General features: G+C 48.7%; 11 protein-coding genes, 1 long non-coding RNA gene and 3 pseudogenes across 20 annotated transcripts in view; 7 read left to right on the forward strand and 8 right to left on the reverse strand.

Moving 5' to 3' along the window:
• Positions 1-1,764, reverse strand: part of LOC120658273 (helicase-like transcription factor CHR28) — an 11,282-nt gene extending 9,518 nt beyond the window's left edge. Inside the window, exons 1-2 of one of the 2 annotated variants that reach the window (XM_039936513.1) lie at positions 1,349-1,764; positions 1-123 (exon numbers count right to left, since the gene is read on the reverse strand). The exon at positions 1-123 is cut by the window's left edge and continues 670 nt beyond it. The gene's annotated coding sequence lies outside the window, so the exon portion shown is untranslated. The remainder of the gene's footprint in view (positions 124-1,348) is intronic. The other variant, XM_039936514.1, reaches the window with a different exon arrangement.
• A 4,723-nt stretch (positions 1,765-6,487) lies between these two features.
• LOC120658311 lies at positions 6,488-22,985 on the forward strand (annotated as a pseudogene).
• A 21,181-nt stretch (positions 22,986-44,166) lies between these two features.
• Positions 44,167-46,810, forward strand: LOC120658364 (chitin elicitor-binding protein-like). Its single transcript, XM_039936631.1, has 4 exons — positions 44,167-44,917; positions 45,868-45,985; positions 46,073-46,260; positions 46,374-46,810. Exons 1-4 carry the CDS (start codon positions 44,236-44,238, stop codon positions 46,505-46,507), a joined length of 1,122 nt encoding a protein of 373 aa, XP_039792565.1. The 5' UTR covers positions 44,167-44,235; the 3' UTR covers positions 46,508-46,810.
• Positions 46,811-47,556: 746 nt separating this feature from the next.
• Positions 47,557-47,995, forward strand: LOC120658454 (annotated as a pseudogene).
• Positions 47,996-49,287: 1,292 nt separating this feature from the next.
• LOC120658426 (protein DETOXIFICATION 45, chloroplastic-like) lies at positions 49,288-51,754 on the forward strand. The gene is made up of 6 exons (XM_039936704.1): positions 49,288-49,976; positions 50,102-50,229; positions 50,385-50,528; positions 50,616-50,761; positions 51,151-51,207; positions 51,363-51,754. The coding sequence occupies exons 1-6, from the start codon at positions 49,888-49,890 to the stop codon at positions 51,381-51,383; spliced, it is 585 nt and encodes a 194-aa protein (XP_039792638.1). The 5' UTR covers positions 49,288-49,887; the 3' UTR covers positions 51,384-51,754.
• Positions 51,453-54,488, reverse strand: LOC120658328 (probable flavin-containing monooxygenase 1). The gene is made up of 5 exons (XM_039936589.1): positions 53,950-54,488; positions 53,490-53,718; positions 53,243-53,418; positions 52,798-53,156; positions 51,453-52,264 (listed from the first exon to the last, which is right to left on the reverse strand). Exons 1-5 carry the CDS (start codon positions 54,394-54,396, stop codon positions 51,913-51,915), a joined length of 1,563 nt encoding a protein of 520 aa, XP_039792523.1. The 5' UTR covers positions 54,397-54,488; the 3' UTR covers positions 51,453-51,912.
• Positions 54,489-55,859: 1,371 nt separating this feature from the next.
• On the reverse strand, positions 55,860-57,117 carry LOC120662791 (annotated as a pseudogene).
• Positions 57,118-59,657: 2,540 nt separating this feature from the next.
• On the forward strand, positions 59,658-63,025 carry LOC120658323. Of its 3 annotated transcripts, none has more exons than XM_039936582.1 (4): positions 59,658-59,878; positions 60,914-62,041; positions 62,183-62,266; positions 62,406-63,025. In XM_039936582.1, exons 2-4 carry the CDS (start codon positions 60,937-60,939, stop codon positions 62,525-62,527), a joined length of 1,311 nt encoding a protein of 436 aa, XP_039792516.1. In that variant the 5' UTR covers positions 59,658-59,878; positions 60,914-60,936; the 3' UTR covers positions 62,528-63,025. The 3 variants fall into 3 exon arrangements, with proteins under 3 accessions (XP_039792516.1, XP_039792515.1, XP_039792514.1); XM_039936581.1 differs by having other exon boundaries at positions 60,008-62,041; positions 62,406-62,836; XM_039936580.1 differs by having other exon boundaries at positions 59,660-59,878; positions 60,930-62,041.
• A 770-nt stretch (positions 63,026-63,795) lies between these two features.
• On the reverse strand, positions 63,796-67,562 carry LOC120658471. 2 transcript variants are annotated; one of them, XR_005668682.1, is made up of 5 exons: positions 66,871-67,562; positions 65,909-66,041; positions 65,660-65,705; positions 65,302-65,403; positions 63,796-64,707 (listed from the first exon to the last, which is right to left on the reverse strand). It is a non-coding gene; the product is annotated as an uncharacterized LOC120658471 (long non-coding RNA). The 2 variants fall into 2 exon arrangements; XR_005668681.1 differs by having other exon boundaries at positions 65,660-66,041.
• Positions 67,563-67,744: 182 nt separating this feature from the next.
• Positions 67,745-72,898, forward strand: LOC120658284 (protein NLP1-like). 3 transcript variants are annotated; one of them, XM_039936529.1, is made up of 6 exons: positions 67,775-67,919; positions 68,074-68,129; positions 68,238-69,003; positions 69,209-69,256; positions 69,513-70,398; positions 71,308-72,185. In XM_039936529.1, the coding sequence occupies exons 3-6, from the start codon at positions 68,257-68,259 to the stop codon at positions 72,183-72,185; spliced, it is 2,559 nt and encodes an 852-aa protein (XP_039792463.1). In that variant the 5' UTR covers positions 67,775-67,919; positions 68,074-68,129; positions 68,238-68,256. The 3 variants fall into 3 exon arrangements, with proteins under 3 accessions (XP_039792462.1, XP_039792463.1, XP_039792461.1); XM_039936528.1 differs by lacking the exon at positions 68,074-68,129 and having other exon boundaries at positions 67,745-67,919; XM_039936527.1 differs by having other exon boundaries at positions 67,916-68,129; positions 71,308-72,898.
• On the reverse strand, positions 71,395-75,466 carry LOC120658398 (U11/U12 small nuclear ribonucleoprotein 31 kDa protein-like). The gene is made up of 3 exons (XM_039936672.1): positions 74,621-75,466; positions 72,470-73,545; positions 71,395-71,741 (listed from the first exon to the last, which is right to left on the reverse strand). The coding sequence occupies exon 1, from the start codon at positions 75,426-75,428 to the stop codon at positions 74,622-74,624; it is 807 nt and encodes a 268-aa protein (XP_039792606.1). The 5' UTR covers positions 75,429-75,466; the 3' UTR covers positions 71,395-71,741; positions 72,470-73,545; position 74,621.
• Positions 75,467-75,830: 364 nt separating this feature from the next.
• LOC120658453 lies at positions 75,831-78,395 on the reverse strand. 3 transcript variants are annotated; one of them, XR_005668663.1, is made up of 3 exons: positions 77,659-78,395; positions 76,621-76,667; positions 75,831-76,543 (listed from the first exon to the last, which is right to left on the reverse strand). XR_005668663.1 is itself a non-coding variant. In XM_039936735.1 (2 exons), the coding sequence occupies exon 1, from the start codon at positions 78,049-78,051 to the stop codon at positions 77,683-77,685; it is 369 nt and encodes a 122-aa protein (XP_039792669.1). In that variant the 5' UTR covers positions 78,052-78,395; the 3' UTR covers positions 75,831-76,543; positions 77,659-77,682. The 3 variants fall into 3 exon arrangements, 2 of the variants coding, with proteins under 2 accessions (XP_039792669.1, XP_039792668.1); XM_039936735.1 differs by lacking the exon at positions 76,621-76,667; XM_039936734.1 differs by having other exon boundaries at positions 75,831-76,667.
• Positions 76,134-77,457, forward strand: LOC120658415 (heavy metal-associated isoprenylated plant protein 5-like). The gene is made up of 3 exons (XM_039936693.1): positions 76,134-76,370; positions 76,461-76,612; positions 76,875-77,457. Exons 1-3 carry the CDS (start codon positions 76,169-76,171, stop codon positions 77,211-77,213), a joined length of 693 nt encoding a protein of 230 aa, XP_039792627.1. The 5' UTR covers positions 76,134-76,168; the 3' UTR covers positions 77,214-77,457.
• Positions 78,396-86,091: 7,696 nt separating the features above from the next.
• LOC120658315 (bromodomain-containing protein DDB_G0270170-like) lies at positions 86,092-93,066 on the reverse strand. Its single transcript, XM_039936568.1, has 10 exons — positions 92,676-93,066; positions 92,037-92,073; positions 91,773-91,848; positions 91,629-91,674; positions 91,428-91,526; positions 88,126-88,194; positions 87,671-88,040; positions 87,363-87,517; positions 86,726-87,236; positions 86,092-86,620 (listed from the first exon to the last, which is right to left on the reverse strand). The coding sequence occupies exons 1-10, from the start codon at positions 92,964-92,966 to the stop codon at positions 86,553-86,555; spliced, it is 1,722 nt and encodes a 573-aa protein (XP_039792502.1). The 5' UTR covers positions 92,967-93,066; the 3' UTR covers positions 86,092-86,552.
• Positions 93,067-102,591: 9,525 nt separating this feature from the next.
• Positions 102,592-104,118, reverse strand: LOC120658444. The gene is made up of 4 exons (XM_039936726.1): positions 103,712-104,118; positions 103,073-103,109; positions 102,809-102,884; positions 102,592-102,710 (listed from the first exon to the last, which is right to left on the reverse strand). The coding sequence occupies exons 1-4, from the start codon at positions 104,000-104,002 to the stop codon at positions 102,641-102,643; spliced, it is 474 nt and encodes a 157-aa protein (XP_039792660.1). The 5' UTR covers positions 104,003-104,118; the 3' UTR covers positions 102,592-102,640.
• Positions 104,119-109,654: the final 5,536 nt, after the last annotated feature.

Here is a 109,654-nt window from a genome sequence, read left to right on the forward strand (position 1 = left end):
ACATGTTAACACGCCTGAACCGATGGTTTGATTCCTATATTAACATATTCAACACCACTTCCTAAGTTTTATGGATGATTGACATGCTAAAGAGGCTCTTCAGTCTTCAATGTGATAGTTAACCTGTAAGCAGATCAATATTTTTTGGACCTGAGTAAATTACAAGTTTTCACAAAATAAAACAGCAATAATTGCATGCAAGCGTTACCCATGATAACAAGGAAAAAAGTTTTTCTTTCTGAAAATTAGAAAAAGTCAATCACCAAAATTAACCTATAGCATTAAAGATGTGTTCACCTCAACACTCTAACAGTCATTCTAGAAGGCTATGATAATACGGACTGAGTTTTGCAAAATGTGCTTGCCCAATCAATCCCACTCTATTGGGCAGGAATAGCATGAATGGCAGCTCAGAACCACGAGTAACCGCTTCCTTTGGGGATCGTCCTTTTCAGTTTCTAGATGTGATTCAAGAATCAGATTATGTTTTACATACCCAAAAAGGTTTTCATTATGAACTTTGCTTTCATGAAACTTTTGAGATAGTTTGGTTCCTAAGATAAAACTTATGCATGATGCCGTTGGTTCTTATCTGATATGATTTTTTGCATTGACTAAAGTTTTTTTCACAACTGAATTTAATATTACAGGAGAGATAAACTACACTTGTTGAATTAGAAACAATTATAAAAGGGGCATTAGATAAATCATATGCCCACACATCATCCGGTAAACCAATAAAAGGGGCAAGTTTCCTGGCACAGCCTGCCTTTTTGCAGACACCTGGCATTGGGGCATCCATCATTTCTGGCTAATGCGTCATGCAATGCACTCACCACTGGATGCACGCCTGAACCCGCAAAAATTTCCCGCCCCGCCGCAGCAAGGGGGCTCAGTTGATTTGAACCCCAGTTTTTTTTTTTGGATAACATATTGCATCCATGACTTAAACATCTACCAGCAAGACCTCTAGTGGAAATCAAAGTGAGACACTAAATTAACTTCGCTAGTTTATCAATTAAAGATGAAATCAAAGGAAATCATATGACAAGAAGAAAGTTTGGGGCTATGCGGATTGTGGAAGTAAAACAAACACGTGCATGTGCAAGGGAGAACAGAAGGCGATTAATCAGTGGGAAGGGGAGAGGGAGAATGGCAAGCGGCTGCAGAAGCTATCTGCGTTCTAGTGCCTATGAGACAGGAGATGGGGGTTGGATGGGAGGAGGTTGTGGGCGGAAGTGCGCGGCGGAGGCTGCCTATGACGACCACCACACAATCCGTCAGATCCATACAGCAAGGAAGAGGAGGGTTCGAGGTAGGGCTCGGGGCGTTCGGGGTGCGAATTTACCTCGGTGTACAAACAGCCGCGGATAGAGGAAACGACGGCCGGAGGTTGGCAGCGTCGGGGACTCGGGGTTCGGCGGTTTTGGGGCTCGTCGGCGGCCGACGGCGTGGGCTCGATGAAACCCTGGCCGCGCCGCCGTGGGGGATCGTCGGCGGCCGGTGGGGCTTGTCGCGTGGAGGCGGATGCGCGACGCTCGCTTGCTGGATCGGGGTTCGGCGGCTTCGGCCCTCGTCAGCAGCCGAAGGCGTGGGCTCGATGAAGCCCTGGCCGCGCCGCCGTGGGGGCTCGTCGGCGGCCGGCGCGGCTTATCGCGTGGAGGCGGATGCGCGACGCTCGCTTGCTGGATCGGGAGTTTGGTCAGAGGGTGGCGGCGATGGGGGGAGAAAAGAGAGGGAGGGGAGGGGGAGGGGATTTTTTTTTAATCTTTTTTGTCATCGTTTAGAACCTGCTTCCTATGAGGGATCCCGCTGAGGAAACTCAGAAAATCCTAACAAGTAGTAGCTTGCTAATTAACGAAAATAAGACCGGTTTTATAGAGAGTTTATGTTATATAATTCTATATCATATCATCATTTTTTCTTCTATTGAGAAGAAGAGAAGAAAGAAGTTTTCGATGATGAGAAAGGAGTTTCATCCCATAAAACTTAGCCGTTACGGTTACTTAGTTTTCAATCTTAGTAACTGTGCTATGAATTTGTCCATCTCCAACCATCCTAGAATAATATTTTCAATAATCAGCTAATTAGGACATTTAATATTTTTAAATTAGTGGCAGAGTTGATTTTGCCGGTCCTAATAATCTTATCATAATTTAACTACTATATATAGTAAAATAAAAGAGATCCAAACCCTTCTATATACAAGGAGTGTAGGTAGGGATAGAAGTTATATTATACATATTTGAGAGAGTTATTTTCTTGGCCTTGAAAATGTTCAGCTTAGTTTCTTGTAATCATTTTTATTGAACTTGCTTACAAGACCTAAAAACAAGATTCGTTTAGGTTATTGACCCTTCCGATCATTCCGTCAATCTCTTCCCTGCCGTGTCCATTGCATCCTTTCCGTCAATCCTCACACTCAGCGCAACGCTTCAGCCAGGCGGTCGAGCCCGATGAGCGCGGGTGCGCGATTGCCGCGGCACGCCGCGCTATGGGGGCAGAGTGCAACGGCACGGCACGATCGTAGTGGTGTAGTGCGCCGGTGTAGTAACCCTTCTTGTACTGGTCATTCCCCGAGCCAGTGATGCTTGAAGACTGTCAGTGGCGCCCGGCGGCGCGGGACAGTTGGCCGGAGACCTCGATGATGCGGTACTGCGCCTCTGCCGCCGCACATGATGATGCGGTGCGTAGTGGCTGCTGCCTGATCCGAGGATGACAACGCGGGCACGCGGCGGCTGCGGCGCGATCACCACCCCTTAATGCGGCCAGACAGGCAGATTCGCCCTGTTCATGGTCCGGGTTTAGTGGATTTTTTTTTGAACCAACCCGTCCAGCCCGCGATGGAGCCAGGTTCGACAGTTTGAGACCCGCGGATTCGACGGGTTTCGACGGATTTATTGTACATGGTTCCCGCAATCTCGTAGCGCATGGCAATCCCGCTCCCGGTGAGGAGATGTCCATCGCGAGCTGCTTGTGCTCGAGCATTAGCCGCTTGAGGATGAGCATCAACCCCATATCGCGAAGCTAGTGCATGCCGAGCGGTAGTGTAATGGCGGCATCTCGAGGTCGTATCCTTCTTCCAGAACTGCAAGACCGTAAGAGCCAAGTACACCGCGTGAAGGTGACTAATATAATGAACAAAAACAAGCGGAGTGGCATGGGAAATCATTTTTGGTGGATGGCAACAGCAGGTACTGCTGCCCGCAATGGATCTAAAGAGCTACGCTCCATTGGCGAAAGGGCGGAGAGAGAAATTAGGAGATGCAGTCCGAGGAGGAAGAAAGAGTATAACATTTCGTTTTTGCTTGTTGCAGCCGGCCGGCAGCGAGTTAAGCGGCAGAACCCGGACCGAATCTAACCCGTAGGGGCATGCTCAAATGGTTTGAGATGGGCTGGTTCGATGGGTTTGATGGGTTGGAACCGGACCATGTACATGTCAGCGGGGAGCGCATTGGTGACCCGCGAGCTTGCCGTGCTCCCACCGGAGGCCCTCCTCTACTGGTGCTCCCCACGCTGTTGCTGCCGTCGGAGAAAATTAGCAGGCCAAATCCAGACCGGCGGTGGCACGACAGCTTGCCCAAGTGGTCCCCTCGGCTCCAGTGGCCGTCGCCAGCAACTTGCCGAGCTAGCGGACGAGGGTGGCCACCAAGAAAGAGGACAGGGTGAGAGAAGCAGCCGGCACGAGCAGCGGTATCAAAACTATTCCTACCCCCATCATCGAGGTTCACTCTTCTATATGTAAGGGCCCATTTAGTTGCGTGTTGTAAAATTTTTGAAAAAATATTTTTTTATGTTTGAAGTACTAAATATAAATTAATCACAAAATAAATTACAGAACTCGTCTGTAAATCGCGAGACGAATGTAATTAGTCTAATCAATTCGTCATTAGATGTTGTTTACTATAGCATTACTGTAGCGATTTAGCGTCTGATTGCGGTCTAATTAGGTTCATTAGATTCGTCTCGCGATTTACAGACAGCAGTCGCAATGCGTTTTTTATTTCGTCTAGATTTAAGTCTCCATACATGTGCCAGAATTTTTTTTTGAAATTTTGATTTTTGCAACTAAACGAGCCTAATTCTCTCACACATATCCATCTCTATCTCTACTACTAAGAAAAGTAGCCAGTACGGCCGAGGCAGGCCCCTCACCATGTCTGCGCTTTACCATGCTCCTGGTAACCGTCTCGATTTGTCGGAGGGGAGGCATCCGCTACTTTAGCGGACACCTTTACAGTACCTGTTGGGGCTCTTTTTCCGCAAAACCAGTACTGGAGGAGACTTTACCCGGTGCAGATAGCCTTATACAAGAAAAGTATGGAGCAAAGCTTAAAACAGTTGGATAGTAAGAGCGTCAAAGAGACGGAGGCAAGGTAAGTGTGTGTGCCGGCTCACAGAAGGGATTGATGGAAGAGAACGAAATGGATTGAAGGGTCAAGACCAAAACGAATTTTGTTTTTGGCGAAGTAAACAAGTTCAATTAAAAAGGAGTCAAGAAACTAAGCTAAAATTTTTTAGACCAAAGAAATAATTCTCTCTATGTATTTTTGGGTTATTTGGTTGATCTAAAAAAATTGATAAAATGAACTAACGTGCCATTGTAATTAATAAATTAATCTTGAAAATAAATCATACTATTGGGTACCTACTTGCATATATGTGTCGTGTCTCGCCAAGTTCTAACATTCACAAATTATGATATTGGTCTTGTTTGGTTTAGGTCCTAGCACATGTAGCATAATTTTTTACCAATAATTAGAGGTACTAAATAAAAACAATTTATAACTACACAACCCTTCGCTATTTCGCGAGACAATTTTAATGAGACCTTTGACCGTACAATTAGAGGATGATTACTGTAGTATTACTGCAGTCAATTATCAATTAATTACTGTTATTAAATTCGTCGCGAAAAGTTACATCCATCCATGAAATTTTTTTGCAAATAAATTTCGTTTATTACTTCATGCATACAAAAGAAATTCGTGCTAGGAATTATCACAAAGAAACCAAACGGGACCATTGTGATCCTCGGGAGTTACCACTAGGCCCATCCGCTAACTTTAGTTATATTAGATAAATTATTTCTATCATTTATTTGAGAACGTATCTAGTGCAAACCATATTTTTTGTGAAAACTCATGCAAACCACAACAAAAAGATCATCTAAATTCACCAAAAAAATCATACATGTAGATGATATGATGATACACAACCTTATAAAATATCTTGTCAAAACTCGACTTCGTTTGTAAGATATAAAAATAACAAATTTCTAACCAGAAATTTGTTATTTTATATCTCACAAACGAAGTCGAGTTTTGACAAGATATTTTACAAGATTGTGTATCATCATATCATCTACATGTGTGATTTTTTGATGAATTTAAACGATTTTTTACTATAGTTTGCATGAATTTTTATGAAATTATAGTTTGCACCAGATATATTCCCATTTCTTTAGCACTAACATCGCCTCGTCAAATCCTCGTCCTAGTCCAAGCCGAGCGCTCAGGACGGTCAACGCCATTTTTTTGTGAGGGCAGCAACTCGGCAAATCGAAACATGCCATTTTGATAGGGTCTGTTTAGTTTGTGAAAATTTTTAGATTTGAATACTGTAGCACTTTCGTTATTATTTGACAATTAATATCTAATCATGAACTAATTAGATTTAAAAGATTTGTTTCATCATTTACAGTTGAACTGTATAATTAGTTATTTTTTCAACTGTATTTAATGTTTAATTCATGTGTCCAAAGATTCGATGTGATGGGTACTGGAGGAAAATTTTTACGAACTAAACAGGGCTAGTTTCTAAAAAATTTCCTACAATATATATCATATCGAATCTTCGACACATGCATAAAGTATTAAATATAATTAAAAAAAATAACTAATTACACAGTTAAATTATAAACTACGAGACAAATGTTTTAAACCTAAATAGTCAATATTAAATATTACTTGTCAAATACCAATCAAAATATTGCATTGCCAAAATTTAAAAAAATTCGCAAACTATACAACATCTTAATAAAAAAGGGAACAGTGTTCGTGAAAACCCATGCAAACTAGTGCAAAAAAATTGTCTAAATTCACCAAAAAAATCACACATATAGATGATATAATGATACACAACCTTGTAAAATATCTTGTCCATCTTGTCCAAACTCGACTTGTGACAAACGAAGTCGAGTTTGGACAAGATATTTTACAAGATTGTATATCATTATATCATCTACATGTGTGATTCTTTTGATAAATTTAGACAACTTTTTTATTGTAATTTACACAAATTTTCATGAAATTATGATTTGCATACGATATGTTACCAATAAAAAAACCAACATGCCGCGGAAGCGCGGAGGGCAAGCCGCCCGCCAGTCGCCAGCGGCCAGCCCACCACCGTCCCAGACACTTTTGGGTTGGGCCCGTCACTTGCACCCGTTAAAATACTCCACGCCACTGGGCCCCGGGCCCACCCATTGGCGTCGCCACCCTCTCCTGCCACTCCCCGGCCCCGCCGGCCGCCGCAGATGGGCCAGCCGCGGCGGCGCGGCTACCCGCACGGCCACCACCACCGCTGCCCGCGCCGCATTGCACTGCCGGCGGCCGCGCTGGCCCTGCTCTTCCTCGCCGTCTCGCTCCTCTCCGTCTCACTCCTCTCCGCGCCGCTCGCCGACCCGCGCACCGGCCTCGCAACCTCCTCCTCCCGCCGGTTCCTCCGCCGCGACCCGGTATGGATGGACACTAGGTACTCGCCTTGGCAGGCATGTCCGTGCTGCTCGATCTGATTGTAACTTTCTCTCTTCCTCTGTTTTGAGTCCACAGACGAACGGCTCCGGCGGCGAACTGGAGGGCGGCGAGGCGTTAAGTGTTCCGGTAAGCTCACAATGCTTGTGTATTTTTTCGTGGTTTATTTTCTGGATTGCCCATAAATAATTCAAATTTGGGCAGATGTTTTGTTCGGATTTGATCCTTGGGGGCTTAGGTTCTGAATGCACTACCCCCTCATCACTTGTGTTGGGGGAATAATGAGGAGATGAGTCACATTGAACCGCATTCATAGGAAACGTTAGATTTGACCTCTCATGTAAGAACAGCTGATCATCCTGTTATGTTTCGATCAAATGCAGACAGATGGATGGACTGGGCAGGATGATCTTTGGCATTCAAAGGTTGCTAGCAACTTCTATGGATGCTGCAACTCTAGCAGTAAATATCTCGGTGAGCAGTCACTCAGTTGTGATTTGCTGCTTATAATTTAGACCATGTTGTCATAACTTTTGGATGTTGCGTGGAACTTTGTAAGTGGGAGTCAATGATGAATGCCTATTTGTATCTTTTTACACTATGATAACTGATGATTTAATAACTATATCTGCCTAAAGATCTTTTCTTTTCTTTCTTTTTGCAGATTCCAGTATTACCACACAGCCAGAGCGATACTTGATTGTTGCTACAAGTGGAGGTCTCAATCAGCAGAGAACAGGGGTGAGATGTATCTCTGGTTGTTATCTAGTACAACTAGAGTCGCATGCATGTCAATGGATATGATTTAAATTTTAAAACACCTGGAGTTAATATAGAATTCCTTTTTCAACAATTTTGTTATTTTTCATCTTTTTTGCTCAAAACTATGCAGCACATTGTTTGTAATACATGTTGTTAGGACCTGCCCAAACTACCTGAGGTATATAAATTGGTAAAGGTCACCAGCTATGTAGTCCATGTGCAGGTGTGACATGTTTAATAAAATGCCAATTCCTTTGGTGAAATGGAGCGGAGAATCTTACTTCCATGTCCAAATTACTTATTTGCTGGTTTTCCTCATCCTGTAAAGCAGAACTATGCAGTGGACATATCATGGCACCTGCTTCTTTGTAGATAGTTGACGCTGTAGTTGCTGCACGTATTCTGAACGCTACACTTGTTGTTCCCAAACTGGATCAAACATCTTTCTGGAAAGATTCAAGGTATGCAATAGTGAGCAATGAGCACTTCCCAAATTTTAGCCCATGATATCCTATGATTATGGGTGTTCAAATTTAATTTACTCCACATCTTTTGTATTCAATGCTGCAGCAATTTTTCAGAAATCTTTGATATCGACCGGTTCATCTCATTCCTTGCAAAGGATGTCAAAATTATCAAAGAGCCTCCAGTAAAAGGAGGTAAAGCCATGAAGCCTTATAAAATGCGTGTCCCCCGAAAATGTACTCCACAGTGTTACTTGAACCGCGTCTTACCGGCAATTCTGAAGAAACATGTAAGTTGTAGCACCTATGGCTTAGCTGGCCCACAGTATTCCCTTTCCACCATCTTCGTGATAACACATTTGATTATCCTTTTTGATATATCTGTCATGGTGGGTATTAGATATGTATAGCCTAGCGTGTATAGTTTCCATACATACATGTATTGCTTGTATTCCAAGCCACTCCGGCTATATATATATATATATATATGAGGTCACCCCCCTTGATAGGGTGTGTGGTGTTTACCCAAATCCATCTCTCTACATGGTATCAGAGCCTAGGATCAATCTGATCCTGGCCTTCCTTCCGCTGCCCTCCCGCACCGCGACTCCCTCGCGGCGCGTCCACCCTGCGACAGCCTAGGCCTCCTCCTCTGCGTTTCCCAGCCGTCGCCCCCCCTCTCCTTCCCCATGTCGACAGTGTCTTCCTCCGACTCCATGCCGTCCATGCCGGCTCTCGGCCAGGGCACCCTGCCCGCCGCCGGAGGAGGCACCATGGCCGCTTCCAATGACGGCCACGCCCCTGCACCACCTCCGATCGTCGTCCACCCCTACGCGACGGTCTCTGTGAAGTCGCACGTCCCCATCACGTTGGAGTTGAAGAACTCCAACTACTCCAAATGGGCGTCCTTCAAATCCATGTGCGGCAAGTTCGGTCTCAAGCCACACATTGACGGCACGCTCCCTGCCTGCCGCACCGATCCCCAATGGGATCAAGCCGACTGCTGCATCCGTACCTGGATCTTCGGCTCCGTCGACGAATCCGTCCTCAACCTCATCATGGACGGTGACGACCAGACCGCCCGCGAACTGTGGGTCGCCATCGAGGGCCTCTTCCGCGCCAACAAGGAGTCGCGCGCCCTCCTACTCAGCCACGCGTTCCACTCCATGCAGCAAGGCGATACTCCGATCTCTGAGTTCTGCCAGGAGATGAAGAAGATGGCCGACTCCCTGCGCGACATCGGGCACGGCGTCTCGGACTCTCAACTCGTCCTCAACCTCCTGCGCGGCCTCAACGATCGCTTCACCAACACCGCCGACGACATCGCCAACTCCACCGTCCTCCCCACCTTCGCTCAGGCCCGCGACATCCTCGTCCTTAAGGAGCTGCGCCTGAAGAACTCCGATTCGGTGGCCGCCAGCACCGCCCTCCTCGCCTCCACCAACGCCTCCTCGTCCACCTGCACGAGCCCAGGCTGCCGCTCCTCTTCCGCTGGATCTGCTCCAGCTCGCGGCGACCAGAGGCGCGGCGGCGGCGGAAACGGCGTTGGTGGCGGCGGCGGCAAACGTGGCAAGGGCAGGGGGCCCCAGCAGGCCGGCCAGGCCACTCAGGCCGGCGGCACCCCTCAGCCCATGGGACAGCGACCTATTGGGCCTTGGTTCTGCTTCAACCCGGGCTGGGCTGCATTCCAGCAGCAGGCTGCGGGTGGCTGGCGCGGCTCGGCTCCTGGGCTGCTCGGCCCATCACCCCAGGCGCATACGGCCTTTGCTCCCCTGCAGGTGTCACCCCCGGCCCAATCTTGGGATCAGGCCGGCCTGATTGCTGCGTTGAATCAGATGGCGCTTCAACAGCCTGGCTGGGTCATGGACTCTGGCGCCTCCCGTCACATGTCGGCGACGGATGGTATACTCCTCTCCCGCCTACCCCCCTCTCACTCCATAACCATAGGCAATGGTTCCTCCATCCCAGTTACGTGTCGTGGCAATTCCATCCTACCCACCAGTGCGTCCAAATTTACCCTCAATAATGTTCTAGTTGTTCCATCACTCATCCGTAACCTGCTCTCTGTTAGACAGTTTACCCGTGATAACAACTGTTCCATAGAATTTGACGCTCGGTTTCTCTGTTAAGGATATCCAGACCAGACGCGAGATGCTTCGCTGCAATAGTGACGGCGACCTCTACACTCCCAACAGCCGCCACCTCCACTGCTCCACACGCCAGCCTCGCCGTCACGCCCACCACTTGGCATCATCGTCTCGGTCATCCAAGCTCCGTGACTCTAGACATTCTTCGGAATAATTCATCTATAAGTTGTAATAAACCAGCTCATACGCTTTGCCATTCATGTCAGTTGGGTAAACATGTGCGTCTCCCTTTTTCCAACTCTAGTTCACGGAGTAGTGTTGCTTTTGAGCTTGTTCATTGTGACGTTTGGACCTCCCCTGTTGCAAGCATATCTGGTTATCGTTACTATCTAGTTATCGTTACTATCTGGTTATCTTAGATGATTACACTAATTACTGCTGGACGTTTCCCCTTGCTCGCAAGTCGGACGTTCTCTCTCACGTTACCAGTTTTTGCGCCTTTATCCAAACTTAGTTCGGTCTTCCCATCAAGAGTTTCTAGGCTGATAATGGTACAGAGTTTGTCAACAACAGTCTGACTTCTCTGTTCTCCTCACTAGGTATTCACCTACGGTTATCTTGCCCCTATACCTCTCCCCAAAACGGGAAAGCCGAACGCATGCTGCGCACCCTGAACAACATACTGGGCGGAGGCTCTTGCCACTGCTACCTACCTCCTTAATAGGAGGCCATGCACCTCGACACAAAATTGTACCCCCTATGAGCTGTTGTACCATAAGGCCCCTGACTATGCGCATCTTCGCATTTTCGGTTGCCTATGCTACCCCAACCTCTCTGCCACGGCACCTAACAAGCTGGCTCCCCGCTCCACAGCTTGCGTCTTTCTCGGTTACCCGTCTTCACACAAAGGCTATCGTTGCCTTGATCTCTCGACTCGGCGAATTATCATCTCTCGTCATGTAGTCTTCGATGAGACATGTTTCCCCTTCGCCTTGCACACCCCGTTCTCCCCCTCCAGCATCGACTTTCTGCTTGCTGGACGTGCCGCGCCGGTGCCTTGCACTGTTGCAGCGGCTCACCTCCCTGCGGAAGCTCCGTCGCTTGTCGACGTTGAGCGACCGCGCTCGTCGCCCCGGCTTCCTGATGAGGAGCCGCCTGAGGATCCCGCCATCCTCTTCCGCGGCCCAGTGCTGTTCAACCCCTCGGCCTCGCCGAACAGCACACCGGCCGTTGCGTCTTCACCTCCGGGCGGGTCAGATGGACCGCCCAGCGGCCCGACTGCTACTGTTGGGCCGCCACTCGCTGCTGCCGACGTCGCACTGCCGCCGATACACAGCAACATACAGCTTGTGTACAGTCGTCGTCCGCGGCTTGCTGGTACTACTGCTGCTACAGGTTTTGCAGGTCCTGTGGCGCCGCCAGCACCAGCGCCCCCTGCACCAGCACAGGTGCCGACGCCGGCGCCCGCCCCTTCCCGGCCTGTGACTCGATCACAGACCGGATCGCTTCGTCAGGTTGATCGGCTGAACCTGTCTGCGATGACCTCCGTCATCTCCCCACTGCCGGCGAACTATCGCAGTGGGTTGGCTGATCCCAACTGGCGTGCTGCCATGGCGGAGGAGTACCAGGCGCTCATCGACAACGGCACTTGGCGACTTGTACCTCGTGCTCCTGGTGCTAACGTGGTGACGGGCAAGTGGATCTTCAAGCACAAGTACCACTCCGACGGCACCCTTGCCCGTCACAAAGCCCGTTGGGTGGTCCGCGGCTTCTCCCAGCGACACGGCATCGACTACGACGAGACGTTCAGCCCCGTCGTCAAGCCGGCCACCATCCGCACCGTCCTCTACATAGCAGTCTCCCGTGCCTGGGCGATTCGTCAGTTGGACGTGAAGAACGCTTTTCTTCACGGCCACCTCGAGGAGACTGTCTATTGCCAGCAGCCGCCTGGCTTTGTCGACCTTGCTGCTCCTGACCATGTCTGTTTGTTACAGAAATCTCTCTATGGTCTGAATCAGGCTCCCCGGGCGTGGTACCAGCGGTTTGCCACATACCTTCACCAGCTTGGATTCATCGCCTCTACGTCTGACACCTCCCTCTTTGTCTTCAAAGAGGGCACGAGTGTCGCCTACCTGCTACTCTACGTCGACGACATCATCCTCACGGCGTCGTCTTCAGCTCTGCTTCAGCGCATCACTAAGCGTCTTCACTCTGAGTTCGCCATGACGGATCTCGGGGACCTGCACCACTTCCTCGGCATCTCCGTCACGCGCTCCTCAGACGGGTTGTTCCTGTCTCAGCGCCAGTACGCTGTGGATCTCCTTCGCCGTGCCGGCATGGCCGAGTGTCACCCTACAGCGACACCTGTTGACACTCGGGCCAAGCTCTCCGCGACGGATGGCGCCCCTGTTGCTGATCAGTCTGAGTACCGGAGTCTCGCTGGCGCTCTTCAGTACCTCACACTGACTCGACCCGACCTGGCGTATGCAGTTCAGCAGGTGTGCCTCTTCATGCACGATCCTTGCGAGCCCCACTTCGCGTTGATCAAGCGGATTCTTCGCTACTGTGAAGGGCACCCTTTCCTCTGGACTACACATCGGCACTGGCTCGGCACGGACGCTCACCGCTTACTCAGACGCGGATTGGGCAGGCTGCCCTGACAGTCGGCGTTCCACCTCCGACTACTGTGTCTTCCTCGGCGACAATCTGATTTCTTGGTCCTCCAAGCGTCAGACCACAGTCTCCCGTTCCAGCGCAGAAGCAGAGTATCGTGCCGTTGCTCATGTGGTTGCCGAGTGTTGTTGGCCGCGACAACTTCTCCAGGAACTTCATGTCCCGATTCCTTCAACGACAGTTGTCTATTGTGACAATGTCAGTGTTGTCTACATGACAACGAACCCTGTTCATCATCGTCGCACGAAGCATATCAAGATTGACATCCACTTCGTTCGGGAGAAGGTAGCTTTGGGCCAAGTTCGGGTACTTCATGTGCCATCGTCACATCAGTATTAGATATGTATAGCCTAGCTTGTATAGTTTCCATACATACATGTATTGCTTGTAATCCAAGCCACTCTTGCTATATATAGCCGTACTGGAAGGTGCGGCTGGATCACCTCCTTTTCAGGGAGAGCTAATGCTTATGCTTATTGGGTATTTTGGGGTGACCTCATATATATATATATATATATATATATATATATATATATATATATATATATATATATATATATATATATATATGAGGTCACCCCCCTTGATAGGGTGTGTGGTGTTTACCCAAATCCATCTCTCTCTACAGTGGGACTCAAGTACAAGCGCCGCAAGGCCCGCAACAAGATTAGTCAAGAGTCATAGTTTGTTTTTAATTCCTATTTGTGTGGCTTATCTAGTTTATTTCTACCAGGCTCGGTGGGCTTATAAACCGTGACCTGCAGTTAGTTGAGCAGATCAGATTGTATTCTCAGATCGGTTCTTGGTTCCTGCATTCCTGGCGTGCAGAGAGCTTCAGCCATAGTTCCGGCGCGCCGGCGAGGCCCAGGGCCAAGGCCGGCCAATACCTTTGGATATAATTTTCGTCAAGTTCCTTCCATCAATTCCAATCCCTCTTTAGCCCGTGACATCTTGGTATCAGATAGCTCTGGTTCCGTGTACATGGCAACCGACGGCGAGCAGTCTTCCCTCGAGACGACCGTCGACGAGATGCTCACAACTCTCACCGACCTCGCCGCCAAGGTCTCTGACCTCGCCACGCAAACCGCCGTCCTCAAACCCTTGTTGCCGCTCCCCAAGAAACTCGATGGCTTGCCGGACAAGGTGACCACCCTTAAAGCCGCGGCGTTCGAAGGCTCCAACCAGATCGCCGCCTTGAATCTCGCCGTCTCACGCCTGGAAAAGGCGCAGCGCGGCGACAAGGAGCCCTCCGAGGTGGACGCCGGGGGGGGGGGCTGCCTCCGTGCCGTTCCGCGAGACGCCACATCTCCCTCACCAGGACGCGGATGAAGACGACGCCGGGGATCCTCGTTTCCACCTTCGCGCCCGCATCGAATTCCCGACGTTCGATGGCAAGGAGGATCCCCTTCCCTGGTTGAATCGTTGTGAAACGTTCTTCCGGTGCCAAAACACGCTAGAACGTCGCCGCGTTCCATACGCGTCGCTGCACCTGACCGGATCGGCCCAACTCTGGTTCTGCCGCCTGGAGTTGACAACGGGAACACCTTCGTGGCGCCGCTTCGCACAACTTGTGTAGCAGCGTTTCGGGCTGCCCATGACAGACGGTCCCGTCGGCGAGATTATGCTGCTCCGGCGGGACGGCACCGTGGACGACTACACCGACAAGTTCCTCGCCCTCGCGTGTCGCGATGCCGAACAGACGGAGTCACAGCTGGTCCAGATGTACACGGCCGACCTCGTCAACCCGCTCAAGACGGACATCGCGCTTCGCCGGCCGACATCCCTCGACGACGCCATCATGTTCGCCAGAGCCTACGAGCAACGCATGCTCCTGTTGGCGTCCGACCTCGTCCACGCGAGGAGCACCCGCTCCGCGCCCCGCGCGACGCCCACCCCGGCAGCAGCATCGCACACGTCCTCCACGTCGGCCCACGACTCTGCATCCTCGGCTGCGGCAGGCTCCGGCAGGACAATGTCACTCGCGTCTACCCTCCCACGCCGACGCCTTTCCCCGGCCGAGATGTCCCAGCGCCGCGCCGAAGGTCTGTGCTACAATTGTGACGAGAAATTCGTCACGGGTCATCGCTGCAAGAAACTCTTCGTCATCGAGATCGTGGGGTTCGACGACGCGGACACGAACCCAACGGCGGCCACCATCTCCGCCACCGACGACACGCCAGGCATCTCTCTCCACGCGATCACCGGCGTCCGGGCTCGCGGCTGCCAGACCATGAAGGTGCTCGTGTCTATCGCCAACACGACGGGGATCGCCCTGCTCGACTCAGGCTCGTCCCACGACTTCATCGATGTCGACATGGCGCGGCGCGCAGGCGTTCCACTCCAACCGTGCCCGCACCTCGCGGTCACTGTCGCGAACGGCGATCGCGTGGCGTCCCCAGGCAAAGCTCTGGCCCAGCATGTTGGCATCAGCGGGGAGGCGTTCGACATCGATCTCTACGCCCTCCCCTTGGGCGACTACGACATGGTGCTCGGCGTCCAATGGTTGGGCACCCTTGGGCCGGTCCTTTGGGACTTCGCGCGACACAAGATGTGCTTCACTCGATCCGGGAAGCGCATCACGTGGACCGGCATCGACACCACCCCGGGTCTGGCGTCTGTCCCTGATGAGCCGCGACGGCGACCTCCTCGACGCCTTGCTGGAGGAGTTCGACTCCCTCTTCGCCGAGCCCCAAGGCCTACCCCCCGGAGCGACACCTCTGCCACCGCATTCGCCTCAAGCCCAGCGCGGGAGCCGTCGCCGTTCGCCCCTATTGCTACGCCCACGCCTAGAAGGACGAGCTCGAGCGCCAGTGTGATGAGATGCTGCGCTTGGGCATCATCCGGCGTAGCACCTCGGCGTTCTCATCCCCGGCACTGCTGATCCGTAAGCGCGACGGCACCTGGTGCTTTTGTGTCGATTACCGGGCGCTCAACGATGCCACAATCAAGGACAAGTTCCCGATCCCAGTGGTGGAGGAGATCTTGGACGAACTACGCGGGGCGCGATTCTTCACCAAGTTGGATATGCGTTCGGGTTACCATCAAGTCCTCATGCACCCCGACGACGTCGACAAAACCGCGTTTCACACGCACCAGGGCTTGTTCGAGTTCCTGGTGATGCCGTTCGGCCTCACCAATGCGCCGGCGACATTCCAAGCCATGATGAACGACATCCTCCTGCCGTATCTGCACCGGTTCGTCCTTGTATTCTTCGATGATATACTTATTTACAACTCATCGTGGTCGAATCATCTCCGCCACGTTCGCACGGTGTTTCGCACACTGCAGGACCATCAACTCTTCCTCAAGAGGTCCAAGTGCGCGTTCGGCCTCTCGTCCGTGGCGTACCTTGGCCACGTGATTTCGGAGCGCGGTGTGTCCGTCGACGAGCAGAAGGTGGAGGCCGTCCTGTCCTTAGCTCGCGCCGTTCGGGGCTTCCTCGGCTTGGCGGGCTACTATTGGCGCTTCATCCGCGACTACGGTGCCATTGCTGCTCCGCTCACGGTTCTACTCAAGGAGGGGTTCCGCTGGAACCATGATGCGGAACGCGCGTTCCAGACCTTGCAACGCGCCCTGACGGAGGCGCCCGTCCTGTAGCTGCCGGCCTTCGACCGCGACTTCATCGTCGAATGCGACGCGTCGGGCTCGGGCTTCGGTGCGGTGCTGCATCAAGGCGGTGGCCTAGTGGCTTTCTTCAGCAAGCCAATCGCCCCGCGCCACACCAAGCTTGCGGCGTACGAACGCGAGCTGATCGGCCTCGTCCAAGCAGTTCGCCACTGGAGGCCGTATCTATGGGGCCGGCGCTTCATCGTGCGCACGGACCATCGGAGCTTGCGGTTTCTCCTAGATCAACGCTTGACAACAATCCCTCGGCACCAATGGGCAAGCAAACTACTGGGCTTCGACTTCGTGGTGGAGTACAAACCGGGCTCCTTGAATGTGGTAGCCGATGCTCTATCTCGGCGGGGTGAACACGTGGGCGAGCTGGCAGCTCTATCCGGGCCGACGTTCGCCGTGTTAGACCAAGTCCACCAGGAGATCAATGGGGATTCCGCACTTTCATCGCTGCGCGACGCCATCAGAGGGGGTGCCAAGCCGGTTCAGTGGTCGGTTGTTGACGCCCTGATCTTATTGAAGGGTCGGATCTACATCTCAGCATCATCTAGTTTGCTGTCCTCCATTCTGGACGCTGTGCATGGTGTTGGACATGAGGGCGTACACAAGACTCTTCACCGCCTCAGAGCTGACTTCCATGTTCCCAATGATCACATGGTGGTGCAAGATTTTGTTCGTGCCTGTACCACCTGCCAATGTAACAAAAGTGAACACCTGCAGCCTGGGGGTCTATTGCAGCCGTTGGAAGTGCCCTCCTCAGTATGGTCCGATGTGGCCATGGATTTCATCGAAGCTTTGCCCAAAGTGAATGGGAAGTCGGTTATCTTGACAGTCATTGATCGCTTCTCCAAGGCCGCTCATTTTATTGCTCTCGCTCATCCATATACCGCAATCTCCGTGGCTCGGGTTTTCTTTTCAGAGGTGGTTCGTCTTCATGGCATTTCAACATCGATAGTGAGCGATCGCGACCCGGTGTTTACAAGCTCCTTTTGGCGCGAGCTATTCCGACTGTCTGGGATCAAGTTGCAGCTCACGTCGGCCTTTCATCCACAATCAGATGGGCAGTCCGAGGCGGCAAACAAGATCATCTCCATGTACCTTAGGTGTCTTACCGGATATCGCCCGCGCAACTGGCTGGAGTGGCTTCCGTGGGCAGAATTTTGCTATAATTCATCATATCAACAATCTCTGAACTTTACATGTGGTCTATGGTCGCCACCCCCCAACAATTCGTTCGTATGAGCATGGCGACGCTCGCTTGCCGGCAGTGGATCGGGCGATGAACGACAGGGATGAATTTCTAGCTAAGGTTCGGGATCGTTTGGAGCAGGCTCAGCAACATTACAAGGCAGTTTATGATCGACATCATCGTCCGGTGGAGTTTTCTCCAAGTCAGTGGGTTTGGCTTCGCCTTTTGCATCGCCCGACTGCCTCACTCAGTATTCGTGGCCGTGGTAAATTGGGTCCTCGTTTCTTCGGGCCCTATCAAGTGCTGGAGCGTGTGGGTGATGTCGCATACAAGCTGGCTCTTCCAGTCGGCTCTCGGATTCATGATGTCTTTCATGTTGGTTTGCTCAAGCCGTTTCATGGAGAGCCTCCAGTGGTGATACCGGACTTGCCACCATTGCAGCATGGTCGGGCAGTGCCGCAGCCGGCAGCAGTGCTTAAGAGTCGGCTTGCTAGAGGACAGCATGAACTCTTGGTTCAGTGGAAAGGAGCTCCTTCAGAGGAAGCATCGTGGGTCGCTCTTGAGGAATTTCAGCGCTTATTTCCGAAGTTTCAGCTCGAGGACGAGCTGCTTCTCCAGGGGGGAGAGATGTCATGGTGGGACTCAAGTACAAGCGCCGCAACAAGATTAGTCAAGAGTCCTAGTTTGTTTTTAATTCCTTTTTGTGTGGCTTATCTAGTTTATTTCGGTTGGTTTGTTACCAGGCTCGGTGGGCTTATAAACCGTGACCTGCAGTTAGTTGAGCAGATCAGATTGTATTCTCAGATCGGTTCTTGGTTCCTGCCTTCCTAGCTCCGGCGCGCCGGCGAGGTCTAGGGCCAAGGCCGGCCACTACCTTTGGATATAATCTTTGTCAAGTTCCTTCCACCAATTCCAATCCCTCTTTAGCCCGTGACAATCAGGATGGTAACGGGGCGGGACGGGGCGGGGGGCGGCCTCCCGTCCCCGCCCCGATCCCCGATCTCGAATCCCCGGCCCGGCCCCGAAACTCCAATCGGGGAAAATCTTGCCCCGGCCCCGGCCCCGTGGGATCCCCGAACCCCGACGGGTCCCCGTGAGGATCAACAGATTGAAGCAAAGAACGAGCACGAACTAATAGATCGAAGCAGGAATGAATAGATCGAAGCAAAGAACGTGCACAAGCTAGCATATCCAAGCACAAATCAAATACAGGGGCACATATAGCCAAAGCACGAGGCAAGTACATCATCAAAAGAACAAGCACAAGCTAACATATCAATCGGACTTGCTTCTACTACTCGGAGACAAAGGGAGCAACGATGGATCACGGACGGATAGCCAGTGACGGCGGCGGCTTGCGCTTCTTCGCAGGCTGATGCGGCAGTACCTCCGGCTCGACGTACTCCTGCCCAACGGTGTCAGCCCCTCTGCTCTCACCTCAAGGTGCGCTCGCTGCCTTGCACTTGATAGCAATGAGGACTGAGGACGGGCGCAGGAGTCGAGCTCGGCAGGGGGCGACACGCCGATGCCGGAGTCGAGCTTGGGAGGGAGCAGAGCAGATCGGGAGGCGCGACCCTCGAACGAGATGGCAGACAGGCGGATCTGGCGACCGGTGACAGGCGGCGCGCTGCGAACAACCAGGGGCGGGCAGGCGGTGGCCACCAGGTGAGCGCCTGAGCCACGAGGCGGCTGGCGGCGGCGGCTGATGGGGAGAGGAGAGGGAGAGAACTGATGGGTTAGGGTTTCACGGGTGTGTGCACAGCTTATATGGGTTGGGCTTTCTTCATTTCGGGTCTCCACAGATTCCCCGCGGGGTGAAAATTAAACCCGCCCCCGCCCCGCAGCAATTCGGGGCCTCGGCCCGGCCTCCCCATGGGGCCAATTTGGCCCCCGTCCCTGCTCCAGACGGGGCGGGTCCCCTCGGAGCCCCGCTACCGCGCTGCCACCCTGACATGACAATATCAGTAATTGAATTTTACTGACCTTCTGCGGAGTTTATCTTTGAGGGAAATTTGTCAGTAATGCTTGGCTTCCTGAATTTTTTATGTAGCTTATTCGTGCACTTCATTATTTTATGCTTCTATGTGTAGTTTGATTTTAAAAATTTAAATTAAAATAACAAAGTTTTTTATTTTTGTAATGTTCAATGCGTACTTTGATTAAGGAACTGAGCCTAACTGGGTAGCTCAGTTGGTCCGAGGTGTGGGTGCACACCAGTGACACCTATATTTTGTGTCCCTCCTCGACTTTAATTTGGGTGCCTATTTCTTCTTTTATTTACAAAGCCACCTATTCCCCCTAGGTTGGTCAAATTTTTGGTGTAGTTTGATTTCTGCTTCCACTTGTAGTTTAAGTTCATAAGAATCCAGTCACATATCTAAATATCTTATTTTACTTCCTGGTGGTGCAGGTTATTCGAATGACTAAATATGATTATAGGCTCTCAAATAAGTTGGACACTGACCTGCAAAAACTGCGTTGCAGAGTCAATTATCATGCTTTGAGATTTACTGACCCGATACAAGAATTAGGTGAAAAGCTAATACAACGAATGCGGGAAAAGAGCAGATATTTTATTGCTCTTCATCTGAGGTATTCTTTGTTCTGCAACATTAATGAACCTGTCATCAGTGATCAGTCTGCATTTTTCATTCGTTCAAAGTTTACCTGTTTCAGCTCACTCGGTTGCAAAGATATGAATACTATCACTACTTTGGACTTCTTATCTCAAAATGATGAGTGCTGCATATGGTTGTTTGCAGGAAACTTTTTACTATCCGTAACAAAAGCTGTAGTTTCTATGATTGTATGTAGTGGCTTCTCTCTTCTTAATGAAATTACATGCAGCTCTCCTGCGATGTTCGAGAAAAAAGACAATGATTCTTCTTCAGCTGTTTAAACTCGTCTCAAACTTTTCTACTGGAGCATCCTTATTTCACCATCTCCAGAATTTCTTCTCATGTTCTGTTTGTGTAAAACAAAAGGCGACTTTAGTTGTTGAAATAAAACTGCTAAGATGACTAGTTGGATTCCCTTCATCTCCAGCCACTTCCCTTTGGACTTAAATAAAATGATAATTAAGCAGGAAAAATATGAAAGATGGTTAAAAATAAATATAAAATATTGCATATTCTTCTCCGCTGCTGTTCTGGGTATCATTAGTTCATTATGTTTCTATTTCTTGACCAAGACATGCTTTTTGTTGTGATAGCAGATTTGAACCTGATATGCTCGCCTTTTCTGGGTGCTATTATGGTGGTGGAGAAAAGGAGAGGAGAGAATTAGCTGCAATTCGCAGACGATGGAGAACCTTGCATGTACGAGATGTATGATGTGCACTTGTTACTTGCTTACTGAGTAGAGTTACCTATTGCTAATCCTGTTGTGTTTTGACATTCCAGATACGTGACCCAGAGAAAGGAAGAAGGCAAGGTAGATGTCCACTAACTCCTGAGGAGGTAGGTCTGATGTTGAGGGCATTAGGCTACAGAAGTGATGTCCCCCATTTATGTTGCTTCTGGTGAGATATATGGAGGGGAAGATACTTTAGCACCCCTCAAAGCGCTCTTTCCAAATTTCCATACAAAAGAAACACTGTCAGGCGAAGAGGAGCTTGCTCCATTCTTGAAGTTCTCATCTCGCATGGCTGCAATTGATTTCATTGTCTGTGATGAAAGTGACGCTTTCGTGGCTAATAACATTGGTAATATGGCCAAAATCCTGGCTGGGCGAAGGTGACACATCATCTTGTATTTATCTGTTGTTAACCCTTTTTCCTTTTTCTTTATTGAAGTTCATTTTATTTATTGCTGCTCAATGCAGGAGATATTTTGGTCACAAGAGAACAATCCAACCAAATGCGAAACAGCTCTATCCCTTATTTATGAAGAGGGGAAATATGTCATGGGATGCATTCTCCGCCCAGATGCGAATAATCCAGAAAGGATATATGGGTGATCCCATGGAAATCACACCAGGAAGAGTCGAATTTCATGCGAACCCAGCCGCCTGTATATGTGAAAAGACCAGTGGAAACTCAGTAGCAAAGTCCATTCCTAGAAGCAACAAGGAATCTGTAAATGACACTGGAATAAGGAAAGCCGTTGTTGGACCACCGTATCCTGTTTATACTGATGAAGAAGCAGATGGATCTGATACAGAAGATGACCAGGATACCACCGCAAGAGGAGAGATGATTGATGCTGACCCCGACGATGACTCTGTGCTCAGACAAGATGATCCTGAGCCAATGTTCTTAAGGCGTTGAGGCGAGGTGTGGCGCCCTACCTCCTCTGGACGCCTAGGCGACGCCTAGGCGAGGCGAGGCGACGCCATACACCAACGTAAAAGCAGCATATTAGCAGTATAATTAGCAGTATAAAGGGGAAAAGAAATGAGAAAAGAAGAAAGAAAAGAGAAAAGGCCCGAGAAGAATGCAAGGCCCAGCCCACCAAGTCACTACCAGCCCATAAACTACTCTTCACCCTCCCGTGAGCCCACCCTCTCCACCCTATCGTCGTGCGCGTCGCGCACCAGCGCCGCCCGTCCTCCTCGCCAGCGCCGCCCGTCCTCCTCACCAGCGCCGCCGGTCTTCCTCCTTGCCGCAGCCACCCCCAGATGGAGCACCAGCGCCGCCGCTCCGGGAAGGGGCGCCGGCAGGTAGGCAGAGACGGAGCAGAGCACCCCCGCCGAGGATTCCAGGTGTTGGCGGCCTGCACCCTCTCTCTTGGGGGCCAGATCTCGCCGGCGCCGGTGCCGTCGAGGATGAGGAAGGCGGAGGTCGTCGCCTGCTAGTTCTGGTAACCTTCTTGCTCCTCCTTTCATCTCCCGGTCGCTCCTTCCCCTTGCTCTTCCTCTCTTCTTGCTGGGCGTCGGCGACGCCTTGGCCTCCCTGAGCGCCTTGACGCCTTGGCGTCGCCTAGGCGATGCCTAGGCGACGCCTTAAGAACTATGTCCTGAGCTAGAGGAGATCCTGTCAGATTAGTTCAGTTGTGCGGCTATTTGTTCCAGTTCGGCTATGCAAAACTGACTTTGCATACTGCTACATGTGTTGTATGCGGCAGCAACTTGATGGTCTGGACATCTCCTAACTTGTTTAATCTGCAGCTACTGGTGTACAGCTGTACATCCTCTTCCCCTTAGCAGCCTAGCTGAATGATGGCTTGACAATGTTTGTCATCTGCGGCATTGTGGCGTTCAGATTTTTCCTCTCTTTTTTTAGACATCGGCGCCTGTGCTCATCGCTCATGGAAATGTGTATATTCCAGCTTCATTTTCATAACATCTTTGCTAGGCCAAAATTTCTTGGCATCTGTGTTTTGCAGTTGCTGCTTTCTTTGTGCTGTAACCTTATCGACACATCAGAATGTGACATGCATTCTTTGTTGGAAGAAAGTAGCGTGATGCTTACAGCCACGGCATAGTCGATTCTGTGTTACTGTGATCAAGTTTCTAATGATCGCATTTTGCTTGAGTAGAACAGACCAACTTGCAAGTGTCTCCGTAATGTTGCGAGGTTGGCTATTGTATGCCTGTGTATGTTGCCACCCAATCCACGGAAGAACTGTCCCGTTCAGGACTTCAGGTCAGGCACAGTGACATGATTTTCGCCTCGCTACCACTGAAAATCTCTATTGTTGAAATAGTCGCACGGTACCCCTTCTGTTCCGAATTATAATTTATTTGATTTTTTATGTTAAATTTGACCACTCATTTTATAAAAAAAAATTCAGCAAAATATCTTTTTTTTAATAAAGCAAGTCAGACGAGTGGTCAATTTGAAAATTAAAAAGTCAAATAGATTATAATTTCGAATGGATTAGCAGGACCGACGCGGCGCCACATCGGCTCATCCAGTCGTCAGATTCTCCCCAGGGGCGGATCTAGCGTGGGGGCTGGGGGTGCGCCAGCCCCCCCTACATGCTTGCACATCAAGGAAAAATAGGGGAGGAATGAGGGGAAGAAGAAGAGAAGAAAGAAGGAGAGGGGGGCTGGAGGAGGAAGAAGGATGTCAGCCCCCCCTGTCCATGAATCCTGGATCCGCCACTGATTCTCCCCGCTACTCCATGTCATTGCACGTGAGCTTCACCACCAAAACTGGGCTAGTCGTACGCAGGGTTTTGGCCCGGCGTCTTTGGATCAGCTGCCACTCCCTGTGTACCGGCGTCCGGCGGTGTTCAGTTCAGAGGTAAGAGGTCACAGGCTCATAAAAAGCTTGCTCCGGATTCCAGCTCTCTGGCTCTTGAAGCTCCCATACCAAATGGAGGTAGTACAGAATCAAGATAAAAAAAAATGTATACAAGTGCAGGCCAGATTAAAGGGGTGTTTGGTTGAGAGCCACTGACTACCACGGGCAGAATATTTTCGCCACACTACAGTGTTTTCTGTGGCGGTGAAAACGACCGCCATATATCTGTGGCGAGCCACGGCGTGGCGTGTCGTGGCCACCAATCAAACAACCCCCGAGTGCATGCAGGCCCGTGCCCAGGGGACGTGTGTGCGGCTGCACAGGGCTCCTATTTTTTTGGCCCCAGAATTTGTAGCAGCCCATTAACTCCCTGCATCATTTCTATTTGGCCGGCTCTAATGCAAAGGGTGAAACGGACGCATGTCACGCCCATGCCCTGCACAAAACAAAAAGGCCCGTAACACTGAGGAGTCCTGACGCCCGCCGCCCGCCAGTTTAGTTGTCGTGCCGTCTTCCTCTAATCCTGTGCCGATTCATCTTCAGTTTTTGTTTTTCACGAGTCACGACAACAAGGGCCGAGCTGTCGAGGCAGATGCCAGACGGCAGGGCAGGCAACACCGTGTCACCGCCGAGGCCATGATCGCGAGTTCGCGACGGCGACGCGGTGCAGCAGCCGGCCGGCAGCCCCAGGGCAGGCGGAGAATTCAGCAACGACAGGTCGGCAATTTCAACTCTTCACGCAATTGACTGGCTTAAGGAGAAGGTAAATAGATATTTCTTTTAATTCCCCCCAACTGTATTGATATACGTATATACTTGTATTCTTTGAGTCTTTAATGGATTAATTATAATTTTGTTCTTTCATCTTTTATGTTAGAAAACGATCGATTGAAGCCATATCTTTTGCAAATCGATCTAGAAAATATGATTCTGGCAGCCAAAAACATAAAGATGGTTAGTCTAGTAGGCATCACTTCAGAATTTCGCACAGGCCCCAATTTATGCCGGCACGGCCCTGAGTGCATGTCAAGTTTTAGGTCAATGTTTGGTTGCCGGCCTTCAATTACCACGCCACAGTGTGGCCTGCGGCAACCATGGCAACCAAATTCTCCACCACACACGCCACAACCTCGCCACACTCGGCATACACTAGAAGACAGGCAGCAGCAAGAAAACGATAGGAAGACAAGGTTGTGATGACCGAAGCTTGATACGAACCAAAGAATAGTCGTGGCGGGATGTGGCTCCAAACCAAACATGCTCTTAGTTGCAATTCACAGATGCTTACGGATGGACCTCTGATCCAGTGGTAACTCCCGAGGATGGGAGCTTACCGGCGGGATTCCACCTGGATACTGAGGTGCGTGTGTGCTGGTTTGTCATGCTACTTGTACTACATACATTCAAGATTTCTTCGTAGCGCAAGTTGTGCTACGTGAAACAAACAGGGCCGGAGTCCGATCAAAAGTGGGTGCCAAAGTCTTGCATGACAAACCAATGCTAATGTGGCTACCTTAAAAAAGAAGGATCACAGATGGCGCACGCGCTGAGTGAACGAATGGTGTGGTACGTAAGAGAACACTGCCATACCCATACCTGACCTGAAGCATGCGTGTAGACTGTAGACACTTCAAGTCTTCAACCACATCCAGGACTGGCCTTGTTTAGTTGCGCTGTGTAAAATTTTTGAAAAGACATCTTTCTACATTTGAAGTACTAAATATAGACTAATCACAAAATAAATTACAGAACTCGTCTGTAAATCGCGAGACGAATCTAATGAGACTAATTAATCCATCATTAGAGGTTGTTTACTGTAGCAGTACTGTAGCAATTTAGCGTCGGCCTAGTTAGGTCCATTAGATTCGTCTCGCGATTTACAAACAAACTGTGCAATGCGTTTTTTATTTCGTCTAGATTTAATTCTCCATGTAGGTGCCGGAAATTTTTTTGGAATTTTGAACTTTGCAACTAAGCAAGAGGCAGGCCTGGCCGCCCGGGCTTGATCCAAAAGGGGCATCTAGGTTGGATTCCGATGCCTCGTCGCCGACCGTCACGTGCACATTTTTTGATTCGACGACCGTTGCCACCAATTTAGGTACGGAGGCACCATTAAATGTGGAGCAATTTTTTTTTTTGGTAATCATAGCACTTTCAATCATTCTCAGAGCGATTACAATCCACGGCTGCTAACTCCACAAGCCAGTCCGGAATTACATCAAGCCAAAAAAACGACCGCTCCAATGCAGAGATCGTAGAAGCACATACATGTGCCACCGAGTTTGCATCTCTCCGCACCCAACGAAAAACTCTGAAAAACTCTTCCCTAGCTCTATGATATCAAGACAAAGACTTCCTATAGAAGAATAAACAGCTTCCGGATCGTGGAGCAGGTGTACCAGACCTTGGCAATCGACCTCCAACACCACCTTGTCGAGACCCAATTCCAGCGCCAATTCCAGCCCCTCGCGCACAGCCAAAGCCTCCGCCGAGAGAGCAGAGTCGACATCATCAAACCATCTCGCCGCTGCCCCAATCACCGCACCCCCATCATCGCGAATGACCACACCTGTGCGCCCAGTGGACGATGTCTGATCATAACCGGCATCAGTATTCACCTTCATCCACCCCCCTTCCGGCTTCTCCCACATCACCCGAGCAGGCGGCTGTCTCGGCTGGTTCTGCGGTCGCAAGGCCAACATGAAGCGTCTCCTCATAAGAGAAGACTTAAATGTGATACAAAACATCAGTCCCAGGAGGCTGATGCCACATTTATTACATCAGATGGTTCAAAACCTTACAAACCTTGGCGGACACTCGATACAGATGATAATAATAATTAACCAGGCTACGACATAACACCAGACCGCGAACCACATAGGATCTACTACGGGCTCAGAGTACTGCGACAGCGGAGGCATCTTAACAGGGCCGGTTCCACAGGCAAGGTTGGGTGTAGAACGATAACCCTACTCGGCGTCGTCTGGTACGAAGTCCGGGTCTTCTTCTGTAAAAAGTAAGAGTGGGGTGAGTACAAACGTACTCAGCAAGTCCAACCACACCCACGGAGGGGGTTATAACAGAATAATATGCATAGGTAAATCAAGGATAAAGTTACGGTTTAATTTGCAGAAAAACGACATTTTATGCGGGGGTTTATTTTACGAAAAACCTTTTAGAAATCAGTTTTTGCAGTAACACAGAGTTCAGGTTTTAAAACTGCTACCGGACTCCCCGTCCGTCGTAGCACACGGCACAACTGCCGGAACCAATTCCAAAACAACTCACACCAGCCCATCCCAAAGAAACACTAGTTATGTGACCACACCATAACTCGCCCAATACCGTGGGCACGGACTATTCGAATAGATTCTTAACTCTGCAGAGGTGTGCAACTTTACCCACAAGTAGGATACCACAACTCGAACACTGTCGTGTCGGTGTAGATCCCAACATAGCCATTACCCACCGTAGCTAAGCCTGACTAGCCATCACGGGATGCACCAAGGGGTCATTGACCGTTCACTTAGGTATAACCGGGCATAAGTCACTCGGGACTTATCCCTTTTCCTTAGTTACCCGTTGCTCTCAGCTCTCCTGATGGCTACCACACCAACTAGTGGGATTTATGCTACGCCGTTGCCCATTCAACGGTCGAGTGGCTTGCACGATAGTGGAGTTAGGTGAGATGACACACCAACTCGGTCCTTAGACGCGACAAGATGGATATCTCCCTTCTTTGCCCTGCCACACAGGCATAGGCACACCAATCGGCAATTCACACAGAAATGCCGTCCATCCCGTCCATACTCATCTTTCGAAAATCCACATTTTATCCCTTCCCACACGCACACATTTTCTTTATCAAATAAATTATGTTATGAGTAAAGTCCTAAGCGTTCTAATATCGATTAACGTCCAAGCAAAATCAGACATTAATCTAGGTGGTCAAGGAATGGTCATCACAAATCAAGGGGTGGCTATCCAACCGTGCTTTCATGCAAGTAAAACATATGCAACTTTATAAAACAGGCCATTGGGTTGTGTTCATAAAAACTAGGACAGAAACATGCATCAAAGGATGGGATTGAACTTGCCGTCTTCAAAGCCTTCGGGGAAGTCCTGTCCTTCGGGCTCGGGGTCGCGGAACGGGTCCTCGTCCACCTGCTCACAGCACTGCTCGTCAACGGGTTCTCCTTCGTTCACTCCGTGGTCTACAGCACACACAAACAAACATTCAATCAAAACAAAGATTTGTCGTCGAGCTCGAAACGGGAACACATGAAATATAGAGCATAGATTGTTATTTTTGAATGGTTTCTGAATGGTATGGCCAAAACTGAGTTAGGAGAGGCGGGGTAAAATTTTAGGTTAAGCCGGGGTTGTTAGGCACATAAAATGATAAGTCAAAGGAGTGTTCGGGGCCTAAACAGGGGTCTAGGGACCTAATTGTAATTAAGATTAAGTAGGCAGGGGCTTGGTTTATATTTTAGAAACTTCATGGGTCAATCTAAAAGAGTCAGGGGCTTACTTATAACTAAGTTTATATGGTGAGGGTTTGTTTTGAGAATATAGCAGAAGAGGGGGTTCTAATTGCAAAAATATCAAGAGGTGGAAGGGTTCTTAAGGAAATAGGGGAAAGGGAGGGGGTTTTGGGCGAAATCGCCCTTCTTCTTCCCCCTTCTCGCGTCCTAAACAGGGGAGGGTGGAGGCGGCGCTTGGCGCCGGCGATTCGGCGGCTCTGAGCCTCGCCGGTGGCCCGGGGTAGAGGGGAAAGGAGGTGGGGGCCCTGCGGGGTCGATCCCCGGCCTCACCTTGTGCCGGGGTGGGGCGTGGCGGCCTGGCCACTGTGGCCAGCGGCGGCGGAGCTACAAGGTAGGCGGCGGCGGCGCTAGGGGAGCAAGGAGTGGCTAGGGCGGCGGCTGCGGCTCTTGGTAGTGGATGTGGCACTCGGGGACGCTCCGCGGCCCTTTTTATAGGCGGCCAAGGCGGTGGAGAGGGGTGAGAACGGGGTGGCCGGCGGGGCTCGCGACGCGACTCCTCGACGGCGTTAATGGTGTGGGGCGGGCGCTGCCGGAGCGGTCTTGTCGCCGTGGCGATGCTGCGTCGAGCGCGTGGTGGCCCGGCGTCAACCCGAACAGCGGCGGCCTGTTGCTGAGGCAACGGCGGCGTTGAAAAGGCAGCAGCGGGGCAGGTTCGGCCGGCGGAAGGGCTGCGGCGAGGCGGGAGTTTGGCGAGGGCGGCACGGCGGCGTGCTGGGCGTTTGCGTGTGGCAGGCGGCGGCGGTGTGCGGCCGTCAACGGCGGTGTGCGCGGGCGGCAGGGCGAGCGGGACCGGTGATGTGGCGTGCGCGGGCGCGTAGGTCACGGCGTGACCGCGTGCGCGTGCAGAGGCGGTCTAGGCGGGCGAGCTCACGCCGGTGGTGCGGGGCCGAGGTGGGGCTTGGCGCGCGGTCGAGCGGGCGAAGGCCGAGTGCGCGCGCGGGAAGGCGGCCGGGCGACGTCGCGGCGCGGCGCGACGGGCGCCGGGTGCGCGAGCGCGCGGCCGGTTGGGGGCGGTGCACGTGCACACGGTCGAGCGGGCCGAGCAGAAGGCGCGGAGCGGGGCGGCCGAGCAGGGAGGGCGACGCGGTGGGGTCGCGCGGCAGAGGGGAGCGGGCGAGCGGGCGGCGCTCGGGAGCGGGCAGAGTAGAGAGGGAGGGAGCCGAGCGCGCGGGTAGGAGAGAGAGGGAGAGGGAAGGAGAGGAAAAAGAAAAAAGAAAATGGGAAAAAGAAAATGGGGAAAAAGAAAAGAAATAAAAAGGAGGGGAGAGAAATAAAGAGAGAGAGGGGGCGAGCGCGTCGGCGCTGATCGCGGCCGCGGTCGGCCACGCGCGGTGTCGGCCGCGTGCGACGCGCAGGCCGAGGGCCAAACAGGGATGGGACAGCGGAAGATTTGGGTGTCGGCTCGGTTCCTCGGGGTATCGGGAAGTCAGGCGGAAGATGAAACAAGATGGGATCGAGCTCAACGACAAAACAAGGATTAGCGCGTGATTTATTTTTGCTAGATTTTTGGGATGTTACAAACCTACCCCACTTAAAATGAATCTCGTCCTCGAGATTCGACTGATCCTTAAATAGGTGGGGAAATTCCTTCTTCAGAGCATCTTTGCGTTCCCACGTAGCTTCTTTTACTCCGTGTCTGCTCCACTGAACTCTGCAAATTCATACTTCGGAGTTTCTGGTCCTCCTGGTGACGGTGTCTAGGATCTTCACCGGTATTTCCTGATATCGCAGGTCTGGCTGCAGATCTATCGTTTCAACCGGCACATGCTCTACTTCGGGTATCCTCAAACACCTTCTCAACTGCGAGACATGGAATACTGGGTGGATATCCGTCATTTCTTCTGGTAACTCCAAACGGTATGCTACCGCTCCAACTTTCTTCAAAACTCGGTATGGTCCAATATACCGAGGGGCCAATTTTCCTTGTACTTGGAATCTTCGGGTTCCTCGAATAGGCGATACCTTGAGATACACAAAATCTCCTGGGTTGAAACTTATTTCCCATCTTTTCTTGTCCGCATAGCTCTTTTGTCGGGACTGGGCTGCTTTTAGCTTTTCTCGAATCTCGGCGACTCTTTCTTCGGCTTCTTTTATGAGTGCGGGGCCGACTAGGGCACGTTCTCCAACTTCTGACCACATCAGGGGGGTTCTGCATTTTCTTCCATAGAGAGCTTCAAACGGTGACATGCCCAAGCTTGCTTAGTACCCGTTGTTGTATGAGAACTCAGCGTAGGGTAGACTCTGCTCCCAATCCTTGCCATAAGTTAGGACACATGCTCTCAGCATATCCTCCATGATCTGATTCACCCTTTCTGTCTGACCATCTGTCTGTGGGTGATAAGCGGAGCTAAAGTCTAGCTTGGTGCCCATAGCTTTATGCAAACTTTTCCAAAATCTAGAGGTGAACTGGGTCCCTCTATCTGAGACGATTCGGCTGGGCACACCATGCAATTTCACTATGTTCTCTATATAGAGCTTAGCTAGCTTCTCCCCGTCATAGTTGGTCCGTACGGGTATGAAGTGAGCTGATTTAGTAAGGCGATCCACTATTACCCATATGGAGTCATGTCCTTTCTGGGTTCTGGGCAAGCCCACCACAAAGTCCATTCCTACTTCATCCCATTTCCACACCGGGATGGGTAGGGGTTGCAGTAATCCTGCCGGCTTCTGGTGTTCAGCTTTGATTCTCTGGCAAGTATCACAACGGGCGACAAATCGTGCAATATCTGCCTTCATCCCATTCCACCAATACTTCTGTTTTATGTCCATGTACATTTTGGTGGATCCTGGGTGAATTGAGTAGGCCGAGTTATGGGCTTCATCCATGATCATCTGCCTGAAATCTCCTTTCTGGGGCACACAAATTCTGTCTTTATACCACAACGTTCCCTTATTATCAACTCGAAAGTCTGGGGCCTTATTTTCTCTGGTTTGCCTCCGGATTTCCATCAGTCCTTTGTCCGATCTTTGGGCTTTCCTGATTCTTTCCTCCAGAGTGGATTGAACGTTCAGCACTTGGCTGGAGCCTCGAGGGACAATGTGCACATTTAATCGTGCCATTTCTTCTTGTAAATGGTCATTCTTAGGCCCGTAAGACTTCCGACTTAGAGCATCAGCTACTACATTTGCTTTCCCTGGGTGATAATGAATTTCCAAATTATAATCTTTGACTAATTATAGCCATCTTCTTTGCCTCAAGTTCAAGTCCGGCTGGGTGAAGATATACTTCAGACTTTTATGGTCGGTGAAGATTTCACACTTATTTCCAATCAAATAATGCCTCCAGATCTTAAGTGCGTGCACTACGGCTGCAAGTTCTAGGTCATGGGTCGGGTAATTTTGCTCATGAGTCCTGAGCTGACGGGAAGCATATGCAACGACTTTCCCATCTTGCATCAGTACACAACCCAATCCTTGTCGGGACGCATCACAATAGATGACGAAATCCCGATGAATATCCGGCAGGGTTAGCACTGGGGCTGTCGTCAATCTTCGCTTCAACTCCTGGAAGCTCCTTTCGCACGACTCCGTCCAGGTGAACTTCTTTTCTTTCTTGAGCAGCTCTGTCATGGGCCGGGCTATTTTAGAAAACCCTTCAATGAATCTCCGATAATACCCAGCTAATCCAAGAAAACTCCTGATCTCACTCACATTGGTCGGCGGCTGCCAGTTGGATACTGCTTCGACCTTCTCGGGGTCTACTGCCACTCCTTCTGCGGTCAAAATATGGCCAAGGAAGGCTACTTTCTCCAGCCAAAATTCGCACTTGCCGAATTTGGCGTATAGCCTATGCACTCTCAGTTTTTCCAAAACTACCCTCAGGTGCTGCTCGTGCTCCTGAATGCTCTTTGAGTAAATAAGTATGTCGTCAATGAAGACTACGACAAACTTATCTAGCTCGTCCATAAAAACTTTATTCATGAGGTTCATGAAATAGGCCGGTGCATTTGTCAGTCCGAAAGACATCACTGTGAACTCAAACTGTCCGTATCGGGTGACAAAGGCTGTCTTCGGGATGTCGCTTTCCCTAATCTTGAGCTGAAAATATCCGGACCTTAGGTCAATCTTGGAAAAGTACTTGGCTCCTTTTAACTGATCAAAGAGATCATCGATCCTGGGAAGGGGATACTTATTTTTGATAGTGACTTCGTTTAGTGCCCGGTAGTCTACACACAACCTCATACTTCCGTCCTTCTTCTTGACAAATAGAACCGGGGCTCTCCAAGGAGACGAACTTGGCCTGATGAAGCCAATCTGTTGTAACTCCTCTAGTTGTTTCTTTAACTCTGCCAACTCAGAGGCTGCCATCCTATAGGGTCTTTTGGCTATGGGGGCGGTTCCAGGAACAAGATCAATGACAAATTCTACGTCCCTATCTGGTGGCATACCGGGAAGCTCTTCGGGAAAGACATCGGGGTACTCATTCACTACCGGGACTTCCTCCAAGGACTTGGCTTCCATGCTAAACACCATCGGGTTTGCTCCACTTTCCCGGGTATGGCAGGTCACTCGGACTCCTTCTGGGTTTGTTAGGTGTACTACCTTGTCCGTACAACCTATGAGGCCATTATGTTTGCTTAGCCAGTCCATTCCAAGGATCACATCTATCCCTTCTGACTTAAGCACTACTAGGTCTGCTAAAAACTCTACCCCACTTAAATTGATCCTTACCCGTAGACAACCCAGTTGACACCTGATGTCTCCTCCGGGCGTCCAGGTTAATAGGGGTGTTTTTAGTAGTACCGTAGGTATTTTATGTTTCTCCACAAAGCTCGAGGATATGAATGAGTGTGATGCTCCAGAATCAAACAGTACTGTTGCAAGAGTTGAGCTGACTAGGTACTCACCGAGTACTACGCCCTGGGCTCCTTGAGCTTCCTATGCGTCGATGTGGTTGACACGGGCTCATCCAAAAGACTGCTGGGATTGCCTCTGCTGGTTGTTGTTGTTGTTGTTGCTGTTGCCACGGAGGGGCACTCGGTTGGCACCGGTCAGAACTGGCTTGGGTCCGTTCACTGTGTTGGAGAAAGCCGAAGTAGCAGGCTTGTTCTTGGCATAGGGGCAGTCGGCGATGAAGTGACCCGTCTCACGGCAGTTGAAGCAGGCTCTCACGTTGCTGTTGTTGTTGGTGACCTGGCTCGCATTATTCTGTGAGGCCCTCATGGTGTTCTGGCTTCTGGGCTGTGTGTTAGGGGCCCGTGGTCCTGTCACTTGAGACTGAGTTTTGTACTGCATTGGGGCTTGGGACCTTGGTGCGTTGTAGCTGAGACTTCTGGTCTTCTGAAAACGATCCTGCTGGCGAGACTTACTCTCCAGAAACTTGCGCTTGTTCTCTTTCCTTTCATCAATCTTAGCCTTCTCGGTGAGGATTGCCTTGTTCATCAAGGTGTTGAAATCAGGATAGATCTGAGGGGTGAGCAGGGTCCTGAGTTCTGGGTTTAGTCCCTTCTTGAACATGTCCTGCTTCTTCTCGTCGTCGTTCACTTCATCTGGCGCATATCGAGACAGCTCCATAAACTGGTGAGTATATTCTTCCACCGACATACTCCCCTGCTGAAGTGCGCGGAACTCATCTGCCTTGCGCTTCATGGTGGCCGAGGGGATGTGATAACGGCGGAACTCCCTCACGAATTCATTCCAGGTGATGGTGGAGGCATCTCTGGCAGCAGCGCAGTAATTCTCCCACCAGGCTAAGGCAGTCCCGGTGAGTTGATGTGCAACCAGAAGAACTTTATCTCGATCCTGGCACCCAAATGGCTCGAGCTTCCTCTGGATCACGCGGAGCCAGTCATCTGCATCCAAGGGGTTGCTGGATCCGGCAAAAGTGGGTGGCTTGGCCCTCAGAAAAGCTGTCAGCTTGTCATTAAAGGTCTGCTCTCGTGGCTGCCTGTTCACTAGAGCATTGGCCAGTGTCTCCAGTATGAGAGTCTGGTTATGGATTACTTGTGCCAGGTCCACGAAAGGTGGTGGTGGTGGTGGCAGCTGTGCACCATGATTTTCTCCTCTGCCCTGACTCACTTCTTGTTCTTCCTGAGGATGGTTTTGCCCGTCAGGGTGTACTCCTGCATCAGCGGCTGCAGGGTCCCTGACTCGGGAGGCCCTTGTGATGCTCCGGGAAACCATCTGCAGAACGAGCGGATTGGGACTAAGATTAGGTGATGTTTAAGTTGGTTAAGTCGTAATTTTGAAAAGGCAGTATCTATTTACTGCCGGCAAGCACACAATCAACAAGCAATCATCACAAACAACAAGCACAAGCAACTTTATTACAGCAAGGGTGGTACAACAAGGGGCAAGGCCAAACGCGTACTACACGACCGGGTACACAACTACAAAAGAAAAGGGGCACAGATCTTCGTCGGACCACACGGCTTCATCCCTTGACGGTCGCTAACACTTTAGGCTGACTCATCGGCTTGAGTGGGTTCCTCCCTCGGAAAGGAACACACGACCTCCGGGGAAAAGAGTGGTCCCGGTTCGCCATCCTCTAGACCTCCGTTTTCCCGGGGTTGCGTTGCGGCTTCTCTTGCGGCGGCCGTAGACCTTCCAGGATTCTCGGGTGGGGCTAGTGGGTTTCCAACGAGTGGTCCCCATCCAAAGACGGGCGTCCCGAGCAGAACATGGTCTTCTCCTATTGCCGGGACTGGGGTTCCACTACTAGCCCATTCTTACATACGCCGGTCTCGGGCTTGCCTGAGGCTTTCCTGAGCAACTGCTTCACTGCTGACCGCGGCTGCGGCTCTTGCCTCGGCTTGGACTGCTCGGATCTGCTGCAGTCTTAGCGCGAGCTCTGCTTGCTCGGCTCGATGGGTCTGTTCCCTCAGCAAGTTGGCTTGCTCGTCAAAGAGCTGATCCAAGGAGGCTAGGTAGGTAGCTACTTGGTACAGGAGGACTTCTTCATGGCGGCGTCGTTCCAGGCTCCTCATTCGAGCTTCCCAAACTGGAGTCCTGATGGCTGGTGGGAAGAACCTCATTGGTGTGGGGGTGAGGTGTCCTTCAAAAATCCGGCACAGGTAACGAAGTGCTTTCCTGACGGCTAGGGGGTAGGTGTCCTGGTGCCTAAACCCTGTAGCAGTCACTCGCCATGACAGGATGTCGGGGTGGCGGTCACTTCTTGCGATGACTAGGATCACCCTGCAGCGGAGAGTGCCATGATGCTCGTACTCTCTGCTGTAGTACCTTGGGCGTTCCGTGACTCCAAGGCTTTCCAGCGCGTTGATCAAGAGACTGGGGAAGCCAGGTGCAGCTTGGCAGTTGCCCTGGGTCCATCCTTCCTCAGCCATCTGAAAAACAAAGGTAGGGTAAAGAACTTGCACAATCATTTGAGGTACACAAAAGGGGGTAGATGACATTTATTTATGGCAACATGGTGGAGTACAACTTCATGGGTACATGATTATTATTAGAACAAAGGTTCTAGTTTGGAGACAACTCTTATCAAGGGGATTCTTCCTCAATCCTAAGGGTGCGCTTCTTCAGTGGAAGACACTGATCCATCATGTTATCCTCGGTCTGAGTTCCTTTGTCCCAATGGGTTTCTTCAGGTTCTTCTTCTTCAGTTTGAGTTCCAACATCCCAATGGGTTTCCATGGGCTCTTCCTCTTCGGCCTGAATGCCTACATCCCATTGAGCCTCTTCGGGTTCTTCTTCTGCGTCTTCTTCTATCCATCCGCCTATTCCCCAGCGAGCCTCGTACCTCCGCATACGAGCTTGGAGAGCGGCTAGCGAGTCCTCGGCGCGTGTGGCTTTTGCCCGCTGTTCTTCCAGTTCTTCCTCTTTTTCATCCATTTGGACTTGGAGGGCGGCTAGGGAATACTCGGCATGGAAAGTCCTCGACCGTTGTTCCTCCATCTCCTGGGTTGCTTTTTCTGCTCTGTGGACCTGCTGTTTCAGTTGTGCTGCTTGCTCGCGATAGAGCTCATCCAGGCCGGTGAGATAGATGGATAGGTGAGAGACCGTGTCTTCTAGGTCTTCTTCTTCTCTTCCAAGTCCTCTCATCCTGGCAATCCATGTGCGTCCTCTTCCTTCAGTCGGCGGGAAAAATCCCATAGGAGTCCGCTGGAGGTGATGCCTGTAGATCACACGCAGACGTCGTAGGGCTTTGCGGGCGGCTTTCCGATAGGTATCCGGGAAACGGAATCCAGTGGTGGAGATGAACCAAGGGTCCACATCAGGGTAAGCGGGTGCTTCTTGCTATGAAGATCATCAGGTCACACCGAAGAGTGCCCTTAGAGTCGTACTCCCGGTAAAGAAATTCTGGCGGATCCACAACTCCAATGCGTTCCAGGCTGAGTATCAACAACTTTGGAAGGCCGGGCTCTGCGAAACAGATTCCGCCGATCCATCCATTGTCAGCCATCTGGAACAGGGCAAGAACCAAAGGTGAGTGTTTGTGTGAGGAAAGGATTAAGGATAGAAAAGTCCTAAGGTGAAAGGTCCTGAAAACGGGTTTCGCTCCTAAGGTCACGTCCTACGGCCAACCTGCGGCTCTGATACCACCTGAAGCGTCCCCTCATAAGAGAAGACTTAAATGTGATACAAAACATCAGTCCCAGGAGGCTGATGCCACATTTATTACATCAGATGGTTCAAAACCTTACAAACCTTGGCGGACACTCGATACAGATGATAATAATAATTAACCAGGCTACGACATAACACCAGACCGCGAACCACATAGGATCTACTACGGGCTCAGAGTACTGCGACAGCGGAGGCATCTTAACAGGGCCGGTTCCACAGGCAAGGTTGGGTGTAGAACGATAACCCTACTCGGCGTCGTCTGGTACGAAGTCCGGGTCTTCTTCTGTAAAAAGTAAGAGTGGGGTGAGTACAAACGTACTCAGCAAGTCCAACCACACCCACGGAGGGGGTTATAACAGAATAATATGCATAGGTAAATCAAGGATAAAGTTACGGTTTAATTTGCAGAAAAATGACATTTTATGCGGGGGTTTATTTTACGAAAAACCTTTTAGAAATCAGTTTTTGCAGTAACACAGAGTTCAGGTTTTAAAACTGCTACCGGACTCCCCGTCCGTCGTAGCACACGGCACAACTGCCGGAACCAATTCCAAAACAACTCACACCAGCCCATCCCAAAGAAACACTAGTTATGTGACCACACCATAACTCGCCCAATACCGTGGGCACGGACTATTCGAATAGATTCTTAACTCTGCAGAGGTGTGCAACTTTACCCACAAGTAGGATACCACAACTCGAACACCGTCGTGTCGGTGTAGATCCCAACATAGCCATTACCCACCGTAGCTAAGCCTGACTAGCCATCACGGGATGCACCAAGGGGTCATTGACCATTCACTTAGGTATAACCGGGCATAAGTCACTCGGGACTTATCCCTTTTCCTTAGTTACCCGTTGCTCTCAGCTCTCCTGATGGCTACCACACCAACTAGTGGGATTTATGCTATGCCGTTGCCCATTCAACGGTCGAGTGGCTTGCACGATAGTGGAGTTAGGTGAGATGACACACCAACTCGGTCCTTAGACGCGACAAGATGGATATCTCCCTTCTTTGCCCTGCCACACAGGCATAGGCACACCAATCGGCAATTCACACAGAAATGCCGTCCATCCCGTCCATACTCATCTTTCGAAAATCCACATTTTATCCCTTCCCACACGCACACATTTTCTTTATCAAATAAATTATGTTATGAGTAAAGTCCTAAGCGTTCTAATATCGATTAACGTCCAAGCAAAATCAGACATTAATCTAGGTGGTCAAGGAATGGTCATCACAAATCAAGGGGTGGCTATCCAACCGTGTTTTCATGCAAGTAAAACATATGCAACTTTATAAAACAGGCCATTGGGTTGTGTTCATAAAAACTAGGACAGAAACATGCATCAAAGGATGGGATTGAACTTGCCGTCTTCAAAGCCTTCGGGGAAGTCCTGTCCTTCGGGCTCGGGGTTGCGGAACGGGTCCTCGTCCACCTGCTCACAGCACTGCTCGTCAACGGGTTCTCCTTCGTTCACTCTGTGGTCTACAGCGCACACAAACAAACATTCAATCAAAACAAAGATTTGTCGTCGAGCTCGAAACGGGAACACATGAAATATAGAGCATAGATTGTTATTTTTGAATGGTTTCTGAATGGTATGGCCAAAACTGAGTTAGGAGAGGCGGGGTAAAATTTTAGGTTAAGCCGGGGTCGTTAGGCACATAAAATGATAAGTCAAAGGAGTGTTCGGGGCCTAAACAGGGGTCTAGGGACCTAATTGTAATTAAGATTAAGTAGGCAGGGGCTTGGTTTATATTTTAGAAACTTCATGGGTCAATCTAAAAGAGTCAGGGGCTTACTTATAACTAAGTTTATATGGTGAGGGTTTGTTTTGAGAATATAGCAGAAGAGGGGGTTCTAATTGCAAAAATATCAAGAGGTGGAAGGGTTCTTAAGGAAATAGGGGAAAGGGAGGGGGTTCTGGGCGAAATCGCCCTTCTTCTTCCCCCTTCTCGCGTCCTGAACAGGGGAGGGTGGAGGCGGCGCTTGGCGCCGGCGATTCGGCGGCTCTGAGCCTCGCCGGTGGCCCGGGGTAGAGGGGAAAGGAGGTGGGGGCCCTGCGGGGTCGATCCCCGGCCTCACCTTGTGCCGGGGTGGGGCGTGGCGGCCTGGCCACTGCGGCCAGCGGCGGTGGAGCTACAAGGTAGGCGGCGGCGGCGCTAGGGGAGCAAGGAGTGGCTAGGGCGGCGGCTGCGGCTCTTGGTAGTGGATTTGGCACTCGGGGACGCTCCGCGGCCCTTTTTATAGGCGGCCAAGGCGGTGGAGAGGGGTGAGAACGGGGTGGCCGGCGGGGCTCGCGACGCGACTCCTCGACGGCATTAATGGTGTGGGGCGGGCGCTGCCGGAGCGGTCTTGTCGCCGTGGCGGTGCTGCGTCGAGCGCGTGGTGGCCCGGCGTCAACCCGAACAGCGGCGGCCTGTTGCTGAGGCGACGGCGGCGTTGAAAAGGCAGCAGCGGGGCAGGTTCGGCCGGCGGAAGGGCTACGGCGAGGCAGGAGTTTGGCGAGGGCGGCACGGCGGCGTGCTGGGCGTTTGCGTGTGGCAGGCGGCGGCGGTGTGCGGCCGTCAACGGCGGTGTGCGCGGGCGGCAGGGCGAGCGGGACCGGTGATGTGGCGTGCGCGGGCGCGTAGGTCACGGCGTGACCGCGTGGGCGTGCAGAGGCGGTCTGGGCGGGCGAGCTCACGCCGGTGGTGCGGGGCCGAGGTGGGGCTTGGCGCGCGGTCGAGCGAGCGAAGGCCGAGTGCGCGCGCGGGAAGGCGGCCGGGCGACGTCGCGGCGCGGCGCGACGGGCGCCGGGTGCACGAGCGCGCGGCCGGTCGGGGGCGGCGCGCGTGCACACGGTCGAGCGGGCCGAGCAGAAGGCGCGGAGCGGGGCGGCCGAGCAGGGAGGGCGACGCGGTGGGGTCGCGCGGCAGAGGGGAGCGGGCGAGCGGGCGGCGCTCGGGAGCGGGCAGAGTAGAGAGGGAGGGAGCCGAGCGCGCGGGTAGGAGAGAGAGGGAGAGGGAAGGAGAGGAAAAAGAAAAAAGAAAATGGGAAAAAGAAAATGGGGAAAAAGAAAAGAAATAAAAAGGAGGGGAGAGAAATAAAGAGAGAGAGGGGGCGAGCGCGTCGGCGCTGATCGCGGCCGCGGTCGGCCACGCGCGGTGTCGGCCGCGTGCGACGCGCAGGCCGAGGGCCAAACAGGGATGGGACAGCGGAAGATTTGGGTGTCGGCTCGGTTCCTCGGGGTATCGGGAAGTCAGGCGGAAGATGAAACAAGATGGGATCGAGCTCAACGACAAAACAAGGATTAGCGCGTGATTTATTTTTGCTAGATTTTTGGGATGTTACACAACAGCTCCTCCAACAAATTGGAGACGTATCTCGCCGCTGCTCCCAGCTCCCACACCGTTCTCCCATGCCGCCTTCCATTGCGTCCCGTCCACAGCGCCCAAGCACCACATACAATCAGAGCTGCCACAGCCACAGAAGCGTTGCAGATCTCCGGCTTCATAATATCAGTAGCAAAAGAGCAGGGGTGCAGCCTAGGGATTGTCAGCCCCTTGAGGTCTTTAACTGCCTTCCAAAAGTGCTTCGCGGTCAGACATTCGAAGAAGACATGGTGTAGAGATTCCGACGGATCACCACAAACATGACAGTGGCTTTCCGGTTCCACATGCCTCCTCTTCAATTCGGCCCGTGACGGAAGCGAATTGTGAAGCACCCTCCACCAAAAGACTCTGCATTTTGGAGGAATATCCAGCTTCCAAAGAGAGGACCACTGTGCCGACCCACCAGAGGCCGATGACTCCCCAGTCTTTGCCATGGCTGCCTCTGTCTATTCTTGTTTGAGAAAATTATATGCCGAACGGACAGAGTAGAATCCCTTCTTCTCAAAAGCCCAAGCGAGAACATCCTCAGTTGCCCGGACACTAGGTCTGATCTTAAGCACTTCATTGGCATCGAGCATCATAAAAGATTCCCTAACCACTGACTCATCCCAATTTCTTGTGCTCGGGATGAACAGATCATGCACCTTCACCGCTGTCGCTTGCGGCATGCGCACCACTGGTTCGAGTGATCTAACGCCTGGTATCCAATTATCCTCCCACACATCAATGTCACTCGGCCCAACCCTTTTAATCAGGCCACGGGACAGGACATCCCGCCCATGGAGGATTGCCCTCCAAGTGGCAGAACTTCGCCTTTTTTTGGTAGCTAAAAGAAAATCCGAGTTAGGGTAGTATTTTCCCTTCAGTACCTGAGCGCAAAGCGAATTCGGCTGCTTAATCAAACGCCATCCTTGTTTTCCCAGCATCGCCTTGTTGAACAAAGCGAAATCTATGAAGCCCATACCACCCTCACTTTTTGATCTCGTAATCTTCTCCCATTCCAACCAGTGGATCTTATGATTGTCAAGACTACTGCCCCACCAATAATTCGATACTGCAGGGGTCAGCTTCTTACAGACTGCCGCCGACAGTCTGAAACATGACATGGGATATGTTGGCACCGACTGAACATTTGCTTTCAAGAGTACCTCTCGGGCTGCACAGCTCATGTTCTTCTCCTCCCATCCTCCCACCATACCTCGCACCCGGCTAGAGACATAGTTGAAAGCACCCGAACTTTCCCGCTCGGCAGACGTAGGTAATCCCAGGTACTTCTCACCCAACGCTTCAGTTCGAATCTGTAGGTTGGTATGCACTGCCTCCTTGCTCTCACTGTCACAATTGGGGCTAAAAAAGATAGCCGACTTCCCCTTATTCACAAGCTGGCCCGATCCCCTGTTGTAGTCCACAAGGATTGCCGCTACCCGGTCTGCCCCTCTCTTCGAAGCTTGGGTGAAAATCAGACAGTCGTCAGCAAAAAGAAGATGTGACACCCAAGGAGCATGTCTACTCACCCTCACTCCTCTTGAGACGTATAAAGGGCCAATACTTCTTAACATCGAAGATAAACCTTCAGCGCAAAGAAGGAACAAATAAGGTGAAATAGGATCACCTTGCCGTATTCCCCTTGATGGTTGGAAACAATCCGAGAATACACCATTGACGCGGACAGAGAAGGTAACTGAAGTGACACACCTCATCACCAGCCTGCACCATTGATCAGGAAACCCCAATGCCCGCATGACAGCATCCAAATAACGCCATTCAACGCGATCATAAGCCTTTGCCATATCCAGTTTAATTGCGCAGGCCCCATCCTTGCCTCTCTTTGTTCTCAGGTAATGTATGCACTCATAGGCAATCAACACATTGTCCGTGATTAACCGGCCAGGCACAAAGGCACTCTGCTCTACCGAAACCACCTCCTCCAAAATCAATCGGAGACGGTTGGCCATAGTCTTCAAGCAAATTTTGTACAGAACATTGCAAAGCGAAATTGGTCTGTACTGAGAAAGTTCCTGTGGATTACTAACCTTTGGAATAAGAACCAACAACATTTTATTCAGTTCCACAGGTAAATCTCCCTCGTTCAGAAAGGACAGCACCGCCGGCACTACAGAAGCTTTCACTAGCTGCCAATGAGTTTGGAAAAAACCGGCGTTGAAACCATCCACTCCTGGGGATTTGCTTGGGGCCATCTGAAACAGAGCAGCTTCTACTTCTCCCTCAGTAAAGGGCCTGACAAGCATGGCGCCCATCTCATCCGTAACCTTCCTCGGCATGTGGCTGCACACCAGTTCCGGTTGCAGCACCTCCTGTGCCGAGAAAAGCGACTGGTAGAACTCGCATGCCAGCCGTTGGAGCAAAAATTAAGAAAGAAAAGGTGCATGGATGAACCGTGCAAACTACAAATAATTGGTGGCACAACTCCTTCATTCTTCTTGTAGTCCCTCCCCTCCTATGGTATAATTTTATTAGAATATAGGTGGGGAATTGCAAAGGAAATATCACAAAAACCGTCTCGCAACAATTCACAGATTCTGGTTTGCATCTTCTAGAAAAAAAAAGAGAGTTAAGAACCAGAGAGTTAAAAAAAATAAGAGAGTTACATCTCCGATGAATTGATGATGTTCACCTGTCTTCGAGGCAGGAAAACCGAAGGTAGTAGTATAGAAAAAGAAGAAGAGAGTTAACTTCTCCGATGCTGTTCAACAGTGTTCACCAGTCTTCAACGGGGCAAAAAACAGAAAAGAAATAAAAAAACAAAGAAATATAATGCTCCTGACCTTGAGCTTCGGACGGCCCATCCATCCTTCCATATGATGCATGCATGGCCCGGAATCTTTGCACGACAGGCAGCTTCAATCCACAGTTCCTGGGAGGGTGTGTTGGCCTTGTCGAGCCTAGGAATTCGCTTATGTTAACGTTGCGCATTGTCCGTTGCTTGGCCCGTTGCAAATTCTGAGAGCTGACGCGGAGCTTGTTTCAGTTTTAACCCCCCCCCCCCCCCACCCCCACCACCACCACCACCCCCACACCCACCCACAACGGTTCCAGGATTCAGACATCCGATTATGGATTAATTAGATTCAAAAAATTCGTCTCGCAAATTACAGACAAATTATATAATTAATTATTTTATTTAGCTACATTTAATATTTTATGCATGTGTTCAAAGATTTAATATAATGGGAAATCTTGTAAAGTTTTAGAATTTTGAAGAAAACACTCACCAGGCCGCGGAGCCAGGCACGGGCGTTCTCCGGTGTCCGGTGTCTCATGTCTGACAGGAGCAGGCCAAGTTTGAAGTTTCGCCACAGCGGATGGACTCCTCAGAGCTTCGTGCACACCCAGGAACAGCAGGATGAACTGGTCGTGAACGCAAAAACCAACGACGCCGGCCACCGGCGTGTCCAGGCTCCGGGCTCCAGCGTGTTCCGGCTTCATTTCACCTGTCCTCTCGTCGGCCTCCTCCTCACCTCCTGTCCGCCTCCTCTGTTCCGCGGGACGGGGGCAGGCGCACGGGCGCACGGGACAAAGGGCGCCGCGCCCCGGCGCACGGGCCGCTTGCCGCCTAGGGGCCGACTGCCGCTTGCTTGATTCCTGAACAATGGCACGAAACAATGCCGCCGGGCGCAGACAATCCCCACGAGCTGCTGCCGCTGCTGCAGGCGGGCGAGCCAGCGCCCACGCTTGTTTCTGTCTTCCCCTCCATCCACTCGCCCACTGCGCACACCCCACTAGGCTCTGCTGTCATCTCCGGTGCCCACCCCGGAGCCCGCCGCAGCACGATCAGCGCCGTGCCGCGAGCATTGCACGGCTGCGATCCCTCGTCAAGCCGGCTTTGACCGCGCGGCAATGGAGAGAGAGAGAGAGAGAGCATGCGGCCACCGCCCAGCTCGCTGCTGCACACTGCCCCACTCCTCTACCGCCGCGCCAGTGCGCCTCCCCAAAATTTAAACGGCCAAACCCTCCCTGCCAGTCCAAACCCCGCAACAGTAAACACGCGCACTCATCACACTCTCCGATAAGCTAAGCCAGGCTCCCCCTCACCATGGCAGCAATGCCGCCGCTCCCCGCCTCCTCCCCCCTCCCGCTGTGCCTCCTCCTCCTCCTCGCCGCGCTGTGCCCCGCGGCGCGGGCGGCGCGGTTCGCGTGCAACGCCACGGCGCCGCGGGCCTCCACGTGCCAGGCGCTCATCTCCTACGCGCCGCCCAACGGCACGGCCACGGCCACGCTCGCCGCCGTGCGCGCGCTCTTCCAGCTCCGCTCCCACCGCGCGCTGCTGGCGGCCAACGGCCTCCCGCTCTCCACGCCGCCCACGGCGCCCGCGCCCGTGCCGCTGCGGGTGCGCCTGCCCTGCCTCTGCTCGGGCGGCGCCGGGGCCACCTTCCAGCGGCCCACCTACCGGGTCCGCGCCGGGGACACGCTCGACGCCATCGCGCGGGGCGCCTTCGCGGGCCTCGTCACCTACCAGGACATCGCCGCCGCCAACAACGTCTCCGACCCAAACAAGGTCGCCGTCGGCCAGCAGCTCTGGATCCCCGTGCCCTGCAGCTGCGACCCCGTCGGCGGCGACCCCGTCGTGCACCTCACGTACGTCGCGCCGGCCGGGAGCTCCGTCGCTGGCATCGCGCAGGAGTTCGGCTCCACGGAGGAGACCATTCTCGCCGTGAACAAGATGCCCGACGCCAAGGGCCTTCTCGCTGGCCAGGTTCTTGATGTGCCGCTCCGAAGTAAGCAATCTACAGAAAAAGGACGCCCCTTTAATCTTGTTCCTAGCAGATCGTGTGTTCTTGATTTATTCGACATGTTTAGTACTAGATTCTTTCATCTCAAAAGGAAGTAGATTCACTTGCACTGACTTTTGAGTTACTATACTGTTGTTGCTTACAATACATGTCATATATGGCTTGTGAAAAGTTCCGAACCTCTTTGCATTTGCATCTTTTCTGATTAAAGTAGCGATTGACAGATACGCTTTGCCGTTGGGCAAATGCAAGTTCCATCTCTTTCTTCCTCCCCCTTTGCACTTCTATCCTATTACGCCTAAAAAAGTTCAGAAGTTCCTTTTCAGATTGTTTGCATGAAAAGTTTGTGCTTTTGAATATGCAAAGAGGAGGATTAGAAAATTTGATACTATTAGTTGTTTCAGGATTGCTGGTTGTCTCCTCCTGTCCTTACTTTTGCTGGTTTGCAGGTAGCGGCACAAAGGATGGTTCCAACCTTAGCATGGAAACCAACTAAGAGTTTGCATTCTTGATGAAAGACGTGTAATATGGGAAAATGAATTGCTCCAACGGACGTTTGCTTGCATCAACAAATGTGGCTGTTGCTTTCGTAGTTCAGGATAAGCTAATGTGTACCTGTCTAGCTTTTTGAACGTTGCATTTGGATTTGATATTCTGAGAATTGACATTTGTCATCTCTCTTTGGAATGAAATCTGCTTGAACTAGATCACGCTAGCAGAAAAGTATTTGGATAGTATTATATGTTATTGCTTCACATCATCGAAGTTTGACCATTCCACTCACCTTGTTTATTTGCCATTTTCATAGTCTTGCTATTGTGAATGTTAGTATTGTGCTGTTAAAATGCACTTCAGCATTACGTTCTGCTCATCTTTCTGAATGAACTGAACTATTGGTATCAAGCTACACTCTAATGATTTGCATATCTATGCAGCTTGTGGTTCTGCGATTAGCAACACAGCCATTGACCGCAACCTTCTTGTCCCAAATGGAAGCTACATCCTCACTGCTAACAACTGTGTCAAGTGTGGCTGCAGCTCCAGCACATGGCAGTGAGTGCCACTCTACTGAAACTCGTACAAGCTGGATCAATCTTTGGAACCAAATTCCGAAATTCACAATACCCCATGGTCTTTCAGGTTGGATTGCCAGCCAGCGCAGGGATTAAGCTCCTCGTTCTGCCCTCCCGCCAAGTGCGGGGACATGTTCCTCGGCAACACGTCCTCCACTTCATCCTGTGAGAGCAGGACGTGCTCCTACGCTGGGTACACCAACAGCACATCTTTCGCCATCCTCACCAACATCACCACCAGCAACACGTGCAACGGTGAGTGTGGCCCCGGTTCTTTTCGTAACAGCCAATAGCTTTCTTGTTGCTCAGCCTCTGGCAGCGCTTGTCTAAGTTGCCATTGACGGCTCTGTTGTTTTTATCACTGGCAGCTGGGATGGCTCCAATGGCGCAGCCGGCTCACTCCTTGGCATTCCGGTTGGAGCCGGCGTGGTTGAGATGGACCGAGCTTGTTGTCTCTCTTCACGTCGTCTTCCTCTGTCTAGGCTATCTGCGCCAAGACTGAATGTTGCTGTCATCTGTATTTTGTTAGACTCTGCCCCCTGATTCGTAGTTTGATGTTGTGAGTAATGTGGTGCAGTGCTTGCGAGACTTTGGCCTGTACCTGGTGCTGGTTGGATCTGCAAGTGCAAACGCAAGGGGAACACTTTGTTTTATGTTAGAAGGTAGATCAGGAAACAATTGTACTTTGTCAAACTTTTGCAAAGATACTTTCTGTGGTTATGATTTTAGCCTTTCAGTGTTCTAGAATCTGAATGTGAACTCGTAAGGCATTGGATTCATTCGTATCATTGATTTCAACCCAGCATCTAACAGCAATGTTGTGGTTAACTTGGTTTGTTGGTCTGCTGAAACTGCAATGTTAGTACAGTTAAACATGTTTAATGGAGTCTGAGCAGGAGAAAACAAGAAAAGCTCAAGCCATTCCAACATCTGTACTAGTTAGTAACTCGTAAGAAATAGCCTATATTAGTCGCCGGATCAGCTCACCCTGCGATTTTCACCATTGTTAAAAAAAAGGCGTACCCAGTGCCGTAAGCTTCCCGCACTGTGCGGGGTCTGGGGAAGAATTGTCTTTAAGCCCCAAACCTTACCCACACAAATGTGCAGAGGTTGGGGCTCGAACCCGGGACCTTCTGGTTGCAGACATAAAAAAAATTAGTAGTGGTGTGTTTGGAAGAGTTGTGAAATTATAATGACATGATTCTAATGTGACGAATTGTAATGACAGATCAGTAAACTCAAATAATTGTAATGGAATGAATTCAATAAACCCCGAACAAAACACGGTCTGGAGTAACGAATCGCGATTGGAGACGGAGGCAGTCACCGTGTTCGGCTGGTCACCAAGCCAACAGCTCTACAGGATTTCTTTCTCACATTCTTCTAGCTCCAGCCTCCAACCTGCCAAACAGTGTTTTTCTCTCACACCACTCCAGCTCCAGCCTCCAGCTCCAGCCTGCCGAACACGGTGAGTGTTCTGTATAAAGGGAGGGCGGAGGATAACGATTGATTCGAAGTTCGTTCTGGATCCGGGTCTAATATAATTTTACAACTATTCTGGTTTCCAGATCCGATTGGGGAGAAAGGCCCGGCCTTTTTCTCTGTTGCGCCGGCGGAAACTCGCCGGCGCGATGGCAGACTCCGGGCGGCGCAAGCGCCGGGCGCATCCCTCGGACATCACCATCGTCATCGCCGAGCGGCTGCTGGCGGAGGACGTGGTTGACTACATGATCTTCCGCTCCGTGTGCGCGCCCTGGCGCGCCTCGACGGCTATAGCCCGCGCGACCCCACGCTGCGGGACGTTCGCTTCCGCCCGCGCGGCTGGGTCGCTCTCTGCGACGGCGACGGCGTCCGCCCGGCCGACGCCTGCCAGGCCACCTTCTTCCACACGTCCACCAGCAGGCGCCTCCGCGTCCGCCTGCCGGAGCTCCGCGGCCACAGGATCGTCGGGTTCACGGACGGCCTCCTCATCCTGCTCAACAAAAGCACCACATCTTTCATCTCCTGGTGAAGGACACGTGGTCAAGGGCATGGATGGAAGCTGCAGTTTGTATGTCTTGCACATCCATCACGGTTGTCGCCTGGTTCCCCAATGTTCCGGTGGTGGTCTGCGCGGAGCCGACTCGTCCACGCTGGCTTGTTATCTACCGAAACCTTCATCTCTGGAACGTGCTGCCATTCCAAGGCAGGCTATTCGGCATTAGAAAAGGTACCGGGCAGATCATTCAGCTGTACCCTCGGCACCTGCAGTATCCGGTGGTTGCTTGCATCCCAAACAATTTTGGCCGTCCCCATGTCTGTTATTACTATCTTGTGGACTTTGGGGGACGCATGCTGCTCACTGTTCAGCATCGCAGAATCGACCAGTGCTTGGAAGGGTGGCAGCCCTTCGCCTTCGCCTTCTTCTTGGTTAATGTACACCAGAGAAAGCTTGTTCCAGTGGACAGTCTTGGTGATAGAGCAATCTTCCTTAACAACGAATCGTTGCCTGTGTGTTTCGGCCAAGGACCTCCCATCCATCAGTGGCAATTCTGTTTACTTCTCCCTGCCCACAACTGACCCTGTTGTGGTGCATTCACTAAGCAAGCGAACATTTGAGCGGACATCGATGTTCTCCCTCATTCATGACTTCGAGGAGAGTATTTGCCCCTCTGTAAGGCCTTTTCACCCTGGCTGATCATCTGCTGTCGTATTGCCACAATGTTCAGTGGTAGGTTCCTGGATGGTTCTCTTGCTGCACTAACTTATGTGTCAAACTAATTTTCCATCTTTGTTGTGCAGGACAAAAGGATTTATGCTTCACGAGTTCTTTAGCATACCTGCATCTTGGAAGAAGATGTTGAAGAAACTGGATGCACAAGATCATGAAATCCAAGTCCCATTCATGATTAGGGAGAAAACAGAGGGAAGATTGAGGTCCAGCGATACGAAAAGTATTCCCTTTTGGTGAAGTCTATTTACAAAACTTTTTGCAAAAGCGATGCTACATAAACCATCCGCTAATTATAGATTAATCATGAATTAATCAGATTCATTAGATTCGTCTCGCGATTTACAACTCATCCGTGCAAAAAATTTTATAAATAAATTTTATTTAATACTTCAAATTAGTAAAATTCTCTTTCAATATTTTTTTTGCCAAAATTATCTAAACACACCGGAGGAGCTCCGTGCCGTGCTGCCGCTTGGCCCACGCCCCACGGCGGTGGCGCCACGGCTCCCGAGTGCTCTGAAACACACGCGACGCGCGCGAGCGCAAGCCTGTTCGGGCGCGAGAACCTGAACAACCAACCGAAGACGCGAGAGCAGACTAGCAGAGCCCTCCGCCGGCCGCTCCGCGGCGCGCGTTCAGGCCGAGGCAGGCACCCCACACAGCCCGTGCGCGCGCCGCGCCCGGCCAAAAGCCCCAAAACCCCTGGCGCGGGCGGACGCGCCCACCGAAAACCCGCCGCCCCTCCCCTTCTCGTGCTCTCCCCGCCACGCCATCGTATGAGCCAGCGCCGCGCGCGCGGTCTCCTCGCGCCACCGCCCCACCCCACCCCAGTGCGCCCACTTCGTCGCCCTGCCTAGTCCGGTAGTCCCGCCACGCCGCGCTGGTCCGACCGCTCCCTCTGCTGCCGCTCTATCATCCGACGCCGCGGCCGATGGAGTTCCCCGCCGCGGCTCGGGTGGCCCCGCGCCCGGCGCCCGCCGGTGGTTCCCTACCCGCCCGCGACCGGCGGGTCGGCGGGGGAGCGATCGGGATCGGCTAGCCCCGCCGTGCCGCGGCGCCGAAGCTCTCGCTGCTCCCCGCCGTCGCGAGACGAGCGGTCTCCGCGGCGGGAGGAGGAGGAGGCCACCTGCTTCCCAGGCGCTTCGTCGCTCGCTCGGCAGGCGGCGGCGATGGGCGAGGACGCCGAGGGCGACCGATCGTCTCCGGCGCGCGCGTCCCCGCCGGATGCTGCGGTGGGTGCAAGTGCAACTACTGCGCGGTGAGTCCGTACTCCGTGGCCCGGGCGATTCGGAATTACACTGTTTGCGTGTTTCGTTACTAGCGCCAATACTCTCCGAGTGATGCGTCTGTTTTTTTTTTTGTGCATGTTTATTGCGTTCTCAGAAATTCAGTGGGCGATCATCCTGAAGGAATCAGGAGGGAGCTCATCAATCTGGCCGTGCCTGCCATAGTTGGGCAAGCAATCGATCCTGTGGCGCAGTTACTGGAGACAGCATATATTGGCCGTCTAGGTGAATTTCCCTTCCGCATCAATTGCAAATAGGGCATTATCTTCAGCTGGGTCATTTTTTAGAGTGATGGTTGAATTCTGTAGTACATCAGTAGAAATGAACTCATTCATTTCGCTGTCTACTTTTGTTCTTTGTCCGACCTCTAAATCTGGTAGGTCCTGTGGAATTGGCTTCAGCCGCTGTTGGTGTGTCAGTATTCAACATCATATCAAAGCTCTTCAACATACCCCTCCTAAGCATCACGACTTCATTCGTAGCTGAAGATGTTTCAAAGCATGATTCTTCACAGCTTGCTTCAGGTAGAGATGACAACTTACTGCTATGTGCTTAAGGAACATACCACATTTAAAATTTGCAAGCTAACTTTCTGTGCTGATGCACGCAAGGAAATATATCAAGCGAGATTGGAGAAAGAAAGAGGCTGCCGTCCATATCTTCTGCTTTACTCTTGGCAGCTGCAATCGGTGTCATTGAAGCCTTGGCTTTGATTCTGGGGTCTGGAATGCTCCTCAACATTATGGGTGTCTCCCAAGTATGTTCAAATCTCATATATTTTTGTTAATTCTGCACGAATGGGCATTCAGAGTAGGAATTATTAAGTCTGACATCCTTCATTAGATGCACTTATTACTTATCAGGAAATCTGTTGATTATTGTAAAAGCACAACTCTCCTGGCCTTGTGAAAATAGCTTGTGGATTGGGTTTCAATGACTATAATTTTCCTCGCCTTGTCCATTGTAAATGTGTAACATAGTGACAAGTTGGAATGTAGGATCCAGAAATGTTTCCTGTTATTACTGCATTTATGAAGTGCAGGTATTGGCTACCGATGATGATAACTAGTGATTAGATTGTCAGATGCTTTTCTAAAACGATTTGAGATTTAGTCAGTTGTGACGTTTGCCTTATTTACTTCACAGATTGGGATCGAGAGCAGGACCATGGTGGTTTTTGCACCAGAAAGAACCCAGATACAAGTTAGTAAAAAATATATCTTCCGGTTTTTCAACGTTTGTCATTGATTCATGTAGCTTCATGTAGCAATATTATTTGTTGTGATACTTGTATCCTTAGCCTTACAGATGGTAGGATGGGGTTGCGAAGATATAAAGTGTTCAACTGTTCTATGCAGGTTACATTCAAGAAATGTTGATTCCAGGAGCTGATTAGCCTGATGGCGAGATTAGGATGCAAAAAGGGACTTATGAAAGGCGCACTAAAATATCAAAACATATTTCCTTTAGCATTATGTTGACTTCTGTGAATGTTTCCGACCATTAGGTAGTTTTTAAACTTACAGTTCAAGAGTAAAGGTACATCAGACAAAGTTCACTTGTAGGTCTCACATAGGTGATGAATGTTCGATATTATCTTCTCTGTGCTTGAATTTGAAGCTGTAGACAGAACATTGCAGACTAATTTTAGGTCGATCTGGTAATTCAAACCATACAGTTGAAACACCATACAGATTTTACTTGTAGGTTACACATTGCTAATGATAGCTCATTATTTCTCCTGCCTGAATTAAAACTGGATGCAGAACATCGTGGAAATATTCTCCTGTACTGACAGTAACATTAACTTTTGAAGATAAAGCCCTTCCAAATCGTCTGTGCAGTAATGGATGTAATAACTCTGGTCTCTTCATCATTCCCTATGAATATGGACTAAGAGAGATGCAACTACCTGCAGGAGAGACCTTCATAATCAGCAGGTCCATATGGCTGGAACCATTCAGCCAGGAACCCTTTCTTCCTTTTAGGGTTGCATCCAATGTCTTGGCAAAACAGATCATTTAACCAGATGTTAATGGTGCTTATGCAGGACCTGCGAAAATACTTCCCGTTGTATACATTCTTGTACTTGGCCCATTCTGCTACACTCTTTTCCATGCATGTTATGCTTGGCAATTTGAAACCACCAGCCAGGAAATGGGCAACCCAATTGGCCATCCTCTCTGAGGCATATATGTTAGTAAGGCTCTCAGAGTACCCAACTATCGCCAACTGAGGAATCCGCGGATGGATGCATTCTCTGTAATTATAAGAATTTTGATAAATGAGGTACTAAATCCAACATACAGTCTTTAACAAGTATACTGTAAACAGTACAAATATTTTGCGCCTAACTTCATATCTTGAATTTATTAAGCTTGTATTACTTCCAGCCCAACCAAAGTCAAAGATACCTACTGTTATGGTCTAGAGGCTCTCTATGAAAACAAATAAGAAGACTTTTCAAAAGTTATTAAGTAGGATGAGCAAAGGTCCACAAAGTCCAGTAAACAAACAAATTCAAGTAGGGTGCACTAGATATTTGTTTGTTTACTGAACTAAGTGTTGTATGTGGCCTTCTTTTAAAAAAATCTGTGTTGTGGCTTCCTACTTTACCACTGAATTATTATTTCATTGATTCTTTCGTAGTTATTGGTTATAACTATCAGATGGTAAGTTGTGCACTAGTTATGTAGAGCGGATGCCTCCTGTCCCTTTCAGTTATGCTATGAAATGTAGTGTTGATTAGCAGTGGCACCTTAAATGTGGACTTAAAAATCGTACAAGGTGTACCTGTATAGAGGAGCTGATGTATCCTGTGATCCTGCCACTATCTTTCTACACCAATTTGCTGTGAAGATGTTCCTAAGCTTCTGATCTCCTCTGAATCCTGTTGCTAGAATCACAATATCACTTTTTATGTTTTCCTTTCTGTCTTGCAGGATGATTCCATCATTAGAGAAGTTGAATGCCTTGGATTTCTTGAGAATAATGCTGCTTTCGTCAACCCTGTCATAAAACCCTTCCGGCAGCATTGCAATCAAGCATGAGGACATAGCAAAGGAGAAGCTGTAATCAGGTACCATCCCATGCTTTTGTAAGGGAATGCTGCACTTGAAGTAAGTTTCGATCACTTTTGAGATCGCCCATCGCTGAAACAACATTTAAACTTTAGCTTTCTGGATTCTGCAGTTTTTTTTGTTTAAATGTGTTTATATGAAAATATAATCTTACTTACCAAGGGAGACAGTGCAGTAGCCAACATATATCGTAGAAATCCTTCACCAGGTTTATGAAGTAGCAGCTGCGAGATGCGATTTAGATAGAAGTAACTGAGGTCAACTCCCCATATGCTAGATTTGTGGACCAGCCAGTGTCTTGTTCTATATATGATGGTGCATGGCTGAACTGCACCTGCATTGAAATTGAAGTCAACGTTTACTGAAGGACTGTTTCTAGTAGCGAAGCGCTAATTCTGTACTCACCATTCACCTTGGCAACCTCTGCAGCTATGTCAAATGCTGATTTTCCAGACCCAATTATTGTGACGTGCTTACCCTTAACAAAATGAGCAACATTATCTATGTAAGAGTAGTCCAGTGAGTGCAATATTTTGCCCTTGAACAACTCAGGCCCATTTGCCGGAATTTTGGGGATATTTGGGGTTCCACTATGCCTTCCAATGCACAAGATGAGAAAATCCACTTGAAAAACCTGTGACAGGAGATTGCACAAGTGTTGTAACTAATATGGTGTTCGAGTTTATTCCATATGTTAGATAAAAATTTAGTAGCAGTGTTTCTGATTTTTTTTAGAATGATGTTTCTGGATTTTTGTTTTGAAGGAATTTCAGCCTTATCGGTTCTCTTCCTGTGCACCAATATAAGGTTGATACATAAGGGGAAAAAGAACCTGAGCATAGGAATGTCGATGGAAAATACTTACCTGAGTGTCACCGACCTTCAAGTTTTTCACTGTGATGCGCCACCCTCCATCCTTCCCAGTTCCGAATGCTGTCCCATTGCCTGACCATTGCTCCCAGCTCATTATCTCTTCCTCAGTCGCACCAAGGTACTCAACACCAAGCACCTGGCTATTGAACTTGATGTACTTGAGGAGTTGAAATCTGCATGCATATGACCTTATATACTTCATGACCTTGTGTTGGCTTGGGTATGCCTCTGTCACACTCTCTGGCCAAGCCATATCTGAGAAGCGGTATGCTGTTGTTGGCGCTTGAAGCCTTGTCGACTCAAAGGTATGCGCCCACACTCCACCGATGCTTCCGTCAGCCTCAAACACCACTGGGCTAAATCCCTTGTCGAGCACATGCTTGCAGGCTGCTAGGCCACTCACACCTGCGCCAACTATGCCCACCCTATTCCTCTCCATGCTCTTGCTCTGCTTTTTGGGAGGGAGGAGGCCGCCGGAGGGAGGAGGGAGGGGAGCCTGTGTCTTTTATACAATGTTCACATTTGATTCATTGGATAATTTAGATTTTTTTGAGCTGCTGGATCTTTTCAGATGGGGCCAAAGGCCGAACAACCACCAGTTGCCTGGTTCTTTGATTGTTTCATGGTTTATTCCTTTCAGCCTACTAGCTCTCGGTTGTCTTTTGTGTTCAGTGGGAACCCGGGAATCCTTGCAGAAAATCTGACCGAGTTTTTAAATGCTTGTTTGTTATAGGTCCCTTTCAAAGTTAAATACCTATAAACACAGCATCCAATGTTAGCTAGTGAGCACTTTCTTGTGTTGGAGGGTGATGCGATGTTACATACATTGTGTTGCAACTGTCAAATTGCTAGGATTGTCTTAGTTCTCCTATAGAAACTCGCCTTTGGTATAACCTGCAAATATATATATATATATATATATATATATATATATATATATATATATATATATATATATATATATATATATATATATATATATATATATATATATATATATATATATATATATATATATATATGAGCATTTAGCTTGTTGACACAATTCCACATTGGCGTGAAAATCTTGTGATTCACTTGAGTGCATTTTGATGACACTTTATCAGATGAGGGCATGTTTGAGTGGTGAAGACATCTAGCTGGATATCTAGATAAGGACGTGTCATTTGGGTCCATTACCACTTTATGCTGGGTAATGCCCTATTTGTTGGTGCTGGTTACATTTGATGGAAAGAGACATTTTTGTCTGAGAATACAGTGTGCGCTTGAATCTTGCAAGTTTGATCTGACCATCAGAAGAGCGTTGGAGAACAAGGACTCCAAATTATTCTGAACTTAAACGTGGTTCGTGTGCGCTTAACATGTTAATCAGTTGATACGAAGCGTTCAGTTGGAACATCACCTTGACATCGACCCAGAATGTTTCACCCTTGAAAGTCCTGTTTGTAGTCTGCGGTGCCAGTGGTATCAAGCATGAAAAAAGGGTTCGAGAAAACCCTCCAGACGGTTCTTGTATAACAGAAATGCAAATTTTAGTCCAGTAACAGTTTGGATTATGCATTCAAATATGGGCACGTCACTTTCTGGATTTGAATCACAACTGCATATGATTTGTCCACGGGACAGAACCTGAAGAAAACATTCAACATATGATTATTGTCAGCGTACTCCGCTGGCCCATAACGGAGCAGCCAGTCTGCAAACCTCTCGTTCCTCCTGGCTCCTGTGCTCAACCAGTCAACCCCCGTCTCTGGCTGGAATCTGGAGGGTTTTGAGCGTGGCACAAGATCGATGGAAGCAGCCATGCCAGTGCCTGTGTGAAAATGGAGTAGGATGGAAGCCTGCCGGTAAATTCAAACGAACGACATCTGCAATCTGCTCTCGAGCCGCGGAAAAACAGCGTCACTGGGCATCGGCGTAGTCGACGGCGCGGAACCACTCCGCGAGGAGGCCCTTCGATCTTCCTCCTGGGTTCGCAGCCCATGTCGCGGCACAGCTCGTCGTCGTACCAGATGTTGACGGCGCCGAGGCAGGACCGCCGGAACCTCTCCCCGCCGCTCCGCCTCATGTACGCGCCCCACTCCGCCACGCTCCTCTCCATCCGCCGCACGCTCGGCAACCGGAACGCGCCGTCCCGGAACCGCGCCACCCACTTGGCCATCATCTCGATCGCGTAGATGTTGGTCAGGCTCTCCGCGTACCCGATCACCGCCATCTGCGGGATCCGAGGGTGCACGCACTCCCTGCACGCATCGTCCGATCAAACTGGCCTCTTCATGAACCCCGTGATCGTTCCATGGCGGCACGGCCACAAGTTTGCATTGTGAAGTAGTGAACCGAGAAGAATGAACTTTGCGCGACCGACTGACCGGTAGAGAGGCACGGTGGTGTCCGGCGAGCCGGCGACGTTGTCCTTCACCCGGGGGCCGGGGCGAGACGAACATGCCCCTGAGCTTCTGGTCGCGCCCGCCGTCGGCGCCGTCCAGCACAGCACCAGGCCCGTCCTCGCAGAAGCTGAACGCCCCTGACCGCCAGATGACGACGACGCCGCCCCTCACCTTGTCGTACGACGCCTCGGGCAGCATGCCGATCTTGCACGACGCGGTGGACCCGGCGAACCCCTGTCCGGCTCCATGCCGTACTCCTGGCGAGGAGGCTCGACGCCGGGCTTGCGGACCATCAGCTTCGCGAACCGGTTCATGTAGAGGTACCCCGAGGTGGAGCCCGCCCCAGACGCTGACGTCGTGCAGCAGCCACTGCGGGCTCCTGTAGACCATCGTGCACGGCAGCTCGGCGCATGACAGACAGGAACCAAGAGGTGAGGACGTGAGGTGGTAATAAGCGTGCGCCGATCATCACAGCGAACTTGAGACTGACCGTTGTCCTCGGCGCACTAGGCCGCGATGTCGTAGGCGGACTTTCCTGAGCCGACGACGGCGACGCGCTTGCCCCTGACCAGCGCGGCGGCGTCCGCGTCGTCTATGTCGGAGAAGTCCATGGAACCGAGCACCCGCCCGCAGAACTCGTCGTGCCCGCCGCCTGGCGGGAACGCCGGGACGTTGGGCACGCCGCTGAACCTCCAGACGCACAGGAAGTCGGAGAAGCGGTACCACGCGGCGGGCGACTGCAGCCTGGTGGATGGCAGCGTGCGCGTCCACATGCCGCCCACGAACGGAAGCGCTCGCCTCGAAGACTACCGGGCGGAAGCCCCGCGCTAGGAGGTGCTTGCGCGCGCTAGGAGCCCGCTCGTGCCGGCGCCGACGACGGCCACCCGCTTCGCCGCATTGCGATCCATCCACGCCGCCCGCTGCCCGTCCGCGCGGTCTCCGGGACGGCCATTTCTTGTGTGTTCATATATATTGGCGCGGGGCATGTGCGGCAAATTTCAGTGCCGGGATTTGATGTCTCGTTTTGGGTTGATTTGGCGTGGGTTGCTGCAGAAACTGCACGGACCTTCGGGGATGCTAATTTGCGAAGTGATGTGCTCCTAATTGGGTCAGTACGCACACGTACTGATGCGCAGCAACAGCACGGAGGCTATTGTGTAATCGCATAGGTGTTTCCGCTCGATAGCCGCAACACTTTATTTAGTAGTTAGCACATAAAATATCTGGCAATATGATATTTTGCTCCATTATATGATTTGAAGTGTTGCAGGGCATATTTTCTACACTTAAGTAGAATAAAATTTTTTAGCTAGAACAATTTATTATAATACTAGCAAATATGATGGTGATTTGCTACGAATGATAATATGAAGTATTTATTAAGCTTATCGTTTTAAATATTATCATGATATAATTAAATTGGCAAATTTGGCTGAGGGACACTGGAAAAATGTATAATTGGCCAGATCACACCGCCGGACCGAGATTTTGCCCAAAGACACCGCAAATTCGTGGTTGTTTGCCGAGACACACCGCACGGATTATTTTATTTATTTTTCAGTTTTTGAGATAGATAAGGTGGGGAAATGTCCAAATTGCCCTCGTCATCAACCTCTGGTTGTGCACTGATCCTGTGAGGGCTCCATGGACGGCGCCGCCTTCCTCTCTGCTCCGGCGAGCGGGTGGCCTCCTCCACGCTGGTCCTCGCGGGAGTCGCTAACAGGTCCTTCCTCCTCACTCCATGGCCATGGAAGCCATGGAGGAGCTTCTGCTGCTCACGCGCGTAGGAGGGAAGGACCCCGGGGTTCTCCAGCCAGCCGGCCGGCAGCGCGGCAGGGCGGAGCGACGGTGCTAGGCCGCGCGCGGCTTGCGGGGCCTGTGCGGGCTCGCTGGCAGGACGGCGATGGGGTCGGGCCGGTGGCAGCGCGTGCTGTGCGCGAGGGCGGGAGGGCCTCAGCTGGAGGGGGGAGCAGCTACCGGAGGGTGGCGCATGGCGGCGTGGAGCGCTCGCGGCGCCAGGCCGCGGCTTCGGGTCGTGGGGCCCGCGTGGCAAGCTGGGCAGAGCCTGAGCGGCCAGCGTCGGGTCAACCTGACCGAGCGCGGAGGGCAACCGAGATGGGGCCGCGTGCCCGGGTGGCGGCGGCGCGGTGTGGGAGGGAGAGCCGGCCGGCTTGACGGCGGACGAGGAAAGGCCGGAGATGGCCGAAGCAGGGAGGAAGGCGACGCCATCCATGGAGTCCTCGCCGGATGTGCTACTGCAAAAATCGGTGCACAGCCCGAGCTTGAAGATGAGGGCAGTTTGGACATTTCCCCCACCTTCTCTCTCCCCAAAACTGCAAAATGAATAAAATAATCCGTGCGGTGTGAGCCAGCAAAGGATCCCGATTTTGTAATGGTACTGAGCCAATTAGATGGAATGCGATGTGTTGCCGCCAATTTGAAGAAAGAACGGTGTCCCTCGGCCAAATTTGCCAATTAAATTTCATATGATAATATCTCTTGCAAATAAAATTTGCAACCATGTATTCAGTGAAGCTCGAGTATTTGAGTTTGCGTAGCATGTGCATGCATCCAGCTATCTCTGTTAATTAAATTTCTAACCATCAAAATTTAAAATAATATAGCTGAACGCTAGAGCCTTGCATTAGCTATCGAGCTATTGTGTTGCACAAGCTAAATAGGTACTAATAATATTCCCTCCATTCGATTTTGATAGTTCTATTTCATCGTGATACAATGATCAAGATGATCAAGAAAAATCTTGCTTATCGTCTCATTAATCTTGACTCCTTGTTTTCAATGATATCATACAGGTACACTATTTTTTTCAGAGAAATTACTCTACACCGGAATCGAACGGCCATCCATATCATTTTTCAGATGTCAACTCAAATAAAGACTATTAGAAAAGAATAATTCAATTTTGAAAAATAGAACTATAAAAAAATAGAAGAAATAAAGCTAAATATCCGGATATGCTTGTATTTTCATTTATTATCGAATTAAATACATTTTTGACCAATTGTAGTGTGTAGTTTCATTGCACTATGATGAAGATTGTTAATTTGGTAACAGAACCAGATGAGTGTTATGGAGATGAAACTCTATCGCATCATATGAAATTTTCCATTCTCTTTTCTCGTAATAGTCATTTTAGATCAGCAAATTTGCTGATGTGGTATAATATTTAATATTTATAAATTTTTTTATGAAACTTCTGTTGAGGCTGGATTTATACGGGTCTCTCCTTATTTGTCATCATCAATGGCTACTGCCTGAAATTGCTCTGTGCCGTGGTTCTCCAATAAAGTTACGGTTAAGAACATCTCTTGCTCAGAACGACATTGGCTCAGGGGTGCACGAGTTAGCCCTCCCGCTCAGGCCGGTTCATCTCCTCCTCTGTTTCTTAAAACCTTTCCCTTCTCTCGGACTATCTCCTCTTTGCTCTTCCTTGGCGGCGACGACTGGGCGAGCGGCGGCGCCATTTGTCCTGTCTTCGCCCAGCCCTTTGCCGGCGACGAGCGCATCCTCCAGGTATGCCCGCCCCTTCTCTTTCCTTTTGCTGTGCAAGACGGAGCACCCCAAACCCTAACAAAACTATTTATATTCGGATCTGAATCCAGTTACAATATATCACCTACTAACTTCGATTTCGTTTGCAAGAATTTTCGGGTGTACATCGTGTACACCCATGTCCTATGCTGTGTCCGCCCCTGCTCTCGGTGATGTCAATTATGCTTGTCAGACATTTAGGGAAGTAATACCTTTGGTGCTGCATAAGTTAGTTAATTAATTTGGCTGCAGAATGCCGAGTGCACGGATTTACTGTTATATTTTTTCCTGTTCACAATGGGCAAGATAAAATCAAAAGCATGTTTTTCCTTTTCTCCCCGTACAAAAAGAAGAATAGGATCTACTGAACTGTGTGACATATTGTAAGTTTGTAATGAATTTCTTTGTCAGATATGGCTCCATGCCTACACCATTTATCACAGATGAAGGGAATTGATCAATTGAATCCACAGTAAACTTTCTGGTACCATGCTACCATATGTTTTGGGTGCTGTATTCTACAGCCCCTTTTACTATTTGCTACTCCACTATCTAAAAAAGTTTGGCTACTTGAATCACTGCTTGCAGTATTGTTATATTCTAATCCAACAGCTAGTCATTTCTGCTTCCCTGCAAGGTTTATTTGCTTTCTTGGTAGGTGTGAAAGTCCTCCTCTGCAAGTCATTGTGCAGTGTTGAATTCTTGTTTGTTAATATCTTACTGCTTCTTCTTGGGAGATTATGTTCTCTCTGGTCTGCACTAGAACCGTCAATGCTATTTTATATTGTGAAATAAGCAAAGCTACACATCTAGATTCTGCAACTATGTAATACTGCATCAGATTGTAACTGGAAACTGCACAACAAATATAACCAGAAATACAGGACCTAATGGTAGGAATGACTTGATGTGCCTTCAACTCTTCATAATTGTTGGTTACTATATCCTTATTCCTTAGCTCAGCAGAACTTACCTGGTGGGCTGGTGCTGATGTCTAATGAGTATATATTCATCCAGATTGCTTTATCTGCAGGACCACAATGCCTGCTGGTGATAACCCACACTCAATCTCAGAGAAAAAAGCAGCATTGCGGGAGTCTCCAAAACAGAGTAAGATTGTTGTTAACGAGCAACCCAGGACTTCCTTTTCTAAAGACAAAGTTGCTGCTACAGTTAGCCTCAAGAGACCACAACCTTATGGCCCCCTAAGTCCCACCAACCACCACACGCTGGGCAATCCAGGGGCAAATGGCCATCTTGTCTATGTGCGCAGGAGGCCTGACACTGATCAAAGCAAAGGAGGCACTTCTGCTCGTGCTGAAAGTGTCAGTTCTTTGAGCACAAAGAAACCTATTGCAGGTGGATTGCAGTCACAGGAACAAAGTCTGAAGCATCAGGACAATGTACCTCACACCCAGTTCGCTCCTCTATTTTCATCTCCTGCTGCAGTTACTGCCTCCCCTGTTTTGCAATCCACAGTTTTGCCGTCTCGATGTTCTTTTGAGAAGCAATCTCCTGGGAAGGCTGCTGTTCGGCCAACTAATGATGTGATTACTAGTTTGCCACCAAGCAATGTGGCATCATCTGATCCAGTGATTCAAAGTGCTGCAGCAGCTAATTTGGCGACTAGCAGTGTTTTGGCTACTAGTGTAGCAGCTACCCTAGCACCTGATCGAGCTGATCAACCGAGATCAAGCAATAAAGATTGGAGTGATAGATTTATTCAGCTGCAGGCATTCTTGAGGAATAATGAACAATCAGGCAAGGAAGAATATATCCGCAATAAGCAATCTCCAGGAAAGATTGCTGCTCAGCCAACTAATGATGTGAATACTAGTCCGCCACCTTGCAATTTGATGTTCTCTACTCCAGTGCTTCAAAGCTCTGTGGCTGCTAATTTAGCACCTAGCGGTATTTCAGCTACTAACACAGCATCCCAAGCTGCTATATCTGCTGCTAATTTAGTATCTAGCGGCGTTTCACCTACTCATACAGCATCTAATGATGCTATGTCTGCTACAACTCAAGCACCTAATAGAGCTCATCCACCAAGATCAAGCAATCAAGATCGAAGTGATAGATTTCTTCGGCTGCAAGCATTCTTGAGAAATAATGAGCAATCGGGGCAGGAAGAATATATCCGCAGTAAGCAACTCTTTTATCTTAGTTCAATGCAATTACTGAAATCAGGTCACACAAATCTTTTTGTGTTCTCTTACAAGAATTGTTGTTTACCACAGCTGTTGTATTATCTTATATATGTTGTGTCCTTTGGTTGAACTGTAGTGCTTCGGTCTTTGTCATCTGTTGGACGAAGTAAGCATGCCATTGAACTGGAGAAACGGGCAGCCAATCTATTGATCGAGGAAGGTAATACCTGCAATCTGATTTTTTTTTTCCAGCTTCGAAGTTCATTTCAGTGTTACTTCAGTTCTGCTTCTGAAATGACTGATTCTCTTTATGAAAGCATGAGCTCTTGGATTGACAGTTACTTTTTTACGCCCATCAGGGAAGGAGCTGCAGAAGATGAAAGTTCTGAATGTACTGGGCAAGCTTTCGCCCACTGATGCTCCACAATTTCCAGCTCAGCCCGCTACTGTCAAGCATCTGCCGTTCCCAGCTCGCCGATGAAGGGAGTGGGAGATTTGCTTATGTTGCCACATAATAGGCATTCAGTGATTTCTGAACTCTTGCCACATGAATGCTGTGTTATGGTCATAATTGCCGTGTTGTCTGTGAGAACAAGCCTTGTATATCCATCCGGATGAGTTAGAGTAGACTGACTGACGTGCCCTCATGGTGTAAGAATTATCATGGTGGTATCTTACTCACTATTAGTTGCGCCATTGTTGAAAATCCGATTCAACAATGAACTCTGAGATGGTTGCTTCATGCAGTTTCTTCTCTGCACAATTCGGCACCCTTCTGTGCAAGCTTTCACCCACTGAACCTCCATGATTTTCAACTCAGCACCCTTCTGTAGTTCTGTTATGCATGATGCATCTGCCTCTCCAAGCCCGTTGGTGAGAAGTGGTGGAAGAGTAGGTTTGTTTAGTGAACTTTCTTCTGAACTATTGCCACCTAAATGGTGTGGCATGGTGTTGATTGGTGTGTTATCTGAGGGAACAAGCCTTTGCTATATATATGAATCTATCTATTAATACAACAACACGCAGTTCTGCACGTTCGATAAAAATATATATGAATCTATCGGTCGACTTGCACTAGATCGATTGACATGCTCTCATGGTGTAAGCATTGTCGTGAATGGTTGGTCTTCTCTGGCCATCATATATTATTTATAATTCGTGCAACTATGAACTCACAAGTCTAACCAAATGCAGAAAAGAAAGCTGCGTTGGGCCAACAAAAATTCAGGAAAAGTTTATGCAACGGCTTTAAGAAATGTTGTCCAGCAAGTTGACGTGTTGCATTGATACAGACAGTGCCAGTATATTTTTGCGGATACTGCATCTTATTTAATTGCACGGGGGCATCAAGTATCGAATAAGAATGACATCGCTGGCAAGTTGACTATTTGAGCCAAGATGCTTCATTATTGATGCTTACGACTGACCATGTCGACATAATTTACGAAGGCTATCACCAAAATAAATTCCAGCTCCCTGCTAAGCAGCAGACTACTTGTTCTAATTGAGAGTTGAAAGGCAAAAAAAAAAAAGTTAGGGCACATCAGACTACTCTCATGTTATAGATCTGTGAAACACAGTTGTTTTTTACTTTTTTTCTATCTTCAACCACTACCACTTGTTGCAGATGAACAACTTGACCAGTAATATCGATGCCGGTTGCAGCAAAAGCGATGCAACTGAGCACAATCCGCAACCATTCTTCTCAGCTCCTGCGCAAATCAGCGAGTCACAAAGAACACAGGTCTAACTGAATCATGCCTGAATTTCTGTATGTACTGTCCACAGACTCATTCATATGTAAAACCAAACAATTAGGACTGCGATTACACTATATATATAGTCAGAAAACACAACAGGTGAACCATGGGATGTTATGCACTATAGTTTGCATGACCTTTGTCGACAGATATAATTTTGTTCACCGAAGAAAATAGTTCGCATGATGTGCTCTAGGAAAGATCAGTAGACATTTGGGCAATTCTGACCTTATTCTCCTTTGCAACTTACTGAAACTTTGCACAAGCACCACCCCGGTGAGTTCAGCACTATGTAAGTTCAGAGCTTCAACAAGTCCCTTGGCCTTTATTCTGGCCAGATACTTCACTTATACATTTATACTATGTACAGCTTCCTTAAACTTCACGACATTAGTAATCCACACACGATCAAGGAGACCGGACCGAGCTTCTTCCAAGCACACCATTCGCTCGGCAAACGTCAGGGATGCAGAAGCAGTAGCTTTCAGCGGCTGCTGCTTTCAGAGCTCCATCATGCACTAGTGCCTGAAGGTTTGCCCTCCCGTGGATGCTGCTCCTGGTGCACATAGCAAATCCGAAATTATACTCGTCTAAGATAATGAATCCGCCTCCCTTGACTTGGAATATTCAAACTCCCACGGTTCGATGCAGTTCAGTACAGCCCCGAGATTTCGATTTCAGATTGGTTGTCAGATTCCGAGTATCCCATGATTGCGTGCCACACTGTTGCATTGCATGACTCAATTATTAATGTGATGAGCCCCTCAGATTTGCCAAAGTTACCTGTGAAAATTGATCATCTCTTGCAATTGAGAGCTGCTCCATGCCTCCATGGACAGAGGGGCCCAAACCTGACGAGGCTGTAACATGGGTGCTCACCTCCTTGAAGTGAATGATAATCCTGTTAAACCAAAGGGGGAAAAATAAAGGAAAATGCTCATTGTTGTATAAGGTTATCAGACTACTTCAGGAGATTCTACTAAGAACATGTATCATATTGTGACGTTGCTCTCTTGGCAAATCATACATGAACATGCAGAAGATGCAGAGAGAGAGAGAGAGAGAGAAGCAAACAATTCACGTACGCTAGTGTTTGTTGCTATAAAACGACACCCCTTATATATATCTATAGTTTTACATGTTCCCAGGCCAAACTGGATCCATGGCGGTGATGACTCCTCGCGGGCCCCAAAAATTAGGTGGCCCTTGGGCTGGGACCCACTGACGAGAATTTTAACCACCAAAACGGTATCTGATTGGCGGCAATTAACAAGACCTCCTCCACAGCTGGTGGAGAGGGGTGCTGACGATGGTATATTGGCATGCCACTAAAGAACACAATAGCTTTTGGTCAAACAAAGAGCAAGTAGCAAATAGATGTATTGGCAATGAGCTCTATGGCAGTGACTCAACCAATATAGAAAAGGGAAAGCAAGCAGAGAAAAGTGGGCACTCCATTTGTTTTAGTTTTTTTTTTTGGGTGATGTCAAGGTACCTCACAGACGAGCATTCTTGGTGCCTTGCACTTTATCATAATATCATTGATGTCATTCTCCAACTAGTGTCTTCTACTCTTCATCCAATTGAGACAAGCGATCTGCATGGAGCCACAAACAAGCAGCATAGCATGTATAAACAACCACATGATGGCCTGTGACTGGAAAACAGATTAGCTCAGAAGGAATGCAAAAGGTAAAACCGCGTTCCCATGCTAGAGAAAATCAGGATGGCAAGTTAAAACTGAACTGTAGTCTGTAATCTTAATGCGTGATTTAACAATACGATTTTCTTAAAAACAGTCATCATACTAGAAGCACGTTCAAAATAAAAACGTTTATTACAGTATTATTCACCTGTACTGTGCTGGCCTTGTTGCATCGCCAAGAGGCACCGAGATTCCTGTGCGGTCATGGAATAATGAATCAAAGCCTATTTTATCGCATTCCTCCCTGATCAGGGCGCAGAAACACGTTCACATGGGAGGAATCAAGCAAAATGGGCGTAGTACAAATACAAAGTAACATATTGAAAATATTTAAAGCACTTCCAAAACTGGAACAGTGTTGGGAATGGAAAATCTATTGCTCCATCATATGATTAACCTCTCAAATTGGACTTTGGTATCCGGATCACATGTATCTCCACCCAAACCACAATTATGTTTGCTAGTTTATTGATCCCTGCACACTGGAGCGTTGGAATAACTTGTACTTTTTAACCTCCCCGAGTAAAGAACTGCAGAAAATAAATAAAAGTAAAGATCAAAGATGATTAAATTAAAAGACCAGCCAATCCCAAATAGACAAGTGCATATCTGGCCGTACATATGTAGCTTTACGAGATGCAATCCTAGGAGCATGCACTCATCATATTTAAATAAGCAAGTACTACTATGATCTCTAGGAATATTGTTTCTCTAGATCCAAAATTCTAGACCATGGAATCTTGCCATTTAGGAGTATTAAATAAAGTCTGTTTGCAAAACTTTTTCATAGAGGAGTGTAATTTGACGTGGCAAATCTAATGAGCCTAATTAAGCCATGATTTACTACAGTGATGCTACAGTAACCATCCATTAAACGTGGATTAATATACCTCATTAGAATCGTCTCGCAAAATTGCTCTAGGGTTCTACAATTAGTTTTATAATTAGACTTTATTTAATACTTTAAATGTCAAGATTCTTTGATCTAAAATCTAGATCTAGAAGAACCAAACAGGGCCTCATAAAGCGTGTACTGTTAAAATAAATTTGGCGCAAGATAACCCCAAACTCATACTTGTATCGTGATTCAGTATGAACTTTTACCATTTTGCCTCTTCTTTAATTTTATCTGACGTGTGAGAAGCATTTTTACCGAAACATTTGGAAAAAAAGTGGTTCCTTTAGCTTGAAGATATTTAGAAGCAAACGAGATGCTTGACGCCAATGTGACTGCATATGCAACCATTCATTTGTTTCAATGTAAAAATTAATTGTCGGTTTTTTCTTTCTGGTATGAATTCTACTATTACACAGAATCATGTGCATGGTAGTGGGAACATTACATACTAAAGCTCCTACCTTTTTTGCGGTAGTTGTCCCTGAATCAGCTGTGGTTTGCCATTCTCTGAGGCAGCGTCTAGTTCCAAAAAATTTTGCACAGTACCTATCACATTGAATTTTCGAACACATGCATGGAGCATTAAATGTAGTTGAAAAAAATAACTAATTACACAGTTTAACTGATTAGGACGATACGAATCTTTTAAACCTAATTAATCTATGATTGGACATTAATTACCAAATAACAATGAAATTTGCTATAGTACCCAAACCCAAACTTTTTCACCAACTAGACACCCCATCCGTAGAGAGGACAAATTTTGGTTGGCCCCTACACCAATATATGCTAGAATCTTCAATCACCACACCACCCCTGAGGCCCTGATCCCCCTCTATGCTGTCACAACTCACAATCGAGGGTAGGCCTGTTGCATTTCAGTGGTCTTGCTTGTGGCCCCAGAACCAGAATGGACAAAATAGTTGCAATAGTGCAAGGTAATTTTTTTTACACATTCCTAACATTTCCTAGAGCAATAGGTAAATGGTTTTCCAGAAATAAAACAGCCTTCCTCAGTTCCTCACCACCTTGCAAACTACTCTTGTTTTTTTTTTTCCTAAAAAAATTGCAACCACCCACGGTATTGGTATTGTGAAAGAGAGGATTCGTATCAAGGAATCCTTCTCAAGCTGAATAATTACCCCTGCAAGTTGACTTTAATATGGAAGCGGGTATGGTCGGATTCCTGCGTGGTGCAGCTGGGCCCCTGTGAGAGGGAAAGATTCTAACAAATAAAGAAAACAAAATTGCAGTGGTGGCCCCACAAGCTTTGTTGCTACGACAAAACCAGAGAAAGAAGGGCAAAACCAAAACAGGCCAGGCCAAGCAAATTTCTTGTTCTCCTTTCGTCTCACAAAAGCAGCAGGATCCACTAGAGCCTTTTCCGGTGGCGAGCTGAGCGGCGCAGAGCTACTTGGTGGAGGCTAGCACCAAGCTAACCAGGAGGAAGAAAGGAGAGACTGTGCCCTTTTTGATGACAAGCAGGGAGGCGTCAGGCGTGTGATTACCAGTGAGCTGCTTGCAACCTCTATCAATCTCTTTCGTTGCTTGCTTTCCGCTGAAAAAGATGTGTTCTTGCCTACTACCCACACCCTGCAATCCAAAGAGATGCAAGTCTAACACAAAAATCTACCCAATATTCTCATGTCCCCATGGTTTCCTAGCCCAAGATGTGCATGGAGGCATGGAGCTTTGCCTCTCGATCTCCAGCAGGGGAGAAGTGAAGTGTTTTTTTATCTATTGTTATTACCAAGTTTATAGCTGTAAGGCTAGCTGTGTGATTATCACTGATTAGATGCAGTGTGGTGGTGATTAACTGTGTGATCAGATCCTGAAGCCTTACCTGCATGGAAGGGGGAGGAGACCCCCAGCCGAGCGTCTCCCTGCAGGCTCGCACTCCATCCGAAGGCGGGGCGGCCGTGGACCTGGACCTTCTCGAGCAGCTCTTGTCCGGCGACAACGGCTGGTTCGAGGTGGTGTCACGCTCGCCCAACTCGCTGGCGTCTCCCCCACCGGCGGCGGCCTTCTTCTCAGCAGACGTGACGGCGACTGCGGCGGCGGCAGCGACGACGCAGGCCGCGAGCAGCTGGTGGATTCAGACGGGCGGCGCAAGCCCCTCTTCCGTGCGGGAGAGGTTCAACCAGGCGCTGTCCTGCATCCGGGAGACGCAGAGCGACGGCGACGTGCTCGTGCAGCTCTGGGTGCCCGTCAACCGTGGCGACGGGCAGCTTGTGCTGACCACGAGCGGCCAGCCGTTCACGCTCGACCAGCGCTCTGACAGCCTCATCCGGTTCAGGGAGGTGTCCACCAAGTACCAGTTCTCCGCCGACGTCAAGTCGGGGGACTCGCCACCGGGGCTACCAGGGAGGGTTTTCATTGGCAGGCTACCCGAGTGGACGCCGGACATCAGGTATTTCACCAGCTACGAGTATCCCAGGGTAAGGGATGCACAGCATCTCGATGTCCACGGCACCATGGGGCTGCCTGTTTTCGAGAAGGGGAGCTACAACTGTCTGGGCGTCATCGAGCTGATCATGACAAGGCAGAAGCTCAACTTCACCTCTGAGCTCAACACCATCTGCAGTGCTCTCCAGGTATCAATCTCACTGCCCCTGAAAGTTCAGAGTAGTGCATTGCAAGTGTGTTAGCTTAGATCAAATCACCAGTTTAGGTGCAGGAAATTTTTTTAGCAATTTGGCCACTGAGGTCACCTTGAAGTACCTGCTGACAATGATTACTGTAGAAAATAGTTTGAGTGTTTTCAGGTCTGGGCATTCCTAATGACAATGATCTTTGCAGGCAGTTAATCTGAGAAGCACAGAAGTTTCAAGCGTTCCACGCATACAGGTGAGCATCAAAGTAATTATGTACTCATTGCTTCCCAGCTTAGTTTAGGCAAATGTTGTAATTTAACACTTACTGTTGGTGTGATTTGGAAAGCTACCTAAAATTGATTTTAACAAATAAAAAAAAAACTTTGCAACTTTCAGTGTACCATGCTCAAATACAAAAGTAAGCGTAGATAAAGACATTGAGACATAAAACAATGATATACTTATATCTTTTCATGACTGCATGGCCACTGTTGTTGATTATCCACCAGTTCAGCACTGCTTCCTACAAAGATGCTTTACCAGAGATACTGGAAGTCCTGAGAACAACTTGCCTCACCCACAAGCTGCCATTAGCTCAGACCTGGGTCAAATGTGCTCAGCAAGGAAAACGGGGCAGCCGACATTCCGATGAGAACTACCGATACTGCATCTCCACCATTGACGAAGCATGCTTTGTGAATGAACCAAAGATGCAAGACTTCCATGATGCCTGCTCTGAGCACCACCTACTGTGGGGGCAGGGTGTTGCAGGGAAAGCCTTCACCACAAACCAGCCATGCTTCCTGCCAGATATTGGATCCTCAACTAAACTGGAATATCCATTGTCTCACCATGCTAAGATCTTTGACTTAAAGGGTGCGGTAGCGATCCGACTGCGGTGCACGCGCACTGGGATGGCTGACTTCGTGCTGGAGTTCTTTCTGCCAACAGATTGTGAAGCACTTGAGGAGCAGAAGGCAGTTCTGGACTCCTTGTCAGGTACCATGCGAAGTGTTTGCCAAACTCTACGTGTGGTCACTGACAAGGAGATGGAAGACGAAGCGATGTGGGAAATGAATGAGCTGAACTCATTTACTCCTCACGGGAAGAACAAAGTTGAGGAGTTGTCCTTTGGAGGCAATTCAGCAAATCGTAGAGGAGAGTCCTCTTGGACAAATCTAGCAGAAACTTCACAGCAAGAATCAGAGTTAGCTGCATTGCGAATGCATGGAATGTTCTCATCTGGAGGGCAGGGTCCATCTCTATCTGGTGTTCAGGCAACTGCAGAAGGCAGCAAGGCAAAAAGGCGAACAAAGGCGGAGAAGACCGTGAGCTTGCAGGTTCTTCGGCAGTATTTCGCTGGTAGCCTGAAAGATGCAGCAAGGAGCCTTGGAGGTAAGTGAAATCATCAAATAAATGCAAGATTCAAAATGGATAGTTTATTGCTTCATCAGAGACCATCAGTTATTTAAGTACAGTGATACAAGTCATCAAGCTAGCATGCCAATCTGTTTATAAGAAATAAAATAGTGTTATTTTCCATAAGAAAGTCAACTATCACATGCGTCCCACACTCATAAGACGAACATTCTTATCGCCCTTATCGTGATCTGTGTTTCCTTTCCCATTTATAATATACCAGTACCACTAGAGACTAGACCTCATATATGGAAAGCGCATGAATATGAAGAGACATGCAAAGTATAGCACAGCAGAAAGTCAACTTTCATGAACTGACACTATAAACGATAATAGTATCTAGAACTTGGTGAGCAGATCAACCTTATGGTTTTTGGCTGGTTGAGCAGAAGGTACACATACCCTAGAATTGATTAGTTTCTCATACAGTCTCATTCATTGCTTACAGCTAGAAGCCAATTGGACAAAACAAAACACTCGATTAAGTGTTTGAAATGTTCAATATGTTGCCCTCCCCTTGGACCCACAAACTAACCTATCATAATGGGATTAATGGCAATTATGACAGTACATGACGGAAAGTCATGAACTAATCATAGTGACATGATATGATGTTTCCAGAATTAGAATAGTTAGTTTTGAAGCTTCATGAGTCAACATAGTTAAAATCATTTCTTCAAGACAAAAGGGGTCGGACAGCATCCTTATCATGTGTACATTGTGTTACGACAACCAAAATTTGCACAAATTAGGTTTGTAGACCGGATGTCGTGTGAACATATTGCATCACCAGATTGTGATAACATCTTTTATGACAGAGAGCATGCTTATATATGAGCTTGATCAAGTTGCAAATATACTAACAGCTTATTTTATCTCCCACAGTGTGCCCTACAACCCTCAAAAGAATATGCAGACAGCATGGTATAACCCGCTGGCCATCACGAAAGATCAAGAAGGTAGACCACTCTCTAAGAAAGCTTCAACAGATCATTGATTCGGTTCATGGAGCAGAGACATCTTTCCAGCTCAACACCTTGTACAAGGATCTCACAAACACCTCAATATCATCTGAAAACAATTTGTCAGGAAGTAACACCGCTCCTCCAACTAATCAGAGCAATCTTACCAACTTTGACAAGCACCAACACCACAAATCAAACAGCATTGTGCCATCAACTTCACACTCACACTCATCGTGCAGCCACAATTCTGATTCAAGCCCCTCGTGTAGCGGTGGTCCAACAAAACATGCACCACAGGGTATAATTGGTCTGATGAAGTCAGGAAATCCTGTAAAAGACAGCCCTATTCAGAATCTGCAAACAGAAAACACTTCATTATATGAGCATTTCTCAGTTAATGAGGCACCAACAGATCTTCTACAAGATGTTACTGAAAAGGCTAATGGTGGACTACATTCTAAACGAAGCCCATCATCCCCCAAGCAGAATGCAGAAGCAAACATGAGAGTAAAGGCCACATTTGGCTCAGAAAAGGTGAGGTTCAGATTGAACCCTGAGTGCAACTTTCAGGAATTGAAGCATGAGATAGCAAAACGTTTGAGCATAGTAGACACAAGCTCCTTGATTTTGAAGTACTTGGATGATGATTCAGAGTGGGTCTTGATGACATGTGATGCAGATTTACAGGAGTGCCTCCATGTATACAAACTAACAGATATCCAAACAATCAAAATTTCAGTTCATTTAGCTGTTAGTCCAGCTACAAGGGTCACTACTGGCCACGCTGGTTTGTCATGACAACAGTATGAACATCCCCGCTTTATGAGGTTTACTCAGATTTCAACCAGGATTACTTGGTTTTATACCAGGGAAACCGAGAGTCCACATTTTGTAGTCCGCAAGATACTATCAACTATGTGATACCACATCCCAGTTCTGCCGTTAGATCATTTTAGTCCTCGATCTGTTGCCCAGGTTAGTAACTGATGATGAAACTAGAGTACTTCATAATGGAAAGGTCAACTCTAGGAATTAAGGTAAACCAAAGTATGCACTGCTTGTAAATACTCTCAATGACGCACCTGAATCTATGAAAGACAATGCAATTGATTGTGTTGATAGGGTGAAGTATCTAAAAATCAGATTTGCTCCAACTCTCCAAGTATGTTTTGGTTCTTGGAATACCGTTGTGCAACAATCCTTGAAGGCTGTTTTCGGATGATTGATCAGCTTTGCCAGTTCTGACAACATTCCTGATTCCTTCATTGCCTGAGTGACCAGCATGCTCTGTTCAATGGACATGAAGTTCTGCTTCTGAAATTGCAATTTTCTGCAGCAAGGATTAGTTCTAGAAATAGGATGATAGGATACTCACTTTGTTCAATTTGTTTGTCTGTTTTTTTTATAAAAAAAATTGTATGGTACACTCATGCTACATGACAGGAAAGAATGTCTGCTACTGTAGACATTACAGACTTTTTCTAAAGTTCCTTTTCTTTACGAAGCTTTCACTTGCTGAGTGTTTGGCACGCCAATTGTATAAAGATTAGATTATGTTACCATTCTAATAACTAGCACATGAAAGCAACAAATGCCAAAACAATATATAATAAATTCAACTGGGGTCAACATATTGTGTTTGTGTATGCTACGCAGATGAAACAAAATCTAAAGGATACATTCTTTCACTGAGAGGTTCATATAACAAATACGTCTCTACATTATAAACCTCCATAGTCAAATAATGCAGGAGTATTGTGCCAACCATATCATGCATATTTCAAATGCAGAGACTAATAAACCGCTTCTACAATTGAGAAGTTAATTCCTGAAGATGAAAATATGAGGCAAGCAACTAAATCACTGCATATGTAACAGCAACCAACAACTCGAAAAACAAGGTACTAAACAGATTTTTCTAGTGTATGTGTCTTTCCTTGCTTAGCCCACAAAAAGCTCTCACATTTCCTGAAGTCAAAACTCTTGCATAACAAACAATACTACTGGTTCTGACCTAAGCAGTTAATACTCAAGTGTGCTGGCATTCACCTCTCCACCAGATCCTGGAAACCATCCCAAAAATCACTAACGCTGACATCTGGACTGGAGTCCATCCTTGCAACTCCAAGATTCACACTTTTCTTCCAAACCAGGATATCTACAAGACTACAACACATTTCAGCACCTTGTATTCTTGACGGGATACATTTGCTGGTCAAGCTTAAGGCAAAGGGATCCAACATTGTATATTCCAACCGTTTTCATCTTGGTTCTGCAATCTTTGCAGTCATTGTCCTAAACAACAGCTCACTTACTCATAAACAAGAAGAATGTAGTAACCAACTAAAATGCCTCAAGAATCGCATATTCAACCTTTTTTAACTGTATACTGCATACTGTACATTAAAGCCCTGGACAATACAAAATCTAACTGGTGAGATATCAATTTAACTACATGAAAACAGTCTTGCGATCCACTAGAAAACACAAGAAAATGCAACAGAAACACAATGGTATCAGAACACAACATTTTTACATGATGAAATGTAAGACCTCTATGAACAAACTTTATCTATTTCTTAAATGATAGCAACAAAAAGAAAGTAGTCCAATTTGAGACTGTTTCAGTCTTTCAGATATAAGCTGAGCTGTATCCTAAGTTAACCATAAGCTAGATAAAAAATAGCTACCTTTATGTGTCCCCTCTCACTCTAGGCAGTATGCAGAGTCATTTATTGCAACAAATGAACCTTAGTGATATATGAAAATTTAATCAGAGAGAAAAGAATTTAAAATTGGATGATACAAGAAATGTAATTAAGACATTCAGCCAAGCATACACAACTAGCAACCATCCTATAGATGGCAACAAGCTACAAGAAGCAAAAATGAAGTCATTCACAAAATCATGGGATCCGGGGCACTGGCAACATAAGTATGGTTACCAGCAGTGCTGAAAAGCATTTGATTGCTAAATCTAAAATTGACAAACAATCAACTATTTCTTTTCTGAGAGGCCAGTTTATCAACAAAGCAATAGCAGCCAAACCAGGGGCTTGTTCAAACCAATTATAATAGTCACAGAAACAAAGTGATGGTGACACGAAGTTTGTAACAAGTAATTGTACATCAATTAACTTGTGAAATTTGAAGAAGCTAGGATACAAACTTAAGCTGTTGATCGCTTTAGATTTCTTGTCAAATCACAGAATCGCTAGCAGGATACACTGAACCTTAGTCGTCTTCCTCGTCACTCTCGTCGCTGAAGTAACCTCTCCTCTTCTCCTTCCTCGCCGCCTTCGCCTTCCCAGCATCCTTCCCAGCCGACTTCTCTTCCTCTCCCCTCGTATCCACCACCGACGCCCACCTGTCGTCCTCGAAGGCCGTGGCGGCGGCCTCCTCGTCGTCGTCCGAGTGCCAGGCAACCCCACCTCCCCCTCCCCCTCGACCACCGCCGCCACCGCCGCCGCCGCCGCGGCGCGACTTCTTAGACGGCGCGGGCCTCTCGCGGGGCCCGAGCTGGTTGCGGGGGCACTCATAGGAGAGGTGCCCCTCCTCGCCGCACTCGTAGCACCGCGACTTGTCGCGGTACACGCGGCGGCGGATGAACTCCACGGCACGGCCGTTGTCGACGGCGATGGAGGCGGAGAGCGTGCGCCCGTTGAGCACCTTGCCGTGCATCTCGGCTGCCGCGGCCGCGGCGTCCTCGCGGCGGACGAAGAGGACGAAAGCGACCCCGCGGCTGCGCCTGGAGTCGCGGTCCTTGAGGACGGAGACGCGCGCGACGCGGCCGAACCGGGAGAAGAGGAGGTGGAGGTCAGAGTTGGTGAGCGCGAAGTCCAGGTTGGACACGTACACCGTCGACTTGGACGGCGCGAGGCCACCGGAACCCCCGCCTCCGCCGCTGCCCCCACCGCGGAGCTTGCCGCCGCCTCCCCCGGGGGCGCTCGAAGATGCGGCGGCGGAGGGGAGAGGGTACCGGTAGAGGAAGCTGTCGTCATCGCCGTCCGAATCGGAGCCTCCTCGCCGCCGGCGAGACATTTTGCTTGTGCTTTCCCTTTGTCCTGGTTACCGGTTACCACTTGTATTGTTTATTTTGGGCCGAAACGTGATTGGGCTGGGCACAAATAGTATATGGGCAAAATTCTGCTACAAGAAAGCCCACGAGAGGCTTCCGTGATCTTCTTTTCTTGTGTTTTTGCCCATCCCTTCCGCTTGCCAATCAATACAGGATGGAAAAAGGCCATCGTGGCGGTTTTACACCCAGGGAAAACATCATAAAACAAACACGAAACAGCCAGTGTAAAATTACACTATTACTATATCCCGTGCCAGATGAAAAGGAAGTTTTTGTTTTGTTTTGTTTTGTTTTGTTTTGAGCCACACGTATACAGTATACTGATGACTCTGCATTTCTCCCCTTCGAAGCACATGGTGACGATCACAACATGAAGACATTATTTTTCTTTATTCTTGTGAAAATAACTGCACGTTCGTGACGATCAGAACATGAAGATTGGATGAAACACCAGTTAGTGTGAACGGTCAGGTCAATCAAGCATGCCAACCGGTGGCTCCTCTGATTCACAAAACTGCATGGAACCCCGCTCCCTCCCATTAACTGGCAGCTGACCAACGAACGAAGCGACAAGTGGCGCGCGCACTCACCGGTCAACACCCGATGCATCTATTTAAAACGACCCTTGCCACGGTGCCGGCCTCCAGACTGTGATCGCCGCCGCCGGCGAACAGCGTCACAGAAGATACTCGAGACTCTAACCATGGGGACGGTGAGGGAGCTTCACCTTTCTTCTTCATCTGCTGGAGTGCTGGGTCTTTCCGTCTGGAGTGACAGATGGATCTTGTACTTCAATCCACAGGAGGGGGCCAGGCGGTTCACGCTCCAGGTCGAGATGCAGTGCCGCTGCATTGGCTGCGTCAAGAAAGTCGAGAAGGCCATGGCGTCCATTGGGAGTCTCAGGGGTACAGCGTTGCTCAGTGTTCTTCTCAGTTTATTTCTTTCTGAAAACTCTGGTAACCATTCCTGACACATTTCGCATTGTTGCACCATAGGAATCGAAACTTCGGTAGGGGATGTTGGCACTGGGATTGTCACGGTGGTTGGGAAGGTGGATCCAACAGAGGTCTGCCACTGGCTGAAGAAGAAAACAAAGAAGAGTGTCAAAGTTGTCGGTCCTGATCCAGCCATTGAGAATCACAACCAGGTACTTACAGTTTCCAGATGAATGTCTTTTGGTATACTTCGATTTCCTCTGGAAACTGTAAGGGGGGATAATGGACAGTGTGTAACACAGATATGCGAAAAATTAACACGTTTTTGACAGAAAACCCCATGTTGACAAACACTGAATCTGAACAGTTAGTCAAATTTCAGCAGTCCAGAGAGTTAAAGAGATCCTAATTTCATGTTTTCACCATAATTTCCCTAAGTGAAACTAACATTCTACTTTGTTCCACTTGTTGCAGAAAATGGTAGTGATCCTAGGAAGCAGTTCAAGAGCTTGGCACACTACACCCTCAGCTCCACCATTACAAGATGAGATGTCCTGGGCTCTAGTGCCACCAGTAGGTCAGCATGATCATAAGAGCCTACAGTTGATCGAGGAGAAGATCAAGGGCCTTGAGAAGGTCAGGGATGTCCTGAAGATCAAGAACCTGGAGAATGAGCTGATTGCAGCCAAGAGTGAGCTCGAACAGTCTAGGAAAGTGATCAAAAGCAGTAAGAAGGCTTTGCTGGATAGTGCTTTGAATCAGCTCAAAGCATATAGGAACCTGGAGGCACTCAGTCAGTTACCATACGACTAACAAGTAAAGTTATGCAGCAATTCTATCTCCGTGAGAGTTCTGCTAGTTGCCACCATAGCACCATGTTTTGTGAAGGTGCTCTGTGGTTTAGTTGTGTCTTGCCACCTAGCAAGTAAAAGTTACCTATCAAACCTGTCCAACGTTTGTTTGAACTACCAAAACATCACTTGATGTAAGTTTCCAGCCCACTAAGGCAATTATCAATTTCTCACGCTTGGTGGTGTTGGTGAAATTGCTCGTCCATTTCCCCCCTTTTTCTGATAGCATCTGTAGGTGGTAAAATTAAGTAACTGAAAGATGGTATCAAAGTGGAAAGTCACACAGAAGTTTCATCAGCGACCTTGCCAAGCACAGAATTTCCAAACTTCAATTCAGCCTCGTACATACACATTGGGGATTACAGACTAAATGAAGAGCAAAAGCAGATAGAGTTCAAGGAACAAACTGGTGAACTGAACTGACGATTGCTTCAGACGTGCCGCCTGTGGTCGCCGTCGTCGTCGATGTGGAGGTTGACCCCATGGTTGCGCAGCGCGTTGAGGATGGCCCAGACCTTGGTCTGGTTCTTGAACCCCTTCTTGGCGACCTCCTTGGCCGCGTCGGCGTGTATGGGCTCCCGCGCGAGGCCGTCCACCTTGAGCCGCATGGCGAGCACCTCGCCGACGGCGGCCGCCGCCTTGGCGTTGCAGGCGCGGCCGCACTCCAGCCCGTCCCGCAGGGGCCGCTCCGCGGTCGAGGCGGTCGTCACGATGCGGCCGCTCTGCCGGTCCACCACGTTCGCCGTCACGTACTTGAGCGATATGAAGAGGCGCAGCACGTAGCGCTTCGCGAGGGACATGGATCGGTGCCTCGGTGGCCTCCGCTCCCGGCTTAGGCTCTCCGAGAACGGCGTGGGAAGCTGGGAGCACGAGCGCACGTCAGTGTCTCGGTGGCGTTTCGTCGAACGGCTGGAGGGCGCGGATGTGGACGCGAGGAACAGCGAGGCGAACGAGCGCGTGCGGGCGAGGTCACGGCGGCGTGGACGGAGCGGCAGGGAAACGGCCGCGGTTGGGGGAGGAGGAGGAGGCAGTGGGGGTGGAGTTGGCCTGGGTGATCGCCGCGGCGGCGCCGGAGGCGAGGCTGTCCCCCCTCTCGGCCGGCTTGACCGACTCACGCACTCAGATCGTTAAGCCCAGCACACGGGGGAACGGAAAAGGCTGGCCCGTCCGCGCGGCCCAGGCTCTCTCTGACCGTCCCCCATGGGCCTAGTTTGAGCCCAGGCCGCGTGCCCAGCCCCATCCGCCGCGGCAGCCTCTCGGCCTATATTTAGGGTGTGTTTGGTTGAGGAGTGAAGCAGGATGGAACGGTTCCATTCTAGATTAAAGGAATGTAATGGCTCCGTCTTTATGTTTGGTTGGAGGAACGGAGTAGCTCCATTTTCTGTTTGGTTGGAAGGATGAGCATTAACAGACTTTTTGTTCCGTTAGCCTCCGTCTGGTGGGACCCACATATCATGCACTGGTCTTCTTCCTCCCCTCCCCTGCTCTCCTCTCCCCTCCGTGAGCCACCTGCCTACCGCCGCCGCCGGCTCCATGCCCCACCCGTTGCTCGCCGCCGCCGCGGGCTCGGCCGCGCCTTGTCCGCCGCCGAGCTCCGCGCGAGTCCGCCACACTCCGCCCGCCGCAGAGCTCCGCGCGCCCAGGCCGCACTCCGCCCGCCTCCGAGCTCCGCGCGCCCCGGCCGCCGGATTCATCGCGCTGCCGCCCAAATCAGTTCGCCGCAGCCCGATTCGTTGCGCCGCCGAGCTCTGTCCGCGGCCTGGGTCCGCCCGCGTCGCCGAGCTCCGCGCACGCCAGCTGGCTCCGCCCGCGCCTCCGGGCTCTGTCCGCACCAGTCGTGCCTCCGTCTGCGCCGCTCCAAGCTCCGCCCCACCAGAGCTCCAGCCTGCCCGAGCGCCGCCTCCGGGCACTGCGCGCGCCGGTCGCGCCTCCGCCCACGCCGCTCCAAGCTCCGCCCTGCCGGAGCTCTGACCCGCATCGCCGGAGCTCCAGCCTGCCCGAGCGCCGCCTCCACCTACTGACGCCGGCCGAGCGCCGCCTCCACCTACTCCACGCTTGCCGAGCTCCGCCTTCGCCGGCTGTGGTGCCCCCTGCTCGAGCTCGTCGCGGGGAGCAGAGAATCGCGGGCGCCGGAGGGAGCACGAGAGACGGGAAGAGACGGCGTGGAACGGGAGCGAACTCGTCCGATCGATTTTGCCGAACGGGTTCATCCCGAATCTGGAGCGAATATTCGCTCAGAGGAATCGCTCCGCTCCTACTCCGCTCCTACGCTCGCGAAGCAAACAAGGGATGGGACGGCTCCATCCCCGGCCGCTCCTGAACCAAACGCATCCTTACTTCCATTTCCCGAGCGGTTCCACTCGCGACCGCCCGCCTGCTGTTGTCGCCGACTGGCGAGGCGGCGACCACCGCCTCCACCTGCATCGACGCCTCGACGGCGACTGCCTCCGCTCCGCCTCCCTCCCCCAACGCGACAGCCCCACCCCGCCCGGCCCCTCCCACCCCGACTCCTCCGCCGTCTCCCGCTCCTCTGCCCGACCCGCCACCTCGCAGGGCAGAGATGGCGCGCGCCGCGTCGGAGTCAGAGTTGAGGATGGCGCTCACCGACATCACCCTGTTTCTGGCGTTTGGATCCGTGTTCCTGGTCCTGGGGTTCCTCATCCCGAGCATCGACCGGTACTACCAAGCCCTCTGCTGGTAGACCGCCACGGTCGGCTTCTTCGCTGCTGCCGTCGTCGTCTGGAGGCACCCGGTGGTCTGGTACCCCGTCGCCTGGCGATGGATCAAGCAGTTGAAGAAGACCAAGCCGCCGTACCTAGGGTTGGTAAAGGGTACAATATTTTGAACAAGCCGGGTCCTAAAAAAAGCCGGGCTCTAATCTTATACAATTTTAAGCTAAAAAATTTAAGAATCTTGTTGAGCTGTGAAGATGCCATTAGGGCCATAACCCATTACCACACCTAGCTGTACCACTAGCCGTCAACTGGGTATGGGTATGAAAGGAGGAGAAAGCGCTTCGCATTGGTAGGGTATTCCGCTGTGTTTGGATTACGCACAGTTATGGTCGCCTGGTTATGATGATTGATTGTGATTGGCTGAAAATCCTATCAGCGTAATCATAATATTCGTGCACATTGGTAGTTGCTCAAAGAACTCAATCTCAGTTGGCCAGTTGAAAATTTTTCAATCTCATTTGGTACTCGTCAAACAAAAAAACCATCAACAACTCATGTGGCACAGCTATTCTTCCATCAGTGTCACAACAAAACGTCATGTAAATGGCACGCTGATCAGCAGTCTTCAGCAGAGAAGCAGTAGATAATCACAGCGTTCCTGAAAATGGAGATTCGGAGAATCTGGCTGGAACTTGTTGGAAAGACATACGTAGTCAGATAATATGGGCATTGTTTAGTTGCAGGTTGTAAAGTTTTTGAAAAAGCATCTTTCTATATTTAAAGTACTAAACATAGACTAATTACAAAATAAATTACAGAACTCGTCTGTAAATCGCGAAACGAATCTAATTAGCATAAGTAATCCGGCACTAGAGGTTGTTTACTGTAGCATTACTGTAGCAATTTAGCGTCTAATTGCGACCTAATTAGGTTTATTAGATTCGTCTCGCGATTTACAGACAAACTGTGCAATGCGTTTTTTATTTCGTCTAGATTTAAATCTCTATGCAGGTGTCGGAAATTTTTTTTGGAATTTTGAACTTTGCAACTAAACAAGGGGATGATAACCATATACAGTCAGGAATCTCGGAATAAGCTCAATTGGTGATGTTGATAAGCAAAAAAACACAGGAACCTCGTGGACCATTCATTTTCCCAAACTTTCTGATTTTCTGAAACTGAAATATGCCTAAACGTTCAGCTAGTAGTGTTTGCGATATTCAGCGCTGGACGACCGTCAGAAACGCAATGGTTCTTAAGCTTCCACCAGTGTCCAGGTTCCAAGGGAGATGAGAGAGTTGGGTCCCTTCTGCACCATGCCATTATTATTATTATTATTTTGAAAACTAGCAACATGCCATTGGTTGATTCACCTGCTCTGCAACACCACCTTGTGTTGTTCTACACGCGCACGCTGTTGGCCCGGCACTTCTGTTGGGCCGGGTTGTTTTCTTCATCACCGCCTGGCTCTCTGTAGCCTGTCCTGCCATCAGTGCTCGATTCGATACGGTGCCTCCGCTGCACCCGCGTTGCCACCAAGCGTTGGAGTTGGACCCCGCGCTGGCAGATCGCTAGGCGGCGGCGGCGGCGGCGGCGGCACCGCAGCACGTCAGAACCTGACCTGACCGGCCATCCACCGGCAACCATGAATGTGACGAAACCGTCAAATTAAAATTCTCAATTAAACTTAATGACTGTCATTTGAACACATCGGACGCATTAGCTTAATGATTTAATTTAACAGTCCTTTCTCAGCCCACGTTCCGATCGAAACAACACCGATAGTCCCACGCGAAGATGGCCACAGATAGTACAAATACGACAAAAAATTAAAAATACAGAAATATACACAAGACTCAACCGTAAGTTTTACAAATCCAGTTTAAAACATACATAATTTACAAATTTTATATTACTGAAACTAAGGTTCGAGCAGAGGTAAGAGTCTACGACTATCACACTTATACACCGAGGCAACCCCTAACTAAGTGTGTGGCTCCACCACCTCTTATCCCTCTGCGTCCCGACGGATGAACTTAACGTAGCAGGGGCAGAAGTCAACGTCCGGGTGCCCTGAAATAATTGTGGCAACAAACCCTGAGTATACTAATACTCAGCAGGGCTTACCCGACCAGTGGGTATAACTTAGCCCACTTATCTAGACATGTAAGGCTTTTGGCTGGTGGTTATTTTTGCAGAAAACAGCGACTAAAGTAATTCCTTAATTTCCATATTTTAGCTTCAGATTCTATATAATTTAACCATAGCCCATTTTTTTTGCTTAAAACCAACTATAGCAAACATAGTGGTGCAATCCATAATAGTTCAATGTGTTCCTTAACATATATAAATGAATATACTCATCATTCCATCATAACACTACGATGCGACGCAGTGATTAAGGTGCTCATATCCAAGAGCGACTGACGGCGAATCGATTCGATTTAACCTTGCAAGGTGGACCTAACCAACACGGCACGCATTTGCCCCGTCGGACTATATGAGCCAACCATTCCCCTCCCCGCCTCGAACTACAGGACCGCCCCACCAGCGTATAGTCAGCCGAGCTCAACGAGAGACCACCAAAAGTAATTACATGCATCCCAATTCTCCGCGACTACTCGACTCGCTCTGAGGGGTGGGAAGGAGTCCTGTACTTTCAAAGTGGGGCAGTACTCGGCTTACCGGTTTCGACTACCACCTACTCCCGGCATGTGGTTAGTACAGTTCAAACATGATCAGCAGGGCCAACAACGGCTCGGTCCTTAACCGACACAGGCGAAACTACACCTCTTCCGCCCGGTCTCAGATTTTATTCATTCTTTCATTCCAAGACTTTCATCCCAAGATGAATAACTCATATATGGAAACATAAAACCATCATATATCTCGCGAGTAACCAAAAATTACTCGACTTCTACCGAACCCTATCTAGCATAGCATTTCTATCGTCCTATACATACTAGTATAACTCAAAGAAACCTAGGTTCATGCAACTAGGGTTTCAAATAACTCTTAAATGTAATGCACAATTAATAAATACATATATATGTGTCATAATTTAAAATATTAGAATGTGCACCGGGGTTTGCCTTCGGGCTACTGCTCAGAGCTGGGGTCAGATGGGCCTTGGGCCTTGGGCCGGGTTCTCACGCCTCTCCTCCTGGGTTTGCTCCAGCTGCTCCTGCGGTGCCGCAATCACCTCAAATACAGCGCCCTCAGCTGCGGATGCTACACGTATGCATATGAAATGATTGAGTGCAACTCAAACTATATAATCACTATAACCAAACTGAAAGGTCTTGCGGACTGTCCGCAACCAAATGGCGGACCGTCCGCAGTTCAGCTTCGCATACCCACCAGAACCAACTACCTCTCTGGACAAATTTCTAGACTGACTGGCGGACTATCCGCGCCTCAGTAGCGGACTGTCCGCAACACACTTCTGCAATCCCACCAGAACCAACTACTTCTCTGGTCAAATTTCAAATCTATACTGCGGACTGTCCGGCCCTCCTTGGCGGACCGTCCGCAGTGCACTCTGCCAATCCACCAGAGGCGACAACGTTTCTGGACAGAATTTTAGACTCTACGGCGGACTGTCCGCTCTCCAGTAGCAGTCCGTCCGCAGTTCTACCCTTCTAAACCTCACCAGAGACAACATCGTCTCTGGACAAATTCGAGCTCTACGGCGGACTGTCCGCTCTCCAATAGCGGACCGTCCGCAGTATAATTCTGCGAAACCACCAGAGACAACATCGTCTCTGGACAACTTCTAACCTGACCTGCGGACTGTCCGGCCCTCCTAGGCGGACCGTCCGCAGTTCAATCTTTTGACACCGCGCGACAGGCGACAGCAAGCGCGGCGGCAGCGGCGGCGGCCGTTCTCCGGCGCTGGCGGCGCACAACGGAAAGGGAAAAGGCCGGGGAGTACAAATAACTCACCACGAATCCATTCCCGGGGTCGGTTCGGGCGGAGGACGACCGGAGAGGCGGATCGACGGTGGAGCAAAGCTCAAGAGGCTCCAATGGTGACCGGTGGTGGTTGGGGCGATTCCGGCCGGGGAGAAGCCGAGCTGGGGGTTGGGGAAGGTGGAGGAGGTGCTGGCACGAGGAATCGAGGTATGGTGGCCGGAGGAGGGAGATCGAAGAAAGAGGGCGATGGTGGAGCGAGCGGGCGAGCTCCGCTCGTCTCTGGTCGACGTGAGGAGGGAAGAGGAGGATATGACAGTCGAATCCTACATCCAGATAAATATATCTAGGTGTTGCCTGGCGGACCGTCCGCCGCTCCCTAGCGGACTGTCCGCGAGGCTAGATGTTACAATAAAGCTCATGGAGGTGGCGGAGGAGGAGGAGTACTCGCTGTCGCTCGAGGGGAACGTCGCCGTGAGCCTCGCCACGGCGTTCGTGGCGGCCGTCGGCATGGGGACCGTCCTCGCGCCAGGCCTAGCCGCGTGCAGCGGCGCCCTGGCCGGCGCCGCCTCCTTCTGCTGGGGCGTGCTTCTCGGCGGTGCCGACGACGACGGCGACATGTCGGAGCCGGTCAACGACGATTATTATTTTTATTAACGCAGCCGCAAAACGCGGCAGGCGTGTCCTCGTCCGAAACTTGGCCTGCTAAAGTTCAATAGGATGCGATAGCTACATGATTATTTGCTGTATTCGTTGTTTCAGGGAATTTTAGTTTCTGTGTAATATCAGCATGTTCTCGTCAAATGACAGTGCAATGCTTCTGCAAATCTTTCAAAAAAAAAAAAAAGCTAGATGCGGTTGGTACTTGATCAGCACAAGCAAGTTTGCAATTAATTTTCGCATGTTCATGAGCACTTTAATTTGTGACTCCGGTATAATGTCCATGTTGATAAGTAAGATCTCTCTGGCTGCTCGGCGTGTTCATCTTAGGATTGTTCAAAGTTAATTATTTTTATCTTTGACTAACTATATTTTAACAATAATTAACTTTAAATAGAAAAGGTATTGTTGGTTTCATGATGAATCAATTAATGTTATTTTGTATTATTAATCTTTATAAATGTTTTGCTATTAATATTTAATAAATTTGACATGGTAAGAACCGAAATGTAATGTGGGTATATTCTGAAAACGAGGGAGTACATACGGTATGGCGAAGCTAGAGCAAATTGGAGGCGGTGCACTTATCTTGTTGGTGCAAACAATTGTACCATGAGAGGTGCAAATATGGTGAAAATTTGAATATACTCACTGTTTTTCATTTTCTTAGAGGTGCATTAGCAACCCCCCCCCCCCCCCCAACCCCCCAATTCGCATATACTGCCGGCTTTTCACTCTGGCAAAACTGCAGCGTGTTCCGTAACAGTTCAGGAAAAGCACGTACAATATAAGGTTCATATGAGAGTGTTTAAGAAGAGAATGCTGTCACGTTACTAAGCACCAGTACAGAAGGTAACTACCACAATATGAGCCGGTGCTTAAATAGGATCGACAACATTACATGCGAAGCTTGACTGATTTCTTTCCACCTTTAATCTCGGGTTATACATTCTGGAGTCTGGAGTCTGGACTACCCCAGAGGCCCAGAGTCCAGACAGATGCGTATCATACATGCTGAATTATTCAGATCACCTGTGAGTTAAGCAATAGTCATGCCTTCGAATCTAGTAACTATCTTGTATTAGTCCAAAGCAAGGAGCTCCTGAAATATCTGGAAGCCTGAGATCACCTGTGCGTTAGCCGTTAAGCAATAAGCAATAGTCGTGGTCCGTCAAGCCAGATCACAGCCTGGCCAAGAAATTATGGCTGGAGGTGTGGCCGAATTATCTATAAGCCTGAGAGAAATATTGGCTGATTTATTTGAACCTCTATGAGGGCAGAGAGCCTTTCTTCAGAACATGTATTTTGAAGCTTGTTTATCTGATCAAGTAGCGGCGTTTTATTTATCCTGGGTTTATTTTTTTTCTTTGCTGCAATCCTGGTGCTTGGACATCCAGATCTCTGGAATCTCTTTTAAAACGACACGAATCGCAACATGCGACATACTTCGTATTGGTGCTGCGTTATCTTCTTATCAGCATCGCAGTACCTAGGAACACCAACAATTGATTGGGATGCATATTTTCTCTGTCTGTAGATGGGTTTATTTGTCAGTAGATAAACCTAACAGGCAGACAGACAGGCAATATCTCATACCACGAACGAACTATGGCGCACGATTTCATGCTCAGTCGCATCTTGCGACCGGTCACCATAACGCTGAAAACTCCTGAATAATCTATACAGATGTTTGCCTTCCCCTGTGGTTTTTCTACTACACATCAGATCAGAATCGCTAAATCTCCGACCGCAGCTCAATCGCTGTTACAACCAGATCCTCTACGAACAAATCCACCCAACACATCTATGCATGCTATCATCCTAAGCTACTATGCGATTACATGACAGGCTCACAATTGCAGACGCACCAGGTCACAGCACGGCAGATCAACAGCGACCAGAAACCCCAATGCTGAAGTTGGCGGGTACCAGGCCACCAGCACGATGCGGCGAAGGCCCTTGTCGCCTGGTGCCTGTGGCGGCCTTGACTCGGAAGCAAGCACAATCCAAATGTCAACGTTGACAATGTTGGTTCAATGGTCTCCACGGGTTACTCAATCAGCAGTATGTGTCTGCATCTGATTCACCACCAGTTGTGCTGCAGGTGGGAACATCATTGGTCCTGAAAAAGGGCAGATCGGTTTAAGGGGTTGCCAACTTTGAACAAAAACCAGCATGAGAATTGGAAGATTATGCAGACTATTGCAACTGAGACTTGGATTAGCACCTGGAACAGCATTGAAACCGTTCACGGTAAGCTGCAAGGCTGGGTGTCCATGAAGATTATTATGGCTGCCCTTCATCTCGACACCATGTTCACCTCGATTTATTGGAATTTGTGGTATGGATCCACATTGCTGGCTTGCTAATGCTTCAGAATTGGTCCTCTGCACGGTGCTGGTAGAAGCATATGGCATAGGATGTGCCTGAGATCCTGCCAAATGGCTTGCGCTGGCAGCCCAACCCTCAGTGGCATGGCCACTGTTATTAGGTGGTTGCTCACCTGATGCCACTACATCGTTTGGTGGTGCCATTGCTTCTGAAAATGCAGCTAGTACAGGTGGCTGAAATGAGCTTGGTGGTGCTTCACCATCTCCTACCCAGCCACGACCAAATTTTGTTCCAGGAGGAAGGCTTCGCTCAATTCGTCTTGATGCAATTTCCCAGCCAATAGGGCCAAGTTGTGCAGCAAAACGTGCCAGGCTGCGGGAATACGACTGCTGCAACTGAACCCCGACCTGATAAAAACATTGTGTTAAAGTGTGGTCGATCATGTCTTGCTATTCTCTAATGTTCATGGAGGCTGAAATTATATTAGTGTATCATCATTTACTTATAGGGCAGAATTAGTTGGGACACTCAACTGGTACTAGCAGCTTCTTCGTCCCATTGTAGGAGGACGATACCGGCAGATCATACATTGAACTGGATGGTTGAGACTCGTAATATGTGCTTCGACGACTATCTTCCATCAGAATTGGCTTCTTTCCCATTTTTTCGGACCACATGCTCCCGTAACCTGGAACAAAAGTCAGACAATAACCGAGGTTATAAGAAAAATGAGTTAGGCAAATTGGATGCAATGCAAGTCCTTTGTTCAGTCAGTACTTGTTAAATGCTAACATCTTGAAAAGACACTTTTTGAAAGAGAAAATGGGAGAGAAGTTAAAACCTGAGTAACCTTCCATTCTTTCTGTTTTCAGCTCGCCAGACCAGTTGTGCTCATTTCTCCGATTGGCAAAAGAAGCTCTCAGCACATCTGCAATCATTGCTTCTTGCTGTGCATGACGCCCACTATTTACAGCATTAGCAAGTGTTGCCCCAGAAAAGTCTGCAGTAGCATGTTCTGATGGTGGCCTCCCAACTTTTTGTTTGGCATTGTTCTTGTTTGGAGGTCTGCCCCTACGAGGCTGTGGCTTTGGTTCTTCTGGTTCCGGCTCTGGCTTTGGTTCTGGTTCCGGTTCCGGTTCTGGTTCACTGGCATCGCTATCTTGCCTAAGATTCTCAAAATCCTTTTTAGCAATTTCTTGAATACCACGTGCCTATAATGCATGGCATATGGATGTTAAGTACACCATAATTCATGATTATATTTAAAGATCATAACCTGTAGATTTAATGTCTGACCTGTCGATAATATATTGTATCTGGTGAATTGTAGCACATCGCATTTGAGCTTATCAAGAACACATCATCCTGTAAATTGAAATTTCAATCATGTTGAATTAGCTTGATAAAAACACCAATAGCATTCTGAGATCAGGAAAAAATAAGTACTTTGCAGCAGCACTGCAGGAATGATAAAAGCAACACATGTTTGTTCCAAATAAAATCTGACATTCTTCTAGCATGACTGCACAAGTAAGACGTATGCTTTCAAAAACACTGTGGTTACACATGCTACAGTTTGCAGTTTTGGTTCTGACTAGCAAATTTACTCGTAAGAGATGTTCAGCAAAGATGTTTGAGCACAGAAGATTATGCATACAAGTGGCTTGTAGTGGTGATGTTCAATGCAAGACAGTCGAATGCACAGTGAAATGCAAATCCATGATGTTGGTAGCAATATATATAAGGCTCCGTTTGGATGTTGATATTGGAGAGCTTGGCATTGTATTGGTTTCAATACCAAATCAGGCTAGGTATTGAAATAGACTCAATACCAAAGCTATTGTTTGGATGTAGATAGAATTTTTAGATGGAATTGAATGAGTCAGCTAATATCAATTCTCGTTTGGATGTGCATCTCCAGAAATTGAAATTGGCATCCTCCTCCACCCCCAGCATGGCCATGGCCTCGGCATCCTCCTCTGCGCAGCCCTCACCCCGTCATCCTCCTCCTCTAGCATGGCAATGGCAGATCTCAAGTGGCTGGGGCGGACCTTGTCATCCTCCGCCATGCGCCTGCGGCTCGCTGTCCCCCTCCGCACCTCGCTCGTCTTGCGGAGGTGGGCATGGGAGGGGCGGAACAGCTCGCCGTGCGGAAAGGGCAGGGGAGAGGCGGTTTGGCTCGCTGGTCGGAGAGGAGGCACGGGTAGGGCGCGGCTACTCACAGCACAGATAGGGCAGGGGAAGGGCGGCAGCCCACTAGCCGGAGAAGAGGCAAGGAAGGGGTGGCGCAGCTTGCTGTGTCGAAGAGGGAAGGGGAAGAGGCGGGACGGCCCGCTGGTCGGAGAGGCAGACAGGGAAAGGTGAGCACGACTCGCCGGAGAGGAGGCAGGGGAGTGGTCAGGGGCGGAGTTCCGGTGGCGGTGGTCGGGGCGGAGTTCTGCGATGGAAGAAGAGAAGCGACGATCCAATTCATCCCAATACGGAGGGGTGAGGCTCCGCATTCACGAAGGGCTATTTTAGTTCAGGTTCAATTCTTCGGTATTGGTCCCCAATACCAATTCCAAATTTTGTAGACATCCAAACAACTTGTATTCACTAGATCAAATTCCAATTCCCAATACCGAGCTCCAATACTGACATCCAAACGGACCCTAAATCAGGAACTTCTCAAATAGTAGGTCATTATAAGTAAAGTCATTAGCTAGAAGCCAACAAACTAAGGGATATGTTAACTTTTCATGAAATGACTCCACTTGGTCGTGCATTACAAAGGTCGAAATCATCTCATTTTACCAAATGCCTGCCTCACCTTTCAAACAAGCTCATAATTTCCACTGAGGCCCACATACTTCACAATAACAAATGATTTAGCAACTGAGGTACAACTTGAATATGATTTGCCAACATAAACAAACACAAATGAGGCAAATGATCTCTGAGTTTTTGTAGACCATCCTTAGTATGGTGTGAATATAACTTACAAAAGGGAAGAATATAAGCTATTTAGAGTGCTCTTTTTTCTCAAATAATGAGATTTTTGAAAGCGTCGAATCAAAAGTAACACAGGCAGAACAATGCTCGCATAATTTTTTGCTTATCTAGAACTTTAACACCATATGGTGCACCAGTCCATCCCTGTGCTATCATGTACTTCTAAGATAGCATGAATTCATTCTTTTCTAAAAAGATAAGGTTGTTTCATCTTGTGTAACAGCATATCTAATCAAAATATCTTTTCCATCATAAAAAGCCTACAGTATTTATGGCAGTATGTGCAACGTGCACTTCTTGTGTCCAAATATTTTTTTGATACAATACTGTTATCGTGCACTTGCATTCCTAGTTATATCTACTCGAACCCTAAATACCACCAGCTGCAGCCTGCAGTAGATGATCTCATGCAAGTACAACTAGGTGGCTTATGTTATTGAAAATGATGCTGAGTTCACATCCATACATTGCAGCAAACAAAAAGTGACATAAGATATCTCAGAGTATGGGAGTTTCTTCTAGGCACATCAACAGAACAAATGTTTAACATGTACTCCTTCCGTCTTTAAATATATGAAGTTCAGGACAAGCTAATTAGTTTTAACTCAGCCAGATAGTTGAAAAGCACAATCCAGAGATATCATGCCTCAAAAAAAGTTAGGGCGCATAGCACAACCACAAAAATCCAAACAGGCAATTGTCTGCTAACCTATTACAATCGTGTCTCAGTCTATATGTAGATGTTAGTCTCTACTCTCAATGCTTGAACTGCTGTAAAACAAATAAAGAATACACAGGAGAATTTCAAATGCAAAATAGGTCTTTCCTTCAAGTTTCTGGATTTACGCGCATATGTAGAGCAAATCAATACAAACAACAACTGATTGGTGACTGAATGCAAACATAATCTTAGATATGTGTTTTTTTCTATTAAAATCCTGTAAAGGTCATGGAACCAATAAAATAGACCCTGGGTGTAAGTGCTTCACCGGAACAAACAATATAAGACTAAATTTGATTAAGAGTTCACATATCTAAATAAATTGTTAGGAGAGTTTACATGATAAATATATATATGTTGCACAACTCTTGAAAGCATTTAGATTGCCAAAAAATCAGTTGTGCAGTTACGAGATCCATTACACATGGAAGACCATCAGAGACAGTACCTAGCAGAAAAACACCCAGGTGTCCAAATAACTATTTCTAGTAGTGTTTCAACATCTCTGTGCAACAGTCCAAGAAAGTGCCCATCTGCTCCTAAACTGTGCAATCAGCATAGAGCAAGAGGCTCCAGAGGCAACAGTACAAAGAGTTTCTGACCAAACTTGGGGACACAAAGATTTTACAAATGTACTGTAATAAGAATCTAGAACGTGTGTGTATAGGTAGGTCAGGAAAAAAAACATGTTGCAGGAAATGACATGGTGATGAGATAAGTAAGCTAGCTGATATAGCAAACTAAGTTAACCACAACCTTTCAGAAAAAAAGGTGCAACAGTTTATTAGTGGTTATTACCAACCACAAACAAACACCTGCGATTTGGCTAAAGAAAAATCCAAACAAAAGAAAAACACAAACAATCTAAACAAATCCTATGACCCACCTCAAATTGCTCCAAGTTGGAATAGGCCCCCTTATCAAGCTTCTTCCTTATTGTCGAAAAATCCATTGGATGCTTGATAATATCATGATAGTCAGGCAACTGGCCATAAATGCACATGAACAGGCAAACAGTCAGGTTCAAAAATCAAAACCAACAAACCAAACATATATAGAGTCATCATCTTTGAAAGCACAAACATACCTCTTCAGGATCAACAGGCTCTGAGAATACACCATAAGTGTCCTTCCTGCAAGAAACAAGGACACACAAAGATGAGGAGTCCTGGAGCTGAGATTGGACGAGCTGAAGGTCAGGAAGAACAAAGCTGCGAGCACAGCAACTCACTTCTGTAGCCTATCAAGGATGAAGACCAATAACTTTTTGTTCGGCAAAGGTGTTGTGGGCCCGGAATCTGAAGGTTCTGTCCAATGAACAAATCCAACCCATGAGCACATGGCGATCGAAGGCACAAGCATTAGTTAAAGACAAGGAAATTGGAATGCATCCAACAGTAAAAGAATTAAAAATGGCATCTTTGTGCACATTTGTCCAGGTATATTTTTTGCCCCTGGAAATCTGAAGAGTAAATGCCACAGAAGGAGCACCAACCTTCACGCCCAGCCGTCGCTTTCCTAGTCTTTTCTCCCTGCAGCAGCAGAAGCGGAAGATAAAAAGATATTTAGAAACAGAACATCCTATAAATAAAAAATGCTTACAAGAATCGAAAAAAACGGGGTAGAAAATACGCAGCAGAAAAGGTGGGGCATTCGTTTACCAGCGCCAGTTACCAAGTACAGTGATCTAACGAGGGCGCGAAATGCAGCGAAATTTGGCGCGAGAAGCAGACAAAAACCAAACCCGAAAAGGCACGCCTTTAAAAGCTTTGAGCCGGAGCGTTTAAAAAAATTGCGCCAATTATTGTGACGACAGGGCGATACGACTCTGCGAGGGTTTAGGATTATCCCCCTCCCAAATGATTGGGAGAGCTGCTCTCAGGCTGGGCTGAGCAGAGCGGGGTTGACCACTGCGCGTCTCACTACGGAGATAAATAAATAAATGCGGCCTTTTCATACCCGAAATAGCAAAGAAATTTCCTCGGGCAGCGCGCGGGCGCGCAGATCCGTACGCGCTCCGGGGCCAGGGCCCCCAAATTAGGTAAATTCCGGTAGGGATCGACAGAATTGGCGCGGATTCGGCTCGGATCGAGTCGGAGTCGGAGAAGAGGGGGGAGAACGGGAGGGCGCCCACCTTGGCCGATCCGTCGTGGAGGCCCATGACGAGGCGGAGCTTCTTCTCGCGGCGGCCAGAGCCGGATGCGGGCCCGTCATCGTCCTCGTCGTCGGCGCAGCCGGGGTCCCGGCGGTTGGAGCGGCGCGCCTGGGGCTGCTGCTGCTCCTGCAGCTGCTGCTCGAGGCGGAGGCTGCGCTTCTGGAGGTCGAGCAGCGACGGGCGGCCCTTCTTCTTCCGGCGCCGCGGCGGCGGAGGCGCCGACATCGCCGGGGACCGCCGCGACGGTGGCGCCTGCTGCTGCTTGCCCATTCCCGGCGTTCTTTTGGTTTTTCTTCCTTCTTTTTTTTTTCTTTTGCCCCCGGTTTTGTGTGGGGGGCGCCGTTGGCGTTCCGTGTTGGGGGGCGTGAGCTAGCAGCGGGGAGGTGGGTAGACTTTCCGGTGCGTTTTCTTTTTCTTTTGGGGGGCGTTTTGGATGCCTGCACGTGAGGAGCGTGTGCGCCTCAGCGCCTGTGCGATGCCGAGCAGCCGAGGTGTGGAGTGGCCGGCTGACGTTGCTTGCGTGCGCGGCTGAACCGTGCACCCACCCATCCCAACCCAGAGAGTCGATCGGAAAAGAATTCAGAACCTGGTGGCAACATGGACGTCGCTCGATCAGAATCAAGATGTGAGAACCGCCCAATTTAATACTATTTTAAATGAACCGCCGGTCATTATCATACAGATGAGAGTTAACACGTGCTGGCCGGAGAGCGTGCCACGTGTTATCCCACATCTAGAGACACGAATAACCGACACGTCATTTATCTAAAATAATATCAAATCCGGTAGTCCCGGTATGCGCTCCAACATACGCCCAGAATCAGCATATGCACATACCGTTTACAATCGAATACATCGCCAAAAATCCACAAAGAGCAGTTTTATATTATCAGAGTTCACGGCTTAATATTACAAGTTCAATATAGGTGGGTTTCCAGCTTCACTTTACAAGTCTTGGGCTCACGCGAGTCATATTAAATAGAGACTTAGAGCTTATTGAAAATACATGCTCTCACGAAGCTCGATTACGATAAAGACTTACTAAAGTAATGACGCCTTGCTCAAGGACATCACTACAGCCACCACGACCTACTCTTCCCCCGCGTTCGGGTCAGCGGGGTAGAAGTGGCCGAACACCACTTCGGGTTCACCTGCAACTAGGTTTAGAAAGCACCCTGAGTACAAAAGGTACTCCGCAAGACTTACGCGATTAAATAAGCAAGGATCATGCATTGGCTCAATTAAAAGCTTTAAGGTTAAGTAATTAATGCAAAGCATTAGCTCTCTACACTATCACCTAGCAGAATTAATTAATCTTGCCCAAACCCAAACAATTTTAGTTGATTAAGCGAGTAATACAACTATAACTGTTCATAGCTGTAACACGAACCATTCTCAGCATAAACGACAATCTATGAGGAGTTCATGGGTTAAAGAGCGTGCTCATAACCGAGAGCGCGGCAATTCGAATTGGTTATAACCTTGCAAGGGTGTACTACTTTACCCACACGGCGCGAGGACCATGCGACTCACCCAACCGGCCAGAGTTGGATAAGGGGATACTCGCGTCAACCGTTCCCAACAAGGCTCAACCGTTGAGGGTACGCCCAGCTTGCGCGTGGAGACTTAGTTCCACCGAGGACATCTCTAAATTTTCCTACACATAGTTCCACTCGGGGACCTGCTAAGCCTCCCTGCATAGCCCGTTGGCCACGCATCTGGGACCGGGCCTCAATGACCAAGTCAAAGAAGGTAATTGGTTTATCCGTTCCATTATATTGGATATGTGGTAGCACGGAAAGGTGCTCAAAACCAACGTCATCCACTCGGCCCTTAATCGATCCAAGCGGACTATGCCCATGTGACTTCATTCTCTAGGCCCTACCATTCCGCTCGAATCTCGATACTACCAACTTCTACTTGCCCCAGCTCAAGTGCGATCAAGGATAAACAGGTAAGTGTGATACTCCAAACCATTCCTTTCTAGCAAGCAATATAAGTATTCTAAGCAGGGCTAAGCATCTAGTCAGATTAAGTAATTAACTATCTAACTAGTGTCAAGAATAGGGATAACAAATCAAGGATGGATTATGCATGAAGATAGGTATCAAAATGCAATACATACATACTACATTTATAGCCCAGCAATACCCAGTGGAATAGCTAAACTAAATTAGATTAGAAAGGTGCAAGGAATATGCTTAGCTGCTTGCCTTGATTAGCTTCCGACTCGACCACGAACGGGATTCCGGGTTCAGGCTCCACGGACTCGGCGGGTTCCACGGGTTCGTTCTCCGACGGTCCGGTCACTAAAATGCATGAATGCGATGCAAGAATTAAAGAATGAACTAAATAGCAAGCATAAATCATGAAATAATTTGAGCATGCAGAGCACATAACAAAGAACTCATGAAAATTGGTTTTGCAGCAAAAGCATTTTCCTATAAATAACCATAAATAGATCAATTTTCAGCTACTCTAAGCAAGACAAAACAGAAAAGGCATGCAAACTTAACTAAACAAATCCAAGAAAAATATCATGGAAACTAGGTAGAAACACAAGGCTAACAAAACTGGTTTTACTAATTTCTCACTTTCCAGCAAAAAGTTCTATATTAAACCATATTTTGGACAGCAAGCACGAAATCGAAATGAAACCCTAACCAAAAGCAAGGAATCAAGTGAACAAGCTGCACCACTGAAAACTACACCTCACAAGGAGTCTAACAAAATTTGGTTTGGCATTTTTCTAGCAGTACACAAATAAATAAGCAATAAACTCACTTTTGCAAGATAAAACTATAGATAAATCTACAACAAAGTAACATGCAAAAAAAAATATTTTTCTTGAGTATATCTCAGCTAGAGGAACTCAACAAAACAAGTTTCACAATTTTTGGAGCTACACATGATTTTCTATGGATTTTGCAAGTTTGCAGAAAAACTAAACCTAATAAAACCCTAGCTAAATCGCTAGGTGCACCCGGGTTCCCACACCCGCAGACGCTGACGGGTGGGGCCCGCTAGCCAGCGACCCACCGGCCCGAGTCAAGGCCAACCAAGGGCCTTGACCCGCGGCGGGGCGCGGCCACGGCGCGCACGCACCGCGCGGTGCGCGCGGACACCGCGCGCGCGGCGGCGCCGGCGGACGGCGGCGTGATGCGGTGCGGAGAGGCGGGGCCGGAGCGGGGCAAAGGGCGCGCGCACGGGGAAAAGGGGGTGGCGGCGAGTCTCACCAGGGGCTTGGACGGCGGGGAACGACGGCGAGGCGGCGGCGGCGGGCGAAGGCGCTCGCCGGCGGCCCTGCAGGGAGGGAGGAGGGGCCAGGTTAGGGGCAAAATCGAAGGATGATGACACAAGGGAGCTCCCCAAGCGAGGAATCGCGGCGGCGCTCACCGAAGCAGGGAAATCGGCGGCGAGGAGGGAGCTCGGGCCGGCGGCGTCAATGGAGGGGAGCGGGCTAGGGTTTGCGGCGGGGAACGGGGACCGGCCGGGCGTGGATAAGGAGAGGGGCGAGGGAAGAGAGAAGGGGCGGCACGGGATGCGAGGATTGCCGGCATGTGGCGCGGCTCACGAGGATGGCCGGCGGCGGGGCGACGCGTGCGCGCGGCACCGAGCGAAACAGAGGAGAGGGAGAGGGAGAGGCTGACATGTGGGCCCGGCTTGGGATTTTCTTTTTCTTTTCTTTTTTTTTTCCTGAGTCGTGACAATCTCCCCCCTTAAGAAAATCTCGTCCCGAGATTTAGGTAGACAAGAGGGGAAGGATAAATTTCGGACTAGGTTGAGGCCATATTCACCTAGACAAGATAAACATCTAAGAGATGATGCACCAAGGCAGGGATGATGTGGTGTGAGACATTCCTAAGGTTTTCTTGATGGTGACTGTGTACACATATATAACATCTAGAACTAGGAACTTCATCAAGAAAGTGGGGTGGGTAGGGAGAAAAATTACTCATCGGAAAAGAATTCCGGATATTCTTGACGTAACCGATCCTCACGCTCCCAAGTGGCTTCATCTTCGGAGTGATTGCTCCATTGAACCTTTACAAACTTCACCATGTTACGTTTCACCTTTCTTTCATCTCGATCAAGAATGGCAATTGGGTGTTCCTCGTAAGTAAGGCCCGGTTGAAGATCAAGTGACCCAAGGTCGACGGCGTCAGCTGGAACACGATGGCACTGCTTCAATTGAGAGATATGAAAGACATTGTGCACTGCAGAGAGTGATTGAGGAAGTTTCAATTGATAAGCCACTGCTCCAACTTTCTTGATGATTCGAAAAGGTCCGACATAGCGTGGCGCTAACTTTCCTCTGACTTGAAAACGGCGAGTGCCCTTAAATGGAGAAACCTTAAGATAGACATAATCACCGATTTTTAGATGAAGTTCTCGGCGACGACGATCAGCATAAGTCTTCTAGCGAGATTGAGCAATGCGAAGATTCTCACGGATAATCCTGACTTGATCCTCGGCATCTTTCACCAAATCTGGACCAAAGAAAGGCCTTTCTCCCGATTCGGACCAGTTGATCGGAGTTCTGCACCGTCTTCCATAGAGAGCTTCAAACGGTGACATTTTGATACTTGCTTGATAACTATTGTTGTAAGAGAACTCTGCAAATGGTAAGCAAGTAACCAATTTCTTTTCATATATGAGAGCACAAGCTCGTAGCATGTCTTCTAAGACTTGATTGACTCTCTCGGCTTGACCGTCGGTTTGAGGATGATAAGCTGTACTATAGGTAAGGTCAGTTCCCATGGCTTCATGAAGACTTCTCCAAAAATGAGCAACAAACTGAGGACCACGATCAGAAACAATTTTCTTGGGAACACCATGAAGACAAACGATGCGGGTAAGGTACAACTCCGCATATTGCTTGACGAGATAAGTAGTCTTTACTGGAAGAAAATGAGCCGACTTCGTCAATCGATCCACGATTACCCATATAGAATCATACCCTTGAGAAGACCTGGGTAACCCGGTGATAAAATTCATTCCAATTTCTTCCCACTTTCATGATGGGATAGGCAAGGGCTGAAGAGTACCAGCTGGTTTAAGATGCTCGGCTTTAACCCTTTGGCAAACATCGCACTCAGAGACGTACCGAGCAATTTCTCGCTTCATGCGAGTCCACCAAAATCTTTGCTTGAGATCTTGATACATTTTTGTACTACCTGGGTGAATGGAAAATTGAGAACTGTGGGCTTCATCAAGAATAATTCGCCTGAGCTTATGATCCTTTGGCACCACAATTCGCTTCCCAAAGAATAGAACTCCTTGACCATCCGTAGAGAAACACCGAGCTTTGCCCTCATTCATTAACTCCCGAATTCGAGCCATACCCTTATTCTTCTTTTGGACTTCCTTAATTTGATCATAAAGATCAGATCTGACTGTAAGAGTAGCAAGATAGCCTTCTTTGACCATAGAAATTCCGAGTTTCCGAAGATCATCACAGAGAGTATGCACAGGAGGAGCTATGGTCAAGCAGTTGCATTGAGCCTTTCGGCTTAGTGCATCAGCGACGACATTCGCCTTACCAGGGTGATAGTGCACCTCAATGTCATAATCCTTGATCAGTTCAAGCCATCGACGTTGCCTCATGTTTAGATCAGATTGAGTGAAAATGTACTTGAGACTTTTGTGATCAGTATAGATGTTGCAGTGATTACCAAGCAGATAATGACGCCATATTTTTAGAGCATGAACAACAGCCGCAAGCTCTAAATCATGGGTAGGATAATTTTCTTCATGTCGCTTGAGTTGACGAGAAGCATAGGCCACCACTCGGCCTTCTTGCATAAGAACACAGCCAAGACCGATGCGAGAAGCATCGCAATAAACATCAAAACTCTTAGAAATATCTGGCTGAGCAAGAACTGGAGCAGTAGTGAGACGATCCTTAAAGGTTTGAAAGGCTTCTTCACAGGCTGGGGACCACTCAAACTTGACCCCATTTTTCAATAACTCGGTCATAGGCTTCGCAATTTTAGAGAAGTTCTCGATGAACCGGCGGTAATATCCTGCAAGTCCCAGAAAACTCCGAACCTCATGGACATTCTGTGGCTGCTTCCAATCCAGAACATCTTGCACCTTACTAGGATCTACAGCAATACCATCCTTGGAGAGGACGTGACCAAGAAAAGATACTTCCTCAAGCCAAAACTCACATTTGCTGAACTTGGCATAAAGACGATGATCCCTAAGTTTTTGAAGGACAATCTGAATGTGACGAGCATGATCTTCTTTGGTCTTGGAATAAATGAGGATATCATCAATGAAGATGATCACAAAGACATCCAGTTCCTCCATGAAGATGCTATTCATCAGATACATGAAATAAGCCGGTGCATTGGTGAGGCCGAAAGACATGACAGTGAATTCATAGAGACCATATCTAGTAGAGAAAGCCGTTTTCGGAATGTCTTCAATTCGAATCTTGATTTGATGATAACCCAACCTTAAATCAATCTTAGAAAAATAACGAGCTCCAAAGAGTTGATCAAACAATATATCAATCCGAGGAAGAGGATATTTGTTCTTGATAGTGACTTCATTCAACGGACGATAATCAACACACATCCGCAAACTATCATCTTTCTTCTTCACAAAAAGAGCCGGGCATCCCCAAGGAGAGGAGCTCGGACGAATGAAACCCTTGTCCAATAAAGTCTTGAGTTGTTTCTTCAATTCTTTCAACTCATTGGGAGGCATTCGGTAAGGTTGTCTAGTGATAGGAGCAGTTCCGGGCTTGAGCTCTATGACGAACTCCACCTCACGATCAGGAGGCATACCCGGTAATTCTTCTGGAAAGACATCCGGATACTCACAAACCACGGGAATATTTTCCAACGCCGTGGCTATGGTACTCGCCAAGGCATATAAACAAGATTCCATCTTGGCAAGAGAGAGTAGAACTCTACTCCCAGAAGGGTGCAAAAGATCAATGGTGCGGGGCCCACATTTGATAACTCCGTCATGCTTACCCAACCAATTCATCCCAAGAATCACATCTAAACCCATCTGATCCAGGACAAAAAGATTAGCTTGGAAAATAGCTCCCTCGATGAGAATTGGAACCCTATCCACAAAGTTTCTAGAAAAGATCTCTCCACCCGGTGATTCTATATGGTATGGCACTGGTAGATTTTGCATTTCAAGCTTACTATGCAGCACAAATTTCTTGCTGATGAAAGAAAAAGTTGCTCCAGAATCAAAAAGAACCATAGCAGGGTGAGATTTGATTAGGAGCGTACCCATAAGAACTTCGGCATTTTCCGGAATTTCTTCAGCGGTGGTGTAGTTGAGACGGCCACGCTTAGGAGCTTGTTGTGGCTTGGCTTCTTGGCGCTGTGCTTGAGGTAAAGGAATATTGGGCCTAGGTGCATTGAAGGCACTACCACGCCTCGGAGAGGGGCAGTCCCTAGAGATATGACCTGTGCCACCACAATTGAAGCACGGCCCCTTTGCGGCAACACCTGGGTTGTTCCAATAGGCATTGACTGGCCTAGGAGCTTGTCCTTGAAGAGGTTGAGGGTGACGCACAATCCACATAGGGCGTGGAGCTTGAGCACCCGGCGCCCGAGGTGGAAAAGGAGAAGGCCCCAGACGTGGACGTGAGGAGCTACCGCCCGCAGAGGTAGGAGCAGGGCGCTTGTTCTTTGCCTCAAGATTCTTCATCTTGTGCTCAGCTCTGATGGCGATATTAACCAAGTCATTGAAGTCTTCAAACTTGGTAGTGGAGAGTTTGTCTTGCAACTCTGCGGAGAGCCCATCATACAGACGTTCTTGCTTCTTGGCATCGGTGGCCACTTCTTCAGGTGCATATTGGGAGAGAGTGTTGAAGGCATTGACATAGACCATCACATCACGACCTCCTTGAGTGAGATTCAGAAACTCCTTCTTCTTGATGTCCATGATACCCTTGGGAATATGGAAGGAGCGAAAAGCGGTGCGGAACTCCTCCCATGTGAAGCGGTAGTTAGCAGGGTGAGATGCCTTGAAATTCCGCCACCAAGCCCCAGGGGCATCATGCAGTTGATGAGCAGCAAAAAGAACCTTCTCATGGGGCTCACACTCAATAAGACCCAGCTTCTCTTCAATGACATTGAGCCAGAAATCCGCATCCAGAGGATCCTTGGAACCACGGAAGATGGGAGGATTGGTGCGGAAGAAATCCCCGAACCTGTTCACTTGAGGCTCAGCTCTTGGACCATTATTGCCGGCATTGCCCATCTGGTTGACTATGGTTGCCATGAGTTCAGTTTGTCGGACCAGGACGTCCGCGAGGTTTGGGTGAACTGGAGGATTAGGAAGGGGATCCTCATTGTTGCGGTGGTTGTTGCCACCCGAACCACTGGCACCATCCCTTTCATTTCCCGAACGCAACACCATCCTGCTAATAAACAAAACGGTTAGCGGTCAGAAATGAAAGATAGAGGATGATACACAAAGGCAGGGTGGAAAGACAATGTGTAGATAAAAATCTAACACATGATCAACACCGAAATAGCAACTCTAAACGATAGAGCAGATTTGGTCCACTAAGGTTAGCAAGAACGAGATCAGCGAAAACTAGACCACGACACACTAGATCAGTTAGATGCAGGTTTGAAAACCACAAGAAAATATGCATGCATGCGAGGTATGAATGCAACATGACGTCTCCTCACAGCGTGAGCACGCCTTAACGTTCTAGCACTCACTTACGATCCGCAACAACCGCATTGTCCAACAGCGCTACAAACCTCCTACTAGCGCTCAGGACAATGGGTGATTCTCACCCTCTCAACCCCGGTAAAAGGCTCAAAAGGTTTCCAGAGGATGAAAGGGCTTTCCTACGCTCTCGCTACTCATGCAGACAAGAGAGGTTAAGCACATCTTAATTAAACAAGTGAAGCAATAAGAAGGAATTAGTTCTAAAACCAAGAAAGAAAGGTAGCATTTTACCTTAAGTTCAAGTTTTTAACCAAAGTAAATCTTAGTGCAAGTGATCAAATTTTATTTGACTCTCAACCCACTAAGCCAATTTTAGGTTCACTTCATGGAAACTCAGCTCTGATACCCGTTGTGAGAACCGCCCAATTTGATACTATTTTAAACGAACCGCCGGTCATTATCATACAGATGAGAGTTAACACGTGCTGGCCGGAGAGCGTGCCACGTGTTATCCCACATCTAGAGACACGAATAACCGACACGTCATTCATCTAAAATAATATCAAATCCGGTAGTCCCGGTATGCGCTCCAACATACGCCCAGAATCAGCATATGCACATACCGTTTACAATCGAATACATCGCCAAAAATCCACAAAGAGCAGTTTTATATTATCAGAGTTCACGGCTTAATATTACAAGTTCAATATAGGTGGGTTTCCAGCTTCACTTTACAAGCCTTGGGCTCACGCGAGTCATATTAAATAGAGACTTAGAGCTTATTGAAAATACATGCTCTCACGAAGCTCGATTACGATAAAGACTTACTAAAGTAATGACGCCTTGCTCAAGGACATCACTACAGCCACCACGACCTACTCTTCCCCCGCGTTCGGGTCAGCGGGGTAGAAGTGGCCGAACACCACTTCGGGTTCACCTGCAACTAGGTTTAGAAAGCACCCTGAGTACAAAAGGTACTCCGCAAGACTTACGCGATTAAATAAGCAAGGATCATGCATTGGCTCAATTAAAAGCTTTAAGGTTAAGTAATTAATGCAAAGCATTAGCTCTCTACACTATCACCTAGCAGAATTAATTAATCTTGCCCAAACCCAAACAATTTTAGTTGATTAAGCGAGTAATACAACTATAACTGTTCATAGCTGTAACACGAACCATTCTCAGCATAAACGACAATCTATGAGGAGTCCATAAATGCACATGAACAGGCAAACAGTCAGGTTCAAAAATCAAAACCAACAAACCAAACATATATAGAGTCATCATCTTTGAAAGCACAAACATACCTCTTCAGGATCAACAGGCTCTGAGAATACACCATAAGTGTCCTTCCTGCAAGAAACAAGGACACACAAAGATGAGGAGTCCTGGAGCTGAGATTGGACGAGCTGAAGGTCAGGAAGAACAAAGCTGCGAGCACAGCAACTCACTTCTGTAGCCTATCAAGGATGAAGACCAATAACTTTTTGTTCGGCAAAGGTGTTGTGGGCCCGGAATCTGAAGGTTCTGTCCAATGAACAAATCCAACCCATGAGCACATGGCGATCGAAGGCACAAGCATTAGTTAAAGACAAGGAAATTGGAATGCATCCAACAGTAAAAGAATTAAAAATGGCATCTTTGTGCACATTTGTCCAGGTATATTTTTTGCCCCTGGAAATCTGAAGAGTAAATGCCACAGAAGGAGCACCAACCTTCACGCCCAGCCGTCGCTTTCCTAGTCTTTTCTCCCTGCAGCAGCAGAAGCGGAAGATAAAAAGATATTTAGAAACAGAACATCCTATAAATAAAAAATGCTTACAAGAATCGAAAAAAACGGGGTAGAAAATACGCAGCAGAAAAGGTGGGGCATTCGTTTACCAGCGCCAGTTACCAAGTACAGTGATCTAACGAGGGCGCGAAATGCAGCGAAATTTGGCGCGAGAAGCAGACAAAAACCAAACCCGAAAAGGCACGCCTTTAAAAGCTTTGAGCCGGAGCGTTTAAAAAAATTGCGCCAATTATTGTGACGACAGGGCGATACGACTCTGCGAGGGTTTAGGATTATCCCCCTCCCAAATGATTGGGAGAGCTGCTCTCAGGCTGGGCTGAGCAGAGCGGGGTTGACCACTGCGCGTCTCACTACGGAGATAAATAAATAAATGCGGCCTTTTCATACCCGAAATAGCAAAGAAATTTCCTCGGGCAGCGCGCGGGCGCGCAGATCCGTACGCGCTCCGGGGCCAGGGCCCCCAAATTAGGTAAATTCCGGTAGGGATCGACAGAATTGGCGCGGATTCGGCTCGGATCGAGTCGGAGTCGGAGAAGAGGGGGGAGAACGGGAGGGCGCCCACCTTGGCCGATCCGTCGTGGAGGCCCATGACGAGGCGGAGCTTCTTCTCGCGGCGGCCAGAGCCGGATGCGGGCCCGTCATCGTCCTCGTCGTCGGCGCAGCCGGGGTCCCGGCGGTTGGAGCGGCGCGCCTGGGGCTGCTGCTGCTCCTGCAGCTGCTGCTCGAGGCGGAGGCTGCGCTTCTGGAGGTCGAGCAGCGACGGGCGGCCCTTCTTCTTCCGGCGCCGCGGCGGCGGAGGCGCCGACATCGCCGGGGACCGCCGCGACGGTGGCGCCTGCTGCTGCTTGCCCATTCCCGGCGTTCTTTTGGTTTTTCTTCCTTCTTTTTTTTTTCTTTTGCCCCCGGTTTTGTGTGGGGGGCGCCGTTGGCGTTCCGTGTTGGGGGGCGTGAGCTAGCAGCGGGGAGGTGGGTAGACTTTCCGGTGCGTTTTCTTTTTCTTTTGGGGGGCGTTTTGGATGCCTGCACGTGAGGAGCGTGTGCGCCTCAGCGCCTGTGCGATGCCGAGCAGCCGAGGTGTGGAGTGGCCGGCTGACGTTGCTTGCGTGCGCGGCTGAACCGTGCACCCACCCATCCCAACCCAGAGAGTCGATCGGAAAAGAATTCAGAACCTGGTGGCAACATGGACGTCGCTCGATCAGAATCAAGATGTGAGAACCGCCCAATTTAATACTATTTTAAATGAACCGCCGGTCATTATCATACAGATGAGAGTTAACACGTGCTGGCCGGAGAGCGTGCCACGTGTTATCCCACATCTAGAGACACGAATAACCGACACGTCATTTATCTAAAATAATATCAAATCCGGTAGTCCCGGTATGCGCTCCAACATACGCCCAGAATCAGCATATGCACATACCGTTTACAATCGAATACATCGCCAAAAATCCACAAAGAGCAGTTTTATATTATCAGAGTTCACGGCTTAATATTACAAGTTCAATATAGGTGGGTTTCCAGCTTCACTTTACAAGTCTTGGGCTCACGCGAGTCATATTAAATAGAGACTTAGAGCTTATTGAAAATACATGCTCTCACGAAGCTCGATTACGATAAAGACTTACTAAAGTAATGACGCCTTGCTCAAGGACATCACTACAGCCACCACGACCTACTCTTCCCCCGCGTTCGGGTCAGCGGGGTAGAAGTGGCCGAACACCACTTCGGGTTCACCTGCAACTAGGTTTAGAAAGCACCCTGAGTACAAAAGGTACTCCGCAAGACTTACGCGATTAAATAAGCAAGGATCATGCATTGGCTCAATTAAAAGCTTTAAGGTTAAGTAATTAATGCAAAGCATTAGCTCTCTACACTATCACCTAGCAGAATTAATTAATCTTGCCCAAACCCAAACAATTTTAGTTGATTAAGCGAGTAATACAACTATAACTGTTCATAGCTGTAACACGAACCATTCTCAGCATAAACGACAATCTATGAGGAGTTCATGGGTTAAAGAGCGTGCTCATAACCGAGAGCGCGGCAATTCGAATTGGTTATAACCTTGCAAGGGTGTACTACTTTACCCACACGGCGCGAGGACCATGCGACTCACCCAACCGGCCAGAGTTGGATAAGGGGATACTCGCGTCAACCGTTCCCAACAAGGCTCAACCGTTGAGGGTACGCCCAGCTTGCGCGTGGAGACTTAGTTCCACCGAGGACATCTCTAAATTTTCCTACACATAGTTCCACTCGGGGACCTGCTAAGCCTCCCTGCATAGCCCGTTGGCCACGCATCTGGGACCGGGCCTCAATGACCAAGTCAAAGAAGGTAATTGGTTTATCCGTTCCATTATATTGGATATGTGGTAGCACGGAAAGGTGCTCAAAACCAACGTCATCCACTCGGCCCTTAATCGATCCAAGCGGACTATGCCCATGTGACTTCATTCTCTAGGCCCTACCATTCCGCTCGAATCTCGATACTACCAACTTCTACTTGCCCCAGCTCAAGTGCGATCAAGGATAAACAGGTAAGTGTGATACTCCAAACCATTCCTTTCTAGCAAGCAATATAAGTATTCTAAGCAGGGCTAAGCATCTAGTCAGATTAAGTAATTAACTATCTAACTAGTGCCAAGAATAGGGATAACAAATCAAGGATGGATTATGCATGAAGATAGGTATCAAAATGCAATACATACATACTACATTTATAGCCCAGCAATACCCAGTGGAATAGCTAAACTAAATTAGATTAGAAAGGTGCAAGGAATATGCTTAGCTGCTTGCCTTGATTAGCTTCCGACTCGACCACGAACGGGATTCCGGGTTCAAGCTCCACGGACTCGGCGGGTTCCACGGGTTCGTTCTCCGACGGTCCGGTCACTAAAATGCATGAATGCGATGCAAGAATTAAAGAATGAACTAAACAGTAAGCATAAATCATGAAATAATTTGAGCATGCAGAGCACATAACAAAGAACTCATGAAAATTGGTTTTGCAGCAAAAGCATTTTCCTATAAATAACCATAAATAGATCAATTTTCAGCTACTCTAAGCAAGACAAAACAGAAAAGGCATGCAAACTTAACTAAACAAATCCAAGAAAAATATCATGGAAACTAGGTAGAAACACAAGGCTAACAAAACTGGTTTTACTAATTTCTCACTTTCCAGCAAAAAGTTCTATATTAAACCATATTTTGGACAGCAAGCACGAAATCGAAATGAAACCCTAACCAAAAGCAAGGAATCAAGTGAACAAGCTGCACCACTGAAAACTACACCTCACAAGGAGTCTAACAAAATTTGGTTTGGCATTTTTCTAGCAGTACACAAATAAATAAGCAATAAACTCACTTTTGCAAGATAAAACTATAGATAAATCTACAACAAAGTAACATGCAAAAAAAATATTTTTCTTGAGTATATCTCAGCTAGAGGAACTCAACAAAACAAGTTTCACAATTTTTGGAGCTACACATGATTTTCTATGGATTTTGCAAGTTTGCAGAAAAACTAAACCTAATAAAACCCTAGCTAAATCGCTAGGTGCACCCGGGTTCCCACACCCGCAGACGCTGACGGGTGGGGCCCGCTAGCCAGCGACCCACCGGCCCGAGTCAAGGCCAACCAAGGGCCTTGACCCGCGGCGGGGCGCGGCCACGGCGCGCACGCACCGCGCGGTGCGCGCGGACACCGCGCGCGCGGCGGCGCCGGCGGACGGCGGCGTGATGCGGCGCGGAGAGGCGGGGCCGGAGCGGGGCAAAGGGCGCGCGCACGGGGAAAAGGGGGTGGCGGCGAGTCTCACCAGGGGCTTGGACGGCGGGGAACGACGACGAGGCGGCGGCGCGGCAAGCAGAGGCGGCGGCGGGCGAAGGCGCTCGCCGGCGGCCCTGCAGGGAGGGAGGAGGGGCCGGGTTAGGGGCAAAATCGAAGGATGATGACACAAGGGAGCTCCCCAAGCGAGGAATCGCGGCGGCGCTCACCGGAGCACGGAAATCGGCGGCGAGGAGGGAGCTTGGGCCGGCGGCGTCAATGGAGGGGAGCGGGCTAGGGTTTGCGGCGGGGAACGGGGACCGGCCGGGCGTGGATAAGGAGAGGGGCGAGGGAAGAGAGAAGGGGCGGCACGGGATGCGAGGATTGCCGGCACGTGGCGCGGCTCACGAGGATGGCCGGCGGCGGGGCGACGCGTGCGCGCGGCACCGAGCGAAACAGAGGAGAGGGAGAGGGAGAGGCTGACGTGTGGGCCCGGCTTGGGATTTTCTTTTTCTTTTCTTTTTTTTTCCTGGGTCGTGACACAAGATACCCATGGTCACGAGTTTATCATAGAATCTCGATTCAGTTGATGCGATATTACGACGTGACTTTATTACCCACTCCTGATTAGCACGATCCCGTGGTGTGCGACATTACTAAAAGACTCCTTATTACTTAATTCACATTAGTACGTCGTAGTCAATCCAAATCTGTGCAAGAAATAGCATACGTTGCAAAAAGATAAAGTGGTATTGCCATGTGTTCGATAAGCTGAAATGATATATTCCCTTCATTTGAATTTATTTGCTCTATTCAGTTTCGTTGAGGTAAACATTTGACCAACCATTACTCTGTATGCATGTAGGGGTGGATCGTGACTTTAACTCCTCACAATCCAACTCAGTTCTTAACTACTCTTATCTCGAATTATATATAATCGCTCTGGTGGCTTGTGCTGATTTGTTGTAAGAGAAAAATATTGATATCTGATTGATGCGAACAGAGTAAATATAAGTTCGGTCCTGAAATTGTCTGTGTTAAATTTTTAGGGCATTAAACATTATGATAGAAAATTAATGCTATTAGAATCGTACATTCTTTACCATGGACGAACCTGAATTTCGATACTGACAGCCTGTTATGTGAATGCATTTGAATAAATAATTTTGCACTAAACAAAATAGTGAGTAAGATATTGGTTAAAAAACTTGTGCTAATAAAATGAATAGGCCTTGTAAAATAGAGTACTAAAAGACATGAAAACGTAGAGAGATTCCTGGAGAAGTGAAATATGTCACGCTAGCTTGGGGAGAAGAAGGGTCGCCATATACTCCGTCGAGTCTTTGTTGTCACCTGAGAGCTGCGAACACGATTTTAGTTTCCACACACTTTTTGCCTGTTTTGGGTGGTTAGTTGCTGGTTAGCGCGTTTAGTTCCCAAATCAAAATTTTTTGGTTGTCAAATCAACAGTTTGCTCAAATGTCAGAAGGATTTTTCGGACACTAATTAAAAAACTAATTTCAGAACTCATCTGGAAACCGCGAGACGAATCTTTTGAGGCTTTTAACTGCATTATTAGAACAAGTGGGTTACTGTAGCACTTATGGCTAATCATGCACTAATTAGGCTTAAAAGATTCATCTCGCCATGTATATACAAACTGTGCAATTAATTTTATTGTTTAACTACATTTAGTACTCCATACATGTGTTCAAAGGGAGAGACACAAATTTGGAGGTGAAATTTTTTTTAGAACTAAACGCGCCCGAAAGAAAAGGGATGCTAGTGCGGTGGCTTCCCACCCAGCCTCGCTAAACAAAAGGGAAAGCAAGCATGTGGTTTTCACGCAAGGTCGAGAACAAAAGAACAGTGCGAGTTGAGGCGCCACCTGGGAGGGCCTCGAGCCTCGTGCGCATTGTTTTCTCCGAAAACTTGGTGCCGGACTGCCAGTACCCCACTGTAAGGGCTTGTTTAGGCCGTTTTTAAATTTTGTAAATGCAACAACAACAACATAGCCTTTTTTCCCAAGCAAGTTGGGGTAGGCTAAATTTTGTAAATGCAAAATGTAATTTTTTTAAATCACTTGCAGAGTATATTAAATGTAGTCAAAAAATAAATCGCATTACAAAAATAAACTATAAATCGCGAGACGAATCTAATAAACTTAATTAGGACGTGATTAGACACTAAATTGCTACAGTACTACTACACTAAACATGCTCTAATTATGGATCAATTAGACTCATTAGATTCGTCTCGTAGTTTACAGACGAGATCTGTAATTAGTTTTGTAATTAGTCTACATTTAATACTTCAAATATTGAAGATTCCCTTGCAAAAACACAAAAACGCAAAATATAAAGTCATTTTGTGTTTTTTTGTAAAGGAAACTTTAATATTTGAAGTATTAAATGTAGACTAACCACAAAACTAATTACAAATCTCGTCTGTAAATTACGAGAAGAATCTAACGAGACTAATTAATTCATCATTAGAGCATGTTACTGTAGCATTATTGTAGTAATTTAGTGTCTAATCACGTCCTAATTAGGCTCATTAGATTCGTCTCGTGATTTACAATCCATTTGTGTAATGCGATTCATTTTTCGACTATATTTAGTACACCATACAAATGATTTATAAAAATTTTACATTTTACATTTATGGATCTAAACAAGACCTAACTGTAACCCGTCGTCGCCGACGCAAACGGATTAACCGCTTCCACGGACGCGCTCA

Source organism: Panicum virgatum, chromosome 2N (genome assembly GCF_016808335.1).
Source record: "Panicum virgatum strain AP13 chromosome 2N, P.virgatum_v5, whole genome shotgun sequence".
Classification (NCBI taxonomy): domain Eukaryota; kingdom Viridiplantae; phylum Streptophyta; class Magnoliopsida; order Poales; family Poaceae; genus Panicum; species Panicum virgatum.

Excerpts from the sequence above, each read along its gene's own strand:
- LOC120658398 (XM_039936672.1), bottom strand. The coding sequence starts at position 75,428 with ATGTCTCGCCGGCGGCGAGGAGGCTCCGATTCGGACGGCGATGACGAC.
- LOC120658364 (XM_039936631.1), top strand. The coding sequence starts at position 44,236 with ATGGCAGCAATGCCGCCGCTCCCCGCCTCCTCCCCCCTCCCGCTGTGC. Across the intron at positions 45,986-46,072 it reads TGCAGCTCCAGCACATGGCA|GTTGGATTGCCAGCCAGCGC; the intron begins GTGAGTGCCACT and ends ATGGTCTTTCAG. Across the intron at positions 46,261-46,373 it reads CACCAGCAACACGTGCAACG|CTGGGATGGCTCCAATGGCG; the intron begins GTGAGTGTGGCC and ends TATCACTGGCAG.
- LOC120658426 (XM_039936704.1), top strand. The coding sequence starts at position 49,888 with ATGGGCGAGGACGCCGAGGGCGACCGATCGTCTCCGGCGCGCGCGTCC. Across the intron at positions 49,977-50,101 it reads GCAAGTGCAACTACTGCGCG|AAATTCAGTGGGCGATCATC; the intron begins GTGAGTCCGTAC and ends TTGCGTTCTCAG. Across the intron at positions 50,230-50,384 it reads AGCATATATTGGCCGTCTAG|GTCCTGTGGAATTGGCTTCA; the intron begins GTGAATTTCCCT and ends TAAATCTGGTAG.
- LOC120658284 (XM_039936528.1), top strand. The coding sequence starts at position 68,257 with ATGGAAGGGGGAGGAGACCCCCAGCCGAGCGTCTCCCTGCAGGCTCGC. Across the intron at positions 69,004-69,208 it reads CCATCTGCAGTGCTCTCCAG|GCAGTTAATCTGAGAAGCAC; the intron begins GTATCAATCTCA and ends TGATCTTTGCAG. Across the intron at positions 69,257-69,512 it reads CAAGCGTTCCACGCATACAG|TTCAGCACTGCTTCCTACAA; the intron begins GTGAGCATCAAA and ends ATTATCCACCAG.
- LOC120658328 (XM_039936589.1), bottom strand. The coding sequence starts at position 54,396 with ATGGAGAGGAATAGGGTGGGCATAGTTGGCGCAGGTGTGAGTGGCCTA. Across the intron at positions 53,719-53,949 it reads TGAAGGTCGGTGACACTCAG|GTTTTTCAAGTGGATTTTCT; the intron begins GTAAGTATTTTC and ends CTCCTGTCACAG. Across the intron at positions 52,265-52,797 it reads ACATCAGCTCCTCTATACAG|AGAATGCATCCATCCGCGGA; the intron begins GTACACCTTGTA and ends TTATAATTACAG.
- LOC120658315 (XM_039936568.1), bottom strand. The coding sequence starts at position 92,966 with ATGGGCAAGCAGCAGCAGGCGCCACCGTCGCGGCGGTCCCCGGCGATG. Across the intron at positions 91,849-92,036 it reads AGCGACGGCTGGGCGTGAAG|AACCTTCAGATTCCGGGCCC; the intron begins GTTGGTGCTCCT and ends TTCATTGGACAG. Across the intron at positions 87,518-87,670 it reads AAGAATGGAAGGTTACTCAG|GTTACGGGAGCATGTGGTCC; the intron begins GTTTTAACTTCT and ends CTTTTGTTCCAG.
- LOC120658323 (XM_039936582.1), top strand. The coding sequence starts at position 60,937 with ATGCCTGCTGGTGATAACCCACACTCAATCTCAGAGAAAAAAGCAGCA. Across the intron at positions 62,042-62,182 it reads GCAGGAAGAATATATCCGCA|TGCTTCGGTCTTTGTCATCT; the intron begins GTAAGCAACTCT and ends GTTGAACTGTAG. Across the intron at positions 62,267-62,405 it reads CAATCTATTGATCGAGGAAG|GGAAGGAGCTGCAGAAGATG; the intron begins GTAATACCTGCA and ends TACGCCCATCAG.
- LOC120658444 (XM_039936726.1), bottom strand. The coding sequence starts at position 104,002 with ATGGGCAAGCAGCAGCAGGCGCCACCGTCGCGGCGGTCCCCGGCGATG. Across the intron at positions 103,110-103,711 it reads TCCACGACGGATCGGCCAAG|GGAGAAAAGACTAGGAAAGC; the intron begins GTGGGCGCCCTC and ends CTGCTGCTGCAG. Across the intron at positions 102,711-102,808 it reads ATCCTTGATAGGCTACAGAA|GAAGGACACTTATGGTGTAT; the intron begins GTGAGTTGCTGT and ends TGTTTCTTGCAG.
- LOC120658453 (XM_039936735.1), bottom strand. The coding sequence starts at position 78,051 with ATGTCCCTCGCGAAGCGCTACGTGCTGCGCCTCTTCATATCGCTCAAG.
- LOC120658415 (XM_039936693.1), top strand. The coding sequence starts at position 76,169 with ATGGGGACGGTGAGGGAGCTTCACCTTTCTTCTTCATCTGCTGGAGTG. Across the intron at positions 76,371-76,460 it reads GTCCATTGGGAGTCTCAGGG|GAATCGAAACTTCGGTAGGG; the intron begins GTACAGCGTTGC and ends GTTGCACCATAG. Across the intron at positions 76,613-76,874 it reads CCATTGAGAATCACAACCAG|AAAATGGTAGTGATCCTAGG; the intron begins GTACTTACAGTT and ends CACTTGTTGCAG.